We start from the raw sequence: 143,286 nt of genomic DNA on the forward strand, positions 1-143,286 counted from the left end.
TCCTGGCAGGGCTGTCTTTATTACTCACAGCCCTGAACATCAGCTCCCCTCCCCACTTCAGAGACATGTCACACAGAGGAAGGCAGGTGCTGGTGCTCCCTCCCACTTGGGGAGTCCACCCTCCCATGACCCTCATGTGTCTTCTTAGAGTTCTGGATCTGAGCAGACCCAAGGCTTACTCCCCAGGCAGGTTTTTGGGAAGGCAGCTGTGGCTCTTGGCTGGTTGTATGAGGGAAGCAAGGCCTGTGCTGAAGTTTCAGATGGCACCCCTGAGTAAGTCTGTTAACAGGCTTCATCTGTGTTGGAACCAGGCTAGCACAGTTCAGAGATAAGGGGAGTGGATGTGGGAGAGGGAGGAAGATGAAAAAAGTGACTTTTTCACCTTAAGAGAACTTCCTAAGTCAACCTCATGGGTACAGGGCCATGTCCTCAGGGCCAAACTAATTTAAACAGAATTTAAACCAGAGAAGGGCCAAAGGTTCAGGTAAAGAATTCTGGATTCAGGATCCCATCAGGATGCGAGAGAAAGCATTCATCCTGACAGCCCCACAGTTGATGGTTACATGAAGTGCCTCAGCAGCATTAACTCAGAACTTACAGGAGTCAGCTAGAGATGTCCGAAGAAGTAAAGTGTGATTCTGTGTACTACAACTTGAATTGTGAGTGCCTGCCCTACTCCCTCCCCACCCACGCATCCACCTCTTTAAGAGCCAAACCATCTTCTCCCTCAATAATAAACTCACATCTCTTCAGTCTGCACTGCTGTTTCTTCCAGGGGCGGGATACGAAGAGAGAAATTAGCAATGTTGCTTCAGAAGCAGAGCTTCCTAGGTGCATGGAGCCAGAAGGTAGGGTCAAAGTCCTACTTTTACCATCACCTCACTCCCAACTAAGCATCCTTGGTTTTCCAAGGCCCCCTGGCAAGGAAGGAAGAGCCAGGGCAGTGGGACTTGGCTCTGGATAGGAGAGGGAAGGGCAGGCTTCACGGAACATTCTCCAGAGGCAGTACTGAGCGGCAGCCATACCACTTTTCTTGTGACTTTGGCCCAATCTTATGGAGCAAATTCAGTACAAAGCATCACGGTCTCTGGCAGCAAAACCCTTCTGCTCAGATAAGCTATGTACATTTCTTTCTTCTGTTGCACAAAACCCCATCACAAACCTTGCGGGGTCCTCCTGGGATACCCTGCTAGCGCTCCTCCAGGCCTGACACGTGCTCCCAGTTGTTAGATTTAATCTTTTAGGAACCTGCTACTGCCAAATGGGGCACACCACCAGCTCTAGCTCCCTCTCCACCACCACCTGGGCCTCCTCCCTTCCTGTCTGGGTGGCCCTTTCACCTCTGCCTGTACCCAGAAGGGCCTTACCCCACCTCTGCCCCCCGGCACTTTTTAGCCCAGAGCTCTGCACCTGCCCTGCTTGCTCTGCAGCTATGGGAGGCAGGGCCCCTGCATGGATACTTCAGGGGGTGTGGTCACCGCCCAGGCAATGCAGGGGCCTGGACCAGCTTCACCTCATTACTTCCACACACACTGACCATCCCCACCGCAGTGGGCTCCAAACTCGGGCAAGACTTCTATTGGCCATGAAGAATGGGTCCCACTCTTGTCACAAAGGCATGGTCCACCCACGGAGGTCAGAGGTAGACAAAAACAATGGGGTATGGGGCGCCTGGGTGGCTCAGTGGGTAAAAGCCTCTGCGTTTAGCTCAGGTCATGATCCCAGGGTCCTGGGATCAAGCCCCGCATAGGGCTCTCTGCTCAGCAGGGAGCCTGCTTCCCCCTTTCTCTCTGCCTGCTTCTCTGCCTACTTGTGATCTCTGTCTGTCAAATAAATAAATAAAATCTTTAAAACAAAAACAAAAACAAAACAATGGGGTGGCCACAGGCCTCTGTGGAAGATGTTTCAGAGCAGCTTGGGCCTCATGACGGTTTTAGCTCAGTTACAAATCCTAGGCAGTTCCATCTGCTTAACCAGTTTTTCCGGTGATACTTCAATGCTGGCTTTCTTGGTTTCTATAGCCTCTTGCTTTCAAATTTCAAAAGTAAAGCCAAAATAATAACTCCAAACTCTTTAAACTGAATAAATAAATAATAGTGATAATATTTACATGAGTAGGCCATGTTGAGAGATTCAAGCATGACCAGCAACAGAAAAACCACAACAGGCCCTGGTCTCAGACCTTACAGCTGGCTCTGGATCATGGTGGGATATTCCTGAAAGCCGACGGTTGGAAGGGTGAGCTGAGAATGAGCAAAGATGCCTGGCTGGGGCCTCCTGGTGAGGCTAGGGTTTCAAAAAGACAAACCTCAGTTCTCCTAACCAGGCACTGTGGTGTGATCAGGGTCCTGGGTGAGCTGCTCCTGGGGACGTAGAGGCCTTCTCTGCGTGACGGCATCGGGGGTGATATCAGGGACTGTCCCACAGAGCACAATCTCTCTGGGTCACCTGCCAGTCTCGACTCCTTTCCAGACAGGACAAGGAGCCGAGGTCAGGAATGGTCTCCTCTTCCCTGAACTATGTGACAAGGGGGATATGGAATTCGTTTGTGTCAAAGATCAAGGGTCTCCTGGGAGGGCTTGGGTCCCTGTCAGCCTTGTGTAGCAGCTTGAAGAGCCCAGTTCCGATGTTCATGGGGATCCCCATGATGATGCATTCAGACACTCCTGAAATCAAACAGACAGGGCATTAGATGGCTTTTCACCACACAGGTGGGCTCCCAGCTCTCCACTCCGTCTGGGCCGCAGCTGCTCTGTAGGCTGGCCTTCCAGAGCACTAAACTCAGACAGAGGGATACTGAATGATGCTCGCAGAACCCTGACTTTGCCACCCAATGTTTCCTCAGTTTAGGGCCTAGAAGAAAAGCAAACAGGCTGACAGTAAAGACAAGTGCCTATGGAAACAGCAGGAGAAACTTGTTCCCTATGCTCAGGGGTCAAGGCTGGGCCAAGCTTAACAGCTTACCAGCACCCCTGTGCCTTGGAAACCCACAGCCCTAATGGGAGACACTTGGAAGGCAAGGCCCCTGCAGAGACAGGAGTAAGGCAATGGAGCAGATTCTTTCTCCGAACTCCAGTCCAGCTTTGGCTCAGACTTCTGGTCCTGTAACAAGCGAGTGCTTGCCTACTCTATTCCAGGCTTTGTGCTATTAGGAGACCAGAGAGACAAACTGCCAAGCTAAAGACCAACGTGGACTGAGGGCTGACTCTTAGTTAACAACAATGTAAAGGGCGAGGAAGGGGAAGATTTCACAGTGCAGGGTGGGATGACCGTGCCAGGCCACCATCAGGGTGGCAGTGTGTGGGGCTGTAAGGCCCAGCACCCCAATGGCAGGGTCGCAGCGCTGGCCATTAATTCCACTGTCAAGCACACTCACTCTTACTTTGGCCTTGGCCTTGTCCTGTTCTTCTGCCCCAATCTCTGCTCCCTTTTTCTTTCCTCTGACTTATCTTAAAAAATGATATAGTAATTTTTCTTTTCCTCTGTCTGCAACCTGTGTCCCTTTTGAAGAGAAGAATTAATCTTAGGAAGAAAGCAGCGGCATGTGCCCTGCCCGAGACCTCACCTGGCCAGCACCTGTTTAGCAAATCCATGTAAGACTGGGAGAGGAGACAGGAAATGGCCATGAGGAAGCCAACCTCTGGTGATAAGGATGGCAGCCAGGCTGGGAATCCCTGCTTGAGCCCGATGAGTATGTGACCTTGGCCTAGCTACTGAGCCCCCTGCAGACTCCCTTCTTCGACATGTGGTGTGGGAGCCAGGGAAGAGCCAGCCGGGCAGCAGGTAGATGGTGACAGCTTTGCCAAGGCCCTTCTCTCCCAGGCCGCCATCAGAGATGCACTGGGTGTGGTGGGGAGGCGGCTGGTGCAGGGGGAGACTCGTCAGCCAGTAAGCTAGTTCCCTGTGCGACTGGTGCAAAGGTTTAATACCTGTCCCTATAGATGTGCTGTGCTCAGTGCATGCAAGGTGCTGGGCCTGGCAGCTCTCCTTCCCCAGAGGTCAGGACAGTAGGGCCACCAGATGCTGCTCCCTCCTGTCAGCCCTGGCACCATACAGGAAGAGCAGATCATACTGGCCCAATGCATCTCTAAGGTCTAGAACACTCACTGGTGCCCAGGGTTGATCTTTTCTTCTTTGCCCCAAAAAGCTGTCTGTACTGACAGAGAAGCCTTCCAACAGATGAGGGGCGATACAGGGAGCCACAGCCAGGATGTGGAGATAAAAGATATTATTTCCAATTCTGTGATCTGTGACTTTATGCCTAAAAAATAAACGCTCTGCCTACTCAGTTTCCTCACCTCCTGGGAATCCTCAGCCACAGTCTCAGCTATAAACCACAAAGGCCCTCTGATGAAAGTCTTAGAAACACCAAACCTACCACACACGGAGTCCTTCTGCCCGAAGTAGGCAGCATCGAAGAGATGGTCAGCTGTCTTTTCAAAGGAGGCCAGCATCAGCACACTTTCTTTCATCTTGGCCAGGCCAAACCTCGTAATGCCCAGGACTTCACCCTGCATTGGGGGAGAAGGAGTCAGGGTGGTACTCACACCACTTACAGAAGGCCAGAGCAAACCACACCCTCTGCCTCCCCTCAACAGAGTCAGCCCAAATCGGCGAAGCAGCTGTTCAAGTCAGTCTCGGGTCAGGATAGGACCCTCACTGTAATCTGTCCCACTGGCATCCCCTTGAGGGCTACCAGTCACTGACGATAGGGATCCTTACACTCCCAACCACATGCTGTTGGAACAAACAGTCAAGAACTGAGAGCTAGAATTCAAAATCCAACTTTTAAAAAAGAGTACTTCTGAAGATGTTTATTATGGCTCAAAGAATTCCAAACTCAAATAATTTAAAAGCCTCACAGTAGGGAAAGAGTTAAGTAAATTTAGGTGATTTCGTCCAAGCAAATGCTGCACCATCATTAAAAAAGTATATTTATGGGGCACTTGGGTGGCTCAGTTGTTAAGTGTCTGCCTTTAGCTCAGGTCATGGGACTGAGCACCGCACTGGGCTCCTTGCTCAGCGGGAAGCCTGCTTCTCCCTCTCCCACTCCCCCTGCTTCTGTTCCCTCTCTCGCTATGTCTCTGTCAAAAAAATAAATAAAATCTTAAAAAAAAAAAAAAAAGTATACTTATGGGGCCCCTGGGTGGCTCAGATGGTTGGGTGTCTGCCTTTATTATTCACTTATTTATTTTTAAAAAATCTTTTTTTTTAAAAAAGATTTTATTTATTTGCCAGACAGAGATCACAAGTAGGCAGAGAGGCAGGCAGAGAGAGAGGAAGGGAAGCAGGCTCCCTGCTGAGCAGAGAGGCGGATTCAGGGCTTGATTAAGGCAGAGGCCTTAACCCACTGAGCCACCCAGGCGCCCCTGGGTGTCTGCCTTTAGCTCAGGTCACAATCTCCATCCAGTTCCTGGGATGGAGCCCCACATCGGGCTCCCTGCTCAGTGGGGAGTCTGCATCTCCCTCTCCCTCTGCCTCTCTCTGTGCTTGTGCTCTCTCAGATGAATAAATAAAATCTTAAAAAAAAAAGTGTATTTATAAAAACTATGTGACATGGAAAATAGGCAAAAAGTTACATGAAATAGGATAAAACCCATAAGCCCACTATTCACTGCAAGTACATAACACAATATGTGCAGAGAGAATAAGACCAGGAGGCAAGACTTAAAAGTGACAGCCTTTACTACAGGGAGGAGTTAACAGGTCATTTCTCTATCTGCTCTGTCATCAGGGACAGGTTCCTATGGGGAGGCACCATGAAAACCTTATGGCACTGCTCCGGGACATGCATACTACTATGGGGAATGGATACATTTTGTAGAAAAAGAGAAAGAAAATGACCAACCTCATTTCCCACCTATCCTCCCCTTCAGATCATGGTAACTTACCCTTTACCTGGAAATGGCTATAGAAATATGAGGAATGGGTTCAATAGGAAATAAACACCTTGGTTTGCCATGGAAATCCCTGGGCTTTTGGCAATGGCTGGTTTTGCTCTAGGATAACATTTCTAATAAGGACAAAAATAGTAATGCCCCACCTCCTGTCACAAGGCTGTAAGTTTCATACCAGAGTTTCACCAGAACACCCAGCCCAACCCCATGCTTTGGTCTTTGAGCAATGGGGACATCCTGTTTTCTTTCTGCGGCGGTCATCACAGCCGCGTGTTCTCCAGGCAGCTGCGAGCCGGCTGGTGTGCCATGCACACCCACAAACCTTATAGGTCATCAGGTCGGAGAGCAGCATCACATGCCTCCTGTCGATGCTCATGCCATGGTTGACCATTGTGTACTGGATTTCGTTGATGATCGTTGTCCGGGCAGCTTCGATGCCCAGCGTTTTCTCCACCTACAGAGAGCCAGGCTGAGTGCAAGCAGCCTCTTCTGACACGGAGGCCCAAGTCCTCCCCACATCTTCCTCCACTCAGTGGCTTCCCAGCACACTATAGGCCCTCTGCCAGAAACAGGCTGCTGGGCAATCTTTCGTGCAGACCCAGAAGAAACAGTAGCATTTGTCACACCAGTGTGCTGGGACAACCCTGAGGTGACTTGGGGCATGAATGTTACCTCATAGGTGTTATTGGAGGTGGTGCGGGTACCCTTCACACCGTGGGTGGCCATGACTGCCCGCAGGTTATCACCCTCCACCAGGAGCTTGTATTTCTCCTTTCCGCTTTGCTCGTCGATGTGGATGACAGCTCTGGAAACCTCTGGGATGCCCTGCACCACCACCTGGACTCAGAGACACAGAAGGCTCAAGGCCCAGTGGGGCCCACGGCCGCCCCCCCTCCCCCCATCCTGGTAGCCTCTGAAATCACATGGCTGTGAGAACTGGGAACGTCATGCCTGGGTTGTCACCTTGACCAGCCCTGTTTCTCAGTGGGGTTTATCGGGAACATAACAAACCTGAAAGTACCTGTGTGCTGTTAGGGCTTAGGGAGAAAGCACAAGTTCAAGCGGCCGTGCCTCAGTCTACACCAGTTTTACCACAGTACACACAGGAATCTAACAGGTAGAGTTTGTGTGGCTGGGCAAAGATGGGAAAAACCTGATTACAGGGGGATGTGGCAAGAAAGAAGAAATGGGCACCCCTCTCAGTCTCTGTAGTGACACAGTCCTCAGGTTTCCTGACACCTGGGTATTTGGGCCACAAGTAAACACAGTCTTTCCACCTACAAACGTCCAGGCATTAGGCTGGGTGGGGCCTCCAAGAGGGAACTTCTTTCTCACCTTGGGGAGATCCTCTTTCAGGAACTGCAGCACATAGTACATGGAGCTCTTGCTGTTCTCTCTGGGGGTGACACACACCACAGCCTCGCCATGAACAGCTACGTCGCCAGGCTTCACACGGAGCTTGGACATGCAGATGGAATAGCGCACGGTCTCCGCATTCACCTGCAAGGTGACCAGACACGGCCCGCCCACCCAGGGTATTACTAACAGGGTTGGAGGCTTTGATTCCAGTGTTTCTTGGCCTTTTTCCTTCACTGCCCCCTGACAAGCCTCATTTTTCCCCTTACTCTTATTCCTCACCATAAAATCCTAACATGCGACACATTATATATTTGCTTATGTACTGCATAAATATGTCTACTTTACTTATAAACAGAGGAGACTTTCTTCACAACCTCCTCTCACCCTAAACCAACTTTTGCCCCCACTGAAAATGCATGTTGCATTCACAGTAACACACACAGGCTCTGAGGTGGTTCCAGGAGGCAGGGGGCTGGAGAGCAGGACAATTGTGTTAGTGAAGCCTCCCCTTCATCTGACCTCACCACAACTGCTCACGGGTCACATGCCTGGATGCAACTTAGCCCTAGTTCAAGAGTCACAAGGCACATGGCCAGAGGTAGGCCAGAGAAGTCCCTAGCCTAGAGACCCGACTGCTCAATTCTGGAATCATAGTCTTTGGGCAACACGAACTTGATACTTGAGAGAATGGGCTGAGATACAATGTGGCCAGGATGTGTGCTAACTCCCTGAGAGGAAGAGGAAAGTGCCAGAAAGTCACTCAGTTTGCATCCCTGCCTCAGCTGCTCTGTGAGAAAGGCTGACAATCTCTCGATCTTTACCTGACCATGAACACCAGTAATACTAAGCCAGACTAGTCCATCCAGCCAAAAACATTGGCAGAGCCAGCCAGGCGCCATGGTGGGGCCCACACATGAGTAAGATACAGGTGGCCCTATATTCCTGCCAGACCCTCTAATATGTGTCACAGCAACAGCTATCGTGGCCTCACAAAATTCCTGTGTGTCTTTAGCTGGGAATGTGTGCGTGAGGGTCAGGTTCAGAAAGAGAGAATTGGAAGGTACGATAGACTCTTACAGAACAGAAACCCAACAAAGCCTCGCCTCCTCGATGCTTCTCACGCCTGGCTTAGCTCCTGCTCGGCGATCAGTGCCCATCCTGGGACTCACAGAGGATAACCTCCTACCTACATTTAATGACGTGACTCACTTCTAGTCTCAGAAGTCTGATCCGTTCCAGGGAGAGCTTGACGAGGATAAAGCAATCATCAGGAAGAAACACTTCTTCAATATACTCTGAAATCTGTCGTGTCAGAAGATCAGAACATTACACGGTCACTCTCCCCCTTTAAAGAGCATACGCTGCTCATTTTGAGGGACCCAGGACAGAATGGCCCCACTGATTAGAAGGCCCACCACAACCAGAGTTTACATGTGCGTGCTTGCCACACTGCTGCTCCAAGTGCTCTTGTCACCAAGACGGATTTCTTACCTCTCCCAAGAGGGTTTTCTCGATTCTGCCCTTCACGAGGCGAGCGTAGTCTGCGTCGTCGTCCTTATCCAGTTGTGCCGTGATGATCGGGGTACTGAGAGAAGGCAGGGGCAGCGGTTACAGCCCAGGAAGGAGCCCATGGGGAGGCCGAGGCACTATAGGAATCCTAGTGCTAAAACCAGCTGCAATTTCTGAAGCACTCACTGGAGGATTCACATTCTTATCCAGACTTTCTCTGTTTAGAACTCACGTGCAACCGACTCCATCAGTGAATGAGACGGTTTTCGGAACATTCTTCCTGACCAAGTGAACCGACCTCTTCCTCTCTGGTCCTAGCAGGTAGTTATTTCAATTCTGTACTGCCACTTAATGCTCACGTATCAGAGCTTCTGCCACCCCTCTGTCCAATCCGTATCACCCCCTTTCCAGGTTGACACCTGCCAATCACTCGCTCGAGCTTCTGCCCTCCCTGTCCTGGCTGGTGTCCCCTGGCCATGCACTCCTGGGAGACCAGAGCAATCGGAGCGGCAGTAGAGCTCCTGCCACCCTGGACACCCACCAGTGCTGCTCTGGAACGCAGTGTCGTATTCCCTCATTGGATGCTATCTGTCATCACTCTGGAGGATTCAGATCACAGGTGAATCATCATGAGGTCACAAAATGCACTGTTAATGTAGTTCTATCTTTTCTGGTCTCAGATGACCTATAAATCCTACCATGAAATCACTAGGGAGTCAAAGACTGTGGCCACAGTTTAAGTGACAGACTCAACAGTCAAGCTTAGGCTGGGAATAACATCTGAAATTTAAATTGACAACAGACATATTGATACAGTCTTTCCAGTCATTTTTTTTTTTTTTCAATGTTTCTTTCTTTCATGTGACTTGTGGCCACAAAGAATGACTGCCTCATTTGTGACTATACCCAGTTTCCACTTATCTTTTTCTCAATGGGGTTTTTAAACAATCTGGACCTGATGAAGGCAGGCATGCCACCAGAGCTGACAATACCGCCCACTAGACTACCAGCCGTAGTTAGAGAAGCACACGACAGGCAGCAGCAGTACAGAAGGGAGGTGGAGGGAAGCACCTGATAGCCTTGGAAGCATTGATGATCTCTTTGATCCGGGGCACACCCAGAGTAATGTTCATGGAGGCCACGCCCGCAAAGTGGAAAGTCTTCAGGGTCATCTGGGTGCCTGGCTCGCCAATGCTTTGGGCACACAGCGCGCCCACCGCAGAACCTGGCTCCATCTGCGCCCTAGAAAGTAAGGGCATGGAAGAAGGGTCCAGCAAAACTGTTGGGAAGAGGCTTCTGATTATCTCTTTTCAACAGAAAAAAATGCAGGTGTCGTCTGGGTCAGGAGGGAATATGCTATGAGCCAAGCCATGCTTTGACGGGAAGAACCTGGCATGGATCAGCCAGAGGTGTAGACAGGGGGGTCGGGTGGGGGTGCCACAGTCCAAGGGGCCCAATAATTGATGTGAACGCTGTGTGGCTACTTGTGGTCCACTTGCAGTGACTGGACCCAAACATCAACGGCCTGGAGAAGATCCAAGAGCTCTGCTCACAAACGGTGCCAACAGTAGACAGTGTAGCTGGCACCCACAAAGCATACTGGAAGTGACTCCATGGGGTAAAGACACTCAGAAATGCCTTTGCAATTATTTCCGCATCTTGGAACATCCAGCCTGCCTCCCCACTGGAACCCCTAAGAAGAGGTGATGGAGCCTGCTCGCATGCTGGCATTGGAAATGCAGTGGGCAACAGGAAGGACAGGAACCCCATGTGCCTGCCCCACAGTCTAGGCAAATTAGCATCTGTACCTCATGTACTTGTCCCTACAGGTCTCCAGGAACTTTTCGATTTGGGTGGGAGTGATCCGGTCCAACTGATACAACACACGGGGCTGGAGGGACAGAAACCAAGTGGGGGGTCAGGCTGCGGGACCCGAGCCCATGAAGGCACCAGAGCCCGATGGGGAAGCCGAGCACTACCTCTGTGGTACCATTGTCGTTGATGCCATATTTATCTCTGGTCTTCTTGATCTTCTCGGAAACGCCCTTGACGAAATTTTTTATTTCCTGAAAGATTACATAGCAAACATCAGTTGTGCATCTGTGGGGATTTGGATGGCAGTTTGTTTTATAAACTTCGGCAGTGTGATGAGCCCACCAGCCTCACGATGGTTCACGACACCCTCTCTGCCCTTTCCACGCAGCCAGTGGGAGCCATGGCAGGAGAGGCTGACGGGGCCACCTCCTCTCCGGGCATACCTGTTGCCTGTATCCTCCCGTCCTCCTAGTTTAGAACGGTTAGAACTTATAAACCCACAGTTTCTAAACAGGCTTATTTTTGAGGCTTTCTTCTGAAGTTACTGTCAACTGAAGCACCAGCTAAGGCATAGCCTTGTAGATGCCATACACATTTCAAACACATGGTTTCGGCTTGCCTTCATTTCAAAGACACTCCTGAATCCCTACTTCTCTTTCTTTCTCTGACCCTCGCCTCTGCATCACCGCCGCCCCCATTCTTACTTGCCCTTCCCAACAATCAGGACTTGGTAAGGATTCTGGGAAACCAGGCTGGGAACTGAACATCAGGGTGTCTGTGGTCCCCTCTGCATTGCAGAGTAGTACTCTAGCCCCCAGATGGGGACTATATGGAGCAAGGAAGGTGACAAGGACATCATGTGGAGGAAGCACAGGACAGGGCTAGACGCCACAGACCTACATTTTCTCGTAATCACTCAAGGGGGTAAAACTTATCTGTTTTGTAATTTGTGGTGTATCTCTGACACAGACAAGCCCTGCAGTCACCCCTAGAGCCAGGATCTAGAACCAGGATTGGCCAGCACTCAAGGAGTACTTATGGAAAAGGTAATGGGCTTTAGAGAGCTACGCCCATCAAAGCCTTGCTCCTGGGGCCTCATGCATCAAGCACTGTGGGACCGACTCTAAGAATACTTCCCAGGTGAGTGGTTGGCACACGCTATGCAGTGACAACAATCTTCCAGAAGCTGCTGTGACACAGGCCTGGGGGCTGGCCATCAGCCACTCTAGTTTGATCCAGGAGTGTTTTTTGAGAATATGGGAAAGAGTGGCTAGACTGCACTTCGCCTCAGTAGCCCCCCTGGAAATGTATTTTCCCTCAATGAGTTTTGACAAATAACAGTGGCAGTGAGCTTAACTGTTTCTCTTGAATGTCAGTGCAGGTACCCAGCTGCTCTGTGTGGCTGGCTGAGGGCAGATCCAAACATGTAGGCAGTCCAAGGGTGAAGGGAATACCGTCAAGGCTGCAAAGCTTTAGGAAAGTCCTATTTCTTGATTCCAAGGCAGGCTGAGGGACCACAAGGAGAAGACCAACATAACCCCCTACCCAAAGTCTACTCCATCTATATCACATAGCTGAAAATACCTGTTTTGTGTGAAATAAATATTTTAAAGCAGATGGAACCAGCAGCCTACTCTTGGAATAATAAAACCCTACGGGTATTCACGCAGAGCTTAAAACTTACCAGAACCCAGTTCTACCTTAATCTTGCAATAATAAGTCTCCTTAGCCTCCCACAGACCACCTGTGGGAGGTGAGTAACAATCCTAGTTACTATGTTTCCTGAAAGCAAAAACCCTCATTTTTAATGTTTGTATTTTAAGTAGCCTTAACTTTTAATATACAAATGGCCCAAGGCTCATGGGTGGTTCCCAGCCAGCTGCTGCCTGGCAAGGTGAGCCCTCCCCGTGAGGTGGCATTGCATCAACCCCATCACTCTAGAGCGGAGGGCACCGATAAGCTCAGGGAGGTCACAGGCTTGGCCAAGGTGGCAGGCGTCTCTCTGAAGTCAGATGCTTTCTCTGAAATCTGCTCTTGGGACAGGGGGTTCTGCAATGTCATCCTTGCCCACTGGTGATTTCTGTTTCCTTGGAGCTCAGCTAACCAAAGGGCTGCTTGAGGTCCATCATATTCTATTCCTTGCTCATGAACGTAGCTTTCTTGTGATGACTGCACTAATGGGCCAACTCTCTTCCTTCTCCTTGAGAAAGTGTGGAATATGTGAGGGGTACTATGCCTTTCCACTGTCATTCCACACAGGAAAGGACTTTTATTAATTTACAAGATCTTAAAAGTTTTCAAGAAACTCTCTTTAAAAAAAGCTCTCCAGGTTTACTTACTGATTGTGAGATGGAGACCACACTTTCAGGTAGTCAGTGACTGCAAACCAGAGTGGGGAATCTAGACTGCAGGGGGCAGTGAGACAATCATTCCTGCACGGCTCTGCTCAACACAGGCACTCTTAGCTGCTGCTGCCTCATCTTCCCTCTGTGTCATTCAGTGCAGAGCCTCTCTGGCATTGGTGATTTCCTCCCCCAGCCTACGCATCTAGCTGTGGCTGTGTTTTTTAGGGCAAGTTGCTGATCGGCAGCTGGTCAAGGCTGCCCCACTGCTGACCTAGCAAAACCACAGCGGGAGTCGAAGGCTCAGCAGACCGAGGGCATTTTCATTTGAGGATCTCTGCATACATGAGTAAAAGAACACGCACCAAAAACCATTCCTCAGCTTAGGGGAACTAGAAAGGAGGTCTTTCAGCTACCACCCAAATGGACATGCTTCCAGTGGCTTTGCTGAAAGGAACAATTTTCCTTACACAAAAGTTAGGGCGGATTTTCTCAAAGTTAGGTTTAAAAAAAAAAAAAAAAGCTCACTTTGTAGAAATGAAAACTGAAATAAGCTACTAAGAGTTCAGCTGAATCGATCCATGCATACTAAAAGGGACTCACAACATGACAACTGGCAGGCAATTAATCACACGGTTAACCAGCAGTTACGTTCTCACACTCACTCCACAGCACATCTGCGAGCACAGGCAGCGGCCTCTGGCGGGCCTCAGCTCCGGCACAGGCTGGGGCTGGAGAACACATGAGGGGGTCAGACACATCTGTTCTGGCCCATGATTTTGGACCTGAGTTCATTAGGTGGTGAGCCCCTAGAGGGTATAGACACATTTAGTCATCTTTGAGGCGTGTGACATGTATTGAGGGCTAGAAGGAGTGCTCGCTGCGGGTCAGGGGGCGGGCACCCGTTAAACCCTGTCAAAGGCAAGAAGGGAGCCAGAGTGATGAAAAGGGAAGCCACGTGTGCCAGAAGTGGGGCAGAAGCCTGTCAAGTCTGGGGCTGGCCGACGGCCACACTGCTGCAGACTTCACCCCTAATGCTCAGCATTCCCAGCATGCTCAGTGCAGTACCTCGTTATATTTCTCATAGCCTGTCTCAGTTAAGGTCTTTGAGGATAAACAAAAAAGTAAGTAAGTGAACATAATCATATATATAAAAACAAAATCACAATTCTAATGTGTTAAAAAAGAAGAATAAGGGCGCCTGGGTGGCTCAGTGGGTTAAGCCTCTGCCTTCAGCTCAGGTCATGATCTCAGGGTCCTGGGATCAAGCCCCATGTCAGGCTCTCTGTTCAGCGGGGAGCCTGCTTCCCCGCCCCCCACGCCTGCCTCTCTGCCTACTTGTGCTCTTTCTCTGTGTGTCAAATAGATAAATAAAATCTTAAAAAAACAAAAAGGTAAGAAGACAAAACAAAAGGCACTCAGCCCAGCCATACTCTGGATTTTAAACTTACTAAAATCTGGAAGAGTCTCTTTTTCCCACCTTAACATATAAAAGAGTCAATATATAAAAAGAGTCAAGAGCTTCCTTACCTAAAACATTTAAGTTTTGCTTTACTGCTGTCATTTCTGACATACTGAAAGGGACAGATCCCAGACAGACAATCCTGTGCTGCATTTGAGTCACCAGTCGGTACACAAAGGTAACCATTTACTGGTTTTTGTATACCTTTGCTTTGGAGCTGCCTGAGCAGGTCAGTGAAATTAAAAAAACAATAAAACCAACAAACTAAAAAACTGTAAGAGAGGGGCGTCTGGGTGGCTCAGTGGCTTAAGCCTCTGCCTTCGGCTCAGGTCATGATCTCAGGGTCCTGAGATGGAGCCCCGGCATCAGGCTCTGCTCAGCAGGAGGCCAGCTTCTCTCCTCTCTGTCTACTTGTGATCTCTCTCTCTGTGTCAAATAAATAAATAAATAATATTCAAACAAACAAACAAACAAACAAAAAACGTTAAGAGGCTATCACGGTAACAGTTCCCTGGAAGAAGGAGGCTGGCTAACTCAATCAACTTCGGATTCACACTATGGTAACAGGAAGAGCAATTTAAAACATCACCACTAGGGGCGCTTGGTCAGCTCAGTGGGTAGGGCAGGTGACTCTGGGTTCCAGGCCTGCATTGGTGTGGAGATTACTTACAAATTAAATTTTTATTTATTTATTTATTTATTCATTCATTCAACAGACAGAGATCACAAGTAGGCAGAAAGGCAGTCAGAGAGAGGGGAACAGAAGCAGGCTCCCCACCGAGCAGAGAGCCCGATACAGGGCTCGATCCCAGGACCCCGGGATCATGACCTGAGCTGAAGGCAGAGGCTTTAACCCACTGAACCACTGAGGCACCCCACAAATTAAATCTTTGAAAAAGAAAAAGTAAACACACCACTAGGAAAAAATCACTAGGGATTCACAACGACTGTGAAAAGAGCTGGTCCCTCCAGATGGGGAAGTAAATAAAGGGGTTGATAGGACAAGGTTAAAAAAAATTAGTTCTAAAGGAGTATTTTTCTAGCAGGGAGACACTCAGGTGAGAGACATACACTAAGGTCAGGACATAAATTCTTTATATGTTGGCTGGTGAAATTTTGCCTGGATCAATCCTGAATTTTTTTTTTTTTTAAATAAAATATTTATTTGACAGAGAGATAGAGAGTACAAACAGGCAGAGCAGCAGGCAGAGGGAGAGGGAGAAGCAGGCTTCCTGCTGAGCAGGGTGCCTGAAGTGGGGCTCAATTCCAGGACCCTGGCATCATGACCTGAGACAAAGGCAGACGGTTAATTGACTGAGTCATGCAGGCACCCCAATCCTGAAATTTTTAACAAAGAAATACTCTTAATGTCCTCCTCCCCAACATGTGCCAACCATCTCTTGGTGATGGCCAAGCTGCTCCCCTGCCACAACCCCCTGGGAGCAGAGCTCACCTGCAGAAAGCTGTCCTGGCAGCAGAGGAACTCAGTCTTCTTCATGATTGATTCAGTGGTCAGGACCAGTTCATTTTTACTTAGCGCAGGCTCACTCTGACACGGGAAGACTGCCTCGAGTATCGAAAGGAGATAGTGTGATGTGTATGGGGGTGACCAAGGGTGGGGGGCAATATTAAGTGATAAGAGACAAAATGACTATTCTCAGCATGAACTTTTACCAACCTATGATTTTTTTTTTCCTTTCAAAACGTATTTTATATCCTACCTTTAGTGAGAAGGTGAAAAGACGATAGCCCCACTCCACCCCACACAAAGACTTAGGGAATAGTGGGCATTGTTCCGTTACTCCTCAATCTTCACCCCATCCCAGATTTGTATTAAAAATATATATTGTTGTTTTAAAAAAACCCAAACACTTCAGAAGTGAAAAATCCCATCCCTAAGCTTGTGGGATTTCCCCAAAGTTTAATGGTTGCATATTACCCTAATATATGGGCAAATCACTACGTATCTGATCTATACTTTACTGATAGTTGCCTTTACTATAAATGAGGCTGGAAAAACAGTCTTGGCACATTTACATCATTTCTGTAAGGCAAATTTCTATAAGTGGAACTACCGTGTCAAAAGACACTCACATTTAAATTCAGATCACTATTGTCAAACTACCTTCTGAAAAGGTTGTTCTAAATTATACCCCCAGTTAAAATATGGTTTTAGTAAAAATTTAAAGTAAACTTTCTTCTCAACACCCATGGCTTTTAACACTGGAGTGTGACATGCTGCCCTAGACAGAGAGAAACCCAAAGCCCTCTTTTGTGCATTCAATCACTACCAGTGCTAGGCTTTGAAACTGAAAAAATAGTTTCCCTTAATATTTGGGAAAAATAAGCAGAGCACACAAGAAGAAAAATACTAACCCAGTAGCTGGGTAGAAGTAACTAAGGCATTAACTGTGTGTGAAACTCCAGAGGACACCTGCATTCTAAGAACACATCCTCAGAAACATTCTAACCCCAGATATAATACTAAATCTTACTTTGATGTTGTCCAGAACTCTTTTGAACTCTAATGGTTCATCTTTTCCCTCCATAGCTGCAGGATCCAAGCCATCTCCCCCGTAAATGAACTGGATAATATCACCCGTAGAGCTTCGGACAGTCAGATCATACTGTGAGCAAAGATCTTCAAGGGACTTGACAAGCCTTCTCTGAAGGAAAAGAAAGAGAGGAAACAAACCCTCAGTTGCTTTCAGAAGACCAGTCACATGTACAGAGGATGGGATCTGCACACTAAGTTTCAAGGTTACTAGTACTTTCACCAGTTAAAACATTTTATCAGAAATCTTTTAGGGGCGCCTGGGTGGCTCAGTGGGTTAAGCCGCTGCCTTCGGCTCAGGTCATGATCTCAGGGTCCTGGGATCGAGCCCTCCATCGGGCTCTCTGCTCAGCGGGGAGCCTGCTTCCCCCTCTCTCTACCTGCCTCTCCGCCTAATTGTGATCTTTCTGTCAAACAAAGAAGTAAGATCTTAAAAGAAAAAAAAAAGGAAAATTTTTAAAAAAACTGTCCCCTGACACTCAGAACAACAAGCTCAAAGTGGCCCAACAGCCTGTGCAGGGGGATTTAGAATATGCTCCAACCTCACGCATCCTAGTGTACTTTTGAGTACATGCAATTTAAACCCCATCACCCCCAAAGGACTCTGCAAACACTAGCTGTTTTCCTAGGCTGTTTTGCCTTCCCTCTCTTTCTCCCTAAAGTATAAATTAATGCAACAGCTTTGCATTTCTAAACACAACTTAATCCAGGACCCCTGTGGACTTTAATATGAATTACAGAGGATCAGGTGCAGGCCCTCTTCTGGGACACAGGGGGAAGAAGAGAGAACAGGGACAGCATTGTGTCTGAACCAGCGGGCAGCAGCCATTTCCCAAATCTGCTTAGGGAGAACCTTCCACCAGTGGAGCACTCCAGCTAGCAACAGGATGGTGGCTCAGTGAATTAAAAGAGAGCGAAATTTTCCTCCAGGCAACTTCAAAACAAAAATCCCTCATGCCAGAATAAATTTGTTCTAGGTTAACACAGTGCTCTGGGAAAGTCGTACTTTCTACTTCAAAAAGGTAAAGTCAGAAAATAAAGTCAAAACACACTGTGGCAAGAGTGGTGAAAAGCATTTCACAGTCTGTTGGGTTTCTGACAAAGCAGCACACTACAAAACTGAAGGGCAATTTCCCACCCAAAGATAATGAGAAGGGAAGTAGATCCATGAGGATACGCACGTGCAGGAGAGCGTCCGGACACAGCTACCTACTGACTCGAGTCTGAGCCCACCCTCAGCCTTGTTTGCTCTGGCGCCCTCAGCCACAACCCTGCTTTATCAGTCCTGCTCTCCCAGCCTGCAAAGGGCTGTGCTTCTCAAACTGGGGTCCACAGCAGGGAGAGAGGGGACACAAAACCACAGTGAGAGCATGGCCCACAACTGGGAGATTTAACTTCATCTGGTGTTATGAGGAAACAAAAATACTGAAAAAATGTAAAAGCAAACACAGATCATAGAGGACAGAATAGAAAATGATAATTAGCGAATGAAAAGAAATCCTGTGCTTGTGGTCTTGTGGAAGAACAAAGTTGGGATGTGTTCTCTCTCCTCTGCCATCCAGGGTATTTTTTACCACGGCTGGAGAAGCGCAGGCATTGCAAAACCCTCTAGTTTCATTCTCGCCCCCTAAGCCTATTATCCTGGAACTGTGCAAACAATGGAGAAAGAGCCATCCCTTCAAGTGGCCACGGCCTCTGCCGGCACTGGAGTAAGTTCTCGGCGTCAGTTAAAATTATCCTAATAACGGGTTACACAAATAGTTGCCATGTGAGAAGCAGAGTCCTCCCAGTGATCGGGAGGTACTATCATCCCCATCTTCATGTATTGGGACACAGAGGCCCAGTGCGGCTCAATGCTGTGTCCCCAGATGCACTTCCAGTATGTTCTCTGCAGAGCTTTGGTGTGTGTGGTTTTGGCCTTATCTAGTTCCCTCGAGGTACACGGATGAAGGGAACACATTACCTTGTTAGGCTATTTATTTCTATGGCACCTGAATTTCTCAAGTTTTCCTTTTTAATTCTAGGACTCGATAAATTACAGCTCATGTACAAAATATGTAAACACTCAGCAGTCAAAATCCTTGGAACCCTGTAGTGCTCGGCCTCAAATGGCCTACATTTCTTTGAATTACCTGCATGTACCCTGTTTCAGCGGTCTTTACGGCTGTGTCAACGAGACCTTCCCGGCCAGCCATTGTGTGGAAGAAAAACTCAGTTGGAGTCAAACCGGAATAAAAGCTATTAGCCACAAAGCCTTTGGCAGCTGGGAGCTAAAGAGAGGCGGTGGGGGGTCGGGAAGAGAGAAGAAGAATCAGACAAAAAAACCTACAAGGTCCACAACTTTAAAACCCATTCAAATCACAAAATGCCCCACCTTTAGACTATAAATACCCAGTCAGTGCACTCTTATGAAGGGGGAGACTTTATAAGCACTTTCCTAAAGGAGGAATAACTTGGCATAAACTATCCTTTCCAGAGGCAAGCAAGGGTGAGGTCCTAGTCAGGGCTGGTGCTGGTGCCAGTGGCAGGCAAGTGGACCAAGTGAAGGTGGGACGCCCCCAGCCTCTCCTCCAAACTCTTCAGTCTCCCTTAAAACTCTGAGCTTGACATGCACAGCAGGCACCATTCCAATGACCACTTGGATGTCTAACTTCTAGTGAATTCTGATCTTGGGCAGAGACCCTAAAATGTTCCTGGGGCTGTTTGGATACAGATAGTACCTATACACTCTTAGGACAGCAGTCCTGTCTCCTCAGGAGGGGCTGGACAGAAATCCTGCAGTCCCATGGGACAGGAACTGCTGGGGCATCTGTGCTTTAATGGGAGTAAGAGCTGACTCCAAATACAGAATCTGAGTAACTAAATCTACTCTAAGTTCCTCAACTAGATTTAATAGTTGTCTGTCCCTGAGTTCCAGAAAAAGCCCAGCACAGATTTGTCTATCTCTGCTTATATCAGCGCTCAAACCACAAAGCCAATGAAACCAAGAGGTCATTTAAAAACTGAGCTGGAGGGGCACCTGGTGGCTCAGTCAGTTAGTATCTGCCTCTTAATTTTGGCTCAGGTTATGATCTCCGTTCAGGTCATGATCTCAGGTGTGAGATTGAGCCCTGTGTCAGGCTCTGCGCTGGGGGTAGAGCCTGCTTAAGATTCTCTTTTTCCTGCCGCTCTCCCTCTGCTCACATGCACAAGCACGGGCTCACTCTCTCTCAAAAATAAATAAAACGAAAAACTGAGTTTGAGAACTCAAGAGGAGAATCTGGAATTTGCCGGCCGATATATCATCACTATTTTAATATCACCACACTTTGATGTCAGTGCCCCCCAAATAAGCATAGAGATTGATCACGCATGAGGTAACTTTATATTCTGACTACTGAATATAAGCTCGATAGGACCCTGAAATCCTCCTCCTTGGAGAGAAAACAGGAGAGGGTGTTGATCTTCCAGTTTTATAGCTTCGAGTCTTACAAGGCTCCTACATGACTCTGTTGGGGATGAAGAGGGTAGACCCCTGAGCAGCCCTGGCCTTACAACCCCTCCCCTAAGGGCTCCTTGGCTAGTGGCATGTGTTCTGTTCCTCTCCTGTGCCATCGGTTGCCCTTCAGAGTTCTGCCTGAGCCACTACACTTACCTTTGAGTGCTTTTCAAAGTGAGGCAAGGACCTGTTTTCAAAGCCATCTGGCACTCGAGAGCCACTGATGGCCTGCTGTCCCACACAGGCAATCATCTGTGATATGTTAATGAAAGAACCTGGGAAAACAGGTCAGGAATATAACACTCGTTTACCAAAATCACATTAACTGAAGCATGAGCAGATCTGTGGGATAAAACAGGACCATGACATAGCAGGCTCCCAGTCTAGGGGCAGTAAGAGCCAGAATGAGAATAGTATAAGGTAGAGCCCTCGGTAACAGAACAAAAGCAGAAGGAGGGTGGGCAAAGCTCAGCAGGAAGTTAGCACTTGGGGACTGGAGGAAAGACTTGTAGGTGAGGCTGCAACCGGGCTGAACTGTGGCAGGACCCTACAATTTGGACATGAAAAGGATGAGGAGAGGAATTCCAAAGTAAGTGGAAGAGTGGGAAGGAAAGACACAGGAAAGTGGGGGGCATGTATGTGTACCAGGAGCAGGAAGTAGAATACTGAGGGGAAAGGCAGCAAAGTTGGACTTCATTCTGCTAAAAATTTTTAAAGAAATAAAAGCATGGAGTTTTTGAATCTGGGTGCAGTACCATGAAACCTAACGCAGGTTCTAAATAACTATGAAATTTAAGTGTTTTGCTATTGCATTAAATATATTAGTTCAGAAAGGTTATTTTTTAAAAATAAGATCAAGGTGGCTTAAAGCATCTTTGAGCTCTTAAATCAACACGTATTATGCAAGTTCCTCCAGAGGAGTTAAATTACTGCAGTGCAGACAATTCTCTTTCTGTACATGTGATTTAAAAAGCTACCCCCTTATAAACAGAAGGTCTGAAGTTGTGATGCATACATGTGCTGGCACAACCCCGGCCAGCCGACACAGAGAGTACGAGGGCCGCGGCAGCCCGAGAGGCACTCACCTTTGGAGCCGCATAGAGCCATGGTGAGTGGGCTGTTGCTCTTGTCCAGTTCCCGGAGGCAGGCGCTGCCGGCGTGGTCTCGGATCACAGACAGCTCCTTCAGGATCAGAGCCTGGCGGGTGGGGGAAGAGAGATGAGAGGTGAGTGGGGGCTCTGCCGACTACCAACATTCAATCTGACATTTAAGGGAATTTGAAAAAATTTAAGCCAGAGGTCATATTTCCAAGTAGAGTTTCTGAGCCTTTGAAGACCAATATGCCTTATCTATAAAGACCCACATCTTCCACAAGGTTCTAAAATCATTGCTTAAGGTAAAACTGATAAGTAACAAAACCCTGAAAAATCCTTATTTTTAAAATCCTTTAAATGGCCCATAAGGGCGACACCTGGGTGGCTCAGTTGGTTAAGCAGCTGCCTTCGGCTCAGGTCATGATCCCAGTGTCCTGGGATTGAGTCCCACATCAGGCTCCTTGCTCAGCAGGGAGCCTGCTTCTCCCTCTGCCTTTGCCTGCCACTTTGTCTGCCTGTGATCGCTCTCTCTCTCTGACAAATAAATAAATAAAATCTTAAAAAAAAAAAAAGGCCCATAAGATAGAATGCGAATGGTCCTGTACATAGAGAGTGGCCTACAGTACAATACATCTGTATGTATTTTACCATATGCATCCACATCCGCTTAAATAAACATACGAAGTATAAGCTAACGTGTAGCATATAGTGAAGGAGAACTGCTTGTACTATTTATAATATTTACTTCTTGTTTTTTACTTTCCAAGCACAAACGTGAATTCCCACAAGTTAAGAGTGTGTGGTAAGGTGTCTCTACAAGAATATTCTAGTCTTTGAGCTCAGGCTGTCCTTTATCAACTCACAGTTCAGGGTGCTGAATCAGTGAGGAGTCAGGTTCCATGAAAGCCAAGTGCTGCTGAAGGCCCAAGTTACAAGTCAGTGAGAAACCTGTGTGTCTCTCTCAGGACTTGGTGAGATTAAGAAGGCGCTAATGGTGAATAGGGCCTACAACTCTTCTTTCTTCCTAGTTCACAAAAAATTCCTTCCATCAAAAAATTTCTTACTGTTTACCTGTTTTCGCACACTTAGGTGAGTTAAAAGCCCTTAGCCAGGGGCTATAGGAGAGGCAGAAGAGAGCCAGGCAAAATCCCAGTGCAGTCAGACTGCTGACACTGGCTGCCTGAGAGAGAATGTAGGGCTCATAGAGGCTGATGGTTGTTCTGATTCTGACACCTGCTGGTCAAGTTCTCAGTTAACCTAGTTTCAGAGGGGACAGGGGCAGGAGAAAGCATGTGACTCTCGGACATGAATTTTCCCTCTTTTGTGTCCAAGTCTCTTTCAAAGTACATCTGTTGCTTTTTATTTTTTTTGAAGATTTAATGCTTAAGTAATCTCTGCACCCAACGTGGGGCTCAAACCTACAACCCGGAGATCAGGAGTTGTGTGCTCTACTGACTGAGCCAGCCAGGAGTCCCATCAGACCATTCATTTAAAGAGCTATGGTTGCCAGGCTCTACTGGAAAGATGCTAGAAACAGAAAGGGCAGAACCACTGGAGTACCAGTTACAGCAGGGGTCTAAATGTGATGCTGGGGCAAGAGCGGCTCCATGTGGTCAGAGTGAGCCGACGGCCCCACCGAGGACTGAGACAGCCACAGGGGATATAAAGGATCTAGTCGAGAGTGCTCCCCTCATTAAATGAATGAGCACACACCCAAGGAGCAGAGAGCTGACCTGGGGCTAAAGCCACACCGTGCTGACATCCCCCTCTCCTCTGCGACCAACTCTTCCTGCCCGCAGCACAGGCCCACGCGGACCACGTGGTTAACCCAGCTGAAGAGCCCGACGCACCTCCAGAGTTTCCTCAGCGGTGCAGCCGGGCTGCTGCTGCAGCTTGCCAGTGTTCAGGGCTTCGATGTACTCATCACATTTTTTATAGCCAGCATTCAGCAACTCATACTTGGCCTTCAGTAGTCCCTGACCAGGTGTGACATCACCAATCCCAATGGAGAATCCACGGTTGGCTGCAGAACAGTTGGCAGGTGGAGCAGAAAGAGAGGGCCATGAATGGTCGTCAACCTACTACATGGAAACAAGTTTACACCTTCAAAGAAGGCGTCATGATCCAATTAAATAAAAATGTATCACGGCAGTCCCTCGCAAGTTACGTAAAAATGACCAAGACTCACTGAATCCTGTCAGAGACCTTACAACCCAGCGGGGGGCAAGTCCTGCCCCAACTAAGTACAATATAAAGGAGACCAATATTAAACACTAAAAAGCAGCCAGAGAAGGCCAGCCATGGAAAGTGAGCCATGTGACTTCTGGTTCTAAGACACCATCTTAGAGAATTTTCTGCCCACACCCCTTTCCTTCTTCAGAAATCATTCCCAAACACAGAAAAACCCCATCCTCAAGGGAACTATGCCCCACCAATGACTTAACCTAAGATGCATAGAAATGGGTGGATGAGAGGCACCTGCCTTAGCAGTGTGGGGAAGGGATGCCTAAGAGTGGCTGTGGATATGAGGACCCATGAGACTGGGAAGGCTCAGAAACTATAGCACCAGCTTCTTCAGATGCTGGAGATAATATAAGGGTTGGAAGCAAGGAAACCTAGTGGAAAACCAGTATTTTCCTGTGGGAGATGGAAGTTTGCTAATGGAACTAGAGAACTGTGGACTGGGGGGATAGTAGGTGCAAAAAGATGGGAACGACTGGGAAGCAGGGCACAAGGGAAAGTATATTTCATGGCTGTGATCCCTTGGACCCTTTTCCTGCCTGGCTCCCAGAATCCTGGCAAGCAGGTCTCAACCACTGGGGGACAGGCAGTGGGGAGGGGAGACTTAGATTGGAAGATATGTTCCTGGAGAAACCAAGCCTCCCTAGAGAAAAGCATTACTGATAGGGGCATTTGGCAGTTCCTCAATAAAAATGCTGGCTTGCAGCTCAATCAAGGAACAAAGAAGCCCTTCAATTAACAGACTCCATTTCTAATCAGTGTTTGATGCCTTACTCCTAAAATTATGAATGGATAGCCAGGGACCACCAGATGTTTGAGGAAAGTCTTCAATATGAATGACTGAAGACAACAAAGACACAGAAAAAAGAAACTAATAAGAAAATTAGGGGGCAGGGCACCTGGGTGGCTCAGTGGGTTAAGCCTCTGCCTTTGGCTCAGGTCATGATCCCAGGGTCCTGAGATCGAGCCCTGCACTGGGCTCTCTGCTCAGCAGGGAGCCTGCTTCCCCTCCTCTCTGCCTGCCTCTCTGCCTACCTGTGATCTCTGTCTGTCAAATTAAATTAAAAAAAAAAAAAAAAGGGGCGCCTGGGTGGCTCAGTGGGTTAAGGCCTCTGCCTTCGGCTCAGGTCATGATCCCAGGGTACTGGGATCGAGCCCCGCGTCGGGCTCTCTGCTCAGCGGGGAGCCTGCTTCCCTTCCTCTCTGCCTGCTTCTCTGCCTACTTGTGATCTCTGTCTGTCAAGTAAATAAATAAAATCTTAAAAAAAAAAAAAAAAAAGTAAAGAAAATTGGGAGGCAAATGAAACTATGAAAAATACTGTGTCTGATAGAGACGATGTATCTAGAGATCAAGAACAGGTAGCCAAGGGGTGCCTGGGTGGCTCAGTGGGTTAAGCCTCTGTCTTCAGCTCAGGTCATGATCTCAGGGTCCTGGGATCGAGCCCCACATTGTGCTCTCCGCTCAGCAGGAAGCCTGCTTCCTTCTCTAGCTCTCTGTCTGCCTCTCTGCCTACTTGTGATCTCTGTCAAAAAAATAAATAAAAATTAGAAACAAACAAACAAAAACAGGTAGCCAAAAAACAAAAATAAAAGAAACCCAAACAACACAAAACCCTGAAAAGCAAAAAATTACCTGCAAATGAGAACAATGGAAAATATCGTTGGAAGCTAAATAAATGATTGTTAAATAATAAAAAAAAATCAACAGAACAATTCATTTTAAAAGATAAAAGGAAGGTCGCCTGGGTGGCTCAGATGGTTAAGTGTCTGATGCCTTTGGCTCAGGCCATGGTGTCAGGGATTAAGCCCCATGTCGGGCTCCTGGCTCAGAGGGGAGTTTGCTTCTCCCACTCCCTCTCCCCCTACTCCTGCTCTGTCTCAAATGAATAAATAAAATCTTAAAATAAATAAATAAATAAAAAGAATCCAGAAATGAGGAGATGGACAACAGGGAAAAGATAAGGAAATCAGACAGCCCATCTAGAAGTTCAACTTATGCAACGACTAGGAACTACAAAAAGAAAGAACAAAGATAATTAAGGTGAGAAAATTACCAACAGTAGTAACAAAACCCCCAAACCAAACCAAACCAAACACAAGAAAATTTCCACAACTGAAAGACACATAGTGGCCGATTAAGAGAGCTCATAGAGTGCCCAGCACCATAAATGAAGAAGATCCATAGCAAGGGTCTACCACTGTGAACTTTCAGAACACCAAGAACAGGACTCTCAAAATTTCCAGAATGAAAAGACAGATACAACAATGTGAAAATAAGAACAGAAATCCATTTTAATGCAGTTCTGAAGGCTAGAGTAGAGCAGGACCTTCAAAATTCCAAGGAAAGACAGAATTCAATGCAGAGCTCTAAACCCAGCCAGAGAAATGGTCAAGTGTAGGAGGTGAATAAAAATGCTTTTGGGCATGTAAAAATCTGGACCTACGGCCTGCTCAAAGCCCAAGCTAACAAAGGAAACAGACCAGTGCAAGGAGAGAAGGGAAAGATGAGGGCCTGGCAGACGAGTCAAGAGGGCCCAGTGGGCTGTGGTCGGAGTGCAGACACCTGAGAAGCAGCCCGTGAAGGGCCCTTGGTCTAACAACCCTGTCTGATGGGCAGTAGAGACCTATGGCATATGCGAGACAAGAACTCAAGAGCAAATTCAAATCTGAACCAAACTGGTCAGTACTGAGCTAATTTTGTGGAGTGAAGTCACAAATGATTTAGCTGGTAGTAAGTCTCCTTTTGGGTGCACAGGTATGAGTGTGGTGTGTGTGGGTGGGGGGGAGTCAAAGGTAAAAGAAGGAAATAGCACAGAGCCCCTAATACCTCAGCAAGTATAGCAATAAAACGAGGATGGCAAGATACTCACAGAGGTAGACAGGAGCCAGCCTCGCAAGCCGTGACATCGCATCGGCTGCTTCGTTCTGCCCCCAGTCTCGCAGCAAAATGTAGAAAATGTTGTTCTTAGATCCGGACCCCAGAGTTCCCTTGTCCATGCTGCCACTCATCAACTCACTGTTCTGGATAGTAACGTCTGCAAGGACAGTGATGACCATGCACTTAAATGAACAATTACTACTTAGCCTTGGTCTAAAACAACATGAGGCAGTTGAGAAAATACCTTCCCATATTGAAAATTAAAGCAGAGCAAATAAAAATTCTCTTAAAAATGTTTGAGGAGAAAAAACAGACATCTAGGGACTTTTGAAAAGCATGAGAAGTCCAGTTAATTACTTTATAATCCTAACTCTGAAATGTACTATTTGACCCTCATTTTCAACTATGAGCTGAAAATGAAAGTATCGACCACATCATCTTTATGTCACAGGGATATTTTGAGCATCTGATGAAATCATATGCAGTATACTCTATAAACTATGAAGCACACTGTTATTCACACAAGAGAATGAAAACCAATGGCAGCTGGAAGAGCCTATACCACAAAATGAAATTCACATCTAGGTAGAAACAAAACACAGTCTAAAACAAGAAGCCAAAAACACCTAAAAGGCTTGCGAGTGTATCTTCAAAGTTAACGGTTATAAACCTGAGAAAAAAACGGTGCCCTTCAAAACATTTATTCATAACAAAACAGTACAAGTCTTGACCTTCAGAGACTCTGCAGTTCAGTTCTTCAGTACAAAGTCCTGGAGATCTACTCCCTGTCACAGGCCTGGCTAACAAAGCCCATTCAAAGTCAGTGCCGTTCAGAGTAGTCTGCCGGGGAACTGTTTGCTAGAAGTCCGAGGGGAAGCAAAGGAGCTAGTGGCACAAACCAAACACTGACTGAATGGCATTGGTCTGTGGACCATACTTTGGGTTGAATTAATCTAGATGACTCGGATGGTTTAACATTTAAATTCTCTCACGGTTGGGCGCCTGGGTGGCTCAGTCAGTTCAGCGTCTACCTTCGACTCATGTCATAGTCCCAAGATCCTGGGATTGAGTCCCGCATTGAGGCTCCCTGCTCAGTGGGGACCCTGCTTCTCCCTCTGCCTGCTGCTCCTCTTGCTGTCAGAGACCTTATTCTCTCTCTCAAATACATAAATAAACAGATAAATAAGTATCTTGGAAAAAAACTTCTCTCATGGTTAAACCTGATCTTCATGTTATAAAAAACTAAATGACCAAGAAGCAGTAAAAAAACAGTCTTATTAGTTATACTTTAAGACAATGAGCACATTTTTGGATGTAAAATGATAAATTATATGCCTTAAATAATGAGACCCCTGCTTGATAGAAAAAAAAAAAGTAGGGCCAGAATAAAAGAAATTGCATGAATTTAAAGAAACTAGTCCCTAAAACACATCCAGAGCTCTGGAGAAGAACATTCTAATCACTGGACCACAGATCTACATAATCTCTACTTTTTTGAGAAATGGGGAGTCACACCTGAGAGGAGAAAAACCTACTACATTTCCCTGAAAAAAAAACAAAAAAACCTCCTGCCTCAGAGAAACCTCAGATTTGCTTGCACCAGGAAGGAAGTCACTGGTTACCTGCTTTCCGCCCCCTCCAACCTGCTACCTTCACTCACAGGAATCATTGACACAGAGATCTTCTCCTTTGCCACAGTACTGCTTGCCCTTGGTTCGGAGGTTGGCTCTCACTGGGTTGTCATCACTCGGTCTGAGGATGACACTGAAGATCTGCTTTCCTGTCCACAGGGTGACAGGCTACAGGAAGAAGGAAGCCACAGTGTTAGTTGGCTGGGCCTGGTCTCAACTGCAGAGTGTTGGCGGGCCACCTGCCACGAGCTCTCCCAGTGCCCACACAAACCTTCAGTATTGTTGGGGGCGGGAGGTGAACTTTAATTTTTTCATCCTTGCCAACCAATATTGAAGCAATGATTTGGCAAGCCTTGGCGCGGTCAAAGAAGGTGTCTTTAAGGGTGAGGAGATAGGCACCTAGAATGTTGGAAACAACACAACACAAAGAAACGGAATGAAATTGTGAGAAAAATCACAAGGTTTCAATTTTAAAATGAATTTGGGCTATTACTAAAAGAGTGAATTAAAACATTTGGCTGCTTGCTCTCTCTTACCAGAATCAAACCTCTGCAAGGAGAGGGACTTTGTTTGACTCACTGCCATATCTCCAGTGCTTATTAGAAAAATGTCTAGGGCACCTTAGGAGCTCAATAAAGGCTTACTAATTCCAGGCATAACCAATCAACACAAAATCTCTCAAGCTGGTTCACAATCACATTGATATACAAACAACAGAATTAAACACAGGAAGTCACACAGCTTTTCAAGTCGCTGCATGATTCACTGTGAATGAGAATCCTGGTGTTCCAGTCTCCTTTCAAGTGAATTCATAAACACACCTGTTAGAAAATCCTGAATAGCGGCAATTAGTGGTTCTCCATTCCTCGGTGTTACCAGATTTGCTTTAGTCTGAAGGAAACACAAATACGTTAGCCATTCCATCCATCTCTGTGGATGCATGATGAAGGCCACGGAACTGCACCAGAAAGACGACGAACCGCTGCAAATACAGAATAGCCAGCGAGCGGAAAAAGGAGGCTGAGAAATGGAAGCCAGGGGTCCCAATCCCAGCTTTGTCACCAGCTCCTCTTTCCTTTATTCACCAAGGGGAGACAAGAAACGGACCTCAGACATAGCAGCACAAAAATCAATACTGAGTGAAGTTGTTTTGGATTCCTACAAGAACTGTGTATGTGTAAGACTTCGTAGTTATTAACAAATGCAATTCTTCAAAGAAAATTCACTTATATAAATGATGAGCAGCAGTTACCTCTGAGGTCAATCAATTTCATACCTCTCCACAACAATGGCAGAACTACTGAACTTTTCTTGGTTAAGACACTAGGTTCTAACAATAATTAACAACAGGATTTAATTAAAATTTAATGAGTGTCTACACTGAGCAAAAAGGGGTGCTAGTTGTTCAGGGCATAATTAACAAGTTAAAAGAAGATTCTATACATCAGAATGCAGTTGGTCAATTTTTGCTATTGTTGAGATGTAATTAACAGATAAATTTGCTCAAATCTTGGCATGGCGATGGCTCGTGTTAATTGTGGGTTGCCTGGGCAACCTCACCTAGCATAAAAGGCCCCCGAAGGGAGAGACCTCTCCTGACTTCTTGAGAATGCTGCACGAACACTGATCCTCCAACTAGGGCTGGAAGACAGTTGTTCGTGCCTGCTTTTGAGAATCTCTCTGGGGTGGGATAGGGAGGTGGTCTGGGGGCTGAGGACATGAAGCTGGGATCTGTGTATTTTCCAAGTCTCGGGGGTAACTTGGGACTACACTTAGGCTAGGGCCATACCCACTCCTCTGAGTCAGAACTGCTGAGTCAATACAATAGATGACAATTTTCTTATATGAAACGGAGGGGATTTGTCCCGATGGTAACTCAAGATTCTTCCATCCCAATATCCTTGGAGCCTGTGTTTTATGGTTGTCACTTTTAACTGATGAAATGTTATTATCACAAAATGGGCCCTCAGTACAAAGCCAATGCTGAAGTCCAACTGGTTGGTGACAGGCTGTTATCATTAGAAACCAGTTATACAGCTGATACCACTGGGAACATTATCAACATGACTTTTTATTACAAAAATAGTATGTTCCTTAGAGGAAAAAAAAAAAAACCCCTAAAAATATAAACACGTAAAAAAGGTGAAAAAAAATCCATAATCCAAAAATACATCTCTCCAAGGAACCAGAGAACTGGTTATAAGATTTTGGTATATAACCCTTCCAACTTCTGGCTATAAATGTTTTTACAAACATAGAAGCATCTTTTTGCCAAACAAAATTGGATCATGTCATACACAAACCCTGCTTTTTTAAGTAAAAAATAAATCATAAGTAGCTTTCATGCCAACAACGATATAAACTATGTCCTCATTTTTCAGGGCTGCACAGGGTTCTGTGGTATGAATGTGACATAATTTAATCTTACCAATTTTTTACTAGGGGACATTGCCTGTTTCTACTGTTTTACTATTACAAGTAATTTTCCAACTCTGATTATGGCCTCTGGAGAGCTTACTAGAAAGGAGATTGCTAGGTCAAAAGGAATGATTAACATACTGTCTGACTACAGGAGCACGGAACTCTGTCAACACCTAACCTGGCGCTCATGACAACTGCTACAAATACTGATGCTTAGGAGGAAACAGGCTAGACTCCTGTCACGCCAGGTAAGATCGTACCACCGGGTTCCTCTGCTTCGACTGCTCGTATGCTGACAGTCATGCTGCTCATTCTCCCACTTCTTTCAGAAGGTAGCTCAAGTGTTATCATTCCAATGGCCCTCCCTGACCATCCTCTATGGAATAGGACTTCTCTCATTTTCTTTCCTCCTTGTTGTGCTTTGTTCTTCTCTTCTCAGCACTTACCACCTCAACTATTTTCCATTTGTTTACGCTCTACTTCTCCCTATTTGAATAGGGATGAGAACAAAAATGGACTTTCTTATTCTGTGCTATGTTCCTAGAAGAGTGCTTGACACATAGTAGGTGCTCAGTAAGTATCAACCAAATCATTTAAAAAGGCTGAGGAGTCTGAAGAAATGATTCAGAAGAAGAAAGACTCCAAACCACAAAGATGACCACTGAGGGAGTCATTCTCATGGCAAAACAGGGAAAACACCCTCAAGTTTTAACAGAAGGTAGATGAATTTTGGTATGTTAACCTGGTGAAATTCTGTGAAGCCATTATAATCAATAATTAGGAAGACTTTACAACAAATGGGGGAATTTATTTTTAAATTTATATTTATTAAATTTTTAAGGGGGGGAGGGGCTGAGGGAGAAGGATAGAGAGAGAATCTTAAGCAGGCTCCTTGTCTAGCATGGAGCCCAACGAGGGGCTTGATCTCACAATTCTGAGATCATGACCTGAGCCAAAACCAAGAGTCTGACACAAATCAAATGAGCCATCCAATGCCCAAATGGGGACATTTATAATACATTAAGTATTACTATCACAAACCATGACCACAAGTATCTAAATTCCAGAGAAGGAACCAACAGATAAAAGAGGTGGAAAGAAAGAACCCAGAGGAGTTGTGATATGGAAAAACCTTATCTTACTTAAATCACTTCATTATGCTGGAACATTTGACTAAATAAGAGTCAATTTTTAAAAGAAATTAAAGATCACAGTGCATTTTAGCCACATGAATTTCTTAATAGTTAAACGTGTACATAAAATCTGCACCACATTAAATACTTGACTTTACCAGAAAAACAATGTGAACTTCAAGCATGAAGAACCCAGGCAGAGGCCAAGAATGCAGCCCCTCCTGCCTGTCTCCACCGAATCCTCCTGTAGTTTAATAGATATGCTTGCAGAAGTTAATTGCCTTCACTTTAGAATCAATACTAACACCCTAAACTAAAACAGATTTAAAAAGCACAGAATCAGAAATAGTGTGAATTGTTTTAAAGGTAGGCACCTGGACAGCGACAGACAAATCGGCCCATAACACAGAAAACCAGAATACTGGAAACAAGGAAAACCTAACCTCTATAGAATGATTTTGTTTAGCATGTCCTTTAGACAACAAACAAGCATGTAATATACTGTTAGAAGATTTTTGTTCAGAATGTTCAACAAAGAAGGAAAAAAAAGAGGGTGCCTGGGTGGCTCAGGGGGTTAATTAAGCCTCTGCTTTCAGCTCAGGTCATGGTCTCAGGGTCCTAGGATTGAGCCCCACATCGGGCTCTCTGCTCAGCAGAGAGCCTGCTTCCTCTTTTTCTCTCTCTGCCTACTTGTGATCTCTGTTTGTCAAATAAATAAATAAAAATCTTTTAATTTTTTTTTTTAAAAGATTTTATTTATTTATTTGAGAGAGAGAGACAGTGAGAGAGAGCATGAGCGAGGAGAAGGTCAGAGAGCGAAGCAGACTCCCCATGGAGCTGGGAGCCTGATGTGGGACTCCATCCCGGGACTCCAGGATCACGCCCTGAGCCGAAGGCAGTCGTCCAACCAACTGAGCCACCCAGGCGTCCCAAAAAATCTTTTAAATTAATTAACTAATTAATTGATTAATTAAAAATAACTATATGAGGGCACCTGGGTGGCTCAGTGGGTTAGGCCGCTGCCTTCGGCTTGGGTCATGATCTCAGGGTCCTGGGATCGAGTCCCGCATCGGGCTCCCTGCTCAGCGGGGAGCCTGCTTCCTCCTCTCTCTCTGCCTACTTGTGATCTCTGTCAAATAAATAAATAAAATCTTAAAAAAAAAAATAACTATATGAGGACTGAGATTATTTAGGCAGTATGCTAAATGTCTGCCACTTGCGGTTAAATGCTTCCAGATATAAGATGGACTATGGATAGAGCGAAGGATGGATTGAAGGGACTGATCTGTGATAAAACCTAATAGTTAAATGTAAACTAAAGGATCTAGGGCTACACACTTGTCTTATTGTTTCATAGCTGGAGCTCGCAGAGGAGCTTTCCCTTTTATAGGCCAGAAGATACTCCCTCGACTCCCCACCTGTCACAGACACTCCCTTACACACTCTAAGGTGCTTTCAAACAGGACCCACTGCCCTTCCCCTCCTCTCAAGCTGTTCTACAGAGGCGGGGCTGTCACCCTACATACCCCCATCAGCACAAGGGCCTCTGCTTTAGCTTCCTCCGTCTGAGGAAGATGAAGGTTCATCTCATCACCATCGAAGTCCGCGTTGTAGGGCGTACAGACACACTCATTAAATCTGAAGGTTCGGTGTGGCTTGACCTTGGCCTGTGGAATGCACACACACACACACACACACACGCAAAACAAAATAGGAGAAGGACTTAAGTCATTTATCCAAAAACTTCATGGTTTCAAAACATTAATAAATGGCTTCCTGGAAAACTGGATACTTTAGATTAAGAAAATAAATTTCTAGTACGTTCGGTCCAGTGATAACATGTCACTTGTGGACTTATTCAAGTAGATTTGTTAGATCAAAACAATGCAACGAGTTTAACAAAAGGCAAGTACCAACCTAAGAGCCACAAGAAAGGGCTCCCCTGGCCAATGATGTCACAGTTTGATATCAAACAGATTCATGGCAGAAGTTGATTAAAACACACAGACTAGGGACGCCTGGGTGACTCAGTGGGTTAAAGCCTCTGCATTCGGCTCAGGTCATGATCCCAGGGTCCTGGGATCGAGCCCCACATTGGGCTCTCTGCTCATCAGGGAGCCTGCTTTCTCCTCTTTCTGCCTGCCTGCCTCTCTGCCCACTTGTGATCTCTGTCTGTCAAATAAAAAAATAAAATCTTAAAACAAAAAACAAAAAACCACACACACAGACTAAATAAAAACCCATGAGTTTATAATGACACTGAAAAAAAGGAAAGCAATACCACACACAAAACCCAAACCAACCTAGTTGGAAGAAACTGAACACCAACTTTTTCCTCCTCAAACTGATAATAAAGGAAAAAAGAATCAGGCATTTATGCTTGTTCCTTCTGGAATTATATTTCTGGATAAGCAAATAACCCTAGTTATAAAACAAAATTCTTCGTTATACAAATGGTAGCTATGAAATGTGAGAGGAATGACAAATTAGAAAATCTCCATTTTTGCAGACCCCATGATATAATGCTGGCAATAATCATAAGTGGAGAAAGCCTTTAGAAAAAAGGTCAATAAAGAAACTTTCAAGGGAGACACCAGGCTGAAGTATCTGATGCCCTAATCTTCTCAGGATACCAAAGAGTGGGGCAGTCAGACAACATATGCCTTCTGAAATAAGGCAAGAGGATTTAGCCAGCAGCACCCAGGAGTTACTCTTGCTAGAAGTTGAACATGAATCTGATCCTGCCTTGAGAGCTGTCCAGTTTATAGGAATAAAAGGAAGAATGAAGAAACTCTTAATGCCATGTGTATACATACACAGAACATGGGACATTTCTTCAGGACAAATGACCTGGCCTTCTCAGTAACAGTGAGATTAAAAGGTTGGGGGCAGTTGTTCTAGATCAAGACAGACCGAAGACATGTCAACCAAATGTCACGTGCAGACTTTGCATCCAGATATGGACAAACTAGCCACGAAAAGATTGTTGAGAAGCTTGTGGAAATGTGAACATGGACTGGGTGCTGGACAATACATTTTGTGTTCGTTTTGTGTGGTGTGGTATGGCACTATGGTTATGTGTGTCTTACAGAAGTAAACTGAATACACACGAAGAAAGGATATGGCATCTGGGGCCATCAAGGGAAAAAGGGAGAGAAACAGGTGTGGCAAAACCTTGAAAATTATTAAACACAGAGAATGAGAATATAGGAGCTCTTCATAGGATTCTTCCTACTTTGGTATTTGTATTTGAAATTTTCACACAATAATTTTTATTTGGAGAATGCCTGAAAGCCAAGCAAAAGTTTCTAGAAAGGGAAGGCTTTCTGTTTCCCTCCCTAGATCCCCATATTGTAACCCCCATAATCATAAACTGCTTCTTTGGGATTTCCAGACTTAAGTAAAAAGACTGACAAAACATGTTCATGAAGGGAAAAACTGAATCTAGAAAGACGCTAACCAAAAAGCCTGTTTAAGCACTGTCTGCAAACGCTCATGGATTTAACGGCTTTGGAGATAGCATATTTAGCGAATTAAAGTTGCATCTAATTTCCATTTTACATCTCCAGAAAAAGGAACTGCTGTTGTTGCAAAACTAAATCACCGAAGAAAATATGCTTGAAGGTCTTCGTTGGAGGGCCACTGTGACGAGAAATCTCCTAAGCGTTTTCGTTCTGTAGTTAATATGCTAAGTCAAACCTGTAATTGACGCAAGTCTGTGCACACACATATACGTATGTATTTCTGTTTGCAAGTGGAATCATGCCAGTCACTTTCATGCTCATTTTCAATTAGCTCCTTTCTGTTTCACTGTTGTGTGTGGATTTTACCAATATGAAAAACACTGAAGGGAAGTTTAAAATGTAGAAGTTTCACTCCAACTAAAAAGTGAGAGTATAGAGTAAAATCAGAAGTCCTGAAAATTTGAGATTCCTGGCAATCTTGAGTTTTAGGGGCCTGGAATTTTGTGTCGCTGGCCCAGCCAATTCCCACCCAACAGAAGCTAAGAACAGAAATGTCACGCTCACCAGATGTGCCATGATGCTCAGTTTGTGTAGCGATGGTTGCCGGTTGAACAGTACCACGTCTCCGTCTATGAGGTGTCTCTCCACAATGTCCCCATACTTGAGCTCCTGAGCCATCTTTTCCCTATTTCCGTACTTCAAAAACCTGAGTGTGTGATAAGAAACGTGACCTGTGAGAGTAACGCCTCCTCACCCAGTCGCTCCCTCTTCACGTCAGGGTTCAGTCTCGAAAACAATCACATTGCACTGAGCTGAAGGTGCCTCCACCAGCCCGTCAGTTAAACTATGACGCACTGTCAGTAGATCTTCCTTTCATGTATGTTAAAATGTGAAAAGAGTTATGTCTCAGAATCACAGAAATGCAGTAATAAGTCCGCTTCTCCCATAGTGGCCTGTTGGTGTATCTCAAGAGATCCAAAGGCACCAGTGATTAGTGGAAAGCCAGAGCAGGCAAAACAAGGCTGGAAGTACAATAAGTAACTCCACAGAGCATGTGCGACATAGAAAATGACTGGCTTTCCAAACTCCACATGTTCTGTCTACCTAGATCCAACTATAAATGCTAGGGAATAAGAGGATATTTTGTGTCTATGTGATGAGCAAACACAGCAAATGATGAACCTGCACTCACTGCAATTTAAACAGTATTTTCCACATGCTAACATGTCACAGACGTATTCTGGACTGTATTCTGTGGCAACCTTGGGGGCAAGAACGTCGTTACATATGGCTATCCTGGGCCAGCATTACCTTTTCATCTGTGTGTGTCTCTGCTGAATGAAATTGGCTCCTGGGTGAACTTCTGGGCCATTTCGAACGAGTTTCCTCAAAAAATTGATGTTTGCTTTGTTCACCTGCATGAGCACAATAGAAGTCATGAGGAGATACCATGAGGTTTCTGGAAGCTAGAGCATTATCCTGAGTTGTGTCTCAATCTTGACTTCCCTTGGGTGACTCCAGGAGAAAGAAAGGCAGCATAGTGCTGTCTTGGGTCTTTTTCCTTCCCCCCACTGCAGTTTGTTTATTTATTTATTTAAAAAAGATTTTATTTATTTATTTGACAGAAAGAGACACAGTAAGAGGGAACACAAGCAGGGGGAGTAGGAGAGGGAGAAGCAGGCTCTCCGCAGAACAGGGAGCCCGACGTGGGGCTCGATCCCAGGATCCTGAGATCATGACCTGAGCTGAAGGCAGGTGCTTAACGACTAAGCCACCCAGGAGCCCCTGTCTTGGGTCTTGAGTTAAATGACAACAGCAGAATGACACACAGGAACCAAGGTACCAATCTGAACTCATCACTGGTCGGGTGAAATGGCCAAGTCCTTTACTGGCCTTTGGTTTCCCTATTAGTAAAATGAGTGGGCTGGACTCAGTTATAGGGACCTTCTGGCACACACTGTGATCTAAGAACAGCTGACATCTTCACTAGCAATGATGTACCATGGGCTCCTGAGGTTTAAAAGCCGTGACTCCAACGCCACTATGCCCTGCTCTGCACTGTCACATCATGCAACCTCTCAGACAGCAATCTTGTGGGACACCATCTCAGAGAAGGAAACTCTGGATTAGATACATAAAGTATCTGAGGCTCTTTCATAAAAGCTTTACCAGAAGATTCCATGAACGGGGCTAATTACGAATCTCAAAAGCAAAGCTAAAGCCCATATCTTCCTATTATTAGGACTTACAGTTTTCTATACCTCAGATACTATAAATTCCACTTTATACTCATGATGAGTATGAGTTGATGTAAAGTGGTGTAGCCTTTCTGGCTATGCATCAACAGCCTTAAAATACTCAAAGTATTTGACTCAGTGATTATAAAGTTAAAAAAAAAATCCATCCCAAGGTAATTAACTAGGTGTGGTGCTTATTAGTTACTTTAAAAACATGAGGTAGGGGCACCTGGGTGGTTCAGTCATTAAGTGTCTGCCTTCGGCTCAGATCATGATCCCAGGGTCTGGGGACTGAGCCCCGTATTGGGCTCCCTGCTCAGCTGGGAGTCTGCTTCTCCCTCTGCCTGCTGCTCCCCGTGGTGCTCCCTCTCAAATAAATAAAATCTTAAAAAAAAAAAAATGAGGTAAGAATGAACTAAGAGGTCAAAGACCATACTACTTGGAAAAGAATTTGTAGCAGATTATGTCTAATGTATCTGTGATTATATATACACAGAGCCAGACCCATCTGTTGTTGTACTGTTGTAGATGGCATCCACGGTGGTAGATGTATGAAACCGGAAGATAACATACACACACCAAATTGGGGTGTGTGTGCATTACCTGGGATTTCCCAAGTGTCTATTGTTTGCAATCTCAAAATAAAAGACTAGATTGAAAACACAGAACTGAGTGGCTGAATGGTACTTACCTTCTCAGGAAAAGTAAGAATTTTGGCCACGTGAACTGGCACAGCTACCTCATCAATCCTGAGATTGGGGTCAGGTGAGATGACTGTTCTGCCAGAAAAATCCACTCTCTTTCCTGAGAGATTGCCTCTAAATCGACCTAAATCAATAAAGACACGTCATAGATCTCCATGGAGATCTGTTTCGGAATAGTATGACTGTGCTGTTTCGGAATAGTATGACTGCAGAGAACTAGGAAAATCTGTGATTTCCAATCAGATAAGCTGGACATACACTCCAGAAAAAGGTGACAAAGGCAGTAGACTGTTTCCTGCACATTTTGTTGGAAACGTACCCTGTTTTCCCTTTAGACGCTGGACGAAACCTCTAGTCCATTTCTTGGGCGCCATGTTGAGGGGAATGCCTGAGAGCTCGCTGTTAATGTAGAGGGCACACTGTAATTGCAGGAAATCCCAGTCTTCCATGATCATCTGGGTCTTCGCTCCTGATATCCGATGCTAAAAATGAGCGAAGTATGAAGAAAACACAATCCTGGGTCATCCTGACTTTCTTGATGAGCAGTGTTTGCATATATAGGCTCCTAAACCTAGGGACTGAAAGTACTGACCTTTTTAATGACATCATTTAGGAAAATAATTTCTGTCAATTTCATCGTCAGATCATCTTCATTGGTGCCAGACTTCAAATCGCTCACGACAGAGGGTCTGATACACAAAGGGGGCACTAGAAGTCGTGTGAGAATCAAATCAGAGGGCTTTCCAGCTTCTGGGTTCATTAGAAGTAGAGGGACATCCTCAGCTGGGATTCGTTTAAATAAATTCAGAACTACTAAGGGATTCAAGTTTTCCTATGGAGAAGAGGAAAGAAGAATGGAGAGACACGTTAACTTTCCAGTCTGGGCAAGGGTTTACTTCTCCATGCTCTTCACTCCATTCACCACTTACCTCAGTGTTAACTATACGTACTGATAGAAATTTCTGTCAGTAAATGCTACAGTGGCAGAGCCCTAAACATGTACATGCCTTTTAATTCAATTATTTAAGCCAGCAATTCCACTTCTAATTATTCCAAAGGGAATGACTTTAGAAATCAACACAAAGATTCAGCAGCTATAGGGATGTTCTCTAAAGCTGTTACGAGTGTTAAGTTGGAAACAGCCTGACAGTTTGCTGGCTAGATAAAACCACCATATACCCCCACATGAGCAACCATGTAGCCATTAAAAAAATGACACCACAGACACAGCTTGCATGGAGCACTGGGTGTGGTGAAAAAATAATGAATACTGTTTTTCTGAAAATAAATAAATTGAAAAAAAAATGACACCACAGAAATTTAGCTACTGCCATGAAAAGTTCATAACATACTGGTAAATGAAAGAAGCATGTGTGCGATATGATCTCATTTCGGGGGGAAAATGTGTATCTGTACAGAAAAGAGGAAATGGATGTTTAGCAAGGTGTTAATAGTACTGTCCACAGATGAATGGAATTATAATCTTTTTGCATCTTTGTTTACATTTAAATTTTCTGCAGTGTGGCACCTGGGTGGCTCAGTGAGTTAAACAGCTGCCTTTGGTTCAGGTCATAATTCCAGGGTACTGGGACTGAGCTGTACATCAGGCATACATCCCTACTGAGAAGGGAGCCTGCTTCTCCCTCTCCCTGCTGCCCCCCCTGCTTGTGTGCTCTGCCAAATAAATAAGTAAAATCTTAAAAAAAAATAAATTTTCTGTAATGAACATATATTGCCTTCTTATTATTTTTAAAGATTTTATTTTTCGGGGCGCCTGGGTGGCTCAGTGGGTTAAAGCCTCTGCCTTCGGCTCAGGTCATGATCCCAGGGTTCTGGGATCGAGCCCCACATCAGGCTCTCTGCTCTGTAGGGAACCTGCTTCCTCCTCTCTCTCTGCCTGCCTCTCTGCCTACTTGTGATCTCTGTCTGTCAAATAAATAAATAAAATATTAAAAAAAAAAAGATTTTATTTTTCATTTATTTGAGAGAGAGCAAGAGCATGAGCGCAAGGAAGGGAGAGGGAGAGGGAGAAGGAGACTCTCCACTGAGCAGGGAGCTGGAAGAGGCACCCTATATTGCCTTTGTATCACCTTCATGTTATAGAATTGCTATGCTGTAACAACTTACTCATAAGAACAATGCACCTGCTCAGAGATATTCAAAGATCAAAGATAGGAATGGTCAGCTTGTGTCCTGCTGCTGAAAGTTATATTTTCTTGGGATTAAAGACTGTGTGACAAAGAATACATGTTACAAGCAGAACTTGCTATGCATAACTTAATGAGACGGAACAAAGTTAAGAAAAGTTCCATAATCCACCCCCATTAGGATACTGTCCCAAGAGCAGGTTTCTGTGGGCCCACCCTAGACATGACAGCAGACTTGGGGAGAAAGAAGGAATCTTGCCTGAAGATTTGCAGTCCAGGTCCTTGCCCACAGAATTCCCTTCCTCACCTTCCCTGCCTCCCAGCAACGAGCACCGCACGCTACCTGAGGCAGTCAGAGGAAATCTGTACTAAGAGTTCTAGGAACAGGGTTAAGGCCAGGTGTCACTTACAGTACCAGGGTCAGGGCTAGACAAGAACATCATGTTACTGGGGCGCCTGGGTGGCTCAGTTGGTTGGGCGACTGCCTTCAGCTCAGGTCATGATCCTGGAGACAAGGGATCGAGTCCCTCATCAGGATCCCAGCAACATAGGGAGTCTGCTTCTCCCTCTGACCTTCTCCCCTCTCATGGTCTCTCACTTTCTCTATCAAATACATAAATAAAAAAAAGAATATCATGTTACTGAGGTCTAGAGGACAGGAGGGCAGGAAGACTGGCAAGAACCGGGAGACCAGTTCCTGGCCAGAGCTGTTACTCCAGAACATCATAACACTTGCCTTCCATAGGGCACAGGAAGAGGGCCCTGATTTATTGTTATATACTAGGAAAACAGAAGTCAGAAACCACTGGAGAGACAGAAGAAGGGCTGTTTGGTCTGAGGCACAATATCCAAATAGCTCGGGCTCCCTGGTGGATTGTATGGGCTGTCCTGGCTGGCAGAGATGCTTAGCTTGCTGCTCAGTCTGCTAGGGATGCTGTGGAAGGCATTTCTACCTTGTGGGGTTGGGGGGCAAGGCTGATGCTATTTAAAGGAAGACTCGGGGCGCCTGGGTGGCTCAGTGGGTTAAAGCCTCTGCCTTCGGCTCAGGTCATGATCCCAGAGTCCTGGGATCGAGCCCCGCATCGGGCTCTCTGCTTGGCGGGGAGCCTGCTTCCTCCTCTCTCTCTGCCTGCTTGTGATCTGTGTCTGTCAAATAAATAAATAAAATCTTAAAAAAAAAAAAAAAAAAAAGAAGACTCTTTTTCTTTTCTTATTTATTAATTTTTTTTTTTTTTTAAAAAGCAGGCTCCATCTCCAGGGTAGAGCCCAATACAGGGCTTGAACTCAAGACCCTGAGATCAAGACCCGATCAAGAATTAAATTAAATTTAATTCTTAAATTAAAAAAATTAAATTAAATCTTAAATTAAAAAAAAAAAAAAAAAAAAAAGAGCTGGACACCCGGGGCACCGGACAGTGGGTTAAAGCCTCTGCCTTTGGCTCATGTCATGATCCCAGAGTACTGGGATCAAGCCCCGCATCAGGTTCCCTGCTCAGCAGGCAGCCTGCTTCCCCCCTGTCTCTCTGCCTACTTGTGATTATGATCTTTGTCAAATAAATAAATAAAATCTTAAAAAAAAAAAAAAAAAAAAAAAAAAAAAAGGCCCAGTGGGCTAAGCCTCTGCCTTCAGCTCAGGTCATGATCCTGGGGTCCTGGGATTGAGTTCTGCGCCAGGCTCTTTGCTCAGCAGGGAGCCTGCTTCCCCCCACCCCCCGCCTGCCTCTCTGTCTACTTGTGATCTCTGTCAAATAAATAAAATCTTTAAAAAAACAACAACAACAAAAAAAAGCAAGAGTTGGACACGCAACCAACTGAGCCACCCCGATGCCCCTCTATGGAGAGTCTTATGAGGCCTGCCAACTCCTGGATTTGTGTTAAAACAGGGAGTAGAGGGTGCCTGGGTGGCTCAGTGGGTTAAGCCGCTGCCTTCGGCTCAGGTCATGATCTCAGGGTCCTGGGATCGAGGCCCGCATCGGGCTCTCTGCTCAGCAGGGAGCCTGCTTCCTCCTCTCTCTCTGCCTGCCTCTCTGCCTGCTTGTGATCTCTCTCTGTCAAATAAATAAAATAAAATCTTTAAAAACAAAACAAAACAAAAAACAAACAAACAAAAAAAACCAGGGAGTAGATATACACTAGTCTTCTGGGGACAGAGTCCAAAGTTTAATTCCTAAAGAGGTCTGTGACCCAGAAAAGGTCAAGAACCACTGCTCTGGGACGCCTGGGTGGCTCAGTGGGTTAAGCCGCTGCCTTCGGCTCAGGTCATGGTCTCAGGGTCCTGGGATCGAGTCCCGCATCGGGCTCTCTGCTCAGCAGGGAGCCTGCTTCCTCCTCTCTCTCTGCCTGCCTCTCTGCCTACTTGTGATTTCTCTCTGTCAAATAAATAAATAAATAAATTAAAAAAAAAAAAAAAAAAAAAGAACCACTGCTCTAAGGTGTTGTCTAACTCAAGTGTGCTGTGCTGCCCATAAAGGGACATGAGGTTCCACGTTCCTGGAAATCAAATGGGTAAACATGTTGGGATCTGGACCATCCTGAGATTAATGAGCTTCAGGGTAATCCACCCACCTGTCTGCACGACACCTCTACAAAAGCTAAAAGTGACTCATGGATGCTTTGTTCACTTTGGTGACTACGGGGCCCTCTCTGAGGGAGGGCCATTCGGAATCTGGCAATGCTGAATTCCTGATTCGCCCCCTCCTTCCTTTCACAGTGGTGTAAGAACCAGGATGAGCTGATGGTCTGACAACTCTGGAGGCACCGCGACTGCTCCAAGCACTGTAAAGGTCTCAAACAGGACCTCAGAAAAACAGATCTTGCTATAGACCACACTAAAGGAGAAACCAACTGGGGCACCTGGGTGGCTCAGGTCATGGTCCCAGGGTTCTAGGATCAAGCCTCGCATCGGGCTGCCTTGCTCAGCCAGGAGCCTGCTTCACCCTCTGCTTGTGCTCTCTTTCTCTGTCAAATAAACATATATTAAAAAAAAATTTTTTTTTTAAAGATTTACTTATTTGACAGAGAGGGATCGTAAGTAGGCAGAGAGAAAGGGGGAAGCAGGTTCCCCGCTGAACAGAGAGCCTGATGTGGGGCTCGATTCTAGGACGCTAAGATCACAACCCAAGCCGAAGGCAGATGCTTAACTGACTGAGCCACCCAGGTGCCCAATAAATATTAAAAAAAAAAAAAAAAAGGAGAACCCAATAGAAATACAAGATGGAATACAAGTGTTACATGAAGCAGAGACAATGATAAAAGGTTGAGAAAGGGTGAGTGAGATCAAAGGGTCGGAAGAGCAGAAGCTGCAGAAAAGCTAAGGCAAGGGGGCCTTTGGTGAGGGGAGGGAGCAGGATCAGTAAAATAAGCCGAAAGGACACTGAGTCCCAGCATACACGTGGAGAGGGGAGGAATCCTCACCTGTCTTTACCATGACTGTCATTTTTAGAATTTTGTTGTAAATTAGATCATACAGTTGCTTTAAAAAAGTTTATTTTTATTTATTTATTTTGAAAGATTAGTTAAGTAATCTGTACACCCAATGTGGGGCTCGAGCTTATGACCTCAAGATCAACAGTCCCACTCTTCTGACTAAGCCAGCCAGGCACTCCTGTCATTACTAAGACTTTTTTTTTTTTTTTTAAAAGAGAGGGAGAGAATCTTAAGCAAGCTCTAAGCCTGGCATGGAGTCTGACTCGGGGCTCGATCTCACACCCCTGACATCAGGAGCTGAGCCGGAATCAAGAGTCAGAGGCTTAACCGACTGAGCCCCCCAGGTGCCCCATCCTGTCATTATCATCATGATAACGTCAGCAGCAGTGGGTAGCAACTGGGTAATGCGCTCTAAGCACCTGCTCTGCACTGGGCACTGTGCTAAGTGCGGTATCTGGAGTTCATCTGTTAATCCTTACGATAGTATTAAAGCAGATACTCTTGTAATCCCTGTTGATAGTTGAGGAAACTCAAGTCCAGGTTGGGTCACGTGTCTACAGTCACTGAACAAATAAGCAGCAGAACTGGGCTCTAAACTCCCGTCCTAAACTACCTCTAGGGTGTCATTCTAGGCAGAGTGGGGTGCGGTCCACAGGGAGGCAGTGGCAGTGGGGGAATGACCTGAGAGTTGAGCTGGATGCTCAAGGCTAGTGACTTAAATGGGAGGGGGTTACCTCCAGAGCTGAGTCATTTAGGAGAATGCCCAAACAAGAGGCCTCCCAGGTCATATGGGAGTATCGTGCTGCTGTGGACACAGTGTGGAGCAGACAGCAGCTGCTTGGGCCTGGGCAGAGAGCTGGCCAGGGAAAGTGGTGGTGGTGGGATGCCTGGAAGGCTGATCTGGAAGGAGCAGAGTGCGTGCAGGGGGATGGCAAGTAAGGCTGCTCCCAAGAAAGCTCGGATACCCCTCAAATTCACAGACTGAGGCTGCCCCCAGGCTTCTGCCAGCTCTGTGAACAGCCAAGAGCCTGCAAAGTGCCTTTCTCACAGCTGTACAAGGGCAAGATCATCTTCCTCAGCTCACACCCTTACTTCCCCTGCAGTAGCTTCACCGTAACTGCCTTGAAGATGCTTCTGCTTGAATCAATCGCTGACATCCTGTCTCCCCATTTCCAGGATCACTTCCATTTTCCAGATGTCTGTGCATGTGTTCACTCACCTCTGACCACTTCCTCTCCCGCCCATCTCCCTGGTGGTTGGTCATCAACTCCTGTCCGTTATCATACACAGTGACTCTGGTCTCTGGCTCCTTTACTGCCACCTAGGCTCAGGGTCTGTTTTCCTTGTAACCCACCCCCACAACCCGCACAACATCAAGGCAGAATTCACATATAGTAAATTGCACAAATCCTAAAGAAATTGACCCATTTTAACACATATACACCACACACACTAATGTTCAGAACAAGATACAGAATATTTTCATAAAAAGACCCTGATAATTCTTTTTATCAGTACCAAGCCCTCACCCCAGGGGAACTGCTCTGACATCTGTTACCACAGATCAGTCTGGCCTGTTCTTGGACTTGATCTACCTGGAATCATACATCATGTACCCTCCGGTACGGAGTTCCTTGTTCTCAGCAGGATTCTGACATTTGGCCAGGTTGTGTGTGTCAAGAGTTCACTTCTTTCACAGGATAGTATTCAATCGTGTGGATCTATGACAATTTGTTTATTCTCCTACTGACAATCATCTGGACTATTTCCAATAGTGGCTTTTATTAAGAAAGTTGCGATGAACATTCTTGTACAAATATTTCCGTGGACACAGGCACTCATTTCCCTTGGGTATGTACTGAAGAGTAAATCTGCTAGGCCGTATGGTAAGTGTAGATGTCACTTTACAAGAAATCGTCAAATAGATGTTCAGAGTGGTGATAACCGTCCACACTGCCACTGTCAATGCAAGAGTACCAGTCGCTTCACATCCTTGCCAGCAAGTGGTTTTCACTGTTTTTTTTTTTTTACATTTTAATTTTTTTGGTGTGTGTATAGTTTTTTTTTTAAAGATTTTATTTATTTGACAGACAGAGATCACAAGTAGGCAGAGGAGGTAGACAGAGGGCTGGGGAGCAGGCCCCCTGCTGAGCAGAGAGCCTGATGTGGGGCTTGATCCCAGGACCCTAGGATCATAACCTGAGCCAAAGGCAGAGGCTTTAGCCCACTGAGCCATCCAGGTGCCCCAGTGTGTGTATAGTTTTAACTAGCATTTACCTGATGATTAATCATGTTGAGCAAATTTTCACTTATTTATTAGCCATTTGAATATATTCTTTTGTGAAGTGTTAATTCAAGTTTTGCTCCCATGGCTTCAAATCAGGTTGTATTTTTCTTATTGATTTTAAAGGACCCTTTCCTATATTCTGGATAGGAGAGTCCTTTGTCAGATACACAAACGTTGACTGCTTTCTCTCAGTCCACGGCCTAGCCTTTTTACTCCGGTAATGGGGTCTCTAGAGGAGCAGCCAGGCTCTTCTGCAATTTCACCAGTTATTCACCACGAACCTTCCTGTTCAATGCCTTCCCTGGCTCCACACTCTCAGAGCAGGCTGAGCTCTCACCTGTCTGGTCCCCAAAACTCCAGTTCCCTTGGCTACAGTTGACTACGTCATCTCAGACAAGGCTGTCTCAGGCGTTCCTGAGGATTACACGGGAGGCAATCCATGTGAAGAGCCTGGCCAGTGCCTGACCCCAGCAGCAGTTGCTGAAGGCAGGGTGCTTTTATTAGCATTCCCTGGTCTTTCAGAGCCTCAGCTTCAGCATCAGCCTAGACACTGTTGCCTGGACATGCTGAGCTCACGGCCCTTGACTCTGTAAACCTGACTCACCCAGATCCCACCATGTCTTTCCTCAGTCTTCCCTAACCAAGTCCGAAGCGACATCTTCCTCCCCATTCCTCCTGAGTTTCCTGTCTCCACCACTCGTGTGATGGTCAACACCCTGCCCTAGGGATACCAGTTATCTTTTCACAGACTAATTGCCTGTGACGCATCTAAACTGTGGGACCAGTGACAGTAGAACCACTATCTTGCAGTTCCTGATGCTCCCCCTAAGTCTGACAGAACTTGGTACTCAGTAACAACTCAACTCGTTTGTTAGTCTTGTATACTACCAATTCTAGACTGTACTGTGGGAATTAAATACTACTCGAAATCAGAGCAAGATCGAACAGGGTCCCTCATAAAATTCTACTAGTTAAATCAGTGCCAAGTTAAGTAATGGGAGTTACCCACAATTTCTTAGATCTCAGTACCCACATGAGAAACAGCATCTCTCAATTTATGATCTATACAGCCATAATCTCTTAGGATAAAACACATTATCTGTCCCATGAAAAATGTGTTAGTTACAAGGCCAGTCTACCTTAAACATAGTGTACCATAAGCACTCTACACAAAGCATTCCTAGAGATCTAACTTAATCGGACTTCTCATTTTGAAAGATGAGAGAAGATCAGAGAGAAGGAGGGGGTGAGAATAGGTACGCGTGATGCAGGGGGAGGTAGGCAGAGGGCAGGGATGTGTGCTCAGGCTCACCTGTGCCCTTCCCAGCAGGGGTTCTACTTCTTTGTTATGCTCAATGGCTGTTTCAAAAGACTGAAGGAAATTTGATACGATAGGATCCACCACTTTTTTGTTGGTTTTGTACTTCTCATGAATTATCTTCAGCAATCCGCATTTCTTTACTGTACCTGTTAAGAGTGATTTTATTTACCAAGTTTGTACTAACGAGATAGTTGGTCAGGCTGCCCCAAGGTTGTAGTCTGGGTAATGAGATCACTGAAAATGCATTTGCTAACAGGGCATCGGTTGCTAGGCTCCAAAGCATCATTTGCAAGAAAAAAACCTGACTTCCCAACACTGCATTAAACTAATAAGCTAAATGGGCCAGAGTGAATGGAAAGGGCTTTCATAAGCCTTTTATGTGTCCTGCTCACCATTAAACGCTCCACAGTAATGGCAGATGTTCTTCTTTCGGCACTTATCTGAGATTTTCTTCTTCAGTCCACGTTTCTGGAGGTAGGTCAGGCCAGGCCTCTTCAGATAATCCAGAAACTGCTTCTTCTCCTCCTGGGACAGCATGATGTGGCAGCAAGTTTTACAGATCATCTTTTAAAAATTAAAACAGAGGAAAGGATGAGAGATGAAAAAGTCTTCTTTTAAAAATGTCACCCCGGGGTGCCTGGGTGGCTCAGTGGGTTAAGCCTCTGCCTTCGGCTCAAGTCATGATCTCAGGGTCCTGGGATCAAGTCCTGCATAGGGCTCTCTGCTCAGCGGGACACCTGCCCCCCCACCCCGCCACCGCCTGCCTCTATGCCTACTTGTGATCTCTGTCAAATAAATAAATAAAATCTTAAAAAAAAAAAAACCCAAAAAACCAAAAAACCAAAACCTGCTTCCTCTTCTCTCTGTTTGCCTCTCTGCCTATTTGTGATCTCTGTCTGTCAAATAAATAAATAAATAAAATTTTAAGGGGAAAAAAAACCAAAAAACAAAAAACACCTTTAAAAAAAAAAGAAGTTACCCCTACCTCTTGCCCAGGACACGGAAACTGAGCAACATGCCCAGAGAGCTGGGTGATGTTCACCATCACAGCTTGCTGGCAGGATTTTTGCTAATGGATTTGTTAATTTTGTGTTGTTCTGTACTGCTGGATTTATGATTATTTTTCACAGTGTCCTATCTACCATCTACTCAAGAAAAAATAAAGAATAACGAATCCTTATGCAATTTAATTTACTGCAAGATGCAATATTATGAGTGTAATGTAAACATTCTCCCTATATGTATCCCTAACCACTCACAATCCTAAACTCACTCCAACATCCCTGAGCAGTAATTCCCAAGTTTACGCCTTGAAAACAAACACGTATGCACCTACCTGTAAGATGCCAATAACTGCTCTGAAGTAGCCCACGTGAAAGCACGGCAACTCCAAGTCAATGTACCCGTAGTGGCCCAGACAGTCAGCCAAGTTCTTCCCGCAGGTTTCACAAGGACGATCTTTCTCACTGGTACCCTTTGGATAAGAGCATATCCAATTATTAACGGAGACTACTGGACAGGAAAGTGGGACCAGGTGATTCTGGAAGGCGCAGTGCATTCACACCCCACTGACCAAAGGCTAGATTCCCTGAGATGGTGCAAAACGAATAAGGGAGGAAGGAAGCTCTTGCATCTTCTGAACCTGGATAATCATCAGCTTCATCAGCATGTCAAAACACATGGCTTGGGAGGGGGTGAGGCCTTACCATCCTATGGTCCAGCACACCGTACAGCAGGGGAGCATGGTTGTTGTCCTGGCTGTACAGGTTCTTACTCACAACCTGGATGTGGGCCTGCTGGCGCATCTCCTCAGGGGACTTCATTCCAAAACAGATGTGGCTTCTGGAATTAAAAAAAAAAACAGGGGTGGTGGTGCCTGGGTGGCTCAGTGGTTTAAGCCTCTGCCTTCAGCTCAGGTCATGGTCTCAGGGTCCTGGGATTGAGCCCTGCATCGGGCTCTCTGCTCAGCGGGGCACCTGCCCCCCCACCCCGCCACTGCCTGCCTCTATGCCTACTTGTGATCTCTGTCAAATAAATAAATAAAATCTTAAAAAAAAAACAAAACCAAAAAACCAAAACCAAACCAAGCCAGCATAATAGAGTGCAGAAAATTAATGGCACAAGATGAAATCAGTGTGGTGTATGGGGTCCGGTCATGCTGTGCTTGGGAAGGCTGGTAGAGATTTTACATGTTAGTACAATGGAAAGCCACAGGAAGGTTTTAAACTGGAGTCAGAAAATCTAATTTGCATCTTAACAGGGTCTCTTGGGCTCCTTTGTGAGAACAGATTACATCTGAATATGGGTGGGGTTTGGGGGGTGGGAATGAAGGGCCAGGGTGAATATGGAGAGACCACTAGCAAGGATTCCTCCAAGTAAGACACTTGTTTCCCATGAACGGCAACCAACCAAACAGCTGCCCAAGCAAGAGATTCTGTGTGTCAATTTTACACCCTAAACCCCTCTGAAATCCAGCTCTCCAGTGACTCTACCAATCTCATGCAGAAGGACATCATCATCCCCTGCTGGACCCCTGCAGTGGCATCCAAGATCTCCCTCTCATTCTGTCCCCCAAGAATCGAGAGACGTTTCAGGAAAACTCTATTACCAAGACACTCCCCTGCTTAAAATGCTTCAGAGGTCCGTTATGGCCTGCAAGAGGATTCTGGAACACAGCTTCAGATCTCCTGCTTCCTTCTCATCACCCCTTTCTCCCTCCAACATGCTCCTTAAAGGCTGCTGGGTCTGCATTCTCCTGTTTGAATCCCTTTCTTATTAGGTGTTTGTCTTTGCACTTGACAACACTGACTTGCCTACCTTCTCCAACTAAAAGAGGCAGTAAGGTCTTATTCGTGTCCTAGCTCTAATACTTATGGCGGGGCCTAGCACACAACACCTTCCTCAGTTAAGCGTCTGTTGCAAGAATGATTGGTTCATTTTTTCCCTGTCAGCTCTAAGAGGAGGCCACGGTCTGATAAATAAGTTCTGAGGGATAAAAGGTCCAGAAGAGCAGCCCCATTTCTGAGACTGCTACATATCACCCAGTGGGATACTTTGTAACTAGAAACTCTATCCTTTCGGTCAGCAAATATCGTCTCCGTGTTACATGCTCTGCAGCAAAACCACAATTAGACACAGTCCCCGCCCGAGACTGCGCCCCATGCTGCAGTGGCAAAAAGATGTGCTGGGAAAGGTCATCGTTTTGACCTCGGGAGGACTCGTGCGTAGGGCCACAGCTCGCGTCACACAGCAAGCCCCGGGACCACCCCCGGCCTGCAGTCCCCCAGGTGTTGGATTACCCTCTGCCTGAACAATAGTATTTGGCCTATCCTGATACTTCTGAGTTTTGCCCACACCTTCCGCGGCCCTCCCGGCCCTCCCCTTCCAACTGAATCTCATCTCCGACTCCTCGAGACCCGGGACCCCTGACATCGCACCCCCTTGCCCCTCATTTCTCCACCCTTTGACCATTCTTGCTTCTCCTTACATTTTCTTAGCCACATCCGTCTCTCGGAACTGTTCCTTCACCATGGTGACGGCTGCCGAGGTACCGTCCCCAATATGCGGGGAGCTAGAGAAACGTACGTCCCCGCTCCTCCTGAGGCTGCTAGTAGCCTCGCTGCTAACACCTCCGTGGTATCCTGTCGGCCACCGTAGAGCGCCCCACGTGGTCACTTCCTCTTCCGCTACTCGCCGGCGCGTCTGTCAGTCAGGAGAGGGCTTCGGACAGACCGGTTTCCGCCTTCTCCCTACACTGCCATCTTGCGGCACCTCTTTGAAACTGCAGCGGGGCCGGTTCTGGTAATTTCAAAAGCCTTTTTGAGGTTCGATTCTCCAGGTCATGTGACCCCTGCAGAGACACTGCAAAGCCTTGCCTCAGAACGTTTAGGCCATCAGAGACAAAAACTGCATAAAGAGGAAAATCGTCATTATCCACATCAATACCACCGTAATTAAGATCGATCCTCTAATTTTTTACATTAAGATGGGGGCGTAAATGAACCTGCCCAGGGAACAGAAGTACCAAACTGGAAGACCACCAAAGGAAATAAATGGGTCAGGAAACAAGGTCATGTGTGCAGTTTACAAAGTTTCTTTGAAAAAGAAATGAGGGGCACCTGGGTGGCTTAGTGGGTTAAGCCTCTGCCTTCAGCTCAGGTCATAATATCAGGGTCCTGGGATGGAGCCCCGAATCCGGTTCTCTGCTCTGCAGGGAACCTGCTTCCCCCCTCTCTCTGCCTGCCTCTCTGCCTATTTGTGATCTCTCCCTATCTGTCAAATAAATAATAATAATAAAAAATAAAAAAGAAATGAATTAAACTTATATGATTGATTACAAAACCTGAAGCTATAAATCTGTGAAAAGTAAGTCATGGTGAGCAAGATGAAGGGAGAATAAGAGTTGGAGATCATTAACGTAGTCAAGAAATAAACAACTTGCACGCAGTCTGTGACAACCTGTGGGAGGTGGTCCTAGTAGTGACATCTCAGCACATGAGACTACCAAGGAAACCACACCACTGTAGGATTTAGTGCTACAGAGCCTGAAACTTCTTTACTATTTGTAAGAAACTCTAGACAGAACTGAATCAAGTGGTTCAACACCTTTGAGTTGTTTTTTTTCTTAAAGATTTCATTTATTTATTTGATAGACAGAGATCACAAGTAGGCAGAGAAGCAGGCAGAGAGAGGAGGAAGCAGGGTCCCTGCTGAGCAGAGAGCCGGATGTGGGACTCGATCCCAAGCCCCTGAGATCATGACCCAAGCTGAAGGCAGAGGCTTAACCCTCTGAGCCACCAAGGCACCCCACAACACCTTTGAGTTTTAAGAAGGGATGTTATTCAGACTCCATGGATCCTCATTGGCAAAACACAAATGTAAAACAAAAAGCAAAGCAAATTAGACTTTACTTATTTCAGCAGTTAATCACTTAAAATCTCTTTGGAAGAATATAGACAGTACTAACAAGATTTGAGGAGTGGCTTTTATCATAGAGGTTAGAAGCAAAGGTTCTGGAATCACAGTCGCTCCTGGGGTACCACCACCTAAAGTTGTGTGATCTTGAGAAAGTTATTTAGTCTTATTTTGTCTTGGTTTCCCCACCTTATAAGAGAGGTAATAAAAATCCTACTTAGAGTTATAGGGAAGGTCAAATGGCAAAATGAATGTGAAAGTATTTAGAATGTAACAGGCACAGAGCAGTCACTCAATGAATATTAACTATTGTTATTCTGAAAAATGTAGAAAAGCTATCCTCAAAGCCTGCACCTTTGTCGCCTCCTCCACACTAATCTTTGGAGGTCTTAATGTATGTATTTGAACATGCACGTATGTTCCTTATTTTTGCATGGCCATGTCACTTTAAATAACAAACTTATGGATCAAATATTCATAAAAATCTTTTTTTTTTGGTAAGGATTAAGGTTTTCAGAAAAAACACAAATTAAAGAAAGATTCTTTTATTTTTAATTCAGAAAACTACCACAGGATCTCAAAAAAAGCAATATTTAGCAAGAAACTAAAATGGTCGGTTTTATGCAGTTGAGAAAAGGTTTTGAATCGGTTTCTGCGGTTTCCCTCGCTATAAAATGAGGCTGGTAAACAGGATCTCCTAAGATGTCTTCTAGCTTTACGAAGATTTAACTCGCATTGAGATAATTTAAACTATAATTCGGTTTACCGTAATTTTAAGTACGGGAAATTCAGGACAGCGAATTGAATTGAGACTGAACGTCTGCTTTTGTAAATCTAGTCTATGTAAGGTCAGTGGGGGCGGGCCTTGGGCACTTTCAATCAGGCATTGGCGCGGCCGCTCTCGCCGGGCTGGCCACGCCCCCACGCCTTCGCGGGGGCCTTCCTTGCACATTGATATGATTGGCCCGCGGAGAGTGGGTCTCTTTTCCTCTCCGGCTGCTTGAAGCTCGGGCGCCATCATGGTGAGTCTCCCCAGACCTGTGCGGTTATCCGGCACGTATCTGAGACATCCTTCGTCCCCGGGTCCTGCCATTTGTGCTACGGCCACCCGAAGCCCTGTCGCTCTTTTTTTGGCTGTGTCTGACGGAGGCTGGTTGCCTAGAGTCCCGGCGCCGTCGGCGGGGACCTGACCCGGACACGCCGGGCTTCAGAATCCAGGGCCTGGGGATTGCGAGGGCGCTTGCTGCGTTTGTCAGCGTCTTGGAGTCTAGTGGATCGGGCGGGGTGGTCTGAGACTCCTCTCACCTGCGTTCTCGGTTTGGGATAGGCGGCTTGCAAGTGATGGCAGCCCCAGAGATGAAGCGGGCGCCGCCGGCGCCCGGGCGATTTGTGGTGCGTGAAGCTGTCTGCATGTCTAAGCTAGAACATTGCCAACTGGACGGAACATCTTGTACTTTGCGGAAACCGAGACCTTGGAAAGGGAGGCCTGCAGAAACTTGTCTTGAGTACATGACCACTGAGCTCTGTCAGCAAAGGCTCAGCACCCGTTCGTAATTCCACCGAACGTGCAAGTTCCCTCATCCCTCCAATGTTTTCAAGAGGTGGGGGCTGTTAAAGTGAACTTACTTCGGTGTGGCTTTTCGCGCTAAAGTAGAAATTCAGCAACAACAACAACAAAAAAAATCAACCAGTCGTTGCCATGAAAGCCTCTCCTTTCTCTCTTCTGGATGAAATTTCTTTTTAGTGTAAGCATGCTGAATGCCCACGTTCCTAGGTGGCTTATTTGTGTAAAAGCTGTTGGGCCATTTAGAAGGGAGTAGGTTTTCTTGTGGGGGTGTAAGTTGGCCATGCACGGTGGGTAGTTGACATGCAGATAGTGGCAGCGTTTATGTCAAATTTGTGAGGGTGTTATGAATGTAACGGAGGCCGTAAGGTTTGTACAAGTTAATGTAGTTTTTACTCCACAGAAAGGGTCCTTACATGAGGGTGAGGGTGGTCTCCCCCCGCCCCGCCCCAAGGAGACAGTGCAAAATCTGGCGACATTTTTGATCCAAACTGGAGAGTTGGGGGTGCTACAGGCTTCTAATGCAAGGGTGCTACTGGACGTTCTAAAATGCACAGGACAGCCCCCACAGAGAAGTAGTGGGGCCAGAGTAGTAATGTTGAGATTGAGAAACCCTGCTTCAAAGTGATTCCCATAGCAAAGGGAAGATTCCAGAAAGCTGTGGAGTGTGTCCTCTTGATACTGAGGATATGTGTGTTAGGTGTGTCTTAGGAGTTAGGCAATGGGGGGGGTTGTGGTTTTTTTCTTTCAGTGAAAGCGTTCCCACCACTAGCTCATGTAGCTGTTGAAGGTTTAAAATGTGGCGCCTGCAGCCTTGGAATTGCATCTTAAACGTGACTTCATGTTTGTAAATCATCCACATGTGGCTCGTAGGTACCCATTGGCAGTTCTGTACTTTGGAAACTAAGCAGGGTCAAGAAAAGGTTGAGTGGATTGCTAACTCATGGTTTATGTATGTTTTTAGAACGACACAGTAACTATCCGGACCAGGAAGTTCATGACCAACCGACTACTTCAGCGCAAACAAATGGTAAGGGCGGGCGTATCAAAGTTTCATTGTTTTTCTCTTTAAGAGATTCATTTTGTAATAATAAGCACTAAAACCTGTTTTTTTTTTTTTTTTTAAGGTTATTGATGTCCTTCATCCTGGAAAGGCAACAGTACCTAAGACAGAAATTCGGGAAAAACTAGCCAAAATGTACAAGACCACACCAGATGTCATATTTGTATTTGGATTCAGAACCCATTTTGGTGGTGGCAAGACAACTGGCTTTGGCATGATTTATGATTCCTTGGATTATGCAAAGAAAAATGAACCCAAACATAGACTTGCAAGAGTAGGTGTTCTCATTTGTTCAGTAGTTGCTGAAGACTGAGTTTTTCTTTTTTTCTTTTTTTTTTTATTTAACAGACAGCGAGAGAGGGAACACAAGGAGGGGGAATGAATTTGGAAAGGTTGGCACCAAATGGAGATCCTTAATTCTAAAAGTCTTGAGTTTGGACTCCACCCTCATAGGTAGCCAGGAATCGTGAAAAGGCTTTTGATCATTTTCCTAGTGAACTACAGCAGTGAGTGGAGCAAGCTCCCTTAGATTCTAGATTATAAACTATCGATTATTATTTTAAAGCAGTACTTGTGTTTTTCTCTCTTTATTCACTGCCATCAGGTAAGTCTTCCAGTAGAACAGCTGAGGGGAAATGATGGTGGTAGACAGATGCTGTACTCTTTAGTTGGGTTGCCTCGGAGGCCTTGCTGAGGAGGTGACCTTTAAGCTGAAATCTGTGTGAAGATTTGAAAGCAGTCTGCGTGTCTCAATTGGATTACCTTTCCTGTTTTAGTACAAACACGCATTGTTAAATGTACTTGAAACACTTTTGATTTGGGAAGGTGCATTTCTTGAGCTGCTTGACTTGCTTATGGTCCCTACCAGATCAGTTAATGCAGAGTTGATGTTCGCAGGTCACTTAGAGGTACTCATTTTTCCTTTAGCATGGTCTGTATGAGAAGAAAAAGACCTCAAGAAAACAGCGAAAAGAACGCAAGAACAGAATGAAGAAAGTCAGGGGGACTGCAAAAGCCAATGTTGGTGCTGGCAAAAAGGTATTGCTCATCAAGAATACAGAAATGTCACTTGCAGGTCTTTAGTTTCTAGAAAGGAGGGATTTGTTTCCTTAATAACCTTTTTTAATGTTTTTTCTTTTCCCACTTCTTCTGGATTACAGAAGGTAACGTGTTTTGAGACGCTAGTAGCATCTTAACACCTCACTAGAGTAGCTTTGCCCACCCTTTGTCAGCTCACAGATCAGCACAACACAGGGGCCACATCGGTTCAGTGATCCTAGTAGGCATCTTGCAAGCCCTGTCAGGAAAAAGTTTTCATTTTTCTAATTGGTTTGGACTGTTAAAAGGGGAAGATTAAACTTATTTGCTTATAACTGGTTTAAGAAGCAGTTGAATCAATGTGGCCCATGTTTTCCTGGCATGCTGGAGAGGCAGCTGAAATCTCGGTTGATTTCCTCTCCAGTTAGCCAAGACTTAAGTGATTTTAATGATAAGCAGCTTTTTACCAGCTTTGCCAGCTAACTGTAAATAATAGTTGAATTAAGGTGTTGGGTTGTTAAATTAACAAATAATCAAGTGTTCTGTGAACTTTTTTTTTTTTTTTTTTGCCTTTTCCCTCTACTTTCTTGGATTTCTTATTCATCAGAAATGAAGTGTCTAGCAGGTACTGAGATTGTGAGCACGGTGTGGGGATGCATCACCTTCACTGAGTTTGCTTTGATGCTTTGCATGTGTTGGCTTTTGGACAACAAGAGTTTTATGTAGTATGATCACTTATAATTTAACTGCTTTGTTTTAAAATGGTGTATAATGAGGAAGGGAGAGAAACTTTTAATCACGTTTATTTTGGAAACTCAAAAATGCATGTTAATGTTGCGAAGTGACCTGGTGGAGGAAGGTGGGTACTCTACTGAGTAGGCATCTTTTAACTTGTAGTTGGGAAATGCTGTGTCCCAGAGTTATATACCCAGGAAACTTTAGTTAACACAGGGCCTGAGAAAGGGCCTCTCATTTTGTCATCAACAGTCTTTTCCCTTGGGGACCCCGAGGACTGGTCAATTTCTTTGGCAGCTCTGGTAATAAAATGGCCTAGGAAATCTGGCGAAGCTTCTGTCTAGAAAGCGTTCACTCAGATCTGCCTTTTACGGTTATACTGCTTTTTATTGATCTCTAATTTTTCATCTGATGTCCATTTTTCTTTTAATTGAAAAAATCCCAAGGTAATTGTATATTCACACCAAAGCCTCTGATATATACTTTCTCTGTAAATTTTTGGTCAGAGTGGTCCACTACCCCACGACATTTTTGCATATTTGAGCAGCCTAAATCATGTAAAGTGGGCTTAAGAGGGGTTGGGAGTAGTAGGGTTTTGAAACACTGGTAGTCCTGCCCCTGTTTACTTCCTGTAACAATGACTCCCTGCCCTGCCAGGCAGTAAATCTGGTATGCCTATCCAGGCCTCTCTAATCCCATTGTCTTTCCAGCCATGGAGTTACTAGTAATGGATGACCTACCAGAGGAACTACCTTCTGCTTAGAACTGCTCCCTGTTTGTGAGGCTTACACTTATCAACAGAGTTTGCTGAGGTTGCAAAAAAGAGTCAGTGGACTGATCTAGAACCCAAGGACATTTAACCCATTCTTGTCTTCATTCAGCCTTTGGGCCCTGTGTGTTTGTGCTCATTAGTGTTCGCCAGTGACGTGCGGAGGGGCTCCCTGTGGGGACCTGAGCCATCACTATTCCCTCTTCACATGGCACTGGTGCATTTCATTAGCAGAGCTCTGGAAAATTGGCTGGGAAATGAATGCATGAATGAGCACATGTGTTCTTTGGCTCCAGCTAGCCAGGTTTACTAATATTACTTTTAACTGTTCTTGTTTGGATGTTGGAATTGGTATTTGCTCTTAACCTTTTGGGTACAACAATAGAATTGTTTCAAATTAAGGACTTGTTCTTGTTTGAAGAGCGCTTGAAGCATTTTCGTTTCAGTCCAGTTCTGCCTTTTTAAAAACTAATTTGCACTACTTTTGGTGGCTGTGAACAGTAGCTTTTAAAGTATTCGGCTGAGACAGGTTTTAAAAGACATAGCTTGATCATTTAGAGTTCTCTTTGAGGTTAGTCTCTAGTGTGGGATGATTCCTGGCTCTTTTGGTGGTGCTTTTGTGCCCAACATGATGTTGCTGAGCAGAACAGGAGGGTTGAGGGTCAGGTATGTGTGCTTCATGTATACGTAGGCAGTGGCAGCCTGGATTGGCACTGCTGTTGGTATGATGATCTCTTTGTTGTGAAACCATTATGCCACTTTGTTTACATAAGAACCATAGTAATCACATGAGGTATTCTCCAAATTGAGAGGAATAAAGAGTGTGTCTAAGCAGTGCTCTGTATACAGTTAAAAAGAAAACCGTTATTTTTAAGGTGACTGATTGCATGCATGTAAATGCAGATTATTTTGGAGTTTGAAAAGGGACTATTAATGAAATGTTTGTTTTCCTTCTTCCCTCCTTTCTCCCTTCCCTGCCACTGATTCAGTGAGCTGGAGATTGGACAACAGGTATAATTCAAGCTTTTCATGTGCATCATTAGGATTTACTGATAACAATAATTTCAAAGTCTAGAGCATGTGAAATAGTTTTGTTTTTTTGTGTTTGTTTTTGCATGTGAAATAGTTTTAGAAGTTGATTTGCAAATACTTTTCAAGAATCATAGCTTTTTAAATACTGGTAGTGACATGGTTTTGTTTTTAAAACTTAATATTTAATTGTTTGTTTCGTTTCTAATGTGAATGTTTGCAAGCTTTATTTCTTGATGTTCTCATTGTGTTAATCGCAGACTTAACCTTTTAGGTCACTAATACTTGTTTTGCATGAGTGTCATTAATTTTGGAGTTTGCTGAAGATTTTGAACTTCAAAGAGTTTTAAAGGTGGTTAACTAACTAAGTTTTTCCTTTTCTTTGTTTCGCAGAAGGAGTAAAGATGCTGCAGTGGCTTTATCTGTGGTGATTGTGCAGATTTTTCATGAGAGGATTAATAAACTAAGAATGTTAATGTGTCTGTTTGTTTGAAATGTGTTTGAAATTTACTGGGAGTGTCAAGAAAATTACTCTACTGTTAGACTAGATTTAGATTGCTGCCCAAGTTTACATGTTCCAGTACGCTTTTAGTGAAAACTTGGTATGTTTGTCGTTTCTTTTAGTAGCACAAATAATATAGGTATAGGGTATCAGCAACATGAGAGCATATAGGGCCAACCTCGTGTGTTCATTGTTAATACTTGCCATCAGTCTAGTGGATCATTATCTGAAAGACACACTTGAAATCTGAATTAATTCCTTTTGGTCTTTCTAGAACCTGACATCGTTCTTATTACTGAAAAATTACTTGCCGACCTCAACAAAAAATTACTAGTCCACATTTTCATCATTTATCATGAAGTAAATAGGATCTGCCAAAATTATCTGTGCATTTTAGGTTTGTGCTTGAGGGATAAGTGAATGGTGTATTATGAGTGGGGAATTTGAAGAAGTTAATATAATGAATATTTGGATGTAGTGTGTAATTGCTTGGTAAATCTGTATGTGCTTTTGGTGAAACATGGAGGGTTATGTAGTATCACTTTTTCTTTGCTGAATGTCACTTCTGAGTTTGGTTTTTTCAGGTATCAGAGTTGATAATCAGGTTGATAACCCTGAGCTCTGGGTTATTGGTCACTTGTTCGGCTTTGAGAGGTGTTTTTTTTTGTTTGTTTTGTTTTGTTTTTTAAAGATTTTATTTATTTTGGGGAGAGAGAGAACAGCAGGGGTACCAGCAGAGGGAGAAAGAGAAGCAGACTCTCCATGGAGCAGGGAGCCTGATGTGCGGTTTGATCCCAGAACCCTGGGATCATGGCTGGAGTCAAAGGCAGATGCTTAATTGAGCCACTCAAGGAGCCCTGGCTTTGAGAGATTTGAAGGGCAGTTGTTTTAGGGTTACTGTAAGGGTTGGGGTGCCTTTTGATGAGAGGGTAGAAAGTGAGGAGTTGGGAGTGCTTGGGTATTTGGGAATGGGGTGAAGAGGCATTAATGGCTTAAGGGTTTTGGATTCCATTTTCCCCTGAAGTTGGTATAGGATTGGTTTGTACCTTACATGGGTCCATCTGGGAGTCAAGCTTATAAATATGATTAGGAGCTACGTAAGTAGATGAAAAGCACCAGTGAAAAGGAAATTGTAAAGGAAAATTTACAATTTCACCAGGAAATTGTAAAGGAGTAAAAGACCTGCTTGGTTGGGTGGATGGGGTATTCGGGAAGAAGGAAGGATCATGATAGCAGAAGGCCTGAGGATGCTGGAAGGAATGGTTGTGTGTTTTGGAGAACATGGTGAGAGGCCTCAATTGAAGAGGGACATGCAGAATAGAGAGCAGGGATGTAAGGGCTGGACCTGCTGGCTGAGGCCTGCTGATGGTGCGTGTAGTTGTTTCACTTGGAGCTAAGCTCAGGCTGTGCTTTTGGGTTTGTGGAATTCATGGCCGGCCCTATGGTTTCCCTTGCTAGGGCCAGGACCTAAGCCTGGCTGTACTGACAGGAGAGTGTGGAGGAGGAGGGGATTCAGGACTGCTAGTGTCAGTTTTCACCAAAGTGGCTAAAAGGTGATGTGGAGTGGGGGATTTTTCAGCTAGTAGTGCAGAAGCCATTCTTGGCCTGGTGGCTAACATTGCAGAAGATGGGGTTCCTGTGGCAGCGAGGTTGAGGGAGCAGAGGATGTAAACAGCATGCAGGGGCAAAGAAGGAAAAAGAGAAGGGAGAGCTGGGAGAGGTGACACCTGGGCTGGCCCGGGGTAGAGCACTGGATGAACTGGAGGTGGGGGAGGTGTTAGAAAGTTGAGGAGCAGAGCTAAGAGAAGCAAAATAAAGGGTATGAGGTGGCTTTGAGAGTGGGGTACTAGAGACTGATGTGAAGATAGAGGGGACAGCTGTGGCCAGCCTGAGTGGAGGTGAAGGTTGGTAGCATTCACAAGATGAAGAAGCTTTTCTGTTGGGATGTACTCAGGAAGGGCAGGTTGGCAATCATTCAGCCAGTGTAGCCTCTTTGGGGAAGGGAGTTACTATTAACTCTGGCTGGGCTTGGTTTTCCAGGGGAGCTGCCTAGGCTGAGCTATTGCAGAAGTCACTAACTGATACTCTTTGTCTGTAAGCTCTGTTGCACAGGCACAACATTTTTGAAACTGGACATGTTATACATAAAGATAGATATTTCCAGCTTCTTGAAATACCAGGCACCAACAATTTCTCACCTTCCTGTGTGATGATAGTTTGCAAGGTTAAATGCGTGGATGCCTGCCTTAGGATAGGTGTTGTGCAGTCCACCATGGCCTCCATGGTCTCAGCTCCTACAGCTAGCTTGTAACCTTTCTGCCTGCCCTCTGGTTTTGTTTCCCTTCTGCAGGATTCTTCCATTTAGTCCAGCTGGGTGTTGGCAAGTCACTTGGTCAACTGGTCAACTGAGTAGCTTTTCTTTTTTAAGATTTTATTTATTTATTTATTTATTTGACAGAACAAGCAGGGGGAGTGGTAGGCAGAGGGAGAGGGGGCAGGCTCTTTGCTGAGGAAGGAACTGGTTGTAGGACTCTCATCTCAGGATCCTATATCATGACCTGAGCCAAAGGCAGATGCCCAACTGACTGAGCCACCCAGGTGCCTCTGGGTTAGCTTTTCTCTAAGATTTATTTACTTTAGAGAGTAAGTGAGTGTGAGCATATGCACGAGAGGGGGCTCTCTGGAGGGGCAAAGGGAGGAGGAGAGAGAATCTCAAGCTGATTCCCTGCTGAGCAGAGAGCCCAAGATCCTGAGATCAGCTAGCAGACCCTGAGTCGGATGCCCAACTGACTGAACCACCCAGGTGCCCATGGATTAACTTTAAATCGGGGTACTCTAGGGTACCTGCTCTGTTGACCGGACTGAAGAGGCTATTTTGAGGCCCAGATGATGGAGGACCTCTCCTCCATAGGCCCAGTGAGATCCGTCCCTTAGGGTTATTGTGCAGGATAAAGGAGAAAATTTACACAGAATTTAGATGGTACTCACCTTGCCTCCAAGACTATGACTATTAAGATGCTGTTTTTAAGACACCTGGGTGGCTCAGTGGGTTAAGCCGCTGCCTTCGGCTCAGGTCATGATCTCCGGGTCCTGGGATCGAGGCCCGCATCGGGCTCTCTGCTCAGCAGGGAGCCTGCTTCCTCTCTGCCTGCCTCTCTGCCTGCTTGTGATCTCTCTCTGTCAAATAAATAAATAAAATCTTAAAAAAAAAAAAAAAGAACCCAAAATAACTTATCAGGAAACAAAGAGCAGAACACTGTTAAAAGCTGCTTGACTGCTTGGGCACATGTAAGAACAATTTAGAAACTGCAGTGCTAAGCAATGTGTGGTAGGAAGGAAGGACACACAGGAACTTACTCAAAATTGTGGAAGGTCTGTGCTGTTGAACTTGAGGATTTGTAGAGCTCCAGCATTGTTGCCCCTGACAGTAACCAGACCATGCTCTGCTGTCAAAAGTCTTTTTGAAAGAGCCTTTTTGGGAAAATGGAAAGTTGCCTTTCCTAAGCAGAGTCAGCAGGGAGGGAGAGTACCTTCCTTTCCTTAATTTGGCACTGGGGGGAGGTTGTGGATTCGTGAGAGGAAGCAGGGATTTTTAAAGAGTGGCGAAGAGGCTAGAAGTGAATCTGAATGGGGTGGTTTTACAGTCTCCAGTGAATACTGGGGTGCTTCTTGGCCTCTTATCACAGCACTGAAGTTGCATTTATAGTTAGCTGCATGTGCCCAAGCAGTCAAGCAGCTTTTAACAGTGTTCTGCTCTTTGTTTCCTGATAAGTTATTTTGGGTTCTTAAAAACAGCATCTTAATAGGTCATAGTCTTGGAGGCAAGGCGAGTACCATCTAAATTCTGTGTAAATTTTCTCCTTTATCCTGCACAATAACCCTAAGGGACGGATCTCACTGGGCCTATGGAGGAGAGTTTAGAGCAGTTAAGTGGTGGGGCTAGGAGTAGGGCACAGTTGTCTTGACTCTAGAGAATTTTATTTCATTTTTTAATTTTTTTAGTTTTGTTTTGACAGCTAGAGAGGGAACACAAGAGGGGAGTGGGAGAAGAAGCAGGCTTCCTGCTGAGCAGGGAGCCCACGTGGTGCCCAATCCTAGGACCCTGGAATGATGACCTGAGTTGAAGGCAGACACCTAAGGACTGAGCCACCCAGGTGCCCCTGACTCCAGTCTGTCCCCGTGCCTTTATTCAGTCAAATACGAATTGAGCAGGTCTCGGCAGGGCATGTAAAGGTTAAAGGTGAACAAGACTTGTGATTTGTATACCCACTGTGTGCTCAACAAGGTGCCCATTGCAATGGGATAATTGAAGTGGTAGATGGCCAACTGAATTTCCTGTTGGCTAGACTGCTGTGTACCCTGGTCCCTGTGGGGGGCCTGGGGAGATGAATGAACTAACCCTTCTCAAAGCTCAGGGGGTTTAACAACTCACTGCAGTCTCATGGCCTGGTTCCTCACTGTGAAGCTGCACACAGTGCATAATTGTGTTAAATTACATGATAGGAATCTGAGGCAAGAGAATCTGAAGGTTGACTGGGTCTTGGAAGGCTTACGAAGGAATATCACTAACAACCTGATCTGGATGCATGGGAGCAGGGTTTTCTGATCTAAGGTGGTAAAAGCTAGAATGCAGGGAGGTGGGAACAAGTAGCAGCGGTGGGGTGAAATGAACCCAGTCATTCTCATGGGGTACAAGTGGGATGAGTTGGGGAGGGTGGGAGCAGAGTGCTTATAGGTGAGATGGAAGATCTCTGGTGTCTTTGGTGCCTTCCAGCAGTTTTGCATAATGCACCTGGTACCAAAAACTCCATTTCAAAAATAGATTTCAGCTTGGTTCTAAGGGCACAGGTATGCTTGATTAATTTGTGCTGGCAAAGTAGAGGCTTTCCTGAGTTTTGGAGCTCTGCAGTGTGGGTCCAGGTTGTGAACAATCTGGTTTTGAGGGTTAGGGTACAAGTAAGGTCCTGAGGGAACTGAGACTACAGAGGCCAGCAGGGAGCAAGTTAAAGAGGATCTCGTACTTCAGGCTAAGGGTTTTTCTTGTTCAACATTTTGTTTGAATAAAAACTACTGGATTGAGTGTCCTTGTCACATGCTGAATTCCTCTGCATGGGGGATACTTAAGCTGTTCATCATGCATAGTGGAGCGGGGATTTGTGCCAGAGGCCAGGCATTGAAAAGATGGCATCCATGCCATGTAGCTTGATGGAAAAGAGCTAAATTAGAATCTGAAGACCTGGTTTGTGATCCTTGCTCAGCCTTTTGCCACCTGGGGTTATGGGTGGCAAGGGACTTTACTGAGCCACCATTTCCCTGTGTCTAGATGAGGTACAGGGATGGATGAGTAGTTCCCAAACTTGGCATCTGGGGGCTTTTTGAAAATAAAAATGCCCAGACTTCCTGCCCCAGTTTCCCAGGTGAGTTCTGGTGGCAGCCAAGAGTCTAAGGTTGTGATTACTTCCTAGGTGCTGCTACGTTACGGGTATTTTGGACTCATGGGTCCCTGAGATCCCTCCTGCCTCTGTGAATTGTTGAATAGGAGAAACGGTCCCTGCCTTCAAGAAGCTGGCAGATGAGGGGCGCCTGGGTGGCTCAGTGGGTTAAGCCTCTGCCTTTGGCTCAGGTCATGATCTCAGGGTCCTGGGATCGGCCCTGCATCAGGTTCTCTGATCAGCGGGGAGCCTGCTCCCCACTCACCCCACCCCACCCCACCCCACCCTGACTCTCTGCTTACTTGTGATTTCTGTCTGTCAAATAAATGAAAGCTGGCAGATGAACAGTAATTTTACTATTGCTACTGCTAGTAAAATAATGACAGAAGAGCTAACCTTTATTGTTTTTTATGTGCCAGGAACTCTGTTGCATGAATTCTAGGTTTTCCCAGGTATTTGAAATTAGAGTGAGCCTGTGAAAACTTTGAGAACCTGAAAAGGTGTAAAGAGAAGAACTAATTTTATATGGGAAAATTTTGGAGTGTTCTCAGATCCAGAAAATAACCTTCCAGCCTTAGGATGCATTTTAGAAAACATCTTGTTAATGGATGCCCAAAGTACACTGAGATAAAGCACAGGTGCTCACAATACCGTTCACAGCTATAGTGTCTTGATGCTGAGATGCTGAGTGTATTTTGGGGCCAGGGGCTTGTGGTGCCTCTTGCTGCTCAGGGAGCGCTGCAAAACAAACAATGTTATTTTCGCTTTTTTTTTCCTGCAAAAGTGAAAATCCTCTTTGGATTTCTTTTGGTTAGTAGAAACAGGTGCTAATGTAGGTTTTTTTAAGGGGTATATCTGTATCTCATTTGCCCTTTGTAGCTACTCTATGAGGGAGCTACTAACCCACATTTTACAGATGGGACAGGCTCAAAGAGCTTAAGGAACTTGATCAAAGTTACATAGCTTTGACATTGTATGATAGGCCTGGGGACGTTTGTGGAACATCTCAAAGAGCTAGAATTTGTGCTGAGCCTTGATGGGTGCAGAGAGATTAGGAGAGGTAGTGGGTCTGAACAGGCTGTTGTCAGCATCACCTGAGAACTTGTTAGAAATGTAAAATCTTGGGCCCCACCCCAGAACTATTGAATCAGAAACTGGGCGGGTTCCCAGCAACCTGTGTTTTAACAAGTCCTCCAAGCTATTTTGATGCAGACTGAAGTTTGAGAACCACTCACTGAGTTAGGGGAAGGGGAGGACGTTCCAGAGGGGCTGGCAGCTCCCCAAGGAAGGGTGGTGCTATGGACTGCTCCAATCACTGGCCTTTGCTTTGGTGCCATGAAGAGGTCTGATGAGCCACAAAGACTCCCACGAGGGGGCACTGTGGGCACAGACTTGGAAGCTGCCTGCTTTGTTGTCCTGGCTGCTATCCTTGCGGAAGCATGAAAAAAGCCTGATGCCACATCAACTGGAGAGGTCACTCTTTCTTCTCAGAGAAGGTCTAATGGGGGTGGTAATCTTGTTTATAGGATTCGGCCTTCGTAGGGAAGCTGAACCGGCAGGGCTTTCTGCTGTTCACATGCGCGTGGTGGTGTCTACCCATCCTGCTGCAGTGTTTCTGCAGATCCAGTGCAAATAACATTCCTCCTTTGTAAGCTGCCCCGGCCAGGGGGCTTGCAATTTATTTGGGAGGAAGAACACTCGAATCCTACTGGCCTGATTTTGATTCATTGTTCTTCCTATAGTGTGATGGCTTGGTTCAGTTTTTGAATGGTTTGGGTGGGGTTCCAGAGCGCGGGGTCCAAGACCTTCTTCAGGCCTTAGCTCTGTCTCAGCCATTATTCCTGACCTTAGGCAAGTCCCTTTTCTCCTGTGGGCATCAGTTCCCTACTCTCTAGGATGAGGGAGTGACACTGACAAAATTTCATAAAATTTTGTCCTGGGGAACCAGAAGACAGACTTGTCCTACTCAAGGATCTTGGATTGCAGGACAGCTGCAAGCCCTGCTGGAAGACATCCATCTCCTGTATCCACTTAAGTAAGCCTTGCCAGGGACTTGGTGCAAGGCAGTAAGGTGGAACTTATCAAATTGGATTTTTTAAAAAGTACAGATCTCTAGATGTTACGTTTGCTATAGATTTCTATTCTGCATTTCTTGGAAGAAGGAAAGATTTACACCCTTTCTCAGCTGCAGTGTGCATTCCGAATATACATTGCCTCAGAGGGAGGGGCTGTCACAGCGGAGGGGGGTTCAGCATTCACCTCATTAATCCAGGGACTGGCCTACTACAGCTCACTGTATCGAGCTGCTGTGCCTGGGCGTTAATCTCTGGAATTGTGTTTTCAGAGGGCTGTAGACCTTCATATCACAGGGCCGTGGGGGAGTCAAGGGAAGCTCTGAGTCCAGCACTGTGCTGGCTCCCATCCTCTAGGATGTTAGAAAGTTTGGTTAGAAGTTGTGCAGCTCATAGGCGAACACCATTGAACTGCATCTCTTGTTCATGGAGGAAAGGTCTTAAACAAGATGCATCTTTCCGGCAAGGCTCTGTGGAGGAAGAAAGTTCTTTAGCTGATCTGGCACCTCCATTTTGTAGGCAGGTATCACTGCATTTTCTTCTGTTTATGAATGAGGCCATGAAGGCACAGAGTGACTTTCCCCAGCTCACGCAGCTCAACAGTGGTGGGCAGAGGACTGAGCTTTGGGCCGTTTCGCCTTGAGCTCACTTTCCTTCCAACAACAGAAGGAGCCATTTGCTACTCAGGAGTCATTTCTTCCTTCTCTTAAGACAAAGAACCAAAACATCCTTTGGTTCTCACTTCCCCATTTTATTGAGCTAATACTGACATCTAATGGGATTAGTTTAAGGTGTCCAGCATGATATTTGGTACATGTATATGTTGTGAAATGATCATCACAGTAAGTTGAGTTAAAATCCTTCACCTCGAGTTACAAGTTTTCTTTTTCTTGTGATGAGAACTTTTAAGACTTAGCAACTTCCAAATACACAATAAAGTATTGTTAATTATAGTCACTATGCTGTCCATGACATCCCCAGGGCATATTTTATAACTGGAAGTTTGTACCTTTTGATTGCCTTTACCAGTTTCCTATACTCCCTACCCCCTGCCTCTGGCAACCACCAATCTGTTCTGTTTCTGTGAGTTTGGGTTTTTTTTAGATTCTACATGGAAGTGAGATCATACAGTATTTTCTTGCTCTAATGCCACCATAGTGCCCTCAGCCCATCCATGTTGTCTCAAATGGCAAGATTTCCTCCTTTTTTAGTGGCTGAATAATATTCCACTGTGTGTATTTGTCTTCCACTCTCTTTATTCATTCATCTATGCACGGGTACTTAGGTTATTCCCATGTCTTAGCTGCTGTAAATAATGCTTCAGTGAACATGGGAATGCAGATACTGCTTCAAGAAAGTAATTTCATTTCCTTTGGATGCATACCTGTGAATGGGATTGCTGGATCATAGAGTAGTTCTAATTTTAGGTTTTTAAGGAAACCCCATACTTTTTTTTCCAGAGCGGCTGCCGCAGTTTTCATTCTCACCAACAGTGCACAGAGTTCCCTTTTCTCCACATCCTTGCCAACACTTAACACTTCTCTCTCTCTCTCTCTCTCTTTTTTTTTTCTTTATTCATTAGAGAGAGAGAAAGAGCACAAGCAGGGGGAGAGGCAGAGGGAGAGGGAGAAGCAGACTCCCACCTGAGCTGGGAGCCTGACATGGGGCTTGATCACAGGACCTGGAGATCATTACCTGAGCCAAAGGTGGACGCTCAACCATCTGAGCCACCCAGGTGCCTCAGACTCTTGTCTTTTTGATGATAGCCATTCTGAGGTGATATGTCATTGTGGTTTGGTTTGGATTGCATTTCCTTGATGATTAGTGAGTTGAACACCTTTTCATGTATCAACCATTTGTATGTCTTCTTTGGGAGGAATGCCTATGCAGTTCTTCTGTCTGTTTTTAAATTGGATTGTGTTTTTTTGTTGTTTTGTTTTGCTTTTGCTGTCGAGTTGTAGGAGTTCTTTATATATTTTGGATATTAACCTCTTACCAGATACATGATTTGCAAATATTTTCTCCCATTCCATTGGTTGCCTTTTCATTTTGTTGATGGTTTCCATTGCTAATTTGATGTAGTTCCACTTGTTTATTTTTGCTTTTGTTGCTTTTACTTTTGGTGTCGAGTCCAAACAATCATTGCCACCACTAATATCAAGGTGCTTACCCACTAGGTTTTCTTCTAGGAATTTTATGGTTTTGGGTCTTACCATCAAGTCTTTAATTCACTTTGAATTGATTTTTGTCTTAAGTGCACAGTGTTAGATAGAGGTCTAATTTTATTCTTTTGCAAGTGGCTGTTCCGTTTTCTCAATACCATTCTTTTCTCTTTAAGGTTACAAAGCACTGCAGTCTTGTCTGGGGCACTTTTCCGTGCTGTTCACCTCATTGCCCTCTGCTGTCTTGCAGAGTATCACTGGTACACAAGTGCTCCCTGAGAAGCTCAGAGTTGAGATGCCTACTGTTGCTCCCCGAGCTGGCTTTGTCTCTGGTTTAGGTGGTGTATTAGGTAAGAGGCCTGAAGGCTGAAGCTGAAGCTACAGAACACTGAGAGCTCCACTTAAAGTGTCTTGAACAATGAGGACATTTATTTGCTTACATAAGAAGCCATCTAGATGCAGAGAGGTGTTCAGGGTTGATGTATGCAGCAGATCAACAGTGTCACGAAGACCTAGACATTTCCTCTGCTTTGCTATTCACAGTGTTGGCTCCATTTCGTAAATGGTTGCCAATTACGGTGGGGGTATTCCAGGTCAGCGGGAAGCTGTCCCTTGCAGGTGGTGAGTCAGGAACCCGGGCTCCTCCTATTTTGTGCCTTCGCCATCTTTAGGGCCTCATGGTCACCTGTATCTGCCTGGCAGAATGGGGAAAATGTGGAGGAGAGGCACCCATTCTCTACAACATGACCAGAAGTCACCCACATCATTTCTGTTCCTGTCACATTAGCTGGCTCTGAGTCTCCTGGCATACCTAATTGCAAGAGGGCTGGGAAATGTAGGCTAGCTCTAGTTGGGGGAAAGGTGGGGAGATGGCTTTGGGGGATAGCTACTAGTCTTTGCCATGGCAAGAAGAAGGTAATGGATGCTTCATGGGGACTCTTTGAACAGAGGTCTCCCAAGCAAAAGGAATTTACTGGAAAGCTGAGAGGTTTAAAAAGGTATAGGTAGTGCTGGTGGCCTCCCTGTGATCAGGATTAAGAAAGTATTCTAGTACAAATCAGTTCTTCCCTCCTTCCTTCACCTTCTCTGAGTTTGTTCCCACTCTCTTTCCAGGCAGCTTTTTATGCTCTCCTTTCTTTCTCACAGCTGCCCTTTCCAATGCTTCCCACTCCAGGCATCCAGTACCATTCATTAGACCCTGCATCCTACTTATCACTTCACAGGAATGTGACACTGACTGGCCCACTCAGGACAGGGGTCCCTCCCTGGTCCTGCCAGCTCATGGATCCCAGTCTTCACTTAACTGGGGCAGAGAGGCAGTGAGGAGAGAGGGCTGCTGAGGGGTCCACAGTAGCTGTTCCTCATGTTGCTAAGACTTCTGCCTTTTCTCCACATCACTTCCAGACCACCCCATGTTGCCATTTAAAAAAAAAAAATTCTTTTTAAAAACTACTTTATTCATAATTCATATACCATAATAGTCATCCTTTCAAATAGTATAATTCAGTGAGCTTCAGTATATTCACAGAATCTAGCACCTAATCACCACCACCTAGTTTTTGAACACTTTCATTGTGCCAGAATGAAACCCTGTGCTCCTTAGGAGTCATGCCCTGTTTCCTCCTGTCTCTACTCCCCAACCCTCGGTAACCACTGTTATACTTTCTCTCTCTCTTTTTCTTAAAAATTTTATTTATTTAATTGTCAGACAGAGTGCAAGAGCATGCACAAGCAGGGGGAGCAGCAGAGGGAGAGGGAGAAGCAGGCTCCCTGCTGAGCATGGGTTCATGCCTGAGCCCAAGGCAGACCTTCAGCTGACTGAGCCACCCAGATGCTCCTACTTTCTCTCTTTATAGATTTGCCTGTTCTGGACATTTTCATTTCCTGTAAATGGAATTATACAATAGGTGACCTTTTCGTGACTGGCTTTTTCACTTAACATGTTTTCAGTCTTTGTATTATAGCACATATCAATATTTCATTCCTTTTAAAAAATACAGCTTTATTGAGACAATTTACATGCCATAAAATTCACCTTATGAGGTGTACAACTCAGTTATTTTTAGTATATTCACAGAGAATGTTATCACTCCAAAAAAGAAATCTCTTACCCATGAGCAGTCTCTCCCCATTCTCCCTCTCTCAGCCTCTGACAATCACTCATCTGCTTGAAAGTCTCTGTGGGTGAGCTTCTTCTGGACATTTTATGTAAGTGGAATCCTATCACGTGCAGGACTTTATGACAGGCTTCTCTCACTGAGCATGAGGTTCTCCAAGTTCATGTGGCATGCAGTGGTTCTTTGTTCCTTTTCATTGTCAAATACTGTTCCATTGTGTGGTTGTTCGTTCTTCAGTTGAAGGACTGAAGACTTCATTCGTTCTTCAGTTGAAGGACATTTGAACTTCAAACAACATTTGAACTTATTGGCTGGTATGAATAATTCTGGTGCTGTCAGCATTCATGTACAAGTTTTTGTGTGGATGCACATTTTCATTTCTCTGGATATACCGAGGAGTAGAATTGCTGGGTCAGTTGGTAACTCTAACATTTGAGGCATTCCCTGCCTATTTTCTACAGAGGAAGCACCATTTTCTGTTCCTGCCAGCAGTGTATGAGAGTTCTAATTTCTCTGCATCCTTGTCGACACCTACTATTATCTGTACCTTTGGTTTTAGCTATGCAAGTAGGTGTGAAGTGGTATCTCATTATGGTTCTGATTTGCATTGCCTAGTAGCTAGTGGTGTTGAGGATCTTTTCATATGCTTATTGGCTATTTCTATGTCTTTAGAAAGTCTTTAACTCATTTTAAAATTGGATTGTCTTTTTATTGCTCGAAGTGTTCCTCATGTATATAAGATCAAAGTCTTATCTGGTAAATGGTTTGCAAAAATTTTCCCCCATTCTGTGGGTTGTCTTTTCACTTTCTAATGGTGTTGTTTATTTTTAAAAAAATTAAAATATTTTTAAGTAAATCCTATACCCAGCGTGGGGCTCAGACTCACAACCCTGAGATCAAAAGCCGCATACAAGTTCTATGGACCGTCAGCTAGGTGCTCCTTGATGGTGCCCTTTAAAAGGCAAATGTTTTACATTTTTTTAAAAAATTTTTTAAATTAATTTATTTATTTTCAGCATAACAGTATTCATTATTTTTTTCACCACACCCAGTGAAATGTTTTACATTTTGATGGTTATCTATTTTTTCTTTTGTCACTTCTGTTTTTTTTTGTTAAATCTAACAAACCATTGCTTAACCGAAAGATCATGAAGATTTACTCCTTTGGTTTCTTCTAAAGATTTAATAGTTTTAGCTTTTACATTTAGGTCTATGATCTATTTGGAGTTAATTTTTATAGACGGTGTGAGGAAGGGGTCTGTCTTCATTCTTTTTCATGTGACTATTCATTTGTTCTAGTAAAACTTGTTGAAAAGATTATTCATTCCTCATTGAACTGTGTTAGCACCCACTGAAACTCAATGGACTGTGCTGTCACTTCCTGGATTTTCTGTCTTTGGAAACTCCTGTCAGGGCTCCTGTGAGACTTTGGATGTAACAATAATGCCTTTTATTGAGTAGCTAGTGTGCTAGGCTCGTTGTATATATTCTCTTGTGTCCTCACCAGACTTCTGCAAGGTGAACATTATTGTCCTCATCTCAGAGATAAACAAATTGGAACTCAGGATTTTAGTCATTTGCTGAAGGTTGTTCAGTCAGTGGCAGAGCTGGGCCTTGAATTTAGGTCAGTGTTGGCTCCAAAGGCTGCATTCATGCCTGTTGTGGTTCTCTGCTCCCCGGAGGCCCACCCACCTAGTTTGGGTGTCATTTCTGGGGTCCTTCAGGGCTATAGCTAGCCAGATAGATAGTGTGGCAGGAATTATGGCCTGAAACTTAAATGGAGATTATATGATTTCATGGTGTGATTTGGATGCTAAAAAAAGCAGAAATTGTTGCCTCCAGCTGCTCCATAGGAAGTGGGCACCTAGAGTAAAGGAGCTGTGAGTCTTCTTTTGCCCTGTCCTGTTGGATCGCTTCTTGGGGTTACGTTATTTTTGGAAGCTGTGAAGCCGAGCTTTCAGAAAGAGTATCAGGATGATATCTAGCGTGGTCTGGAGGTATTTAGCTGGAAATGAGCAGGGATAGGTGTTATTGGTTAAGGGCTATAATGTTGGAAATGGGTGAGATTTGTCCCGGAGTGTGGAAAATATGGCACACTGGTGTGGCTGGACAGGAGGAAATTTTTGAAACCCAGAGCTAATGGAAGAGGGCAGGAGCTGACTTTGGGAGTAGTGAGCTTCTTGTCACTACTGGTGTACAGCAGAGTCTAGCTGCTTACTTTGTGGGGTTGCTATAGAGGCTCTTTGGGCCTTCTGCAAGGTGTAAGCCTGGGGGATTTTTTTAGGGTTTTCTTTGACCCCCAGAGCCTATATATTCTGGCCTCTGATTTTATGGGGACTTCCTGTCCACACAGCTGGGATTGCTCCCAGCCCAGATCTGTCATGTCTCACTGATCCCGAGGGCTAAATTTGGAATTTAATAACAACACTTTGGATTTATGTAGCCCGTTTCCTTGGAGGCACTTCATCTGTTATCCCATTAATTCTCATAACATCCCTGGGCGGAAGGTGAGGGAGGGTGAGGGAAGAGTCTCTGGCTTCTCCACATCCTGAAGGTGAGAGGAGACGGCTGGCTTAGGTGCAGGCCAGGGGCTGTTGGTGTGGCCCTAATCACAGGCCCTCTGGCTTATTCCCCGCACAAAGACCAGGTTCCGCACGGGACAAAGGATGTGTTGCCCTGGCAGGAAGCTCATACCTTACACAGAGTATATTGGTGATCTGATTCCAAGTAAAGTTTAAGATACACCGTGGTGTGTGAGGCTCCAAGTGGACTCTGTCAGGAGTGGGAGTGGATGAGCATAGAGGTGAGAGGGAAGACTGATGTGTCTACCACCAGCTGGCTTGCAGAGCTGGAAGGCCCAGAGACAGCAGGAAGGTTTCCTCAGGGAGAGGGGATTTGAGCCGAGTTACACCAGGTGCTTTGAAGGACGAGCAGGGATGGAAGGGAAGGGTGCCCCAGGTGGAGGGCTCTGCTTGTACCACAGCATATTGGCTTTGGGGCTCCTGTCTACTTCAGACTGTGCTGTTTGTTGCTTCTACCTCTACTCAGGCTCTTCTACATCTGTTCCATGCTCTTCCTCTTCAAGCCTGGTTTTGTCCTCCAGGCGGGCCCTTGGTGAAGACCGCAGCCTGTATCGGGGACACTCTGCTGCTAATCTTCCTGGGCCCGGGCGAGGGAGGACCCAGAAACTCTCGGCCACAGATTGCAGATTGTTGGCAGCTGGAAGGTCTCTTGCAAGTCTTTGGGTACTATACTCTGCTAATAACCCCTTTTGCAGATGAGGCAACTGGGGCTTGGAGTTGTAAGCAGGTGAGGAATTTTTCAGGAAGAGAGATGAGCAGATGCCAAGATAGAGGCAAGAGAAGATAGGTGGATTTGTAGGAGGTAGGAGAGCCAGGAATGGGGAGCGTATAGAAATGTGGCCAAAAGGGTGGGAGGGGTTGGCCCATGAAGGGGCTGTAGCAGGTGTTTCCAGGTTGGACTTGACTTAGAGGGCAAGGGGAAGCCCCTGGAAGATTTTTGCAGAGGAATGGTGCATCAGATGTGCCTCTCACAGAGGGCACTGGCAAGAAATCGAGGCCCTGGTAGTCCTGCTTCTCCTAGTCTCTGCTGGCTGCCCCCACCCGTGGATGGCACATAGCCTCCACTTTCACTCCCATGTCCAGTTCATCTCCACATCTTCTGGCTTTTCCTTCAAATGATCTATCCTGAGCCTGATTGTTTCTCACCACTTTGGTGGCTCCTCTGATCACAGCCTGCACATTTCTCACCCTGTTCCTGCTGTGGCCCCTTCAGGGCACTCCTGATTATACCTTTACCCTTTAGATGTATTCTCCATGCAGCAACTGGAGTGCGCTGTGAGAATGAGAGATGCATGAGGTCATTCATGTTCAGAAGCCCCCCTAGGGGCTATACATGTCACTTAAAGAGATGCCGAAGTCTCTTCGTCATCCACATGGCCTGCAACCTGGTCTTCTATCACCCTCCCAGCCACTAGCTCTGCTCCTGCAGCCTGTCAGCCCTGTTCCTGCTCCAGGGCCTTTGCATGTGTTCTTCCCTCAGCCTGGCCCACTCTTACCCCAGCTAACCTTGCCAGTCATGCTCTCCTTTTCATCTGGTCTTCATTCAAGTGTTTCCTTCTCAGAGGTGCCTTCTCTGACCACTTTATCAAAGATTGTAATCTTCAAGTTTTCGTCTTGACTTTGGTGTTTTCTCCTCAGCATTCACAGCTACTGTCTTCTCATTTCTCTTCTTTTTAAAAAGATTTTATTTATTTATTTGACAGAGAGAGAAAGATCACAAATAGGCAGAGAGGCAGGCAGAGAGAAAGGGAGAAGCAGGCTTCCTGCTGAGCAGAGAGCCCAATGCAGGGCTTGATCCCAGGACCCTGAGATCATGACCTGAGCTGAAGGCAGAGGCTTAACCCATTGAGCCACCCACGTGCCCCTGTTTCCTCATTTCTTGACCATATTCTGTCTAGAAAGGAAGCTTCATGAAGGCAGGGGTTGTGTGTGTGTGTGTGTGTGTGTGTTCACAAAACAAAATTTTTTTTTTCCTGTGTGTACATCATTGCTCTATGCCCCATGATTAGAATAATGCTTGGTAGCCAGGAGGAGAAGTAAATATTTGCTGAATGACTCACTGACCAACCGAATGGTGGCTGTATGGCGAGCAGATTGGTCTCGGGGGTGGGAGTGGAGTGGTGAAACCAGCCAGGAGGCTGTGGCAGAATCTCTGACAGGAGATGGTGGGGGTTCTTGGGTCTACAAAACTCCTCTTCCCCTTGCTGTAATGTGCACACTGTCAGCTGAGAAGCACTTTGAGGTTTAGTTTGTCCAGTTCCCTCTTTGATCGTGTGGGGAAGCTGAGGCCTGTGAAAGGAATTCCTGAGCCTTCCTGTCTTCCAGACAGTATCTTATTGAAGAAATCTGGTCTCTGGGAGAGGGGAGCCCCCTCAGGTGGTGTGGCAGTGACTGAGAGGCGCTGCTAGTGTACTCAGTGGCTGGTTGAGGGCATGTCATGGTGACTTGGCACATACAAAGTGCTTTTCTCAGTGGTGACTATGGGACTGGTGAATATGCATGAGGTGGCCCCTGCCACAGCACTGCTGGTTCGGTTGGAAGCTGATATGCCTGCTAGCAGTCACAGAAAGACAGATGTTAGAGGATCTTCCAGTCGCCTCACTAGGCATTCATTTTATGCCCTTACCACTCTGCCCACTTGTTTTTCTTGGGGGTGGGGGGAATGGCCTAAGCTAATAAAAGTATGGCATTGGCTCCTGGAATAGTAATGGCTTGGTGACGTGCAGTGACCCAGACCTAAAACGATTGGTGCACGGAATTGCCCCTAGCCAAAGCAGCTGATGGAGGTTAGGCCAGTTGCAGTTGGTGGGAAGGCTTCCCCTTGATGGCTGGGAAGAGATCTCTCTTGCTTCACGTGGTGTGATTGGCAGAAATGAAACTTAGAACCACTCTACACATTTTGTTACCATGAGGAAAGCCAGCCCAAGGACAAAATTGAGATTTGGAGCAGGGCAGACCCCTGCTCAAACCTACCCGAAGCACCCTTTGATCTGGACTCTAGTTAGGGAGGCTAATGAATGCTGTCTCTCATGTGAGGGAGTTTGAGTTGGCTTTTCTGTCTTGGTCATTGAAGGAAGCCCAACTGATACTTGGGTGGATAGGCAGTGATGAGGAGCCATGGGCGGGGATGGGGAGCCTGGTGTGGCTGTTCATTGGGAGCATGTTCCACAGCCCTGTGCAAGTCCCTGCTCCTCAAGAAGCCTATCCCATAGTCCTGGAGGGGGAGTGCCAAGGAGATGCCAGCTTGGGCTGTCTGCATGTCTGGCACAGGGACTGTGGGACTCTAGGACTATGGAGAGATAGCTGTCTTTTTAGAGGGTTACTGGCTTTTTAGCCCCTCTTCCCTTGTGGACACATGCCACTTCGGGAGGGTTTCCCTCAGAGGGAATATGCTGGTTCCACCCCTGCCAGGGTTCTGCAATCCTGTCCATGTGATGTCTTGTGAATGCCTCCTGGACCACTGGTGGCTCCTTCCATCCCCCCACAGAGGGTCCTTTACCTTTTCTTCACCCCTGGGTGGGCTGTTGACTAAGGGACTCCCTCCCAGAATATTTCTAAATGCATGAAATACATCAGCTTATAAAGAAAACCAATTCTGTTCAAGTACACTTAGTAAAATATTAAATAATTTGTAATGAAGTATCATATGCTTCTTTATTAATGAGATAATAGTATCTTGTGGAAGGTCTAATACCTTTTAATTCAAAGTAGCGATCGAGAGCATAAAGGACATTCTGAGATCTGTAACATCTGGGGTGTTGTTTGAAAATATCTCTGATTTCTGTTGGTGACACAGTTATTGTAACTGATCAGGCCGCTGGGGTTTGTTGTCAGTATTCATGATGAAAAAAAGAAGTAAGTGAAATAAAGATCATTTTTTTCCCCATCCAAGTTTATGTTCCCCCCCAGCACTCTGTTCCCGGATGCCATGGGAGATGTCTGTGGGTCCCAAGTTAAGAAACACTGAGTGACCGTTGTTTAAAAAAAAGAAAAAAGAAAAAGAAAAGCAAAACCCCTTATACACATACTCACATTGTCACTCACACGCATTGTAGATGTGTGAACTTGCACACCTACTAGAATTTTTCTACCTGCACAGAGTTACAGAGGACATATTGTATCTCTTCAGATGGACCTGGTGTGCACATGGACACAGCTGCAGGCACACCCATAGAGACACTGCATATATGTGCACATGGACACACACATATGCAGTACATGGGGCCCACCCCACTAAAGTGCATGCCCAGGCTCACATGTATGCTCACACACAGCTCATTGTACTCAGAGACTTCTGTAGAAATGTGCACAATCGTAGATTCTAGGCAGAGCCTTGGGGCCTGGTGTGACTGGTGCACGGCAGCACGCACAGGCAGAGGAGGTCAGGCTCCTACCATCTGGATGCTGCCACCTAGCCTCCAGGCACCAAGAAGGCCCAATCTAGGAGGACGAGAATTCTGCCAATCCTCTTTCCCAAGTACAAACCAAGGGGCCAGGAGGCCTTCAGAGTCTTCTCTTTTCCTTAATGAAATTCTAATCTGCCCCTAAAGGGTGATGGGGATTTGGTTGATGTCACTGTGCCACCATGAGTGGGCTCGCCTGAGCCCATGGGGGCCGTGAGGCAGTAGGCCCAGTATAGTGCAGGGGTGTCCTCAAAGGGAAGCATTCTTCATTGGTAATGAACATTATGTCTGCAGAAACGAATGGCCCAACCTCCTATTCAGTTTATGTAAAATAAAACAGGCCATATGTTGCTGCTTTCAGAGTTTGGGTGTTTAAATTAAATGTTGTTTAATGAATATTCAAACCCATTTGCTCCAAAGTTGTGTTCAATGTGGCGGTGGCTTTCATCCCCCCTCCTTCCTTGCAGCCCCCTCCCTGCTCCAGTACCCAGGGTATTAAGCCATTAGAACGGGGTGTGAACATCCAGGCATCTGTCTTCCAACGGAAAGTTGGATATTAAAATGCCGGAGCAGATGACAGTATAAATAAAGACATACAGTGAGAAGCTCGTCTGGTTATTTTTTTGTTTGGTAATTAAGACTGAGGAGGTTTTGACTTAAGTTCTATCTTCTTGAGAAACTGAGGTGGGGGGCCAAGAGCTCCCACCTCTTCCCACTTTCCTTTATTCGTCAGTTTATGGAGGGCTTTCACATTGACCTCCGTGTGACTGGTTCATTGGCAAGTGTCAACTTGGTGGCATAGAGATGTGCAGTGGTTTGATGTTTCTCTAGTCACTGCTTTCTGTTGGACTCTGTCAAATTACCCTTAACGTTAGCTGGAGTGGAGGCCATGGCTAAATGGTCAGAACTGCAGTGTGTGTCTCCCATTGGCCCACTGTAGCCTGGGCCTGCTGATGCAGGTGAGGAGGGGGCAGTGTTCATGCTCTCGCTTCTCTTCCTGTTGCAGAGCTTTGGGGCCCACCTCTTGGGGGCAGGGACAGTAGGCTGTGGAGGCAGGCTTCCTAGAGAAGTGGTCCCTGTATGCGGGGGAGGCATCTCTACTTCGGCTTGCTGCCATGGCTGACCTGGTGGTCTCTGTGTGGATGGCAAGCTGGCATCCTAAGGGCAGAGTCTAGCTTATGCCAGTGCCATCTGTCCCTGAGGATGCCCTTAGAGGCGGCAGGTATCTTCAGCCCCATGAAGGGTGCACACTTGCCTCCTTTCTGTGGGGGGATTGAGGGGCAGCATTTCTTGGGCTGTCTTGTGGCTCTGGCCCACCCTCTCTCTCTACACCTCCATGTGTCTGCACAGGGGCAGCTGAGGGCTACTGTGCCTTCCGATCCGCACTTTGGGTGCACTCTTTCTTCCTAAGCACTCTACCCCACTGCCCTCTTTATGGGCTCCTCCAAGCCTTCTGTCTTGAGGGATCTCCTGGGGAAAGCGGATGCCTTGTTCTATGCTCATGTAAATCCCCAGGCTCTAGGGGACCCATGTCAGCTTCATCTGGCATCACTACCTCCCTGGGTTTGGTTCCTCTCTCCTGGCAGTGTGAGGTGGGGCTCCAGATAATGCAGCTCAGCAAGCATCCAGCTGGGAGGGAAATGCCAGCTTCCCCTCTTGTGGGCAACCCCCAACTCCCATTTCTATGAGTGGATCTCTTGAGCCCCATTCATTGAAACAGTATGTTCTCTCTGAGACCAGTTTCCCCAGTGATCCTCCTTTCTTCCTCTCCTGTCTCTTATGTAGACTGTGTCTGTCTGTCATGGTTTGTACTGAGGCCTAGTGTTAGAGGGCCTATTTCAGTTTCTTGATAAAACCTTTGGGGAGGTGTCTGCTACTAGTGACTTTCTAGATTATGATACTGACACTTCTTTGCTTTTAGCTATGTCCCCTTGACCAGTCTGGGGCAACAGTAAAAATCATAGCTGACATCCTGCAGACACACTGAGGGAGAGGATTTGTGTATGACAGGAACAATTTTAGGAGCATCATGAGGGTTTCTCTCTTCCCCCTAAGCTACCTGTCAAGCCAAAGAGCTCCAGTTGCTCCCATGCCTTTAGTTACCACCTCCACATGGGAGACCCCCAAACCTGTCACCAGCCCTGAGTTCTCTCCATGGTTCGGTCTCCACTTGGAGATCTGACCAAATTTCGATATGCTCATATTCAGCCTCTTTCTCTCTCCTTCCCCTCTCTTCTCCATGATCCAAACCACTGTTTTCTGTGTATTAAGAACTTGCTCAGCGAGCACTGATGGAGCACTCGCTAGAGCATCAAGCTGTGTGACAGATGCTGGCAGTCTAGTGATGGCGAAGAATAGTGCTTGCCCTCAAGGAGCTCTTGGCCCAGTGAGAATAGTGCTTGCCCTCAAGGGGCTCTTGGCCCAGTGAGGGCCATCCATCTACAGAGACTCTTGGTACGAAATGGAAAGAGGTAAGGCAAGCATGGGGGTAGAGAGCTGTCATGGGTTAGCTCACTAATTGTTAAGCTCCTGGGCACTCAGGAAGAACTTCCTGGAGGGGATGACCTTTGGGCCCAGTCCTGAATTGTAGTAACAGGCAGGGTAAGAAATATTTGAAGGGTATCCTGTGGAAAGAGAAGAGTGAGAACAAAGACATGGATGCATGGCATAGGATGGGGTACGCTGAGAAACTGAAGCACTTCCATGCTCCTGGGGTCTAATATGTGGGGAGGAAATGGTAAGAGAAGGGCTGGTTTCCTTTCTGTGTTCCTGGGCCTCTGTCCTCCCAGTCCCCCATGTGCAAGGAGTTGTGGCTGACTCTCTTTAGCAGGTCATCGCCCCTGCCATCCATCCCACCAGAGGTGAGTATATATATATATCCATCCTATCCTAGGTGAGTATAATGATGTCTCTCCTAGGGGAGGTGGGCTGGGGGAGCCATATGATGATGGGAGGCTCTTTGGAGTAAGGCTGCTACCCCATGGCCAGTTCCTGTATCCTAACCTTCCTCTGAGCTCAGCTCTTGGTCTGAATTCTGAATCTCCTTAATCCTTGACTTCCCTTTGCTTTCTTGGTCTCTGAGTTTGTAGAATCTGGCTCCCAGATTCCACGTGGCCACTTGAATAGGCAGTCTAGTTGGATCCATCTCTGTTGGTGTTGGCATTTTGCACGTGATAGGATATACCCTCAGAGAAAAGGACCCACCTTTGGGCCCCAAAGTATCCCTATGGGACCTGGTCCAGCTCCCCCAACTCCTGGCCTCCACCCAACTGTCTAGGAGGATTGGGACTTTCTAGGTGAGGCCAGCTTGGACATGTCCTTCCCTGGTGCCTGTATATGTGTGTTTGTGTGTATGGAAAGAGATTGGTAGAGAGCCAGCATTCCAGCTGAGAATCTGTTCCCAGGACTCACAGGAAGCTGGGCACCCTTGGTGCTGACTCAATCACATACACATACATTATCCACAGTGGGAGTGTTCCATCTTAGGTGGATAGAAGGCCTGGTCCAAGTCCATACCTACGCATGACTCTCCTAGGTGACAGGTGCAAACTTAGAGAATGCATTTTCATGATAACCATAGCTGAACCATTCCAGAGCTGGACATGTGTAAGGAACCCATTCATTTGTTTCTTTACTCCTCCAATCTGTACTAAAGCTGGTGCTGGGAATTGGGGGATGGTGGGAAGAATAAGATACAGCTCCTCTTCTCCAGGGGTTCCTGGTCTAGTGCAGCTGGGAGTGGATTCTGTGACATGTGTTTGATGGCACTGGGCATCACAGCCAGCCACTGTGTTGGATGAGGAGGGCTTAGCTTTCACAATACACTTATTTAATACCTGTTTGTTGCCAGTCACTTACGATGAAGGAAAGGCAGGCAGATGGGTAGACAGCCTCTTCCAATACTTAAAATAAAATTAGATGCATTATCTCACTGAGTTCTTTCCAAACCATACCAGTTAGAAACTTGAACAAAAGAGAGGTTAAGTTACTGCCCTTGGTCACAGAGCTAGTAATTAGTGGAATCAGAACTTGAACCCAAGTCTTTTGATTCCAGACGATTGCTTGGCTAATGATGCAGTGCCTTGAGGAGTTATATTTTTCTTTCACTTGGTGAGAAGACTTTCAATTCTAGGGGACCCAAACAAATAATCTGTCATGTCCTGGCTGCACTGAACGTCAATAACTCTAGGAGTATTTTACAGATGCCTCCTCTTATCTTTAGACAGCTGAGCCATGATGCCCTGAATTCTGTGGCAGCCTCCTCTGCATACTGCCCAGGAACTCAGGGAAGTCCTTGTGAGATATGGGGCTTGGGCCCCTCGGAAAGATGGAAAGAAGGACATTAGGACAAGAGGGGCCAAGAGGCAACCTTGCCCCTTGGGAAGCACCATGCCCATTGTTGTAGGTGGGACCATTGGGTTGCATAGACTACAGTCATGTGAACCCGCTCCTGAGCAGGGCAGAACATGGTGGTTGGAAAAGGACAGGGGCCTGTAGATGGAAAGCAAGGCCAGTGGGGCTTATGGCGGTGGGGTCAAGGAGGCCACCAGAGAGGAAGGCAGTTCCCCTCTGTATGTCTATTCTCCCATCTCTCTTGGGCTGTGTGGTCTTTGTCCTTTGACCATCTCTGAGCAGCCTTTCTGCTGTTTTCTGCTCTGTAGGCAGGATTCCTTTGCTTACTCATGGCTTCTTTGCCCCCCACCCCCCAGCTTGTTTGCAGATGGCATGGTTTGCTGTGGGGCCCACTGTGGCCGTGACTACATAACCCACAGTGCCTATCCCTGTCTAACTTGGTCCAAATTCTTAGGAGGAAAAAAACCTGACAGATTGCTGGTTAGCCAGCAGATGTCTTAAGAACCTTGATGTTTTTAGGCCAGGTATCCAACTCCAATCGAGTCAGAGGAGAACAGGTGGTACAAGCAGGGCCACTTAGAGCTGCCCCTGTAGCTGGGGCTGCGGGCAGGCAAATACACCACTGCTCTGCCACAGGCCAAGGGTCAGTTGAAGCTGTTTGTCTCACTCCAGGCTGTGGGCAGGAGAGCAGAACCAACAGCAGTTTCTTGGGGTCTGATTTTCTCCTGATGGGCAGCTGGCCGCCTCCTCAAGTCTTTGGGCAGGAAGGTTGTACCGTTAAGGAGGCCTCAAAGAGCACAGTTTGCTGGTGGGCTTTTCCTGAACTCAGATCACTTTGAGCCCATAAGGGAGGGAAGGCATTGTGGGAGAACATACCACCTGGAATCCCATTTAATTCTCATAACCTGCCAGGAAAAATGGGCCTGCTGACTCCTGTCACACAAACGGTGACATGTTCATTTGTTGATGAGGCATTTACTGAGTGCTTCCTGGGTGCCGAGGCTGTGTTGGCTGTTGAAGATACAGCGGTGTGCAGTGGCTCACATTACTGTCAGCGAACTGTAGAACAGAGACCATGGGAAGGAAGAGGGTGCTGCATATTTATCCCTTTTAGTACTCTGAACAACCGAATGAAATAATATGTGTTTTTAACCCATTTTACAGATAGGGAAAATGAAGTCCAGAGAGGTTAACCTTTTGTAGAAGGTCACACAGCTCGTAAGTGGCACAGTCTGAAGATGAACCCAGGCCTGCTGGCCTCTTATCATTTAGGCCAGGAAATCTGTGTAGAGATAGATTTTGCCGGCCAAGGGGTGCTTGGGAAGTAAAGTTCCCATGGCCTTTGTCCTCCTGAAGGAGTGGTGGGGAGTAGGAGCCCTGGGCATGCCCCTCCCATCTTCTCCCTTCATTTCCAGAGCTTCATTCTGCTTTCTCCGTACTTTGCTAGTCTTCCTTGTGTGGTTTTCCCATGCCAAGGTCACAAAGACTCTTGGCCTTCTTTTAGGCCACCTCATCACATCATGTGCTATGGTCTGAATGTCTGTGGCCCCCAAAATTCGTGTACTGAAATCATAATCTCCCAGATGGTATTGTCAGAGGTGGGGCCTTTGCAAGATGTTCAATCCTCAAGAACAGGATTGATATTCTCATGAAGGAAACCAGAGAGAGCTCTCTCACCCCTTTCACCAGATGAGGACCCAGTGAGAAGTCTGTGGCCCAAAAGAAGGTCCTCACTAGGCAGTGCTGCTACCATGTTCTTAGATTTCCAGCCTCCAGAAAGGCGAGAAATAAGTTCCTGTTGTTTATAAGCCCCCTAGTCTGTGGTGTTGTGTTATAGTAGCCTTTTTTTTTTTTTAAGATTTTATTTATTTATTTGACAGAGGGAGCACAAGCAGGGGAAGCAGCAGGCAGAGGAAGAGGGAAAAGCAGGCTCCCTTCTGAGTAAGGAGCCTGATGTGGGGCTTGATCCCAGGACCCTAGAATCATGACCTGAGCTGAAGGCAGACACTTAACCCACTGAGCCATCCAGGTGCCCCTGTTTTATAGTAGCTCAAGTGAACTAGGGTGCTGTATGTGTGTCTGAGAGCCCTGCTGACCCAGATGACCAAGTGGGGCCATGTTTGTGGCTGCCCCTGCCAGCCATTTCCTCTGTGTTCCTGTGGACCGCCCCTCTGCTGGGGTTGTGTGCTCACTGAAGAGACAAGCTGTGTGTGTGAGGGAGAGAGTATTAGACATCAAAGCAGGCCTTGGCATCGGGTCTTTTGATGGGCAAAGTGACAAAGTGACAGTCCTTAATTGGCCAGCATAAGAGCCAACTGTGTCCTACTACATCCATACAGTCCTCTTGATTCCTTCAAGGGCAGCTGTGCTGGGAACCATGTGGCAGCCAGCTCTTAGAGCTCTGCAGGAATCAGGCGGGGCTGGAGAACAAGGAACAGCCTTCCCTCTGATTTTGAGAGCCCAGCTTTCTGGAACTGGGGTGAGGGCCTTCTCCCTTCTCCATCGTACCTGATGGCCTTCATCACTACTGAGAGAAGGAAATTCTGACTCAGAGTGTTTAAATCCTAGGCTCTTCTAACTTTTTGTATTCTAGTGATCCCAGAAACTGCCAGGGAGAGTGTTGATGAAGCAATAGTCTTATTTGGGTAAGTTAGGAGAATGGGAGACCTTGAGGTCCTTGCTGGCCCAGGACCTTCATGTTAGCTGTGGAGAGAAGATGAGGCAATGTCAGAGCCCTGACCTGGCAGAAGGACATGCTTTGATGTCATGGGAAGCATGAGTACAGGATCCGGGAGGCTTGGAGCCAAGCTGTAGGAAGGTAGTTATTAATAATAACACAGTCTTATTGTAGGTTGAATACCTTATATAAGCATCTTACATATTTAAATTCATTTAGTGTTCATGACAACCTTATGAAATAGGTTCATTATTACCTCTTTTAGAGTCGATGACATTGAGGCACAGAGTAAGTGACTTGCCCAAGGTCACGATAGCCCTGAGCGGACAGTCAGTGGCTATGCTAGCTGGCTGTGCGATCTGGAGCAGGCCTCTGGGCCTCTTTCCATGGAGTAGCTGGTCTTGTAGCACCCTGCTTCTTGTTGTCTGCTACATTTTGACACAGCAGTCTGGCCTTGGACTCTCCCAAGGGTGTGAGATAGCAAGGGGTGGAGCTCTCTTCCCAGGGACAAAGGAACTGCCCAGATGATGTCATCGTATAGCCGCCAGAGCCAGCCTTTCCTGGTTGATCACACTAGTCATTAATCCTCACGTAAAACACAATTTGGGACCAGGCTCCAGACCCTGTAGTTGCTCTCATGTTTTCATATGCCTGATAAACGATTCTGCTGAAAGAGGCGTGAAGGGCATCTGTGAAAAGTGGTTCTGAGCAAGATTCTTTAAGACCCTTTTACGAATTTCTATCCATTTTGAGGCTGCCCTGGGACTGAGAAATGAGAATGCTCACAGTACCAGGAAGGCCTTTGGTCTAGAGTCAGGAAGCCTGTACTATCTTCTCACTGGAAATTAGGGAGAAGATTGCTTGCAGAGCTGCTGAGCCCATTTTTTTCACTGCACATTGAGGGGTTGGGGGGAGAGGGAGCTCAGGTCCAGACAGGGGAAGGAGGGACTTGAGCATTAGTTCCAGCATTGAGACCCTTAGGGCCACACCTGGCCTTCCTCCCTGCCCAGCTAATGTAGATGGAACACTGTTACCATGCTCCACCTGGATTGTCTCCACTTAATATCCGGACCAACCCAAGATGCTTAAGACTGTTTACAGATAAGGAAACTGAGGCCCAAATGGCAGAACCAGAATTTGGCTCCAAATGCTTTCTTACTTATATTCCTTGTGTGTCCTTTTAATATTAAGACCTCTTTATGAATATTTTCCAGAGTGCTTTCTCTTTCATGCACAGACCACCTGGTAGAGATAATTCCTGAACTATCAATCAGGACGGCCAGTTCCTCCTCTGTTAGTCCCAAGTTCAAATCCTAGCTCCACCATGTACTAACTGTGGCCTTGAACAAATCATGTAACTTAAAACCCTGGTTCCTACTTTGTAAATTGGAGGTAATAATGTCTAAATTACAGGGAAGATTTTATTTATTTATTTGACAGAAAGATCACAAGTAGAGAGGCAGGGAGAGAGAGAGGAAGGGAAGCAGGCTTCCTGCTGAGCAGAGAGCCCAATGTGGGGCTCCATCCCAGGACCCTGAGATCATGACCTGAGCTGAAGGCAGAGGCTTAACCCACTGAGCCACGCAGGCGCCCTGATTTATGTTGTTTTGAGCCATGAAGTTTGTGTTAATTTGTTAATAGGAGCAGTAAGAAATCAATACAAGATCTGTATTTAGTATTTTCTACTCAAATTCCATAGGCATTTATAAGCACCCCGTCCGGAGTAGGCACTGTGCTAGGTACCTCACCTAAATGTGTCTCTATAAACAGCGTGATGAATGGTTGCAGGAGCTTCCGTGCAGAAGAGGCCAGCAGGAATCCCAGCCTTACTGCTCATTTGTGGTGTGACCTTGGGCCAATCACCTGACCTCTCTGAGCCTCAGTTTTCATGTCTGTAAAGGAGAGAGTTTTACACATGAAAGTACTTGACATGGCTAGGTACTCAGTAGCTTCTTCTTCTTTTTTTTTTTTTTTTTAAAGATTTTATTTATTTATTTGACAGAGAGAGATTACAAGTAGGCAGAGAGGCAGGCAGAGAGAGAGAGGAGGAAGCAGGCTCCCTGCTGAGCAGAGAGCCCGATGCGGGACTCGATCCCAGGACCCTGAGATCACGACCTGAGCCGAAGGCAGCGGCTTAACCCACTGAGCCATCCAGGCGCCCCGGTACTCAGTAGCTTCTAACATAATTCATATTGCTGCCTGCTTCCTCCAACTCAGATGCACGGCACCATGCTTCCCCAGGAGAGCCCTTGTCTGGGGAAAGCAGACTTGTGGGTTTTGTGTTCAGTGCCTCCTGTCTCTGGGGTTCTCCTGGGGAATGGGCAGCTGGCCTGCCCAGCAGTGCCCAGGGCAGGGTTAGGGTCAGATGTGGGGAAGAACTCCCTTTCAGCCAGTGCTCTTCAAAGTTGGAGCCAGCAACTTGCCCCCTTGGTTTTCAGGGGATCCAGGTGTTACGGCTGCCCATCCTAGGACTTCCGATGCGGATCTTTGATGTCAGCACCCCACGCGGTCACATGTCATCCTAGAGCTCACTGGTGTGACTGAAAGATGGGCATCTTGCAGTCTGGAATTTGTGTCTCTGTCCTTGCCTTGATGTCTATAGAGCTCCATACTGCTCAGGAATACAGGCTTTATTTCAGGACTAGCAAAATCACATGGATTGCACTTTGTTTTGGGTTGGTGGGTTAGAACAGTATTTTGGTAAATGTACACACTGAAAATTGCCCACTTTTTTTTTTTTTTTAATTCTGCTTTGGCAAGGCTTCATTTTTCACTCCACTCAGAGCTCCAAGATAAAAGTAGCCTGAGCTGGTGTTTCCTCCAGCTAGTATCTATCTGTTTTTGAAGAGGCAGATTCCCCCTTTGAAGCCCTGTCCCATTCAGTATCTCCTGTAATGCTCTCAGCAGCTCTCTGAGGGCTGTATTCTCAATCTGCTGCTCTGATGTTCAAGCAGGATGAACAGGCAAGGGTACTAGGTGTGCAGACGATACCACTCTGCCTGTGGTTCTGGTTGTTTCTTCCAGCATTCATTCCGATTGCTCTGGGCTTGTGCTGCACTGATGGCTACTTATTTGGATAGTATCCCTGGTCATCCCCATTTTACAGGTGAGAAAACCCATATAGATGAAGGACGTGTGCCAGGCATTGCAACTGAGCCCAGGGCCCTTGACTCTTGAGATCCCATGAGCTTTTCCCGCCCAAGCTGCCCCTCTTTATGGGAGGTTAAATCACTCTGCCTTTAAAGACCCCATTACAATACCTTGGTTTCTTCTCTTTTTACCACCTCGAAGCGGCTGTAAAAATATTAAAACCAATTGCCGTCATCTTTCAGACCGCTGCGTTTATGAGATGTAGCTTTCAAATGAATGGAAATAATCGGAAACTCCCTCCCCGTTTCATTCTATGGGGGCATTTCAGATTTATACAATATTTCTGAAAGCTCTTATAATAGGGCATATGCACTTAGGGCATTAATGAAGTCGGCTCAGCGCTGGCTGGTCTCATTTCATGGAGCTAATTGTTAAGTGTTTTGCATACTTACAATTGAACTAAATTATTCCAAGCTAGCTGGTTTCAGGAAGTGTTAATTATATTTCAGTAAAGGAAAATCAAGGCTAAAAAATCATCCACTTAGAGCTTATCTATTTATGAACATCTCATTCTAGAGATCTCAAACATATATTTTAACGCCATGTGAATATTGAGATTAATATTTCTTCACCAAAGAAACCTTTCTTCCTTCTTTGAATAGCCCTCCTCCCCCCAACCCATCCTTCCAGCTTTATTCAGCAGCCTAGTCTGGAAGTTGAAAGAAGCCTTCCTTTGTATTTCTGGCGCCTTGAATCTTTAAGTTGGATGCCAGGAACAGCATTAGTTCCATTCATCCTGAGACCAACTGGCCTTCTGTAAATGATATTAAGTAATTAATTTATGGGTCCTGCACAGGCCATTTAGGACCCAGTGCTTCCTTGCTCCTGGGTTCTATTTTGAGGAACTTAGGAGTTTTTACCTGAGACTTGGGTTGGAGGGGCTGAGTGAGCATTGGCACTCAGGTCTCAGAACAAGACGAGGGGATGGGGGATGGGAGAGGAGCAGGTCTGGGGGATCTACAATGCTTGAATCATCTATTCACACTTCTCTTCCTACTCATTGGACCAAAAGGTCTGAGTGAATGCCTAACCAGAAGTTAGTTTAGTTTCTTTTGCATCTGTTGCTCGATTTCTTTTCTATTTGTTTTTACCTTTTTGTTCATCTACTCATGTATGCATTCATTTTCTCATTCAGTACACACACAGCGAGCATCACAGGAGAATACTGGACTAGGGGCTGGGCATAGAGAGCTGAGGGTGGCGGAGCACCCCCACTCAGGAGCTCTCATAATACAGAAAGAGACTGGAGAACTTGTTAAAGCAGGGGTACTGGGCCTCACCCCAGAGTTTCTGATACAGTAAGACTAGGGAGGGCTCATGATTTACAAAGAAACAGCTCCCAGGTGACACTGATGCTTTAGTCCAGGGATCTCCCTCTGAGAAACACTGGGAGACTCATGGGACTTAGAAATTATATCCCAAGACCATCTAGATTTTTCTGTAGACATACAGATGGCCAACAGACATCATCAGGGAAATGTAAATGTAAACCACAGTGAGATACCACTTTACACATGTCAGAATGACCAAAATAAAAAACACAAGAAATAACCATGGGCAGGGATGTGGAGGAAAAGGAACCCTCCAGCACTGTTGTTCTGTTGTTGGAAGTGCAGATTGGTGCAGCCACTGTGGAAAACAGTATGGAGGTTCCTCCAAAAATTAAAAATAGAATTGCCATATGATCCAGTTATTATGCCGGTTGTTTCCACATAGAAAGTGAAAACACTGATTTGAAAAGATACATGTACCCTATGTTTATTGCAGCATTGTTGACAATAGCTAAGATATGGAAGCAGCCCAGGTGTCCATTGATAGATGAATGGATAAAGAATGCACAAAGAATGTACACACACACACACACACATACAGGAATATTAGCCATAAAAAAATGAAAATGTGTCATTTGTAAGACCACAGGTGGAGCTAGGGAGTATTATGCTAAGTGAAGTAAGTCAGCCAGAGAAAGCCAAATACCGTATGATTTCACTCATGTGGACTCTAAGAAACAAAACAAAGAGACAAATAAAAAACAGACTCTTAAATACAGAAAACAGACTGATGGCTACCAGAGGGGTGGTGCATGAAACAGGTGAAAGGGGTTAAGAGAACACTTGCCTTGAGCACTGAGAAATGTATGGAATTGTTGAATCATTATATAGTACACCTGAACTAACACTGTAGGATTGGTAAAAAAGAAAAGATTTGTATCTAAATTTACATATATGCTATAAAGCTAGATTTGTATATAAATTTTTATATATGCATATATATATGTTTTATATATGTTTATATATTTATATATGATATATATGTATATATATATTTATATATATGCTATAGAGCTTTTTTTGGCTAGCAGATGAGAGAGGTATTTTTTTCACAAAGTTTTTTCCATTTAGAAAAATCACTTTTTTCTCGTAAATAATGAATGGAAAATAAGCAATATGTGTCGAGAAATGGATGTCGAGTGGCTGGTCAGTCTCATGAAACAGCTGTACAACCCCCTGCACAGTAGCCTTCCAGAATGAGATTCAAGTCCACACTTGTACAACATGACAAGTTATGCCTTTACAGGGGCCTCCAGGGATGCTCACACGTATAGGGGACCTTGGGTGGAGTTAATATTTAAATAGCAGCGATGGGGCACCTAGGTGGCTCAGTGCGTTAAGCCTCTGCCTTTGGCACAGGTCATGATCTCGGTCCTGGGATTGAGCCCTGCATCCGGCTCTCTGCTCGGCAGGGAGCTTGCTTTCTCCTCTCTCTCTCCGCCTGCCTCTCTGCCTACTTGTGATCTCTGTCAAGTGAATAAATAAAATCTTAAAAAAAAAAGAGCAGTGATGCGAATATCATCTCAGTGTTAATCTACACATGCCCCAGTCTACCCAAAGCTTATATAGGCCTGACCTTGATATGTAGGCATGGAAGAAGACACATTAACTTGGAGACAGAAGAGGATCAGGGAAATTCAGTCTACCTGGGGCTCAAAGGATGAATAAGAGTCTGCTAGGACTGGAGTGAAGGTGGGGTGAAGAATATTTTGGGCAGAAAGGACAGTTTGCAAGGCACTGAAGTGAGAAAAGGCAGGGCTTGTTCAAAGAGCATAAAGAAGCGGTACAGGGACACCTGGGTGGCTCAGTCATTAATCGTCTGCCTTCAGCTCAGGTCATGATCCTGCGGTCCTGGGACTGAGCCCTGCATTGGGCTCCCTGTGCAGTGGAGACCCTGCTTCTCTCTCTCCGCCACTTCTGCTTGTGTTCCCTCTCTGGCTGTCTCTCTCTCTCTCTCTCAAATAAGTAAATAAATAAAATCTTTTAAAAAAAATGTGGGTGCAGGGGCACCTGGGTGGCTCAGCGGGTTAAGCCGCTGCCTTTGGCTCAGGTCATGACCTCGGGAGTCCTGGGATCGAGTCCCGCATCGGGCTCTCTGCTCGGCAGGGAGCCTGCTTCCTCCTCTCTCTCTCTGCCTGCCTCTCTGCCTGCTTGTGATCTCTCTCAATAATTCTCTCTCAAATAAATAAATAAAATCTAAAAAAAAATGTGGGTGCAGATATTGCTGTATATGCAGGGGGGAGAAGAAGGAGGAAGGCTGGGAGAGGAAGCAGGATTATGAAAACCTTGACTATTAAGCTGAAAAGCTAGACTTCGTTCTGAAATACAGGTGACAGAGTCAAGGAGAGTGACTCAGGCTGCTGTTAGGCGGGGGTGGGATTAGAAGAGAAGTCTGGCAGGGCTGGGAGACTTTGGGAGGCAAAGTTAATGAAAATAAGATATAAATCAGTAAATTAATAAAACTTCAGTTCCTCAGCAGTAGTTGCCATGTTTCCAGGACTCGTTTGCCACTCATAGCTAGTAACTGCCACTGGACAGTGCATATAGACTTCATCACTGCAGAATGTTCTATTGGACAGCACTAGTTAGATCAGAACCACGCTGTCTGGGTGAGTCCATGCACTACTCGTGGCAGGGAAAGATGGGTGTGGCAAGAGGGGACCAGACTGGAGCTACATTCAGGGATAGCAGGTGGGTGGAGTCGAAGCAGGCTGTTAACAGGGTCAAAATGATGGTAGTGGCCAGAAAAGACCTAATCGGAGGTTGGAGGAAAGCTGGCACCAGCTGAGTCCTAGAAGCCAAGAAGGAAGTTTCAATAAGTAGAAGCCACTGGTGAGGCTAGCTAGCAAAGGGTAGAAATGGTGAGGAGAGATGCAGCCTGGGCTGGTCAGCAGCTTTCTCCTGGAAATTTGAATTGGGACACAGTGACTGAGGATATTAACTGTGGCCGCTGAGGCTGCTGTATTTGGGAGGCTATGAAGGCTTTGTGTGGGAAGATGAGCAGCCTGTCTGTGGAGAGAGCGGAACACAGCAGGTGTATGGACAGAAAGGAAGAGGACCACACTCCTGAAAGGGACAGAGGCAGACAGCATGGCTTGATCACCTTCTAGTTCCCTTGACGCCCTCTCTTCTCCCTGTGACACCTGGGCGTCTTCACAGCCATGCTAACCAAGGGCTGGGCAGGGGTGGGGCCAGTTCCGTGAATTTCCCTTTCTTACAACCCAGCGATCTCTAAATACACTGACTCCCTACTGCCCAGCCCAGGATGTGGCACATACAAATGTTTAGTCAAAGCTTGTCCAATTGTGGAATTCCAGAGAGATTTGAATGATGGACAAGATTGAGATAAGCAGAGGGAAGGAGGAGGCCAAGGCTGCCTCTTCATACTTTTGCCCATCCCCTTGAATGCACAGAGAAATACTGCTGGCAGGCCACTGAAAGATTTTCTCCTTCCCTCACCCCTTTGGCACCTGGAATATGGTGTCCCCCTCCTTCCTCCTTCCTGAAGCTACATGTGTGGCTGGCACTGTTTCTGATGTCTTGCCTTGCATCACTACACTCCCACATCAATTCAGGTGGTGGTTTAGAGCCAATTAAAATTTATAAGCCACAGGTAGTGAGTGAAATCCCAAGGATTAATTTGCTCAGTGGAGTATTAATCTGTGTAATGTCATAGGCGCTCCTTCACCAAACGTGGCAAGATGGAGCCAGGGAGGTACATCCCTTCCTGTGTTTTACTGTAAATGCTTTAATTGGTCCCACTGGGCTGAAGGTGGGGTGTGGCTCCGCCTCCTCTGAGCACAGTGAAAGGGCAGAGTCAGCTATTTGGGTTCCCCAGCTGAGCTGCCCAGAACTCAGCCCCCCTCTCTGCTATGCAGCAGACCCTACTGCCCCCTCCCTCCACCAGCAGAGACATGCCCTCTCTGACCAGCACTCCCTCCGCCCTGTGCTCCTTTTCTGTACTGCAGGGGCAAGGCAAGGGAAGGAGCAGTAAGGGGCTGATTCTGTCAGCTCCCAGGACCTGCCACTTTCCAGGGTTTTGTAATTAGAATCCTTCTCAGTTAGGAGGTGCGGTGAATCAGCATCCAAATTAATAATGTGGCAGTGCCCACCTGTCCAGCCAGCCACCATGCACAAGACTACCAAAGAGTCAGAGAGAGGATTTACTAATGCTGAGAGTGCAAAACTAGGGCTCCGTGGCTGGCTGGATGTGAGCCTGTCCAGTCAGCTTCGATGCTGGGGTTTGAGACACCTGGGTTCTAATTAAATTCCTTTCCCAAGCAGAGCTTGGCTGAAGAGAACCTTGTCCCAAGGGCACTCCGTTTCTTCCTGGAGAATGTAAACTTCAGTGTTGCAAGTCAGAGCAGTTACTGCAGCTGGTGACCCTGGAGTTCAGAGGGGATTAAGTGGTTTGTCAGAAAGGTAAGCAGAGGCAGAACAGTCGGGAGCCACTTAATATAATGACTAAGAATTCTGGCTTTGGACCTGGATTCAAGTCCAAGTTCTCTACTTAAAAACTGGATGCTCTTAAGCAAATTAACTTCTCTGAGCTTGTTTTCCTATTACTAGAACGCGTAGCAAAACATCTACCTTGCAGGGTTGCACAACGTATAATGAAGTGTTTAGCTGGTGCTTGCAGATAGCCAACTCTTAACAAATAGTGTCTTTTATTATTGTTGTTAATAGTAGTGATTAAAAAAAAATACCCCAAGGGGGCGCCTGGGTGGCTCAGTGGGTTAAAGCCTCTGCCTTCGGCTCGGGTCATGATCCCAGGGTCCTGGGATCGAGCCCCACATCGGGCTCTCTGCTCAGCAGGGAGCCTGCTTCCCCCTCTCTCTCTGCCTGCCTCTCTGCCTACTTGTAATCTCTGTCAAATAAATAAATAAAATCTTAAAAAAAAAAAAATACCCCAAGTCCCAGTCTCTCTCTGCTTTCCTCTCCCTTGGCCTCTCTCACCTTCACCTGTGCTTGGTGATAGTGAGCAGGATAGGGGAGGGGACCGCTTTGAAAAGGACAAAATTGGTGCTGAAGCAAAAGAGATTATTGTTACTAACAAGCGAAGTTGAAGGCTGCAGATTCCCACATTCCAGGGATGGAATGGCTTGCTCTAATCACTTTGTAGGGGGGTAGTTCAGGGCAAAATTTCTCCTCGGTTTCAGAGGATTCTTTTATTTATTTGAGATAGAGTGAGCACAAGCAAGGGAGCAGCAGGCAGAGGGAGAAGCAGGCTCCCCACCGAGCAGAGAATCCCACGTGGGCCTTGATCCCAGAACCCTGGGATCATGACTTGAGCTGAAGGCAGACACTTAACTGACTGAGCCACCCAGGAGCCCCATCAGTTTCAGAGGATTCTGACGTTGGTATGATGTTAGTCCAAGTTCACTGTTAACAGAAATGACTTCAGGCTGGTTTAAGTAGGAAAGGTATTTGTTGAACAAGAGTATGACCTATCAGTACATCAGCAGGATAGCTGGGGAAGCAGGATAAGAGTGGCTGGGTACCAGGACCTCAGTCTGAACTGAGCTGCAGGGTATCTTGGTGTGAAGGTGGTGCCACTTCTGTCCCCACTGTGATGCCCTTAGGACCTGGGACTTGCCTCTGCTTCTGGTATGCATTTTTCTCCTGACCATGCCTCTTCAAGTCATGAGCATGACACACTGGGCTTCAGCTGCAAAGAGGAGAATGGAACTATGAGACAACTATCAGGCCTCCATTGTTTCTGACTTAGGAGGAGGGCTCTGCCTCCCAAAGACTCATACTGTAGGGTGTTCCCTAGTAGGAAGACTCAGGCCTAATGTAACATATGTCAATGACAAATACCAGCAGTCTTCTACATCCCTATGCAGTGGACCATGAGGATGTTGAAACCTTCACTGGCACATTTCTGGCATATTTCTGCATGACTGGTACTTCTTTGTCTTCTGTTGTGTCGAGAAAGGGACTTGTGTTCCTGGAAGTTGAGGCCCAGATCTCGATGGCATCAATAGGCTGCTTGGGAACTCGGGTGGGGGAGGAAAATGAGGGTATCAGTGATGGCTGGACTTTTCCCTGCCTTCGAAGGCAGCTGGTCAAAAAGTTCAGGCCAAGGGCAGAGTCCAGCTGTCCAGACAACCAGTGAATCACAGCCACAGTTGAGGGCAGAGGGAGAGCTGGCAGTGCAGCTAAGGTGGGAGCTGCCATGCCTTTCTGGGGACACACTTGGGCTGTGATGCCCCTCCTCACCAGGCCCCACCATGGGATAGTGTGTCCAGTGGGGAGGAGACTGGCTGGAAAGGCCCTTTTCCTGCTCTGACAGCACATCTTGTGTTCCAGGTTCTTCACCTAACCCCTGCCCTCCATGGGGGATGACCACTGAGCTCTAGGGAAATGAAAGGTTGATTCCCATTGTCAAATGATAAGGACTCTGATGTACTCCAGTCATTCCCCAACAACAGCACTGAAGCAGTCAAACACCAGGAAAAAATGAAAGCTAATCTTATCCACACAGCAGAAAAAAGTATTGCTGTTGCATTCAAATCATGGGTGGGTGGCCGGCTGGATGGGGATAACCCCCGTGGCTTCCCTTGCCTCACCCAAATACCAGGAACCCTTAGGACATTAGTTCTCAGGGGGTGGAGTTCTCTGTATCAACAGCGTCAACATTACCAGGTAACAAGTGAAAAATGCAAGTTGTTAGTCCCCATGGCAGACTCACTGAATCAGAAACTCCAGTGGTAGGGCCCAGCCCTCTGTTTTAATGAATCAGGGGATGCTGGTGCTTGAGTTTGAGAACCACTGCTTTAGGATTTTGAGGAGATGCTGTCGTTTTTAAAGGGCCTCAAGTTTCCCCCTCTCTGTAAAGTAGAGTTTGAATGATTTTTTTTAAAGTACAGATTCAAGTAATTCCATGGATCCTCACTCTGTTCTGCTATCAATTAGCTGAATGTCCTTGGGTGAGTCACAGAACCTTTCTGGGGACCATTTCCTTTCTCAGCAAAGGGATGTGTTCAGACAGTTTCATGGAGGAGGCGGCACCTTGGGGTGTGGACAGATTGGGTGACTTTGCTGGTCCCCCGTGGCCCCTGCTGTGTGCTGTGGTGTGTTTGCAAGGTGGTTTGCTGTGGCACCAGTATAGACTGTAAACAGCCACATGTCAACAAGGAGGACACGAAGTTATGCTGCATCTGTGCCATAAAATATTCTACAGTGTCAGAGAGAGGGGGGACAATGTGTTTGTACTGATTTGGTCTCATCTCTCAAAATAAGTGAAAAAAAAAAAGGTGAAGAACAATATATATATTAAAATTTGTGTGAAAAGTTACAAATACATGTTTGAGTTTATGTCAGATATCTCTGGCAATAGCAGATCCCTCTTGGAAAGGGCCCTTAGGGACTGGGGTTGGGGATAATAGGAGTGAGACTCACTTGTCACTGAATTCCCTTTGGTACTGTTCGAGTTTTTAAAGCCTATACAGTTGACCCTTGAACAACATGGGTTTGAACTGTATGGGTCTACTTATATGTGGATTTTTTTTTTTTTGGATACAGTTCAGTACTGTCAATGTATTTTATCATTTTCTTAGTAACATTTTCTTTTCTCTAGCTTCCTTTGTTGTAAGAATACAGTATATTATACATATAACATACAGAATAGCGTTAATTGACTATTTATGTTATTGGTAAGACATCAGCAGGCTGTTAGTAGTTAAGTTTTGGGGGAGCCAAAAGTTACACGTGCAGTTTCAACTGCGCAGGGGGTTGGTCGCTGTAACCCCCTGCGTTGTTCAAGGACCAACTGTTCTCATACTAGTAAAAAAATGAAAATGCAACAAAAAGCACCTGCAATAGAGAACCACAGTCCTGTCTGGCTCTCTGATGTTTTGATCTTGGAGCAGTGGCAGCCAAGTCTGCAAGTCAAAGATGAACAAGGCTCCTGTGGTGCCCTGAGAGCGAGGAGGAGAGGAAAGTAGGGCAGCGGGTGTCGGCAGAGTTCACTGGGACACACGCACAAACGGCCCCCTGTCCAAGCCTCTGTCTGCACCGTGCAAGGACAGGGGGACACGGAAGTGCAGAGGGCCTCTGCGGGTAGGCTGTGGACTGGGCCGCACACCAAAGCTCTAGAAGGCAGAGCTGTGCCTGCCAGGCAGGCAGGGCACTGACCTCACTGTGGACTCCAGCGACACTTGCATGATGGGAGTCCAGGACCCCAGAGGCACCAGAGGGCAGGGCGTGAGGCTGGGCTGGGGCATGGTGGCTCACCAACAGGGTATCCCGATCACAGTGCTCTTCTCCCTACGTGATCTCCTGCGTACCCATGTGGGGCATTATTGCTAACCCCTTTCTGCATGTGAAGAAACTCATTTTTCCTAAGGACCTGCTCAAGACTGCATTGATGGTTAGTAGCTGAGCTGGGATTGGAACTCAAGTTACTGTCTCTGAGTGAGTGGTATAAACAGGAAAGAACTCAGGGTCCTGGGTTTGAGAAGTGGATTTGGTAGAACCGGCAGTTCACAGGCAGCGGCAGACCTGGAGGAACTCCCTCAGGCTGGGGCCTCAGCTGCTCCTCACGGGGAGGATGAAGAAGGCTGTGGAACCCTCTGAGATTGTTCTCCTGCCGCCCAATCCCATTTCCCTCCTCTCATTTCAAGTGCCCGTCAGGCCAGATAAATGCGTAAGATGAACATCCTCTGCGTATTGAAATCCTGTTACTCCTTTAAGGTCCAGCTCAAATGCCTGTCCTCCATGAAGGTTCTCTGATCAGCCCCAGTGGCCTGGATCACTCTATTCTGACCTTGCAGGAACCCCAAGGAAAGTGAGCCGGTCTCCTCAGAGTCCTCCTCCAAGCAGAGAGCCAGGATTGGATTCCTTGAGGTTGCCCACCCTCTGGCAAATTATAGGGGCCCAGTCCTGTTTTGTGAAGGCTGAAAGGTCTTCTGCCCTCATTTCTCCACTCTCCAGACAGAAATCCTTTATGCTGATGAGTCTCATATGGTTAGAACAGAGGGCATGTGATAGGGAGTGGCCAGGGGCCAGTGTTCAGAGTTGGGGCTGGTTGTGAACGCCCTTATCATGCGGGCTGCAGGCGGACTTCATCCCGGAGGCGGTGGGAGCCATCAGAGGCGCAGTCGCTCTGGCAGCGGTAGGCTGGGAAACCTGGGACTACAGGGAGAGCCTTGATGTAGCCAGCCAGGGACTCAACAGGCCTACGTCTGTGCATGGATCTGAATTAGGCAGAGGGGGGAGGACTGGGGGATGGCAGCTAGAACTGGGGGTCAGCAGTCTGGGGAGAGGAAGAAGGAAGAAAGGCCAGGGAGGACTCCCAGTGCTTGGGTGGCTTCTAATGGGCAGGCGGTGGTAACACAGAATTTCAAGTAACAAGAGGGGTCAAAGGAAGTCTTAACAACAGAGGGGCACACTCTTTACAAAGGAGGGGTGATGGCCAACTTCACAGTCTTCAGAGGTCACTCTGTTGGAGGGTTAGGGGAGAGGTGGCTGGAGCCGGCAGGTGGGAGGCCACTAGCGGTGCCGTGTGGTCGCTTTCTGGGGTGTGACCGTGGCAAAGCCAGACTGCAATGGGAAGCCGGCAGCCGAGGCATGGCTCATGGGCTAGGAGTGGGCGCTCAGCTCAGGCTGGCTGCTTGATTGATTCTGCTACTGGAACAACACAAATAGCCGGAAATGTAAACACTGCTGGATCCAGCACAGCGCCCCTTGGCATTGCTAATTAGCCCTGAGATTATTCCTTGCAAGGAAGCAACTACATCACACCTTGGTTCTGGCTGAGCAAGCAAGCGAGGAGGCAGGTCTGGTCAGCAGCGTCTGCCCATTGACACCCTCCCCCCACCCCCGCCACCGTTCTCTTCAAGAAATGCCAGAAACAGTCAACACAGCCCCCTGCCTCCTGCTCCTACCTTTCCAAGGTACCATTGCTTAGGTGTTACTGGTTAAGAGAGGGACTAATTTGTGTAATGGAAAAGCCACGGAGAGAGAATGTGATATAAATGTTAATCGCTTTTTTAACTTCACATTATGTGATCCGTTAACATTAATATTTAATTTAATGCAGTCAAAAGATTAATGCTTGTGTTTATTTCTAAAAAAGGCAAGGATGCTTCAGGCTGCTTTTCAGCTTGGTTGAGCTTTGGGGGGGAAAAAAAAAACCAACCCACCCGGAACAGAAGAAATGTATTCATGCTGTAATAAGACAAATACCCTCTTCCCCACCCGCTCTCCCTCCTCCATTCCTAAAAATAAGCCGCGGGGTTCTAATGGGGACACTGATTAAATATTCGGCTCTGTAATTTATGCCCAAGTGAATCCCAACAGGAACCAGGGGCTCTGGAAATCTGTTGTGAAATAATTATCCTGAATGACATTGTCGAGATGGTCTGCAAGGGTGCTGTCAATAATGCATTAGCCCAAATCTGTTTGAAATACAGCAAGGAAATTACACGATATTCATGGGAACCTGAAAGAATTATCAGTAAACAAATTTAATCAACTTGATGTTATGCATACCACTCAACCTCTTATTATCTGATCATCTAGGTTTAGAACACGCAGGGGAATTGAATGACGCGGGACGCGAGGCTGAGTGTGTATGTCTGTGTGTGTGTGTGTGTGTGTGTGTGTGTGTGTGTCTGTGTGTGTATGCACGCACGCGCATGTACGCTTGGTGTAACCAGCCTTGGGTCTCTGCATTTTTCCTCTTTGGCTGCGTTTTTCTCTCATTTGCATTTTTCTCTAGGTCTGATTGTTGGCTGTCAGCTTTCACCTCAGCCTGGCTCTTGAACTCTCTTTTTTTTTCCCCCAGAGTCAGAGCCCTGCTTAGAAAAGTCAGTTGACTGCCTCCCTTTCCTCCAGATGCCTCTTTCTCCTCTTCTGCCTTTCAAAGGTGTGGTGGTTGCCCCTGCTATGGAAACCAGGAGTAAAGAGGTAGGAGTGCCCTCACTGGGGGAGACACTTCCTGGCAGAGAAGAAAGATCCCTAAGTGAAGATTTGCTGCTATTTAGTTGATCTTACACAAGACTTTTTTCCATCTCTGGGCCTTAGTTTTCCAACACAAATGGGTCTTGTGTTGGGTGGTCTGTGTGATTTTATGAAATCTTGGTAGAAGTTCAGCAGCATGTCATTTGCTTGGATTTTGTTCCTTGCCATCTAGATGGGAACCCCAGAGGGAGGGGGCTTTCTCAAGACCAAACGAGAAATTGGAGGTAGAGTCAATGTAACTTTCAGACCCACTTCTCATTACCCCTTCATCCCTCAAATCAGAACATTACTTTTTGTCTGCACTAAAAGCCATGGGGAGCATTTCAGAGTGTTTAGTCCAGAACTGAGCCCTAGGTTCCGTGGTGGGGGACTTGGGTTGCTCTCCTGGCTTTGCAAGTCCCTTTCCATTTCTAGGCCCAAGTTTCCTTGTCTGTACAACAAAGGGGATGATGAGATGACCCTTCAGACCCCCTTATTTTAGCTTTGACATTCCACATCACCATCCACTTTCTAAGTTCCCCGACTGGCTGGCTATAGCTTCATACTTTCAGGAAGGAAGTCTAGCTTCCATTTCCAGACTGTAACCCTCTCTTCTCACTTCTTTGTGGAGTGAAAGTACACTGTTACTGAGCATCTGCTGTGGTCAGTGCTCAGGACTGGGCCCTGTTGTGGGGTGTGTGGAATATACTTATTGACTTCACTTTGTGCTTGGTCCTGGGCCTGGTATTGGCTTGACTTCATGGAATGTGGGAAATAATACTTAGGGAATGAATAAAAGCTGATTCTTTCAAGAGCTTCTTTTGGGGGTATCTACTGTGTGTCTGTCCCTGTACTCGGCATTATGTAGGATAATAGTAACATTTATGAATACAAACTATGTACTAATCACTTCAGTATTTAAGAGCACGGTGAATGGGACTTTCCCATTGCTTGGGAATGGGCCAAGTAAATGTAGGGATAAGAGGCAGAAAACACCTGTATTATAAAGAACACCAAAAGCAGAGAGGTATAGACTCCCCCCAGAGGCTACTGCATGGGCTCTTCTACCTCCATCCATTACCGTAGCCCAGACCCTGGCTTCACACTGTCCCAGCCTAGAGAGATGAAAGTCCAGATGTGGCACTGTTCAGTATGGTAGTTGCCAGCCCCAGATGGCTATTAAACCCTTGGAATGTGGCAGGGGCACCTGGGTGCTTCAGTTGTTAAGCATCTGCCTTCGGCTCAGGTCATGATCCTGGGGTCCTGGTAGTGAGCTTCGCATCAGGCTCTCCACTCGGCGGGAAGCCTGCTTCTCCCTCTCCCCCTGCTTGTGTTCCCTCTCTCTCTGTGTCTCTCTCTGTTAAATAAATAAATACAATCTTAAAGTTTATAAAATAAACAAACATTTGGAATGTGGCTATTCCAGACTGAGATGTGCTGTAAGTGTAAAATATATACCGGATTACAAAGATTTAGCACAATTAAAGGAGGTAAAGTATCTCAGTAACTTTTTATATGATTACATGTTGTAATATTTTGGATATATTAAGTGAAATAGAATATTAAAATTAATTTCACCTGTTTCTTTTGGCTCATTTAGAAAAGTTTTACTTATTTAAGTAATCTCTATACTCACAATGGGGCTCAAACTTACAACCCCAAGATCAAGAGTTGTCCACTCTTCCGACTGAGCCAGCCAGGCATCTCTTTTGGCTTATTTTGATTTGAATAGTAGGGAATTTCAAGTTATGTAGTCCTACATTGTATTTCTATTGGAAATAGAAAGATTTAAATTATCTCAAGAATATTTAAATATTTGAATAATTTTTCTAATGGTAGTGGGGTGTACTAGGAGGGTAGTAATGTGGCTTTCTTCCTTCCATTTCTCATGCGGGAGGCTAGAGGGGCATTTGTCCCCACTCCATATAAAGGATTCTAAGAGAATCACTCACAGAGATGGAAGGGTCCTGGATAAAAGAAGATTGACATTTTAATTCTTGGCTTAGCTTCTTCTTAGTGGGGGAATTGCTGATCTGCTCCCTGTGCTTATTTGAAAAGGAAGAAAAGATAATCGGAGAGTGTGGTAGGCAGAAAAATGCCCCCCATCTCACCCCAAGGTGTCTATGTCCTAATCCCAGCAACCTGTGAATTACCTTATATGGTGAAAGGGACTTTGCAGTTGTGATGAAGTTAAGACCTTGAGATAGGGAGATTATTCTAGATTATTCAGTTGGGCCTAATCTGAGTTCTGGAAGTTGGAGAGCCTTTCTGGGCTGCCATCAGAGAGAGATGATATGACTGGGATGATGGAAGAAGAGGCAGGAAAAATGAGAGGTGTGAAAGGGGTTTGGTTTGCTACTGCTGGCTTTGAATATGGAGGAAGGGGCCATGATCCAAGCAATGCAGGTGGCCTCTAGATGCTGGGAATAGTAAGGAAACAGATTCTCTCCTAAAGTCTCCAGAAAGGAACACAGCCCTGCTGATACCTTGATTTTAGCCCAGGAGATCTGTGCTGGATGTCTGACCTTCAGAAGTGTAAGACAATCCATCTGTGTTGTGTTAAGCCACTGTTTGTGGTAATTCATTATGGCAGCAATAGGAAGCAAATACAGAGAGACGCTGGGTTGGAGAGAGTATAGTGTTTTGGCAAAATAAAACTGCATGAGTTGCTCTTGAGTTGAGTGGAGCTTTTGGAACACAGCCAGGCTTCAGCCATTCTGCTAAGACCCTGGATGGAGGGAAGGAAGCTTAGCAGCTAGAGGCTTTCAGGTAGACCACCAAGGGTGGTGGTTGAGGGGAAGTGGAGGACGTCAACTTGGAGCAGCCCTTGGGGGTGTGTAATGGAGAGTTCTCCCTCCAGCGGGGCCTCCCGAAGAGCTCCCAAGGAGAAGGGGGCCCAGGAGAGGAAGGGGGGGCAGGATGGAAGAGTAGACCATAGGTCTTGCCTGGGTGGTATGGGAAGCGTGTGAGTGCTAAATGAGATAGGTGATTGAGGGGCTTTTTTTGTTTGTTTTTTAAAAATTTATTTATTTATTTGTTTGTTTGTTTGTTTTTTGTTATTTATTTGATGGAGAGAGAAAGAACAAGCATGAGTAGAGGGCAGAAGCAGAGGGAGAGGCCGACTCCCTGCTGAGCAGGGAGCCCTACATGGGGCTCGATCCTAGGATCCCGAGATCGTGACCAGAGCCAAAGGCAGACGCTTAACCAAAGAAGCCACCCAGGTGCCCTGGTGATTGAGATTTTAAACCAGACTGACATTTCCACATAGATACTGAAAATGAAAGGAGACTAAAGGGTCTTCCTGTGATATCATTACAAAAAACAGGAATGTGAGATTCATCAGGGCATGGATGAAGGCAGTACTTTGAAAGCTGTTTTTTTTTTTTTTTAAATGTGTGGCGAGTTTCATATTCTACTGAATCCAACTATGCATGCATTTAATCCTAAAAATGATCCTTGGAGTCAGTCCCTGTTACCTTCATTTCAAATATCATAAAACTGAGGCTCAGAGAGGATAAGTAATGTGCTTAGTGGCACACAGCTTCAGCAGTTAGCCAAAACTCAAACTCAGATTTGTGTGGTTCCAAGTACGCTTTTATTTTATTTTATTTATTTTTTTTAAAAGATTTTATTTATTTATTTGACAGAGAGAGATTACAAGTAGGTAGAGAGGAAGGCAGAGAGAGAGGAAGGGAAGCAGGCTCCCTGCTGTGCAGAGAGCCTGATGCGGGACTCAATCCCAGGACCCTGAGATCATGACCTGAGCCGAAGGCAGCGGCTTAACCCACTGAGCCACCCAGGCGCCCCCCAAGTACACTTTTAAAAGCCATACTTGCTGTACTCTGTCACACTACTCTGATGTAAGTAGAGTACTACTACTTCTGGAATGGACCAAGAGAGACTCACACTGTGAGGGAAACCTCACATCAGCTGACAGGCTCCACTAGCCTATTCAATCACCTTTCAGTGAAAATGTTCCCATTCTTCATTCCTATTTTCCTCTCAGAGCTGGCTTAAATAGTTCCTTTGGGATTAATGAATAACTCTTTAAGTAAATGGTCTTTCAGAGTTTTCATTTCTTTCTCTTCTCTCCAAGATAGCACCTGGGTATTTGAGGGCTTTATTGCATTCTCCAGATAACGGAGGGACAGGCTTTGGATTTGCATGGTATCTTCCATATCCAGGAGCTAGTCTGGTCTGCTCCCTGGACTGGTGGCCCCTAAGGTGTGACTTATCTCTTCTGGCCTTCTGGGTGATGTGCTAGTGGAGTCTGTGGTTTTGGCCATTTGCCCTTAGATCACAAATAAGTTTCTGTCGATGATGGCCTCTATCTCTTGATGCTAGGCCTCTGCCCTCTTAGTACCTTTGTGTGCCCTCCTTTGATCACCTCTTTGGTGGAGGGTCAGGGATTTGCCTGACTCAGTCCTCTGGCCTCTTCCTACAGTTGCTGCTGTGCCAACACACTCTGCCATGTTGGAGAGATTTTGAGTGTCTTTTCTTAGAGAAAAACTCTTGCTAGTAGACATGTGAAGTGAGTGGGCCTTTACTTCTTTGGTTGACTTTGGCTTTATCCTTGACCTATCTAATTTATCTCTTCAACGTGAGACTGCAGTTAGAGGGGGAAGGTAGAATGCAATGGCCTGAGTGTCCCTTCCATCTTTTGTTCTCACAGCATTGTGAATGTGAAGGGATGAACATCCTGACTTTTACTTTGGGGAAATATGGCACCACAAGTCATGTGGTTCAAGGGTACTGACTTCATGCCTAAACTCCAGAGATAGACAGATAACTAAGGCCTGGATAACCACACCATTCTCTTCTCCTGGCCAGTGACTGATTCAGGGATGGACATGTGACCACATTTGTGCAATGAGAGATAGCTCTGGGAACTTATTAGAACTTATAACAGAGGAGTGCCTGTTGGTTTAGAGGGTTAAGTATCTAATTCATGATTTCAGCTCAGGTCATGATCTCAGGGTCATGAGACGGAGCCCTGTTTTGGACCCTGTGCTTGTCCCTCTCCCTCTGCCCCTCTGCCCCTCTCCCTGTTCTTTCTCTCTCAAGTAAATAAATAAATCTTAAAAAAAAAAAAACAAAACCAAATTTACAACAGGGGCACGTGGGTGGCTTAGTCTGTTAAGTGTCTGCCTTCAGCTCAGGTCACGATCCCAGGGGTCCTGGGATCGAGCCCCATGTAGGGCTCCCTGCTGGACAGGGAGCCTACTTCTCCCTCTCCCCCTGCTTGTGCTCTTTCGCACTCTCAAATAAATATATAAAATCTTAAAAAAAAAACAAAACCCAACCTAGGACAGAGAAGCTCCTTTAAAAATTTTAACAATGAGATATAATTCATAGAGAGGGAAATGCACTGGTCTTTAGTGTTTAATGTGAAGAGTTTTGACAAATGTATACACATTTGTGTAAACAGCACCCAGATAAAGGTATAGATCATTCCCATCACCCTCAGAAGTTCCCTCAGGCCCTTTTCCAGTCAATCCCAGAAAGCCTCTTCTTGTCCTTTCCAGTCAATACCACTCTCTACCCAGTACACACAATAAAGAAAATCATTATTCTGACTTTTATCATTATAGATTACTTTTCCTGTTCTATTTTCCATTTTGGCTTTTTCATTCTGTTTCACTTATCCACTTGCCTATTACTTAATCCAACATCATAGTACCTTGGTATATTGCCTTGGAGTTAGGCAGTATAAATGTTTTCAATTTTGTTCTTTTTTAAGACTGTTTTTGTTAGTTAAGTTCTTTGAATTTTTATATAAATTTTAGAATTACCCTTCCATTTGTTCAATATAACATCCTGGGATTTGATTGGAATGTCAATGAATCTGTAGCTCAATTTGGAGAAAGTTGACATCTTATCCATATTGAATCTTCCAAACCATGAGTATGGTATATCTTCCCCCCAACCTTTTTTTTTAAGTTCTTCTTTCATTCCTCTCAGCAATGTTTTGTTCTCACTGTAGAAGTCTTTTATGTTCATTACCAAGTATTTTGTATTTCATGATGCTACTATAAAGGTATTTTTAAAAATTTCATTTTCCAGTGGCTAGTGTAGATGTTCTCTTTTTAGTGTCTGCTAAGCTGGTGGGAGGTAAGTCATGCAAGAGACATGATGGGGAGGTGGTCTCCCTGAGAGTGAATTCAAAACAGAGGGGAGAAGAGCTGAAAGCTGGGAGAAGAAACAGTGACACACAGAGAGAGAGGGAGAGGGAGAGAGCTCTGAAGAAAAGATCTGAGCTCCTGTATTCCATTTAGGCTGAAGCCAGGTCTACCATGGATACTACTGGAGACAATAAATTTATTGATTTTTGCTGAAGCCATTTTGAGCTGGATTCCTGTCACTTGCAACTGAAGGAGTCATGACTAATCCAAGGTCTGACTTGGCCCAGCCTTGCAGGCTTGTGTGGAGCTGAGTAGGAGTTCCATGCCAAAGAAGAAAAGACGCGGCACAGGTCACCAATTTACTCTCTCTTCCCATGAGTGAGAGCTGTGGGGCTGCGGGTCTTCTCATGGGTGAAGAACTATTAAGTGAGCCCACTGTTTAATTCTTTCCTTTTTTCCTTTCTTCCTTTTTTCTCCCTTTCTCCCTCACTTCCTTCTTTCCTTCCTTCCTTCTTTCCTTCCAAAGCACAGTCTAAACCTATACAGAAGAATTTAAAAAGCAACATTACCTCTGTTAGCTGGTCTGTGGTCCTGCTGTGTGAGATACAGCAGATCTCAGTTTTGCTGAGGAATGTGTGATTTATTTTTGTCCTTCCTGGGGCCTGTGGCATCACAAAAAGCACTCTAAGTGTTTGAGGGCTGCTTTCTCTGCAACCCAGGGAATGTCACTGCCTTTCATTAAATTCTTTCAGTTTAGACTCTCCCTCTGGTGATGGGGGAAGGAGTTGGGGGTAGGAGTGGGGAATGTGGTATGGGAAGCAGTTGCTGTTTCTGTCACTAGGCTAGCCATCCATCCACCCAGTCATGGATTCTCTGAGCTCTGAACGTTTATTTCAAAGAAAGGTAAAATATGCACTGGGTGTGTTCCATATACATTATCTTATTGGATTCCTACAGCAGCCCTTTGAGGTGGGCATTATTAATACCCTCATTTTTTTCCGATGAGGAAGCTGAAGTTTAGAACATGTAAGCCACATATTAAGCCCAGACAATGAGAAGGTGACAAAGCTGACATTCAACCCCCCCAATGCCCCCACTCTTTGTATTCTGAGAAGCTGTCTTGGTTTCCTGTGTGTGGGGGCCATGCTGAGCAGTTCAGGAGGTGGAGAGAAGATGAGCACTGACCAGGTGTGAATCTTGTCATCCAACCCAGCAGCCCATTAGAGGAGCTGATGCTGTGTAGATAACCATAATGCAAAGGAGAAGGGAGGAGCATCTACATGTAATGATGTGAATCTTTGGGATACAGGGGCCAAACCATGAGAATGTCAGGGACTTTGCAAAATCCCAAGTTATTCTTAAGACTTCTAATGTTCTGGGGTGCCTGGGTGGCTCAGTGGGTTAAAGCCTCTGCCTTTGGCTCAGGTCATTATCTCAGGGTCCTGGGACTCTGCTCAGCCTGGGGCCTGCTTCCTCCCTCCACCCCCCTCTACCCCCTGCCTGCCTCTCTGCCTACTTGTGATCTATGTCTGTCAAATAAATAAATAAAATCTTAAAAAAAATAACTTCCAATGTTCTTCATTCTCTTTATACACTTTTATATATAGCTAAACTTTCTGATGAAGAAATAAGAGGTATTAAGTTAGTAGAGTAGAACGATAGCCTAGAGTGTGTATTAAAACATGGAAAATGCCAGTGAACATAATTGGGTAGTGTCTGAATAATGTCACATTGAGATCTCCTAGCAAGGTTAACAACACTGAGGAATTCCTTGTCTTCCAAAATTTATTTCTTGGAACACCACTCATAGGATTTATGTAAAATATACTGTGCATATAAACTTATTAATATTTATTTTATTTGCAAGAATAACTCACCATTAGCAGCAAAAAGGGCATCAAACACACACTGATAACACAACAGCCTTGAGCAAGACTGACTCATGTCAATCTTAACCTTCAACTCTGCCTGTCAGTCTTTCCTGCTTTGCTTTGACTTGACATTGGCAGATTCCTTCAAACCAGTAATGCCTCTGTACTGATAGGATTTGATTCTCACAGGAGAATATGATACTTTTCTTGGTTTTCTTCGTTGTTTTTTCTCAGGAGTTGAGATTTGGAGGAATATTGAAATTTCCTGAGAAAGAACAGGAAGTTTCTGAATGGAGACCTTGGTCTTGACGGAGGTGCAGATATAAGCTAGCAGGTTTGGGGAAGGTAAATATAATGCACAGCTGCAGGACTCATGGCAGACTTCCTGTAGGAGCTGGCACCTGAGCTGGGATGTGAAGGGTGGGCAGGATTTAGAGATCGAGGTGGGTGTAAGAGTAGGGAGAAAGCCGTTCCAGATGGACCGCCCAGCTTGAGCAAAGTAAGACTGAGAAGCTGGAAACGGGATACACCAGGCAAATTAGACTGATCTTGAGCAGAGCATTTGTGAAAGGGGGTAGTTAACAATACAGTTGGAAGGGTAGAGTGGCACTAAATCCACGGGGGGCAGGGAGGGGGCGATGAAGGTGGGGTCTGCATCATTTACATCTCCCTGTCCTGCAAAGTAGATATTCCAGGGTTATTTGTTTCTTTTTTTAATTATTTTTTTTAAAGATTTTATTTATTTATTTGACAGACAGAGATCACCAGTAGGCAGAGAGGCAGGCAGAGAGAGAGGAGGAAGCAGGCTCCCTGCTGAGCAGAGAGCCCGATGCGGGGCTTGATCCCAGGACCCTGGGATCATGACCTGAGCCGAAGGCAGCGGCTTAACCAACTGAGCCACTCAGGTGTCCCGGTCCTTGGGATTTCTTAAGTGTCTCTGGGCGCCTGGGTGGCTCAGTGGGTTAAGCCGCTGCCTTCGGCTCAGGTCATGATCTCAGGGTCCTGGGATTGAGTCCCGCATCGGGCTCTCTGCTCAGCAGGGAGCCTGCTTCCCTCTCTCTCTCTGCCTGACTCTCTGCCTACTTGTGATCTCTCTCTGTCAAATAAATAAATAAAATCTTTAAAAAAAAAAAGTGTCTCTGAGTTGAACTTACGTGTAGAAATTGAAGGGAAATTAGATTTTGGTTAAATATGAGCGAAGGATTTCAGGAAAAATAGATTTCTGCAACAAGTTGTTTTAACTTTTTTTTTTTTTTGAGGTCTGTATCTTTCTGTCATTTATCTATCTCTTACTGATGTGAATTTATAACTAATCATAGTTCCCTCTTCCTTTTGGCCACAAGGAAGTCTAATGTCAAATTTGTGGCTCTGTAAAATGGGATGGTTCGCATTTCTGCATGCTCATCTTAGCCCTTGCTTTGTTTTTTTTCCTGCCTTTTTGTCCTTTTGCTGATCATGTTCTCTTTCGGCATTTGACATATTCATTCAAGCTGCCTCAAATTTGGATTTAAGTAACTAACCTATAACTAATTGGGCACAGACTACGAAATGCAAGTCAGAGGAGCAGAACAATGTAATATGATGCCTTGTGAGGTTATGAGCTCACTGCCATCAGAGGTGTGTAAGAAAAGACTGAAGGATCATTTGGCTCAAAGATCCCTTTGGTGCTGAGATTTTCTAGGAGTTGGGAATAGGTCATTCTTTCACTGGATCCTCACCATCCCCCCAACAAGCTGTATCCCAGTGCCCAGAGTAAAATCCTCACCCCCTTGCTGGCCTGAGGTCCTTTGGCTACACAGCCTAATGAGACTCTGGGGGCTGGGGATGCAGGACACGGCAAACGACATTAATAGCATGTGACTAGCAGTAGGTTGATTGAGTAAGCAGATGTTAAGGTTTTGGTTGATAATGATTCATTACTATTTGGGAAAAACCTGATAGGGATGCTCTCACTCTAAGAATTAATTAGTTTATGCTTCATCAGTCGTATTGAGCAGAGTGTAAATGGCCCTTCTGAGTACAGAGCTCTCCAGTTAGGGGAATTAGCATTCCTTCCACCCAGCAAGACATGGGAACAGTGAGCTTCCTTCCGTGGAAGAACAGGCAGAGGGGGAGGGGAGGAACCAGGAGCGGGGATGTGGGGGGTGGGGGGGTGGTAGGGTGGGGTGGGAAGCATGCATACCTGATGTTTGCCTTTCCAGCTTCCATCCCTCTTCTACCTGATGTTTGCCTTTCCAGCTTCCATCCCTCTTTCTCCACAACTTATCATTTGGAGAGGTTCCCCTTCACCACTCTCAGTCTATGCTAGGGCGGGGCTCCTCCCTGGCTCAAGTTGGTTGGGAGATCATGTGACCAAAGCTGGGCCAATCAGTGAACTGCATGGCCTGGGCCACAGTGATTGGCTCACGGATGTATCTGTGTGGCCCAATCAGATAAATCAGATACCCCGAGACTCAGTGAGACATTTGATGGGAACCTAGGGAAGGCCATTCTGTAACTTTTCCCAAAGGGGTGTGAGGTAGGAGCTGCGGCAGCCATTTTGTGATTCCAGCCTCCAATCCATTGAGTCAGTTCGAGAGTTTGAGCCTCCCCAGCTGGTACTACGTGGAGCAGAGACAGCCGTCCCCACTGAAACCTTTCTAAATGGTAGATTCATAAGCAAAAAGAAGACTATTGCTGTCTTAAGCTACTAAATTAGGGGTGATTTGTTACATGTCAATTGACCAGAACAGAGTATTTTCCATATTTTGGACTATAGACCAAACTTTTCTTACTGCAAACCTGATCATCTTACCTTTTTGCTTAAAAATTCCTCAAAAGACTGCTGGCTAAAGATCAAACACCTTTGTGTGGTATGCAAGGCCTTTCTGGGGGTACCTCTGAGATCTCATCTCCCTGCCCTTCCTCTCAGGAATCCTGTCCTTCTGTCACACAGAACTGCTTGTTGTTCCCTAAATAGCTCATGCTCTCTTAGGCAGACACATGCAGTTTCCTCTGCCCGGAATGCCTGTCCTTTCTTACCAGATGACATCTCTGTGGAGGATTCCCTCGCTTCTCTTTTATCTTTTTTGAACTGTTATTCAAATGTTGGGGCCCATAGATTAATCACTGTATTTCTAATTCAACTATTTTTGTACCTATTCTTTGGTTTACCATATGGAGAATTAACCTGACTTTATCTTCCAGCCCTTCTTTTTAAAAATGATTAAAAAATTTTTTTTTATTTATTTGACAGAGCACAAGCAGGGGGAGCAGCAGACAGAGGGAGAGGGAGAAGCAGGCTCCCCGCTGAGCAGGGATCCTGATGGGGGACTCCATCCCAGGACTCTGGGATCATGACCTGAGCTGAAGGCAGATGCTTAACGACTGAGCCACCTAGAGCCCCTGCACCAATCCTTTTTTATGAACTTCTACTATGTGAAGTTTCTAAACAAATGGAAACACAACCATTGCTAAATTAAGTACAAAAGGTTTATCCTGGCAGCACAAGCCTCCCCAGTATGAATCTACCACACTCCTGTAACCTTTCTTACTGTCGCCTCAGACTCCTTCCCCTCTTGCCCTATCCAAGCCATATCGTTATAGGCTGGTCTCCTAGTCCTGCTTCTCCATGGCTGATTGGAACAGCTCTCGGACATATCCCCCAGGCCCATCATTGATAATTATGTTATAGTGAATGGCACCCTCAGGCACCTGGGGAAACCTTCTCTGCCTGTTTTGTTGCTGTCTTGCTGAGCTTTAATACTTTTAACAAAATATGCTTTTCTCCTGTTTGTGTCTTGGTTCCCATCAGACTCATAAATCCCTGGAAAGCAGGGACCATGGCTTAGCTGTCTTCGTTCTCTCCAGAAGCCTGGTGAAGTTTTTTACATTGCTAAGCTAGATGGAACAATCTGGAGATGGGTAGACCTGGTTGAGGTTTCAACTCCCCCAGTTGATGGCTATGCTTGGTAACTTAATTAACTTCTCTGGGCCATCACTTCCTTTTGTGCATTTTGTGACTCAAATAGGATATGGCAAACCCTGCACAAACCAAGGCCCGGTGAAAGTAAGTTTTCATTGAGGACATTGCTGATGAGGCAAGCCGAGCCTTAGTCTGATGATAGGAATTTCTTGCAGAATGGCTCGATCATGAGACCTGAAACCCCAAGGACCTACCAGAGAGACTTTGGCAGTTGCAGGTAGTGGTGGAATTGGCAGGATGGTCACATGTGGAGGTAGAAGGTGAGCGACCAATGTGACAGGAGTTTTGAGTGTAGCTTTTTGGGCAGATGATGTGAATGACCAGGATGGAGTAGTTGTGAGGGGAGCAAAGTTGGGGGCCAGATGAGGCATTAAAATTGGGAAAATGTGAAGTTTAGAGGTTGGAGGCTCCCATACAGATGTTCCATCAGTCAGTTAGAAGTGTGAAACCCCTGGCTCCGAGCAAATCTGGTCTGTCTCCTGTGTTGAGCCTAGGGAGCCTAGGACAGGATGAGATGCCTGAGGGAATGTGAGGACCCATCAGAGAGCTGAGAACAGTGTCTCTGGGGAAAAGAGACAGGTTTGGGAGGTTTGGGCTAGAGTAGCACCTGAGAAAGGAGAGTGCTTTGAGATATAGCAGAAGACCAGGAGGACACCATGTCTAGGAGCCCATGAGGTGGAAATTAAAAATAAATGCTAATGCTGGGCGCCTGGGTGGCTCAGTGGGTTAAGCCGCTGCCTTCGGCTCAGGTCATGATCTCAGGGTCCTGGGATCGAGTCCCGCATCGGGCTCTCTGCTCAGCAGGGAGCCTGCTTCCCTCTCTCTCTCTGCCTGCCTCTCCGTCTACTTGTGATTTCTCTCTGTCAAATAAATAAGTAAAATCTTTAAAAATAAATAAATAAATAAATAAATAAATGCTAATGCTGATTGGGAATTTGGTGGTATTAAGAGGCTTCATGAGTGTTTTTAGGTGTGGTAATGGTATTGTGAAGTGATTGCATGTTTGGTATTTGCTTTAAAACAAACTAGTAGGGTGCCTGGGTGGCTCAGTGGGTTATAGCCTCTGCCTTCGGCTCAGGTCTGGGATCGAGCCCCACATCGGGCTCTCTGCTCAGCAGGGAGCCTGCTTCCCCCTCTCTCTGTCTGCCTGCCTCTCGGCCTACTTGTGATCTCTGTCTGTCAAATAAACAAATAAAAAAAAATAAAGCAAACTGGTGGGCTATCTTTTTTTTTTTTTTTAAAGATTTTATTTATTTTTTTGTCAGAGAGAGAGAGAGAGAGCGTGAGCGCACAGGCAGACAGAGTGGCAGAGGGAGAAGCAGGCTCCCTACGGAACAAGGAGCCTGATGTGGGACTCGATCCCAGGACACTAGGATCATGACCTGAGCCGAAGGCAGCCACTTAACAAACTGAGCCACCCAGGCATCCCAAACTGGTGGGCTATCTTAAAGGAGACACACTTTAGATTGAAAGATAACCACATAGGTTGTAAAGGATGGAAAAAGATAGACTATGCAAACAGTAACCAAAAGACAGCTGGGTTAGTGATAGTATTATCACACAAAAGAGACTTTAAGTTGGAAATTACAGAGAACAGAGAAGGACATTTAATAATGATAGAAGGATAGGAAGGTATAACAATTATAAAAATACATGCCCCTAATAATAGAACCTCAAATACAAAAAGGTGACTGAAGTGAAGGGAGAAATAGACAATTAAAAAGTAACAGTTGGAAACTCTAATACCCCAATTTCAATAACAGATAGAATGAGGCAGAAATCAATAAGGAACTATCTACAGAACACTCCATCCAACAAAAACAAAATACATGTTCTTCTCAAGTGCATATGAAACATTCTCCAGTTTAGAATATTTGCTAGACCATGAAACAAATCTCAGTAAGTTTAATAGAAAAAATAGAAAAATAGAGAACATCAATGAAACAAAAAGTTGTTTCTTTGAAAAGATAAACAAAATTGACAAAATTTTATCTAGGACTGAGTAAAAAGGTAAAGAATCAAGTGCCTATAGTGAAAAATGAAAAAGGAATGTCACCACTGATCTTACAGAAATAAATAGATTATAGGAGAATAAGATCATGAAGGATTTTTCAGAAACGAGATTATAACTGCATTATGAACAGCTGTACATCAACAAATTTGATGATCTAGGTGAAATGGACAAATTCCTAGAAACACAGAAACTACCAATACTGACTCAAGAGAAATAGAAAATCTGAATAGATCTTTAACAAGTAAAAAGATTGAATTGGTAATTAAACTTCCCACAGAGAAAATAATAGTCCCAGATAGCATTGCTAGTGAATTCTACCGAATATTTGAAGAAAAATTAATACCTATATCACAATCTCTTTCAAATAGCAAGAGAGGAGGGAACACTCCTGGCATATTTTATAAAGCCAGATATAATATGTGGATACAAGAGCCAGGCAAATATATCACATCAAAATAAAACAATATGCCAGTATCCCTTATAAATACAGATGCAAAAATCTTAAACACAATTCCAGTAAATTAAGTCCACCTACACATACAAAGGATCATAAAAATGATCAAGTGGGATTTATCCCAGGAATGCAAGGTTGGTTAAATATCTGAAAAATCAACTAGTGTATTTTATCAATAGAATGAAAAGATGAAAACCACATGATCAGCTCAGTAGTCACAGAAAAAGCACTTGACAAAATCCAGCACACTTTTATAATTAAAATCACTCAACAAACTAGGAATAGATGATGTAGAGGGTCAAGGTACTCTTGGGTGGTGCAGTTGGTTGGGTGTCTCACTCTTGGTTTTGGCTCAGCTCATGGTTTTGGGATCCTGGGATTAAGCCCTGCATTGGGTTCTGTGCTGGGCATGGAGTCGGCCTGGGATTCTCTCTTCCTGTCCCTTTGCCCCTCCCACTGTGCACTCTGTCCCTCTTTCTCTCTCCCAGATAAATAAATAAATAAATAAATCTTTAAGAAAGAAAAAAATATGTAGGGAGTTGAAGATCACCCTCCCCAATATGTTCATATTCCAGAACTTGTAAATGTCACTTTATATGGAAAAAGTTCTTTTGCAGATTTAATTAAGTATCTAGAGATGAGAGGTGCCTTGGTGGCTCAGTGGGTTAAGCCTCTGCCTTCAGCTTAGGTCATGATCTTGGGGTCCTGGGATCGAGCCCTGCATTGGGCTCTCTGCTCAGCGGGGAGCCTGCTTCTCTCTCTCTCTCTCTCTCTCTTTGCCTGCCTCTGCCTACTTGTGATCTCTGTCAAATAAATAAATAAAATCTTTAAAAAAAAAAAGGATCTAGAGATGAGATCATCCTGGATTATTCAAGTGGACGCCAAAGCCAATGTCCCGCTAAGAGAGAGAAAAGACACAGAGACACAGGGAAGAAGGCCATGTGAAGATGGTGGCAGAAATTGGAGTGGTGCAACCATAAGCCACAGAGTGCCTGTGATCATCGAAAGTGGGAAGAAGCAAGAAAGGATCTCTTGCCTTTAGCAAGAATGTGAGCTGTAAGATCAAAATACAAAAATCAGTTGAATTTCTATATACTAGCTGTGGACAATCTGAAAATTGAGAAAGCAATTCCATTTATAATAGGGTCAAAATGAACAAAATATTTAGGAATAAATTTAACCAAAGAAATGTAAGGCTTGTACAACTAAAACTTCAAGATGTTAAAGGAAGAAATTAAATAAGACCCAAATAAATGGACTGACTTCCCATGTTCAAGGTTGTTAAAATTGTTAAAATGGCAGTACATCCCAAACTGACCCATAACTTCCACATAATCCCTGTCAAAATCCCAGCTGGCTTACCCTTTACCACCAATTGACAAATTGATTTTAAAATTCATGTGCAAATGCCAGGAACCTAGCATAGACAAAAAAGATCTCGAAAAAGAAGGACAAAGTTAGAGGACTCACAATTCCTGGTTTTAAAATGTACTACAGACTTACAGTAATCAAGAATGTGTGGTACTAGCTTAGACATATAGATCAATGGAATAGAATTGAGAGTCCAGAAATAAACCCTTACATTTACAGTCAATTGATTTTTGACAAAAGTGCCAAAATAATTCAATTGGGGAAAGAATATTCTTCTCAACAAATGGTTCTGGGAAATGGAATATCCACATGCAGAAGAGTGGTTAGACCCCCTACCTCATAACATTTACAAAAGTTAAGAGTTAAAACTATACAACTCTTAGAATAAAACAAAATTAAATATTTGTGATATTAGGTTAGGCAATAGTTACTTGGGTAGGATGCTAAAACACAAGCAACGGATACATTGGCCATAATAAAAAATAAAAGAGCTTTGTGCTTCCAAGGGCATCAATAAGTAAATGAAAGCAACCCACAGAATGGGAGGAAATATTTACAAATCATAGATCTGGTAAAGGACTTATGTCCAGGATAGAGAAAGAACTATTATAACTCAGTAATAAAAAGATAAATAACTGAGTTTAAAAATGGGCAAAAGATACGCAAAGACACTTAAGAAGATATACAAATGTCCAGGAAGCACATAAAAATTCATTCTTAAGGAAAGCACATTCATTCTTAAGGAAAAGCAGATTAAAATCATGAGACACCACTTCACACCCACTAGAATGATTGTAATAAAGAAGACAGACAATGACGAGTGTCCGCAAGGATCTGGAGAAATTGGAATCTTCATACATTTTGGTGGGATTGTAAAATGGCACAGCTGCTTTGGAAAACACAGTTGTACACTTCCTCAAAAATATTACACATGGAGTTACCATATGGCCAAGACCTACTCTTAGTCATATATCCAGGAGTACATCCTCTTGAAAGTTCATAGTGGCAGAATTATTCAGAATAGCCAAAAGATGGAAGCATCTGAAATATGTCTATCATTGAACAAAAGTGGTATATCCATACAATGGCATGTTATTCGGCAGTTAAAAGGAATAAAGAGTGGATATATGCTACCACATAGATGAATCTTGAAAATATTATGCTAAATGGAAGCAGTCTGTTACTTAAGGTCCCAAATTGTATGATGTCATTGATATTAAATGTCCAGATAGACAAATCCATAGAGACAGAAAGTAGATTGGTGGTTATCAAGGGCTAGGTGGAGGGGAGAAAGGGGAATGACTGATAATAGGTAAAGGGTTTCTTTTGGGGCAGTGATGAAAATGTTTTAAAATTAGATAGTGGTGGGGCAGCTGGCTGGCTGAATTAGTAGAGCATGTGACTCTTCATCTTAAGGTCATGAGTTCAAGCCCCACGTTGGGTATAGAGCTTACTTAAAAAAAAAGGAAAAGATTACATTAAAAATATAATTGGATAGTGGTGATAATTATAGAACTATGTGAATATATTAAAACCCACTGATTGTACACTTTAAAAAGTTGAATGTTATAGTAGGTCAATAAAGCTGTTAGACATTTCAAATTACTTAAAACTAAATAAAATTAACAGTGTGGTTACTCAGTCACATGAACCACATTGTAAGGGCTCATAGCCATATGTGACTTATGGCTACCATATTGTACAGCATGAGTCATTGCAGAAAGTTCTGCTGGACAGCCCTGTAGTTGCAGAATGGTAGCTGCAGAGAACTGGGGCAGGCACTGCACACCCTCCTAGACATCTTCCTGCGAGGACTGTAGGTGATGTGTGGTGCACTGGTCACTTCTTGGGATGAAGCTGATGAAAATCTGAGTCTGTATTGGCACCTTACAAGATGCAGTACTTGGCTTCGTTGAACATCTGCATGTGAGCAGAGTAAAAGGTGCATAAGGGAAAGAAATGAAACAAATATACCAAAACATCCAGTGTGATTATTTTGAGTAAGGGGAATGTGGGCCATCGTCTTGCTTCTGGCTATTTGTAGTGGATGGTGCAGCTAGAGTTCTCATCTCTCCCCGCTCACCCACTTTGTGGTCCAGGTGACATTGTTTGAATTCCTAGAAACAGCCATGTCTCTGAAGCTATGGCACTCTGTATTTCCTCATCCCATGAGCCAGTTAAGATGATTTGAACTGGGTTTGTATAAGTCAGTAATGGTGAACGCTGGGGGCTGGGTTCAGGGGCTTCGTTATACTAAAAAGGAAAAATCCCCTTGACACAGTGAATGGTGATTAGCAGTATTACCTGATGCAGAGGTTCAGAAATGTGCCAGTTAACCTGGCAAAGTCCCGGGGGAGGAGGGGTTTCTTCAGAGAATGCTGTGAAGAAAAGCCAGAAAACAAAGGGGGAGAGGTGAGGGAGTATTTGGAGTGAGGAAGGTGGGGGCATCAGTACAGATGTCTTCTCTCGAAAAGTTTGGGGGCTTAGGAAATAAAGAATAGTAATCAAAAGGAGTTTTGATTAACTAACTTGTTTATAGTCTCTCTCTTTATATAGTTGAAATATTTTTTCACTTAAAAGTAATACAAGTCGAAAATTAGAAAAATAAAGAAGTGCAGAAAGACAAAAAAAATCACCCATTGTTCTGCTGAGAATGGACAGCATTATTAGTGTTTTTGTGCGTTTTCTGTCAGTCTTTATTCTTTACCCGTTTATCTCTACATATTAGAGTCTACTTCATGCACAACTTTTTTGTCTGCTTTTTACACTGCATATTATTTCCTCATGTTGATAGCATCATGTAATAATGATAGAATCATATAATTAGAATGTCTCATTATATCTATCTCATTGTATCTCACTGTGTAGTAAGTCATTTTTCCTTTTGGGATGATTAAATTGAGGGAGTGAGATCCCAGGGAAGGGGACAGTAGAAGGACAAGGACACCCATCCAGGTTAGTGCCAGGCCTCATTTGGGGGGTTGTGTTGGAGGACAAGTGAAGGATAATTGAAGAAAAATTTTGAGTTTGAGAAGGTTGCTGTTGAAGAAAATCATGTCAGAGGGCCTCTGTAAAGTAAGAGAGAAAATTTAGAACAGCTGAGGCGGGGAATTTGGTTGGGAATTGACAAGAAGTGGGTTGAAAGGGTTTTTGGAGGAGCAGTGAGGGAATTCAGCTGAGCCTGGGATTACTTGAGGCCAACTTCTCCTGAATTAATCAGCTACTGAACTCCCTCCTGATTAAGGAAAGGATTGGGTGTGGTGTTTGGGCTGAGTACGCCTCACTGGTTGGAATCCTTAATGATGGAAATGGATGGCTTTGTGGTTGAGGTGGGCTCAGGGGCAGATAAATGGATCTGAATGCTGGGTCTGCCATTTACTGGTTGTGTGGACTTTGGCAAATCACTCAACTTCTTTGTGTCTTGATTTCTTCACCTGTAGGAAACACAGTCATATCAATGCCTATTTCTTAATATTTGTTAGGATTAAGTGAGAAAATCTGTGTCAAGCATTTACAACAGTGCCTGGAACATAATAAATATTAGATAAATATTAGCTATTACTATGATTGAGTTTGTTGCGGTGAACAGAAACTCAATATAACTAGATTAGGATAAAGGAAGGATTTATTGACTCCTACAAGTGAGAAGTATAAGAAACCAGGCATTGGTGGATCCATTTTATTCTCTGGAATATCTTGAGACTTCACTTTCTTCTGTGTTGGTTTACTTCTCAGGCAGGCTATCTGGAAGATGACCACCAGCTTCTCTGTGCTTACATCCTATTAGCTGGGCGATGCCAGCAGAAGATAGAGCACCTTTTCCCTGAAAGCTCCAGCTAGGGGCTTTGGAGCTGTTTTTTACTGGCCTGACTGCTGTTCCCAGCCCATCAGTGACCTGACGACTGTGGCCAGGAGAATTCAGTGCAGTCGTTGGCCAAGCCTGAGTCTCACTTAACCCTTAGAGCTGAATCACATGGTCTGAGGGTAGGATGGTACAAAAAAAAAAGTGAGATGTTTTTACTAGAGGAAGGATAAAGGATACTGGGCAAGAAGAAATTTCCACTATACCAGCGGAATGGACAAAGTGGAGGACTGTGGAGAAGGCAGGCAAGCAGGAAGAGAACCTGTGTCAGGTGGTGAGGCTACTAGGTGAGGGAGAGTGTCATGGAGGGTGATAAAACAGTTTCCCAAAGTGTGTCCCACTGATTGCCAATTCAAGCAAATGTTTTGTGACAAGAGTTCTGTGGAGGAGGAAGTCTGGGAAATGCCAGTATCTATACTATGAGATTTTTCTCACTTTTAACACACTTTTGTACATAGTGTTTCTCAGGACAGAGGTATAGGACCTATGATTCCCAAATATATGGGACTATGGTGCTTTTATTCAATGGAGCATTTTGTGGGATTAGTATCTGTGGACCACGTTTTGGGTAACATGGTAGAAGAGGATGGTGCTGAGGTTGGGAGTGATAGAAGAGACTTTCTGGAATGTTTGCAGGGGACAGTGGTCTCCAGGTGGCTGCAGGCACTGAGGAGTGGGCCCCTTCTCCTCAGCCTGGAGTCAGAGGCATAAGGGAAGGTGGGGAAAGGGGGCTGTTGAGGAGTACAGAACTGGCAAAGCTGTCTCGAGCAGAATGGCAGGGCTTGTATGGGAGGGTACCCAGAGTTGAGGGGAGGATAATATCTCAGGTGGGACAAGACTAGCACTGCGGGGAGACACCCCCTGCCCCCTTCTCTTAGGTTGCTTGAAGCTCTTTTAGCTAGCTTGTTTAGGTCTAGCATTTTAATCAGAATGTGGTCACTGAGCTGGATTTGGGGAACTTGGCTTATCGAGAGAAGTGTAGATAAGTCATTTAACTGCCTGCGGGTAAAGCTGAATCTGGTGGACTCTGGGGCCAAGAGGGCCTGAGGAGTTGATGGCACAATCTTTGGGAAACTACCAACAGAGCTCAGCCACTGTAGAAAGGACTGACTCATCACCCAGCAGGGATTCTGAATACACAGAATTCCTCCATCTTTCCCTCTTTTCCCTGTGCCTTCTGATTTTTGTTGGTTATGTTATGTTTGTTCATTGGCATTGTCATGGCCTATACTAGATCAAGTTCTCTTGTAACCTCAGTTTGTCACATTCCCTAGATTTTGCTCTGTAGTTAACTGCAATCAGGTTTTTTTTTTGTTTTTTTTCTGCCAAGTCTTGTACAGCACAGGCCTTGTACTCACAAGTTCTTCTTTTTACCTCTTTTGGATTCATTCATGTGTTGGCTAGATTTTATCACTAGGAAGGGTTTGATGGGTACTACCTTTCTGAAAACTGCTCTGTTGTCTTTATATACAATGACACCTCTGCTGGGTTAATAAAAATTTTGATTCACATTCTGTGTACCCCCACACCTTGATTTCTGTAAGGGTTGTTTTTCTATCTCTTGATGTTGATTGTTGCAAAGAAGACCATGGAGGCAGCCTGACTGTGTCCCCATGTAGCTGACTCTATTTCTCTGCCCATTCGAATATTGACTTCTTATTGAATTAATCTGAGAGGACAAATTTCCCTTTGATCTGCAATTTTGGGTCTTTATTTTAGAAGATTGTCTTCTCTTGTATCTTTGACTTTGTTTTCTGACTAGTTCTGTTGCTGCTGTTCTTAAAGAAATGGGATATATGCTGGGACTTGGTTCCTGAGGGTCTCATTGTATTCTTTATGTAGATTTCCTCCAGGAGCAAGGAGCCTTGGCTTGAAGCTGCTTCTGCTACTCTAGCTCTTACTTGCCATAGGGGTGAGATGTAAAATGGCAGAATGCTCTGTGCATTGATACATGGGCTCTGAGCAATGCTGACCACTCCATCACCTCATTGCCATGTTTGATGGGGCACCTAATGATTGCTACTGTTTGTTGAATACTCCCGTATATTCCTTTCTCAGGGATTTCTGTTGTAAAAGGAAGGAGAGAAGTGGGATGGTCTCTGGAGGGAAAAAGAGGGTTAGAAAAGGCTATGTTTTTTTCTTTAAAGAGCTTGTTTGTATACTGACAGGGGTGATCCTGTAGAGAGGAGGAACATGATTTGGTGGGAGAGAGAGGAAGGAGAGCTGAAGCTATGTCCTTGACTAGGCAAGGGGGTGGAGTTAAAGCACAGCTGGGAAGATAGGCTGTAATTAGACATTTTGCTGAAGTCCGGATATCCTGTACTTACGGGACCCTCTTGAGCCCCACCCCCTAGGAGGGCAGCAGCGGGTCTGGGGGAAGAGCCTGAGTCTTTGCCCGTGGGAGACTAGAGCCCCGCATGGTCCTGTGCTTCAGCAAAGGGGCCAAGGACAGACAGGGTAACCTCTCTGAGACTCAGTTTCCATCGCTTGTAAACTGCCAATGATCCCATGCTCTCTTTGGCAGCACATTTACTCAAATTGGAACAATACAGAGATTAGCATGGCCCCTGCACAGGGATGACATGCAAATTTGTGAAGCATTCCATATTAAAAAAATAAAATAAAATAAAATGCCAGTGACCCCAAATATTCAAGTACATATTAAAGAAGACAATGCAAGCAGAACATTCTGCAAGGAAAATGAAAGTGATTTCAGTTCCATCATCTAGAGAGAACTGTGTTTACCATTTTGATATATTCGTATACCAGTCTTTTTTCCACTTATGTAAATAAATACTTGAAAATAGTATTCTTTATATACTGTTATGTTACATGCATTTAGCACTTAAATACATTAAGGACAATGTTCTGCGTCATTAAATGTTTTTCTGTAACACCAAAAAAATGTCTGTAGGTCATTCCAACGGAAGGACTTAACAGACTCTCTGTTTTAAACAGTTCCTGAGTGTAGACAGCGTGTTAGTTGTTCCTTACAATTTTCTATTCTAGATGTGGCCTGTCCCCTTCAGCAATGTAATTGCTGGCCCCATTGAAGACATGAGGGCAAACTTATCAAACAGGAGGAAGCTGTGAAGTTGAGAGAGAGATGTTGAATGATGGAGTCGAGATGCAGGGGAGACCCCGACTGGCAGGAAGAATGGGCTGAAACAAGCATGAGAAACTGACTAGGGCAAACTCTACTGTCTGAATAATGGCAACAGCTCACAAAGCTAGACTGCTTTATGTGGACATTAGGGGAGAGCTGATGTATATCAGGGGACAAAAAGACAGTGGGGTTGATGTGATGTGTTTGCCCCTCAAACTCATGCAAAACAACCCAATAACTTCAGGATGCATTGGTTTGAGTACAGTGTCCAGACCATGGATCAGTAGGTTGTAGATAAGCTGGAGCTCAGACAAACAGAAGGTGTTCAGGCTGATGAATGATCTAGACCACGGCGGTTCAATGGAAATATAATGTGAGCTCACTCACTCTATCTGCCTATCTATCATCTACCAAAAATTAAAACATTTCTAGTAGCCAATAATAGATTTTAGGTGACCCAATATATTAAAAACATGTTCATTTCAGTATTAACCCATGTAAATAAATTATTAGTGACATAGTGGAAACTTTCCCCGTAACTGCTGAGTCTTTGAAATCCAGTATGTTAAAAGTGCTCCATATCACTCGGCATCAGGGAAATACAAATCAAAACCACAATGAGATATCACCTCACACCAGTCAGAATGGCTAAAATCAACAAGTCAGGAAATGACAGATGCTGGCGAGGATGCGGAGAAAGGGGAACGCTCCTACACTGTTGGTGGGAATGCAAGCTGGTGCAACCACTCTGGAAAACAGCATGGAGGTTCCTCAAAATGTTGAAAATAGAACTGCCCTATGACCCAGCAATTGCACTACTGGGTATTTACCCTAAAGATACAAACGTAGTGATCCAAAGAGGCACGTGCACCCGAATGTTTATAGCAGCAATGTCCACAATAGCCAAACTATGGAAAGAACCTAGATGTCCATCAACAGATGAATGGATCAAGAAGATGTGGTATATATACACAATGGAATACTATGCAGCCATCAAAAGAAACGAAATCTTGCCATTTGCGACAACATGGATGGAACTAGAGCGTATCATGCTTAGTGAAATAAGTCAAGCAGAGAAAGAGAACTATCATATGATCTCCCTGATATGAGAAAGTAGTGATGCAACATGGGGGCTTAAGTGGGTAGGAGAAGAATCCATGAAACAAGATGGAATAGGGAGGGAGACAAACCATAAGTGACTCTTAATCTCACGAAACAAACTGTGGGTTGCTGGGGGGAGGAGGGTTGGGAGAAGGGAGGTAGGGTTATGGACATTGGGGAGGGTATGTGCTTTTGGGTAAATTGGAAGGGGTGGTGAACCATGAGAGACTATGGACTCTGAAAAACAATCTGAGGGGTTTGAAGTGGTGGAGGGGTGGGAGGTTGGGGTACCAGGTGGTGGGTATTATAGAGGGCACGGCTTGCATGGAGCACTGGGTGTGGTGAAAAAATAATGAATACTGTTTTTCTGAAAATAAATAAATTGGAAAAAAAAAAAAGAAACAAAGATATCTTTGTTCCAGAAACAAAGACAGAGCACTTATAAATACCAGACTTATTGCCAAGAATCTTCCTATTATTAGTAGTATTATTATTATTGGTTTTAAGTAAAGATAATTCTCTTCATGGAAGTCAGAACAAATAAGTTATTGAAAATATTGCTGATGCATGAAAGTTTTGCACTGTTTGCTCATCACAGTAGGATTCTGGCTCAGTCAACACTCTCCTATCTAACGAAATTCTCCTATCTAGCCACATTCTTTATCACACGAAAATGAAACAGACTATGGTTCCTGAAATTTTATTTTTGTTGTGACTAACATTAGCTGCTGAATTTTTTCGTTATTATTTGGTTGGTTGGTTGGTTGGTCTCATTTGGTATTTGGGTGGGGTTTTTGTTTGTTTGTTTGTTTTTACCTTTAGCCATGACCTAAATCTAACTTGGGACTTCAGTTTGATTTAATGTTTCCCAGTTTTGTGGTATTCATTGATTTGGTTCATTGCCTGAAGTTGGAAATGAGTCTCTAATAATTCCTAGTGTTCCAATCCAATACTAGCTTTCCTTAAAAGACATGCAGTATTGCTTTGTGTTAATCTATGGTATCTTAGAAACAATTTTTAAAACGTCATACAGAGATCATACTCAATGTGTTTTTCAATAAAAATGTCATATTTCTTTAAAAAAAAAAAGAAATCCAGTATATTTTTTTACACTTCCAGCCCATCTCAATTCACATGCTAAATTTCAATGGTTAGAATAAAATAGAGTCCTACCAAAACAGTAAATTGTGTTTAATGGGAAAATATTTAATACTTTAATTTTAATTAAATTTAATTATAATGTTTATTTAAAAAATTTTTAAGTTTAGTTTTTTAAAATTAATTTTAAATTATTACAACTAAATGAATAAACACTGAGCTCTTCACTTGCACTGCCAACACCTCAAATGCTCCGTAGCCACATGTGGCCAGTGGCTACCAATATCAGCACAGGCCCTGAGGTTACTCCTCCAAATGTGGTTTGTGTACCAGCAGCATCCGTACTCCCCAGGGGAGCTGGTTAGAGATGCAAGTCTGGGGGGTGGGGGCTGCCATCCAGACCTCCTGAGCCAAAGTTTGCATTTCAAATTCTCTGGATGATTTTTGTGCTCACTACAATTTGAGAAGCAGTGGTTAGATGTTGGGCTATGGTTTGGGGAATGTCTGAAGCAACTGACGATTATTTGCATGGAAAAGGGAAGGCTCCAGGAAGCTGTATAATGACCTTCCCTTGTTTAAAGGCTTGTGTAAGGCTGGTGAGGGAGATGCAGTCCCAGATGGAAGAGTGAGGACCACAGGTGGAGGTGGGGCTGGGATGGGAGAAAGGAAACCCAACTTTTTAAATATTCCATAGTTAACTATTTCCCTGAATCCTTTAAAAAATATTTTATTTATTAATTTATTAGAGAGAGAGAAAGAGAGAGAGAAAGCAGGGTTGGAAGGGCAGAGGGAGAGAATCTCAAGTGGACTCTGCACTGAGCACAGAGTCCATGCGGGGCTTGATCTCATGACCCTGAGATCATGACCTGAGCTGAAAGCAAGAGTTGGATGCTTAACCAATGGAGCCACCCAGGTGCCCCTCTCACTGAATCCCTGTATCAACGCAGCTGGACCGGAAGGTAAATCAGATGATCTGCATCTGCTGAGTCTCTCCTCTCCTACTCACTGTACATCCTGGAGGAAGAGTTATTTGACCACTCTGAACCTCGGCTTACTGTCTGTGTGATAGGGAAAATAATACTGCCCCCCTCCAGGGCTCACATGAAGACCATGGAGGCAAGGGCCATATTTGCTATATTCACTGCACCATCTCTGGGCTTGGCACAGACCTGGTACAGACTCAGCCTGCAGTAATGATTTCTTTGTGAACTGGGCAAAGCTCTGACTTGTGAACGATGGCCGTGACTACTAGTAGCAGGCTTGTTTTGAGGTGACATGTTGTGTTTTTCAGTAGACACAAATGAAACCAGCCCCTGCTCTCCTTCATCTCACTGAAAGCCCGTTTTTTATTTACAGTCTCAATTGATCTGGATCGATCTATCGTCAGACCTTTTCATCAGGAGAGTGAAAACAGAAAAGCAAGGGTTGCGGGGGGGGGCGGTGGTGTTCTGGGTTCCTCCACCTTCCCTTGCTCAGTGGAAAGTGTTGGGCCTCTGGCCACTTTTTCATGATCAAGGCGAAATATCTCCAGACATGGCACTGTGTCACTCCAAAGAGGGAGGGTAACTTAGCCCATTCAAGCATTTCTCTGCGAAAAGACCTCATCCCAGACTCACTAAGCCACATCTGTGCTTCTGTCAAGTAAACAAAGAATATCTACTGCTCTCAGGCAGGCACTAACATTAGCCGAGTGAGGGCTCTTTGGGGATCGGGGAAAGGAGGTTCGCATTTGAAAATGAACCACTGTACGTGGATTTATAGCTCTGCTTTTCCGATGGAGAGGGGGAAATATTTTTCTCTGGGAGATTAGAATTTACTAGTGGATTCAAGTGTAACTTTGGAGAGTGGCAGAGGTATTAGATGTGGCAGTATCACAGTATTGTTTTATTGGCAATTAGATTTCAAACTGGCACAAATGTATGAAAATAAGTCTCAATTATGGGCCTGTGAAGTTTCTCCACCATCTGTCAACAGTTTGCTCCTTATGCCGCAACATGTGTACCTTTGGAGGGGAAATGATTTAATAGCCCAAGTGAAGAGGTACAGCTCACCAAATTATATTGGAGTTTATAGCCAATGCCTGCTTTTGTGATTTCTGATGCAGAGAAAGCAAATTTAAACTTGCAAGCATGCACGTGCATGCACGCTTGCACACACATCCACACATCCCTTTCAGGTTGCAACAGAGTTAGGGCCGGTGGTGTTCTGACAAATGCAGAACAACTGGCTCTCTAGGGAAATTACAGCCCTGATGTACAGTGCCTGCCTATTCCTTTGGTGTAAACACACCACACTGACTGATTTCATACCACCAGTGTGATGTAACTGAATGCAGAGTTTGGAAGGGATGTGTACTATCGTCTTTAAATGAGATGGTGGGAGCCAGCTTCAGTGTATCATTGGTAGGGGCAATTGATGGTTTGCCTGTCTAGAATCTGTTTTCCCTTCTGGTAAGAGTGCCGAGATTTTTCCTGAAGGTATCTACCATCTACTCTCTTCTTGGCCCATGGGGTTTGGGTAGGGTGATCTCTTCACCAGCTCCAGGGGTGGCATGTGACCCAGGTCTGGACCAATTAGTGTATCCCATCTTCCTGGACATTGACTGATTCAGGGATGGGCTTGTGGGCCGATCTTGTTCTGGGAGTCAGGCCCAGGACTTTGTTTGAATTGGTGGTCTTAGAGCTAGGGAAGTGTAGCCTGGATTGATTTGGGTCTGAGCATGGAGACAGACACATAGGAAAACAGCAGAAAGAGAAAGAATGAGAGAGAAAGAGAATGCAAGCATGGGCCCCAATGATATCGTTTGCTCCTGGATCCATCCCTACTTCAAGCTTAATGCCTGGACTTTGTGTTTATAAGAATCCACAAATTTGGGGTGCCTGGGTGGCTTAGTGGGTTAAAGCCTCTGTCTTCGGCTCGGGTCATGATCTCAAGGTCCTGGGATCGAGTCCCGCATCAGGCTCTCTGCTCAGCAGGGAGCCTGCTTCCACCTCTCTCTCTATTTGCCTGCCTCTCTGCCTACTTGTGATCTCTGCCTGTCAAATAAATGAATAAAATCTTAAAAAAATCCACAAATTTCCATATTTCTTTATCAAGTGCATCACTTCTGACAGAAGGAGTCTTAACTGATGAGTTTGTTTTTGGGAGTTATATGTGAAAATCTTGAGGACCTTTGGGACCTGCTGCTTGTTTAGAGTGTGAACCCCAGGAAGCCATGAACTTGTTTATCTTGACCATCATTGCTTTCACAGAACACAGCACCATGCCCAGCATGTGGGAGATGCTCAGTAAATATTTGTTGAGTATCTTGTATCAGGTAGGTTTTGCTGTATTATGATGCAGTAACAAACAGCCCCTGCACTCAGTATCTTATAACAATGGTTTCTTTCTCGCTCATAATTTTTGTCACTGAGGATGGCTACAGTTCTGCTCCACGTATCTTCATCCAAGAACCCAGAGTAGGGGAAGAGCTTCCATCTAGGCCATGATAATTTCACAGCAGAGGGGAAAAAGAACAAAGGCAGATCCTTGTGGTGGCTCTTCAAGCTCCTGCTTAGACAAGGTACTTGTCACTTCTTGTCATATTCTGTTGGTATGTGCAAGTCACATGGCAGGAAGGTATGCTCCATCCACAGCAAGACACTGCATGCTACAGGCAGGAGTAGAGGTTTATTATCAATCCCCTTACAGGTTGGGGAGTAAATAATGGGGTACAGAAATATTGGCAACCACATAAAGAGAGACTGTGGGAACACAGCTAGACATTTTCTTGTGAAATTGAACATTTGACTATTCATTGACCCAGCCATGCCCTTCCCAGGTATAGACCCCAGAGAGCCTCTTGTGTATAGGCATTACATGTATGGAGAAGTGTGCAGAAATGTTTATAGAAGCACATTTAGTATGGTGCAAAGCCCTCAAGATCTTTGACAACGTCAGTGTCTGCAGACAGGCGGAGGGACATAGACAGCAGGATACACTTTTATATGGAGGAATAACATGCAGCAATTAAAATGGACAAACCTCAGCAATTTGGAACAACATGAATATGTCTTATAAACAATATTAAGTGAAATATGCCAGTCTGTAGAAGACTATGCAGAGTATAGCTCCAATTGTATAATTCACTCATATGTGCGAACAGTGCAAAGAACCATAAAGGAATGAAAAACACAAAAATTCAAGATGTGGCTATTTTGCAGGGGAAGGATGTGGATGGGAGAGGCAGATACAAGTTATTGGTGAGGTTCTAGCTCTTAGTTTAATGATGAGTTGAGGGGTGGTCATTTTAATATATATTTTAACTTAAATTTGTTGCATTTATCCTTTCTATTCTCTATCAAATATGCTCAAAATATAGTTAAAATGTAAAAATAACAACTAGGAAAGGAAATCGTTAAAAAATAGACAAAGTGATTATGAAAAAGAATTGTCTTAGAAAAAGAGAATTTCTAGGATCAAACTTGGCAAAATACATTTTGGGGCTGAGTTCAGGGGACTGGAAGAGAAGGGACAGGCAGTGAGCAGGGGCAGCTCAGATCACCAGGCACCCCCATGCCTGGGGGAGGATCTGAGTTTTCATTGGCCCCAATATTATGCTTATTAGGCCATTTCAGGGACTGAGATACCTGGAGGGATCGTGCATATGGGCATGATCTGCAGAGGGAAGGCTACCACTGTGGATGAATGCATTGGCTGTTGGGTGTTCATTTGGCGTTCTGATTTAATGATCTGTGACTGCGAATTTGGTCCTGTCTGGGTGACAGGAGAAGGTCCCGTTTTGGCCTGGTCATATTGAAGAGGCCATACTCAGATGGCTGGTGAAGGTAGCCTCCACTCTTGACCACTCCCAGTGAGACTGCATGTGCTGGAAGATTCCCCAATCTGCTTTCCAATATTAGGCCAGGAGAAAGGACCTGCAGATTGGAGAGTCTGGGTCTCAACCAATACACTTGCCCCCAGGTGTCTCACTATCTTCCTGGGCAGACAATTCATGGTACTGAGGGAGGTATGCCTTGCCATGGGGATTCCAGGGGCCCAAGTGGTCCTTTCCCTCAGAGGAAAACTGGAGATGAGAGATAAGGGGGTTGTGGGAAGACAGGCGATGAGTTAGAGCAGCAATCAGAGCTCAGATGAGTCTCTACTACTACTTGGCGTCTGAGGGAGGGAAGCCTAGCCACACTGGCCCTCCCTAGACCTCCCTGACCACCTAGGGGCCATGTGAGAATTCTGCTGTCTGCATTCTACTTGGGGGGAATGCTTGAGATCTTTACATGTTCAGGCTTAGTTAGCTCATTTTTGTTTGATTGCTTTCGTTTGCAAGTAACAGAAGCCCAGAAAAAAAAATGGGATTTTTGTTCAATACATTTAAACAGGAATACATTCAGCTTTACATGAAACTTGGTCCTGAGTTTAAAAAACAAAACAAAACAAAACAAAACAAAACAAAAAAACAGTCATGGAGCCCCTCTCTGTTTCTACTGACTTCTTGGCTCTGCTTCCTAGTGTTGGCTTTATTCTGGGATTGGTGATGGTGTTTCCTGCAGATACCAACATTCTCCCAGAAGCTCCTAGAGCTCTACTGAGGTCCATGGGGAAAAGAAAGAGCTTCCTTGTCCCTAATCTCAGAAACTCAGATTGATTCTCTTGGGCCTGGCTTGCTCACATGCCTCTTCCTCAGTCAATCACAATGGCTGGGGAATGAGATGCACTGATTGGGGTGGCCAAGTCATATGATCTCCTTAATATCGGGGATGGAGTCAGCCTCCCCAGAACCTTGTGGGTCTTTCAATGGAAATCAAAGCCCATGAGGAAGCAGGAAGGGGAATTGGATATGAAGGGGTAATTCACTAATGGTCACTTCTTATCTACTGATGCTTTAGTGAGTATTAGTCATTGGAGGGGCTCTTTACACCTTAAAGATAATAATGGTTTATATGCTATATTGGTGGTTGTTTGCCTTTTAAATTTATGTTAAATTTTTAAACTTTTAAATACTTCAATTTGTAACAATGGACTTTTTTAAAAATTGAAGTGTAACTGGCACACAGCATTCCATTAGTTTCTGGTGTTAGTTTCTGGTGTGCCGTATAGTGATTCGACAACTTTAGACAGTTTGCTGTGCTTGCAAAAGTATAGCTACCACCTGTCACCATACAATGGTATTACAATATCATTGACTATATTCCCCGTGCTTTACCTTTCATCCCTGTGACTTATTCATTCCATAACTGGAAGCCTGTACCTCCCATTACCCTTCACCCATTTTGTCCATCCCCCTACACACCTCACCTCTGTCAATCATCTGTTTGTTCTCTGTATTTATGGATCTGTTTCTGCTTTTTTGTGTTTGTTCATTTTTTTTAATGTTCAACATGTAAGTGAAATCATATGGTATTTATCCTTCTCTGACTTATGTCACTTTGCATAGTACCCCTGAGGTCCATCCATGTTGTTGCAAATGGCAAGGTTCCTTCTTTTGTATGGTTACATAGTATTCCATTATTTAAGTATACAATATATATTCCATTATATATAAATATAAACATATATATGCCACATCTTCTTTATAACCATGGACTTTTTTAAAAAAAGATTTTTATTTATTCATTTGTCAAAGAGAGAGAGAGCGCAGGGGGAGAGGCAGGCAGAGGTAGAAGCAGGCTCCTTGCTGAGCAGAGAGCCCAATGTGAGGCTTGATCCCAGGACCCCAGGATAATGACCTGAGCCAAAGGCAGACTCTTAACCCACTGAGCCACCCAGGCATCCCCCTCCTTTTCAAAAAATATTTTTATTTATTTGTGGACGTTTTTAAACATATGCAAAAGCAGAGCCAACAACGTAATTTTTTTTTTTCAGTTGTCATTTATTTTTGACTCTTGGGGCAATGTTATCTTTTCAATATGAAAAGAAGCAAGTTCAACACAAAATAGAAATTTGAAGTGTAGGACAGGATGAAGCCAAGGGCAGGGGAGAGAATAGCAAAAGGAAAAAATGAGATGTTGCCAAAGATGGGAGGGTCTCCTTGTCCCCTCTCTGGAAGAATGATTCAAAAGATTTAGGTGGCAGTACGAACCTTTCTGTATATACACAGCAGAGCTGGGTGTTTGCTAAGAAAGGGTAGTGATGGGGAGGGTCTTTCTGGAGGCTAGTCCCTCTTCCCCTTCTTGGCCCCCTTCTCCAACCAGGGGAAAAGGAAGGAATCCAACATATGAAGGTGGTTATGAAGGAAAAGGGAAGGATCCTGCTTTAACAGGGTGGGGCAGATCCCTGCAAAAGAAACAGCTCAGGACACAGCTTGGAAGAAGACGGGAAAATACAGATAATACTGTCAACACCTCTCCTGAAGCTGAGAGGAGCAGGGAAATTCCTGGAAATTAGGACTCAAGAGCCTGGATATCCCTCTCCAAAACTTCTCTAGAATAGAAAACCCTACCCCTTCCTTATAGGTACCTCTACTGCTATGAGGTAGCTTTGTTTCCTTTCCCCGGGGCTACCACATGGGCTTAGGATGGTGGCCATCTACTGGGTTTTAAGCACTTGGTTCTAGATGGGATCTGATGAGACCCAGCTTCTTGGAGAATTATCTTATAAAACAAAGGGAAATACCAACTGGACAAATGGGAGAAGCGGACACCGAAAGGAAATACAGGGTTACTGAGAATGGCAGAAATCTAGGTTTCCCAGAGTGGAAAAGAGGAGACATTAACAAACAAGAAGTATTTATTGAGCGCCTATTATGTGCCAGACACTGTGTTCTAGGATCACTCCCCTCCAAAAAAGGAAAAAAAAGAGACAGAGGCAGAAAATGTAATTCAGAGGGAGAGGACGGGGCAGCTGAGGAAGAAGGCTGAGGGAATGGAGAAGCCTGAGGTGATGGTGCTCTGCCTTAGGCCTCCTCTTCAGCCTCCTCACTGAAATCCTCCTCCTCTTCTGCGGTGGCATCCTGGTACTGCTGGTACTCGGAGACAAGGTCATTCATGTTGCTCTCAGCTTCAGTGAATTCCATCTCGTCCATGCCCTCACCTGTGTACCAGTGGAGGAAGGCCTTGCGCTGGAACATGGCTGTGAACTGCTCTGAGATGCGCTTGAAGAGCTCCTGGATGGCTGTGCTATTTCCAACGAAGGTGACTGCCATCTTGAGGCCACGAGGTGGGATATTGCAGACTGCTGTCTTGACGTTGTTGGGGATCCACTCCACAAAGTAGCTGCTATTCTTATTCTGCACATTGAGCATCTGCTCATCTACCTCCTTCATGGACATCCGCCCACGGAAGACAGCAGCCACCGTGAGGTAACGGCCATGGCGGGGGTCACAGGCAGCCATCATGTTCTTGGCATCAAAGACCTGCTGGGTGAGTTCAGGCACAGTGAGGGCCCGATACTGCTGGCTTCCACGGCTGGTCAGAGGTGCAAAGCCAGGCATGAAGAAGTGGAGCCGTGGGAAGGGCACCATGTTGACAGCTAGTTTCCGGAGGTCAGCATTGAGTTGACCAGGGAAGCGGAGGCAAGTGGTGACATCACTCATGGTGGCTGAGACGAGGTGGTTCAGGTCTCCGTAGGTTGGTGTGGTCAGCTTGAGAGTGCGGAAGCAGATGTCATAAAGGACCTCGTTGTCAATGCAGTAGGTATCATCTGTGTTCTCTATCAACTGATGGAGAGGGTAGCATTGTAGGGCTCGACCACAGTGTCAGACACTTTGGGTGAGGGTACCTACCACACTGAAGGTGTTCATGATGTGGTCAGGATACTCTTCTTGGATCTTGCTGATGAGCAAGGTGCCCATTCCAGAGCCTGTGCCTCCACCCAGTGAGTGGGTCAGCTGGAAGCCCTGTAGGCAGTAACAGCTCTCCGCCTCCTTCCTTACCACATCCAGGACTGAGTCAACCAGCTCAGCCCCCTCTGTGTAGTGGCCTTTGGCCCAGTTGTTGCCTGCCCCAGACTGACCAAAAACAAAGTTGTCTGGTCTGAATATCTGCCCAAAAGGACCTGAGCAAACAGAGTCCATAGTCCCAGGTTCTAGATCCACCAAGATAGCACGAGGAACATATTTGCCACCTGTAGCTTCATTGTAGTACACGGAGATGCGATCCAGCTGCAGGTCGCTGTCACCGTGGTAGGTTCCAGTGGGGTCAATGCCGTGTTCATCACTGATTACCTCCCAGAACTTGGCACTGATCTGGTTGCCACACTGACCAGCCTGGATGTGCACGATTTCCCTCAGTGTTAAAATTTATTTTAATTTTTTTGCTCGACTCAAGGTGTGTACGGGGCAAGAAATTCTATGGAACTTTTTTTTTCTATACTGCTAGTCTCAGGCTGGAAGGATGGGACGTGTCCCGGAGGCTGGAGCAGCGAGGTCCGAACGCAGCCGCAGGAAGGTTCTGAGAGAACAATGTAATTTAAAAAAAATTAGTACTTATAGGTGTACTTTTAATTAATTAATTAATTAATTTAAAAAAGATTTTATTTATTTATTTGAGAGAGAGAGGATGAGAGAGAGAGAGACAGAAAGTACACGAGAGGAGGAAGGAGCAGGCAGAGGGAGAAGCAGACTCCCTGCTGAGCGGGGAGCCTGTTCCCGGATTCCAGGACTCCAGGATCAGCACCTGAGCTGAAGGCAGTTGCTTAACCAACTGAGCCACCCAGGCTCTCCAGACAGTGTAATTTAAACCCATCACCCCCATACCCATCCCCCAGCTTTAACCATTGTCATACATTGATTTTTGACTTTCAGAAGTTTCAAATTTGTACATAGTTGAATCTTGATGTTTTCCATTGTAGTTCATCCTAATGCTGATGTTTATATTTAGAGAGATGCCAGATAGATATTCAACTACATTTTCTCTGTGTGTGTGTATGTTTAAAGGTATAATGCTGTGAGGTGAGGCTCTAACAGGGTTTTTCCCCAGGTGTCCAATTTTTTCAACTCTGCTTATTGAGCAGTCCCTCCTGTTCTCACTGGTTTGTGAAGCTTCACAAGGTTCTTGCATTTGCCAGTATGTTTCTGGCTACATATTCTGTCGTGTTGACCTGTGTGGTGTTGCACCAATACCCATGTTGAACTTCGTACATGTAAGTTTTCGTATCCAGTATACCTAGCTGTCCCTGGGTTTCTTTTTTCAATATTTTCTTGCCCAACTCTATCTGTTCATTTTTCCAGATGAAACTTAGAGTCATTTTTACAGCTTCTAAAGAAAATTCCCTTAGGATTTTGATTAGAATCAGTTAAAGTCAGCACTAAGTTGGAAAAATAAACATTTTCTCAATAGGCCCTCTTCAAATGTAGAAATACGGTGTGTTTATTTGTTTAGCTCTTGGAAGCCTCTCTGAAAATGCCATGTTATCTCCTTGAGGGTCACACCTGGATGGCTTATGTATTTTGCTGTGTTTATGGATGGAAGTTTCAAAACTTCCCATTTGATCCTCGTTAGTCATTCTCTAAGACTTCTTGTTTTCAAGTTTGAGTCCCTTAGGGATTTAGATCACTCTTTCTATCAGAACCCACCACTCCATCTGCCAAAGTTTCTATTTGTTCTAAAAATCAAGTCCCCAGAGCTCTTATGTTTGGTGCAAAGAGCATTAGATTTGAGATTTGGCATCGGGACATGCCTTAGTTGCAGGCCCTGCCCTCCCCTTTATCAGCTGCATGTCCTCGGGCAAATTATTTTGCTTCTCTGAATCTCATTTTCCTTATTTGCATGTAGGCATGAATCATTTTATTCATTTTTCATCTAGTTCCTTATATTGTTTCTTCCTAAACTTTTTTTTAATAAAGATTTTTACTTATTTATTTGACAGAGAGAGAGACAGCGAGAGAGGAAACACAAGCAGGGGGAGTGGGAGAGGGAGAAGCAGGCTTCCTACTGAGCAGGGTGCTGGACGAGGGGCTAGATCCCAGGACCTTGGGATCACAACCTGAGCTGAAGGCAGCTGCTTAACTGACTGAGCCACCCAAGCGTCCCTCTAAACTTTTCTTTTTTCTCTAGGAGCCCCTAAACTCCTTGGGAAGAGGAGCTGTGCCACCTCCATGGTTATATGTGGGGAACAGAATGAGATAACACTGGGAGTTCGTGCCTGATAACAGGGTCCAGCCAGTGGACACCATGTTAGTTCACTCAAAATAGAATATATTTTGAAATAACCTGGAGTCCTCACTTGGACCATGATTCTTTAATAAAGCTTTGAAATATGGATAATAGTTAATAATATTGAAATAGCCAAGGTTTATTGAGTTCTTTGGGTGTTCCAGCACTAGACGATCATATATTCTAGGTCTGACCTCATCAGACCCCACTGTACACTTTAAAGAAGCTATGACAGTAAGATCACATAGCTAGGACATGGTGCAGCTGGAACTCAAGCCAACTTGGTACTCTGAACCCACATTTTCTTTTATCTTCCCTACAATATCAATTTATGCCTTCACAGTGCTTCTGGCCTAGGAGGTAGTCAGAAATACTGGTCTTGTCCTCTTCTTCCTTCTTGTCTAGGTCCTGCTTTTATTTTATTTTATTTTTTAAAGATTTTGTTTATTCATTTGAGAGAGGTAGAGAGAGCGCACAAGTAGGCAGAGCGGCAGGCGGGGGTGGGGGGCGGGGTGGGGGAAGCAGGCTCCCCGCTGAGCGAAGAGCTCAATCCCAGGACCCTGGGATCATGACCGGAGCCAAAGGCAGCTGCTTAACTGACTGAGCCACCCAGGTTCCCCTAGGTCCTGCTTTTAGTAGTGTGATCCGAGGTCCATTGACCAATATTGATTGTCTTCTCTTCTGCCCTCCATTTTAAGCATTTCTGGAATAGGGCTATAATCAACTACTTCTCACTGTGGTGTTAAACGCTTATACCCATCAAGTCTGTGACACCCCTTGTTCTCCTGACCAGAGTGGCAGGCCACCCTGGCTGTGAACGACTTCTGAATGGAGGGAAAGGGAGTACAGAGTATGAAGGGGGCACAGAGAATGGAGGTGGAGGAGTAATGGCCTGGCAGGATGTCAGTGGAGAAAACTCTGGACATGGAACCAGACACATCTGCTGCTTGGTGACTGACTTGGGACACATTGCTAAGCTCTCTGTGGCTCTGCTTTCTCATCACAACAGTGGGGACTGGATAATTCTGACATGTCAGGGGGGTGGCAGACCTGCATGATGGGAACCCGCTCTAGATAGCGCAGCCTCAGGCATGTGTAGGAGGATGTCTTTGTGTCATTATTGTATTAAAGAAAATAAGAGGAGAAGAAAACAACAATCAGGAAGAGGGTGATGCTTAGTCCCTCAGGCTGACTTCTGGGTGGTAGAAGTACCAATGCACTGTTGGTCCTGCAGGAGACAGGGGTCAGAAGGAGGTTGACCAGATGGGCCCAGATGGTTTCTGGGTCATACAAATTTCAGGGGTTACTTTCAGCTTTTTTTTTTTTTTTAAATTTTGGTCTCAACATTTCCCAGGAATATACTGTGGTCTTATAAAACTAGTAATAGTAACAATAGCTAACATTTATGCATTCTGTGATTTGGATGGATTATCTGATTTAATCCATAGAACAACCTGTAAAATAGGCATTATTGTTTCTCCCATTTTAGAGATGGAGAAGGTAATTCCTGCTTAAGTACTCTGAAGTTATGTAGCTGGGATGGGGATTTATGCCAGAGAGGCTGTAGAACTTAAAAATCCCAACTCAGTACCCAGGTCCCACCTTAGATCAATTTAATCAGGGTCCCAGGGTCAGTATTGATGGACAGTGCTGAGTGAATCTGCTACGTGGCCAGGGCTTGAGAACACTGGACCAGGTGTCCCCTGGGGGACAGCAGATGGTGTTGAGATGGTAAAGGCAGGGGAGGGTAAGTGTGGGTTCATGTTGGGGATAGTGGGGAATGGTGGCAGCTGTTCTCACTCCTGGAGGCCTAGTGGTGTGACCATACCAGAGTCTTCTGCATATTGGCAGTGAATGTGATTTTTCCTAATGGGAAGAAAAGATGGCCAGCAGGCTGTCTGTGTCTGTGTATGAGAGAGAGAGAGAGAGAGAGAGATAATGGGCATATATGTGTGTACATGTGATTAAGTGTTTGTGTGCTCATGTATGCACTTATGTAATTGTAGAAATGTGTGTGGACATAGGTGTGCATGTGAGGAGGTATATGTGTGCATCAGTGTATTTCTGCATTTCTGTATTTCTGATTATATGGATCTGTTTGCATGAGTAGACATATGTCTGTGTCTGTATTTGTGAGCATGTGTACATGTATAAGTATGTCTGAGTGTGGGTGTGTATGTGTTAGTAGACAATTGTGTGAATGTGTCTGTGTTGGCTGTATACGTGAGTCTTTGTGTTGGCATAAGCATATGCATGTATGATTACCTACACAAATGTGCAGGGGTATGTGTATGTGTGTGACTGTGTGTGGGTGTGCATGTATGTTTGTGTGTGTGCATATATGCTATGGACTGAATGTATGCTCAACCTCCCAAATTCATACCTTGGAACACTAACCCCCAGTGTGATAGTGTTTGGAGGCGGGATCTTTGCAAGGTAAATAAGGTTAGATGAGGTCATGATGGCATGGACGCACTTAATGAAGAAAGCAAGAGACCCGAAAGCGCTCCCTCTGTCATGTGGGGATGTAGCTAGATGGCAGCTGTTCACAGGCCAGGAAGACAGTCCTCACCAGACACCCAGTTGGCCAGTGCCTTGACCTTGGACTTCTCAGCCTCCAGAACTGTGAGAAACAAGTGCTTATTGTTGAAGCCACCCAGTCGGTGGTATTTGATTAAAGCAACCTGACCTCACTAGGACAACAGAGTTGTGTATTCATGTCCCTGTGTATGCAAGCTTTTGTGTATTTGGGTGTGCATGTGAGAGAGTGTCTGTAGATATGGGTGGGTGTCCGTATTGGGTGGCAGTGGCAGAGCATGGGCAGGAATATATGTGTGTGCATGTGCCTTTGTGCATGTATACTGTGTGTCTGCGGGCATGTGTATGTACACATAATTGTTTACTTATGCATGGTGTGTAAGGATGCATGTGAGAGAGAATGGATGAGTGTGGGAGTGTGTGATCATGTGTATAAGTATGTTCATGTGTGTTTGACTACATATGGGTGTTGGTTTAATATGCACGCATATGGTTGTGTCTGTGTGCATGGTTGTATGTGTGAGTGTGAGTGTGTGTATGACTCTATAGGTGGTATATTTATTTGTGCATATGCTTGTGTATGTCTGTGTAGGTGCCCATTTGTGTACATTTATGTGTGCACATGTCGACGAGGATGTGTGTTTGAGTGTATCTTTTTTTTTTTTTAAGATCGTATTTATTTTTTTGACAGAGAGACACAGTAAGAGAGGGAACACAAGCAGGGAGCGTGGGAGAGAGAAGCAGGCTTCTTGCCCAGCAGGGAGCCCAATGCGGGGCTTGACCCCTGGACCCCGGGATCATGACCTGAGCCAAAGGCAGATGACTATCGACTGAGCCACCCAGGCAGCCCTGTTTGAGTCTATCATTATGTGTGGGATTCTGTGGGTACGTGCACATGTGTGGGTGTCTATGTGTGTATGCATGTGGTTGTGTATTGTGTGCGTGGGCATGTGCACGTGTGAGTGTGTGCGAGTGTGTGTGCATGAGGGTCCTGGGCTGTGGAGCTGGGTGCCTTTCCTTTGCTTCTGACAGATGGTCCAGCAAATGAAGCCCTCTCTACCACCTGCCCACTTACCCCCCCAGGGCCTTGCCCTCCCCCCTCCAGTCTAGCCACTTCCTCCCTCACCCTCTCTCTCACATTTGGACCCCCTTGGCTGGTGTGTGGGGAAGGCGAGGTCAGGACAGAGTGGCAGGCCTGGCCTGAGCACACCGTGCAGGGCCAGGAAGCAGCAGAGCTGAGAGTGTTAGTGTTAGAGCGTGTGTGTGTGTGTGTGTGTGTTTGTGTGTGTGTGTGTGTGTGTGTGTGTGTATACCCAGCAGGGAGGCAGAGCCCAGGCAGTCCCCGCCAGCGCCTGGCCTCCATCCGCAGAGTGGGCAGGCAGCCCAGGGTAGAAGGGCCTGTGCTTTGCAGACAAAAATGCCAGATGGTGGGGATTTGGGGGGGCTCTCCACGGCCTGGCTGCCAAGGGCAAGGAGGTTTCTGGGGCTCTGGAGAATGAGCTGGAGAGTTGCATGTGTGCTGCTGTGTTTGTTTTTTTTTTTTTAATGGAGAGTGGGAAGGCTTGTTTTGCATATTTCACAATGTATTTCCCCTTTGGATTTCTATCTGTTTGCTAAAAAATTTGATCATAAAGCTTTAGATGTTTTTTGATATAAGGAGAGTACATATTCCTGCAAGGAAGTCAAAACATTTTTTTTAAACTGAAAATATTTATTGACAAGCTATGAAAGAAGCACCAAATAAAAAAGATATTTAGATTGGCTGTTTCAGTTGTGAGTTAGCTGTAGAGACACAGTGAGGGGCTGGGTTCTGTTTATTTTAGGAATGGATTTTAGCTCCTGCTGATGGGGTTTCGAAGCTTTGTTTTCTGTACAGGGAGTTTTCTGAGCTGACCCACTCCCGAGGAGGTGCTTTGCCATGTCTGTTGGGAAATGCCAAGCTTGCCCATGCGTGAGCTCAGGCAGTGTCCAGATGGTTCTGTCCTTCCACTTCTGGCCAACGTGGCCTCTCTTGTCACACTGGGATGAATGTCACGAGTGGTACAGCTGTGGGTAGAGACCAAAGTCATTTTTTTTTTTTCCTTATTGGAAAAGGGAAACAATGAGGAGAAGGATGATCTTATGTGAGTCACACGTCTCCTGGCCCTCACACAGCCCCAATGCGGACGTCTGCACATGGGAGGGCGGTGTGTGCACTGGGGTCCCTGGGAACAAGGAGCAGAACAGGGAGCTGTCTGGGGGAACAGGTGGCTGTCTTTATAGCCTTCCCTGCCTCTGCCTTCCATTCCTTCGTCTGCAGGCTCATATTGAATAAAGTCCTTCAATGGCTTCATATTGAATTAAGTCCACAGTCCTTAACACGGCTCTGGCAGGCCATAGGCACAGCCCCAAAATGCCTCCTTTTTTGTGGCTCATCTGTCCCTATACTTCTCTAACTTGCTCTGGGTTCTAAATGCCATTTTTTTTAAAAAAAAAGGAGACAAAAATTTATTAAGTTACAAATCACCTGCTCAGAGGCAGGTGGGGGCATGTCATAAGGAACCTTGAATTTAAGCTTCTCTTAAAGTAACAAGAGCTGGGCTTCACAGTGATCTATGTTTTAGGAAGACTCCTTTAGTGTCCTCATAAAGGACTTGGGCTGAGCAGAGGTGGAGACCAGGTGTTTGGAGGGAAATGTGCTCAGGAGACGGAGGGAATAGGATTTGGTGACAATTTGGATATGTGAAAAGGGGAGGGGATCACTTAGGATGTGTTCAGGTACAAGACACAGAACACTTGATTACTTTTAACTTACAAAAGTAGAGTTCAGGGACGCCTGGGTGGCTCAGTTGGTTGAGCAGCTGCCTTCGGCTCGGGTCATGAACCCAGCGTCCTGGGATCGAGTCCCACATCGGGCTCCTTGCTCGGCGGGGAGCCTGCTTCTCCCTCTGCCTCTGCCTGCCATTCTGTCTGCCTGTGCTCGCTCTCTCCCCTCTCTCTCTGATAAATAAATAAAATCTTTAAAAAAAAAAAGTAGAGTTCATTTTCTCATATCAGAATATCTCTGAGTCTTGGTGGTTGTAGGCAGGGTTCAGTTGTGTGTACTGTCAGAGCTTAGTTTTATGATGTTCTTTGGGCTTTCTCACTGTGGTCACGAGATGGCTACTAGAATTCCAGACATCTCCTCTACATTCCCTCCCCAGATGAAGAGGAAGACAGTGCCCCATCAGTTCCTTCTATCAGAAGAGCCAACTAAATGCTCAGAATCATCCTCAGCAGACTTCTGCTTAGGCTATGTTGTCTGGGCCTGACTCACATGGCCACTCTTAGATGCAAGGGAGGCAGGGAATATGAGAAATAGATTGTCACAATTACACAATTAGCTCAGACTGATTGCAATCCATTTTCTAGGACTGGGCACATTGTCCCCAAACCAAATGATGGCTCTGTTAGTTGGGAAAAAGTGGGGAATGGATATTGGGAAGGCATCTAACAGCATTGGTCACTAGTAGTGAGGGCACAGGTCAAGGATGACTCCAGGGTTTGGCCCTCTTGGCTTGGGGTGGCATTCAGCCACATAATGGGGGTATGGGCAGTTGCTGGTAGTAGAGAGGGTGACTTCAATCTTGCTTGTGTAACTCAGATGTCACTTTGGATTACTCTGCTTGTTCAGATCTGAATAAGATTTTCTTGGACTGAGGTTCCTTGAACCTTGAATAGATTTGTTAGAAGCAAATGTGACCCCAAGAGTTTTTAAAAAGCCTGCATTGCTCATGGTCATCTCTTGCTTTGAGCTTCTGCTGAATTAGTTTAGTCTAGTGATGACTTAGGGACCATTATGCACTATTCTTGTCCAGAAGTGTGGGGGGTCAGATATAGACTTCAGCCCTTTCCCCATTACTCCCACCCCTGCTACATCACACAAAGACACACACATACCCCATTCTCTCAGGCACTTGAGTGTTTAGAAACATCCACTGAAAGCTTGTGAAGGAGTGATTTATTTTGCAAAAACATAACTTAAAATTTAAGACAAGACATTTTAATTTTTTTAAATGCCCCTTGACTGTTTCTATGACTTGGATTCTAGTCTTCTGCCATGTTACTTGGTCTTCCTCTCTCTTTGCATGTTCTCTCTCTTTCTGGATCAACACTCCAACCCTTCCTGTTTCTTGGGAAGAGGAAATGCTCTGTTTGCAGCCAATAGCCCCTGGGATGTGCCTGGGTAGCACTATGGTGGATTATGGCAGGTGTCTGCTCTGGTAGGTTGGTGTGCATGCTATGCTTTGTTGTTAGCTCTTACAAATATTGCTCTGGCTTATCTTCAGACTCAGTTCTGGTTCCCCCACTGCATGTCAAGGACTTGGCTTGGCAAGAGCTACCTTTTGGGGTCCCTTTCCAGATTCTGTCTGCCTGTTGAGAGAGAAGGATCTCTTGTGTTTTGTTAGTTGTGGGTATGTTGAGTTTGAGGAGCCCCCA

At 45.3% G+C, this 143,286-nt stretch overlaps 2 protein-coding genes, 1 non-coding gene and 1 pseudogene across 8 annotated transcripts; 2 read left to right on the forward strand and 2 right to left on the reverse strand.

Moving 5' to 3' along the window:
* Positions 1-2,072: 2,072 nt before the first annotated feature.
* POLR3A (RNA polymerase III subunit A) lies at positions 2,073-51,041 on the reverse strand. The gene is made up of 31 exons (XM_044239913.1): positions 50,888-51,041; positions 49,107-49,242; positions 48,737-48,874; positions 47,793-47,964; positions 47,392-47,546; positions 38,812-39,051; positions 38,539-38,701; positions 38,207-38,343; positions 36,590-36,693; positions 35,843-35,984; positions 33,341-33,481; positions 29,082-29,151; positions 28,532-28,659; positions 28,290-28,428; positions 26,622-26,786; positions 23,361-23,533; positions 21,502-21,613; positions 20,573-20,691; positions 19,071-19,208; positions 16,880-17,050; positions 15,838-15,951; positions 10,745-10,831; positions 10,574-10,656; positions 9,837-10,007; positions 8,748-8,841; positions 8,466-8,558; positions 7,233-7,397; positions 6,570-6,734; positions 6,220-6,351; positions 4,379-4,511; positions 2,073-2,666 (listed from the first exon to the last, which is right to left on the reverse strand). The coding sequence occupies exons 1-31, from the start codon at positions 50,929-50,931 to the stop codon at positions 2,518-2,520; spliced, it is 4,173 nt and encodes a 1,390-aa protein (XP_044095848.1). The 5' UTR covers positions 50,932-51,041; the 3' UTR covers positions 2,073-2,517.
* A 2,199-nt stretch (positions 51,042-53,240) lies between these two features.
* Positions 53,241-58,992, forward strand: RPS24 (ribosomal protein S24). 6 transcript variants are annotated; one of them, XM_044239915.1, is made up of 8 exons: positions 53,241-53,336; positions 54,843-54,908; positions 55,006-55,215; positions 55,869-55,979; positions 56,102-56,104; positions 56,587-56,604; positions 58,473-58,494; positions 58,906-58,992. In XM_044239915.1, exons 1-6 carry the CDS (start codon positions 53,334-53,336, stop codon positions 56,590-56,592), a joined length of 399 nt encoding a protein of 132 aa, XP_044095850.1. In that variant the 5' UTR covers positions 53,241-53,333; the 3' UTR covers positions 56,593-56,604; positions 58,473-58,494; positions 58,906-58,992. The 6 variants fall into 6 exon arrangements, with proteins under 6 accessions (XP_044095850.1, XP_044095852.1, XP_044095853.1 ...); XM_044239917.1 differs by lacking the exon at positions 56,587-56,604; XM_044239918.1 differs by lacking the exon at positions 56,102-56,104.
* A 63,414-nt stretch (positions 58,993-122,406) lies between these two features.
* Positions 122,407-122,510, forward strand: LOC122901519. The gene has a single exon (XR_006383533.1). It is a non-coding gene; the product is annotated as a U6 spliceosomal RNA (small nuclear RNA).
* Positions 122,511-133,012: 10,502 nt separating this feature from the next.
* Positions 133,013-134,408, reverse strand: LOC122900829 (annotated as a pseudogene).
* Positions 134,409-143,286: the final 8,878 nt, after the last annotated feature.

The sequence above is a fragment of the Neovison vison genome, chromosome 2 (assembly GCF_020171115.1).
Source record: "Neovison vison isolate M4711 chromosome 2, ASM_NN_V1, whole genome shotgun sequence".
Taxonomy (NCBI): Eukaryota; Metazoa; Chordata; class Mammalia; order Carnivora; family Mustelidae; genus Neogale; species Neogale vison.

Coding starts and splice junctions, on each gene's coding strand:
- RPS24 (XM_044239914.1), top strand. Junction 54,909..55,005: donor TACTTCAGCGCAAACAAATG/GTAAGGGCGGGC, acceptor TTTTTTTTTAAG/GTTATTGATGTCCTTCATCC. Junction 55,216..55,868: donor CCAAACATAGACTTGCAAGA/GTAGGTGTTCTC, acceptor TTTTTCCTTTAG/CATGGTCTGTATGAGAAGAA.
- POLR3A (XM_044239913.1), bottom strand. CDS start 50,931: ATGGTGAAGGAACAGTTCCGAGAGACGGATGTGGCTAAGAAAAT. Junction 48,875..49,106: donor GTGTGCTGGACCATAGGATG/GTAAGGCCTCAC, acceptor TCTTATCCAAAG/GGTACCAGTGAGAAAGATCG. Junction 6,352..6,569: donor CCTCCAATAACACCTATGAG/GTAACATTCATG, acceptor GGCTCTCTGTAG/GTGGAGAAAACGCTGGGCAT.